Genomic DNA, 144,179 nt, shown 5'->3' with positions numbered 1-144,179 from the left:
ATTGCTATTTGGAGGCTTCTGGGGTACCTCTTTGGTAAGTTAGCTCTCAATTTAAAAACACATATGTATGGCCCAAATATAGGGACTCTCATTGTTTAGAGTAGGACCATCCTATTAGCAAAAGCGCCTTGGCGTGGCAGGATGGCTTAAACATACATTTGCAAATGTGTGCAACAAAGACTTTTGCATTTTTATCTACAGTAGAAATGGCAGATCTGTTGCTGGCTATAGCAGTGTGCTGGGGAAAAAATGTTGTGTGTATGTTCCTTGCAGGATAACCCCACCCTTTCAGCACCTGTTATGGCCTATAAATTGATTTGAGCTACTTCCACTTTTGTATTTGTCTGAGAGGCATGTTGGTGTCAGTAGCTGAGGGGGAGTGCTGACATTGGATTGCTATTTGGAGGCTTCTGGGGTACCTCTTTGGTAAGTTAGCTCTCAATTTAAAAACACATATGTATGGCCCAAATATAGGGACTCTCATTGTTTAGAGTAGGACCATCCTATTAGCAAAAGCGCCTTGGCGTGGCAGGATGGCTTAAACATACATTTGCAAATGTGTGCAACAAAGACTTTTGCATTTTTATCTACAGTAGAAATGGCAGATCTGTTGCTGGCTATAGCAGTGTGCTGGGGAAAAAATGTTGTGTGTATGTTCCTTGCAGGATAACCCCACCCTTTCAGCACCTGTTATGGCCTATAAATTGATTTGAGCAACTTCCACTTTTGTATTTGTCTGAGAGGCATGTTGGTGTCAGTAGCTGAGGGGGAGTGCTGACATTGGATTGCTATTTGGAGGCTTCTGGGGTACCTCTTTGGTAAGTTAGCTCTCAATTTAAAAACACATATGTATGGCCCAAATATAGGGACTCTCATTGTTTAGAGTAGGACCATCCTATTAGCAAAAGCGCCTTGGCGTGGCAGGATGGCTTAAACATACATTTGCAAATGTGTGCAACAAAGACTTTTGCATTTTTATCTACAGTAGAAATGGCAGATCTGTTGCTGGCTATAGCAGTGTGCTGGGGAATAAATGTTGTGAGTATGTTCCTTGCAGGATAACCCCACCCTTTCAGCACCTGTTATGGCCTATAAATTGATTTGAGCAACTTCCACTTTTGTATTTGTCTGAGAGGCATGTTGGTGTCAGTAGCTGAGGGGGAGTGCTGACATTGGATTGCTATTTGGAGGCTTCTGGGGTACCTCTTTGGTAAGTTAGCTCTCAATTTAAAAACACATATGTATGGCCCAAATATAGGGACTCTCATTGTTTAGAGTAGGACCATCCTATTAGCAAAAGCGCCTTGGCGTGGCAGGATGGCTTAAACATACATTTGCAAATGTGTGCAACAAAGACTTTTGCATTTTTATCTACAGTAGAAATGGCAGATCTGTTGCTGGCTATAGCAGTGTGCTGGGGGAAAAATGTTGTGTGTATGTTCCTTGCAGGATAACCCCACCCTTTCAGCACCTGTTATGGCCTATAAATTGATTTGAGCAACTTCCACTTTTGTATTTGTCTGAGAGGCATGTTGGTGTCAGTAGCTGAGGGGGAGTGCTGACATTGGATTGCTATTTGGAGGCTTCTGGGGTACCTCTTTGGTAAGTTAGCTCTCAATTTAAAAACACATATGTATGGCCCAAATATAGGGACTCTCATTGTTTAGAGTAGGACCATCCTATTCGCAAAAGCGCCTTGGCGTGGCAGGATGGCTTAAACATACATTTGCAAATGTGTGCAACAAAGACTTTTGCAATTTTATCTACAGTAGAAATGGCAGATCTGTTGCTGGCTATAGCAGTGTGCTGGGGAAAAAATGTTGTGTGTATGTTCCTTGCAGGATAACCCCACCCTTTCAGCACCTGTTATGGCCTATAAATTGATTTGAGCTACTTCCACTTTTGTATTTGTCTGAGAGGCATGTTGGTGTCAGTAGCTGAGGGGGAGTGCTGACATTGGATTGCTATTTGGAGGCTTCTGGGGTACCTCTTTGGTAAGTTAGCTCTCAATTTAAAAACACATATGTATGGCCCAAATATAGGGACTCTCATTGTTTAGAGTAGGACCATCCTATTAGCAAAAGCGCCTTGGCGTGGCAGGATGGCTTAAACATACATTTGCAAATGTGTGCAACAAAGACTTTTGCAATTTTATCTACAGTAGAAATGGCAGATCTGTTGCTGGCTATAGCAGTGTGCTGGGGAAAAAATGTTGTGTGTATGTTCCTTGCAGGATAACCCCACCCTTTCAGCACCTGTTATGGCCTATAAATTGATTTGAGCAACTTCCACTTTTGTATTTGTCTGAGAGGCATGTTGGTGTCAGTAGCTGAGGGGGAGTGCTGACATTGGATTGCTATTTGGAGGCTTCTGGGGTACCTCTTTGGTAAGTTAGCTCTCAATTTAAAAACACATATGTATGGCCCAAATATAGGGACTCTCATTGTTTAGAGTAGGACCATCCTATTAGCAAAAGCGCCTTGGCGTGGCAGGATGGCTTAAACATACATTTGCAAATGTGTGCAACAAAGACTTTTGCAATTTTATCTACAGTAGAAATGGCAGATCTGTTGCTGGCTATAGCAGTGTGCTGGGGAAAAAATGTTGTGTGTATGTTCCTTGCAGGATAACCCCACCCTTTCAGCACCTGTTATGGCCTATAAATTGATTTGAGCTACTTCCACTTTTGTATTTGTCTGAGAGGCATGTTGGTGTCAGTAGCTGAGGGGGAGTGCTGACATTGGATTGCTATTTGGAGGCTTCTGGGGTACCTCTTTGGTAAGTTAGCTCTCAATTTAAAAACACATATGTATGGCCCAAATATAGGGACTCTCATTGTTTAGAGTAGGACCATCCTATTAGCAAAAGCGCCTTGGCGTGGCAGGATGGCTTAAACATACATTTGCAAATGTGTGCAACAAAGACTTTTGCATTTTTATCTACAGTAGAAATGGCAGATCTGTTGCTGGCTATAGCAGTGTGCTGGGGAAAAAATGTTGTGTGTATGTTCCTTGCAGGATAACCCCACCCTTTCAGCACCTGTTATGGCCTATAAATTGATTTGAGCAACTTCCACTTTTGTATTTGTCTGAGAGGCATGTTGGTGTCAGTAGCTGAGGGGGAGTGCTGACATTGGATTGCTATTTGGAGGCTTCTGGGGTACCTCTTTGGTAAGTTAGCTCTCAATTTAAAAACACATATGTATGGCCCAAATATAGGGACTCTCATTGTTTAGAGTAGGACCATCCTATTAGCAAAAGCGCCTTGGCGTGGCAGGATGGCTTAAACATACATTTGCAAATGTGTGCAACAAAGACTTTTGCATTTTTATCTACAGTAGAAATGGCAGATCTGTTGCTGGCTATAGCAGTGTGCTGGGGAAAAAATGTTGTGAGTATGTTCCTTGCAGGATAACCCCACCCTTTCAGCACCTGTTATGGCCTATAAATTGATTTGAGCAACTTCCACTTTTGTATTTGTCTGAGAGGCATGTTGGTGTCAGTAGCTGAGGGGGAGTGCTGACATTGGATTGCTATTTGGAGGCTTCTGGGGTACCTCTTTGGTAAGTTAGCTCTCAATTTAAAAACACATATGTATGGCCCAAATATAGGGACTCTCATTGTTTAGAGTAGGACCATCCTATTAGCAAAAGCGCCTTGGCGTGGCAGGATGGCTTAAACATACATTTGCAAATGTGTGCAACAAAGACTTTTGCATTTTTATCTACAGTAGAAATGGCAGATCTGTTGCTGGCTATAGCAGTGTGCTGGGGAAAAAATGTTGTGTGTATGTTCCTTGCAGGATAACCCCACCCTTTCAGCACCTGTTATGGCCTATAAATTGATTTGAGCAACTTCCACTTTTGTATTTGTCTGAGAGGCATGTTGGTGTCAGTAGCTGAGGGGGAGTGCTGACATTGGATTGCTATTTGGAGGCTTCTGGGGTACCTCTTTGGTAAGTTAGCTCTCAATTTAAAAACACATATGTATGGCCCAAATATAGGGACTCTCATTGTTTAGAGTAGGACCATCCTATTAGCAAAAGCGCCTTGGCGTGGCAGGATGGCTTAAACATACATTTGCAAATGTGTGCAACAAAGACTTTTGCATTTTTATCTACAGTAGAAATGGCAGATCTGTTGCTGGCTATAGCAGTGTGCTGGAGGAAAAATGTTGTGTGTATGTTCCTTGCAGGATAACCCCACCCTTTCAGCACCTGTTATGGCCTATAAATTGATTTGAGCAACTTCCACTTTTGTATTTGTCTGAGAGGCATGTTGGTGTCAGTAGCTGAGGGGGAGTGCTGACATTGGATTGCTATTTGGAGGCTTCTGGGGTACCTCTTTGGTAAGTTAGCTCTCAATTTAAAAACACATATGTATGGCCCAAATATAGGGACTCTCATTGTTTAGAGTAGGACCATCCTATTAGCAAAAGCGCCTTGGCGTGGCAGGATGGCTTAAACATACATTTGCAAATGTGTGCAACAAAGACTTTTGCATTTTTATCTACAGTAGAAATGGCAGATCTGTTGCTGGCTATAGCAGTGTGCTGGGGAAAAAATGTTGTGTGTATGTTCCTTGCAGGATAACCCCACCCTTTCAGCACCTGTTATGGCCTATAAATTGATTTGAGCAACTTCCACTTTTGTATTTGTCTGAGAGGCATGTTGGTGTCAGTAGCTGAGGGGGAGTGCTGACATTGGATTGCTATTTGGAGGCTTCTGGGGTACCTCTTTGGTAAGTTAGCTCTCAATTTAAAAACACATATGTATGGCCCAAATATAGGGACTCTCATTGTTTAGAGTAGGACCATCCTATTAGCAAAAGCGCCTTGGCGTGGCAGGATGGCTTAAACATACATTTGCAAATGTGTGCAACAAAGACTTTTGCATTTTTATCTACAGTAGAAATGGCAGATCTGTTGCTGGCTATAGCAGTGTGCTGGGGAAAAAATGTTGTGTGTATGTTCCTTGCAGGATAACCCCACCCTTTCAGCACCTGTTATGGCCTATAAATTGATTTGAGCAACTTCCACTTTTGTATTTGTCTGAGAGGCATGTTGGTGTCAGTAGCTGAGGGGGAGTGCTGACATTGGATTGCTATTTGGAGGCTTCTGGGGTACCTCTTTAGTAAGTTAGCTCTCAATTTAAAAACACATATGTATGGCCCAAATATAGGGACTCTCATTGTTTAGAGTAGGACCATCCTATTAGCAAAAGCGCCTTGGCGTGGCAGGATGGCTTAAACATACATTTGCAAATGTGTGCAACAAAGACTTTTGCATTTTTATCTACAGTAGAAATGGCAGATCTGTTGCTGGCTATAGCAGTGTGCTGGGGAAAAAATGTTGTGTGTATGTTCCTTGCAGGATAACCCCACCCTTTCAGCACCTGTTATGGCCTATAAATTGATTTGAGCAACTTCCACTTTTGTGTATGCATTAAATTATGGTCAGATGACCGTTATTGTAATCATTGATATCCTGTGTTCATATTACTTCTGATTCTGTTCTTCCTGGTACTGACGTCTGCCTGTGTGCCCAATTCTTCTTATTGATTGCTGCCTGAACTGACTCACAGCTTGTCTATTGGACCATGAGTTACCTTTTGCTTTAGTTCTCTGCTGTTTGTCTGGCTAGTTTCTCCTGCCATGCTGGGTTCTGCCTTTGCCTCACTTATTGCTATTATTGAGGAATCTCCATCATTGTCCCCATTTGGCTCTAGGCAGGGCCGTAATGAGGGTGGTGTGGGCGGTGCCGTCGCCCAGGGCGCAAGGCCAAGGGGGCGCAGCAGCCGCCCGCTACCTGCCTCAATACCTTGAAGAGAGAGAGACTAACTTACAAGAGCTTGGTGCTTCTGCCCTTAAGTTCCGCAGTGGAACACATGTGCGTTCCACCGACAGGAAGTTCGTCATTTCATTTGCGTTCCAAATGCCAAACTTCCTGTCAGTGGAACGCACATGTCCACTGTGGGCAGAAGCACCAAGCTCTTCTCTCTCACAGACCCACAGACTGGATACTATAAAAGACTGAAAACCCAGATGGATGTAAGAAATACAAAGGAATATACTAGTAAACATAGATTGGCACGTATGAAACAGGGGATAGTCATTTGAAATTGGAAACACCATTTGACATTTTTTTCCTAAGTGCTTACTTTTCTTTAGTTATTTACTGTTATAATTGTACAATAATCCCACCGTTTCACTTGCTGACACCCCCGCCTTAATGCCAGATGCATTCTGTACAAAAAAAGAGAGAGGGGATCATTTTAATGGACACTCGTGCAGTCAGAAAACAAAGATGGTCCCATTCACTGTCTCTCTGGATTTATAGCGCAAACCAACTACACAAATCCTTATTTTAACTACGCTAAAGTGATTTAATGTGGAGATGCCAAATCTAAAGGCACCATTCAGTCTTTCTTGTTGCCCTTTATCCTTCAGTGGCGCACGCAGGGGGGGTTTCTGTATACTACAGTGCAGCCGAAACGGAGCTACCACGCGTTTCTAGAATTTATTTTTTTTCGGGGGCGGAGGAAACCCCCCCGAAAAATCCTCCGTGCGCCCCTCTCCTTGTCTGTAGTTTTAAATGAACACCTCAGTGTTTTGTTTTCAGTATTTACATAAGCGATCGCAAACCATTATTTCATGATCTCTTTAAGCTTGTTTTCAGCATCTTTGCTGTTTTATAAATTAATAATTGTAGAGGGCTACAGAACCCTCCCTCTCTCCCTTTCCCTCTCCCTCCCTCTCCCTCTCCCTCCCTCTCCCTCTCCCTCTCACCCTCACACTCACTCTGACTCTCACTCTCTCACTCTCTCTCTCTCTCACAGAGAACTCATTTACATCACTCCCTGCCCAATTGGGGCTTACAGTCTACAATTCCTTAACACACAGATGCAGTATTGCTGCTCTTATTTCAGTATTAAGTGCATAAAATATTAGAATACCTAACGCTTTATATTTTTTGCTTACTTTAAATGGTCATTAGGGCAGAGAACAATTTATTGGAATTCCACCACTGTGTGTATATGTGTATAAATAAATATATATAATATAGACTTCTAATACCTCCTGTAGAAGTCTTGGGTACAACCAAATACTGGTGAACACATGTTGGCCTATGGAACAGGGGTTGCAATAGGCAAAGGCCTTGGTTCTAGAATTCTATCTTGTGCCTCGTACTTTCATAACAATGTGTTCCTCTTGGAAGTGGTTCAGAATAGTGCAACCTGCGGCCAATAGTGTATGTAAGGCCAGGACTGGATGGATCAATGGAAATGTGATTATATGATGAGTGGAATGTAGATAAATAAGAAGCCACAGACTAAAAGTTATATAGCTGAAGAAGCAGAGCACAGAACAGCACAGACTATGCCTAACTTATTCTTTCTAGCTTCATTTTGTGCTTTTTAGCCGTGCATCTATATCATCGGGCATGGCCGTTTACTTTTTGCTGCCCTGCATTGGATAAATTGCTTACATAAAACTGAACCCATAGAGCATCTTTGAGCCCTAGTGAAGGATAATGAAAATAAACACATTTGACTGATGATATAAATATATTCAGTAATATTTGAGGGAATGATGTACAAATCAGTAAATTAAAATAATCTGAGAGTGAAAATCTGCTTTCATTGATAGATGTTAAATTCTTCTGAGGGCCGTGTGACAGCAGTAGTAACCTGTTTCCATTGCACAAGCCATATGTACTTGACAGCTATTATAAAGGAGATATATGATGTTGTTGCTGCAATAGGAAGTTAAACTACTTCTGTCACACTTGATATTACGATAGAGAGCTCTTTCAGTTTGTCTCAAACAGCAGTAACCAGATATGTGTTTATATTACCAAAAAAGCCGCTGCCAAAATCCAAATGAAAAAAAAATTGCAACGCACACAACATTTGCAGTACACAGTTACAATAGTGGCAATGGAACTGTCATGGCTATCACAGCTGGAGAGGAGGGTGCACATAAAAACATGGTGGTGTTCGCTGTTTGTCTATCTGTCCCTATACTGAAAACAAGTTAGCAGAGGGCTCGGTAGACCTGGCTTTCGCCCAGCTTTGCAAGTTTTCACAGGGAGGCTATTTTGAGTCTTGAAGAATGATCCCCCTAATTTGAAATGGATCCTTCAGCCATAATGGATTAATTTCCCTGACTCTGTCTCCTACTCCACACCATGATGGGGGGGAGTGTGTAACTTAATCCCAATAGAAAGTGATGTGAAGGGCATACTGTAACTCACACTGCAATTTCCAGCTCAACCTGACTGCAATTTTAGAAATGGTTTAAGCATTCACATCGTGTCAGTGTATGTAGACAGCGTCATTTCCACTGACCCTGAAATATGGTCCCAGAAGAGCTAAAGAACTATTGACGTAAGGCTGACTTTTATCTTGCTCCCATGTACAGTACAATTAAGGTTCGTTTTAATGCTCATATAAAGCTTTCACTTTCACCAGAGGAATTCTGCAACGCTTAAACATTAGACACCCATTTTTCTTGCTTGTAACATTAGCCGAGGACTCGATCATTGGCTGACTGCCCTAACTATATTGATTAGAAAGAGAACCTTACTGGGCATTCTGCAAAGACCAAAGTGGCAATACATTTACATTCTAGGGAGAAATTCTGACAGTGCGATAACAACTTTAACGCCCTCTGGGTCTTTTTATTACCAGCTTGGTTGAAGCTTCATTTTGCCAGCTCGGTAAATAATTGGCTCACTTTAATGGCTGTGTAGTTAAAGAGGTTTCTAACAAGTTTTATTTGCTCAAGAAATATGCCCCTCAGTTCATATTTACACAAATACCGCACTCTAGTGCTGCACATATTTTTTTCCCAGGGAATTTATTGTGGAAGGAAAGGAGGGCAGAAAGACAGCGCAGCAAAGTTAAGTGCTTAATTTGTCTGAATAACAAGTGAGGTTATAGGTCTACAGAGTGATCTGCCAAAAAAGAAAAAAACCTTGATGTATATGAAATAGGAGAAACAGTGCAAGCAAATCCCACACTCGCTGCTCTCTGGCATGGATTATTTTTTGAGAGAAAAGCAATTCAGTCTTCTCCAGATGCACTGCACTACATATAAAAAGTAACTGGAGTCTGCAGAAATAGAGTCGGGCCCAGAGACAAGAATACCATTGTCAGACAATGGACCAAAGTCAATACAGGGGTGACATCTGTGCTTTATCATGTTCACAAATTCACATAGAACTATGATGATCGTAGCTAGTTTCAAGGTCATATTAGTAGGCTTTGAATGCTTACCATTAAAGGAGACATTCTCCCATGCTTCATTTTCAACAATTACTTGATCTGTACAGGTCCGTTGACTTGGAACTCTGTAGTTTGTGGGATAGTCACCCTGATGTTGTGGTGATTAGTCAATTCCACTGCCACTGAAAGCTGGAGAATTTTGAATGCTAGCACTGCTGCCACCTGTGGCAGGATCGGTTTATCACAACCGTTTGTCATTCTGCGGGCTACGCATTTTGCATATTAAAAATAAACTATTTATCTGCTTGATAATGTACTAGTATGTCCGATGATTGTAGCAATTGTTTGGTCTTAGAAAAAAGCTGTCTTTTGGGCTATACTCATCATCATCAGTTACTTATATAGCACCACTAATTCTGCAGCGCTGTACAGAGAACTCATTCACATCAGTCCCTGCCTCATTGGAGCTTACAGTGTAAATTCCCTAACACACACAGACTAGAGTCAATTTTGATAGAAGCCAATTAACCTACTTGTATGTTTAAGGAGTGTGGGAGGAAACAAGAGCACCCGGAGGAAACCCTCGCAAACACAGGGAGAACATACAAACTCCACATAGATAAGGCCATGGTTGGGAATCAAACTCATGACCCCAGTCCTGTGAGGCAGAGGTGCTAACCACTCAAATAGACTTTCAATTTGGTTATGTTCCTGAGTGATTGCGCCTCTTTCACTTTGTCTTTTATTGGATGTAAGCCTTGTGCGTCTGCTTTATAGCTTACAAGGTCACTTCTTGAACAAACACTTATTTCTCTTTCAGTACGTTATGTAAAATATCTGCCACATTTTTTAAGATGTTGGTATACACTTGTACCAGTAATCAAAATATCACCCAGGTACACTGCTCCCTGGAATCCGTTCATTGTCATTTGAAAAGCAGCCAGAGCTGAAGACACCACAAAGAGCAGACTGTTATATTTGAACAGTCCTTTGTCAGTAGGTAGATAAAAAATATAGATACATATTTTATTATTAAAAGCTTTAAAACATATATATTATGTGTACCAGAAATAAGAGACTATAGGCTTATCATAAGAAACTAGAGGTCAGGTGTCCCAACACCATTCCAGATACTATTTTTAGGAAAGATGATCTACTACCGATTCTCTGAAGTGTTTTGTTAATGTTGATGGCTACATACGCTTTTGACTCTTCCTATAGTATCATCTGTTAGTAGGGATGTCTCATATCTATTGTTGAAGTTAAATAATTAGATGAAGGTGGTAATCAATCATTTATGTACACTAATATCGGTTGCGACGTGATTAGTATGCAACTGAACAACAATCTTAGCAAATAACATGAAAATAAGTGTAGTCTATTTATTTAAATTATTATAAAATATAATGTGGCAAAGAAGCTAATTCCTGTTTTCAACATATTAATTACATTGAGTTTGGTCTCATTCTGTTCGCAATCACATGAGAACACCTCCGGTATTATTTATGTAGCATTCGCACATTGCGAACACTAGTTATAACTAGAGATGGTCACTGACCCCCGTGTTTTGGTTTTGGAATCGGTTTTGGATCTGGATTACCGTCGTGTTTTGGTATTGGTTTTGGTTTTGCAAAACCGCCATTGCGTGTTTTGGTTTTTGGTTTGGTTTTGTTTGGTTGTGTTTTGCTATTTTGTTGGAAAATCAATGTTTTTGGGCCTAAAATAACTAGAGATGAGCGCACTCGGATTTCGTGAATCCGAGCCCACCCGAACGTTTCCGATCCGAGCCGGATCCGAGACAGATCCGGGTATTGGCGCCAAATGAAAACCTGAAACCGAGGCTCGGAGTCATAATCCCGCTGTTGGATCTCGCGATACTCGGAACCTATAAATTCCCCGCTAGTCGCCGCCATCTTCACTCGGGCATTGATCAGGGTAGAGGGAGGGTGTGTTAGGTGGTCCTCTGTCCTGGTAGATCTCGTGCTGTGCTGTTTAGTTCTGTGCTGTGCTGTGCTGTGCTGTGCTGTGCTGTGCTGTGCTGTGCTGTGTTCTGCAGTATCAGTCCAGTGGTGCTGTGTGCTGTGCTCTGTCAATTTTGAGTTCAGTGGTGCTGCTGGGTCCTGTGCTTTGTCCTGTTCAGTCCAGTGGTGCTGTGTCCTGTGCTCTGTCCTTCTAAGGGCATAGTTATTTCCCCATTATTCCCCATTTTCAAAAAAAATTAAAAAAAGTTATAAAAAAAAATACCAAAAAATGATTAAAATTTTTTTTAATTACAACAAAATTTGCAAAACCAATCCTGCAGAATAAGTCCTTCTGAGTTCAGTGGTGCTGCTGGGTCCTGTGCTGTGTCCTGTTCAGTCCAGTGGTGCTGTGTCTTGTGCTCTGTGCTTCTAAGGGCATAGTTATTTCCCCATTATTACCAAGTTTTTAAAAAATAAAAAAAAACTTATAAAAAAAAAAAAGTAATTATAACAAAATTTGCAAAACCAATCCAGCAGTATACGTCCATTGGTACTGCAATATTACCAAGTTCACACATTCTGCAGTATCTTGTGCTACATATAATGGAGACCAAAAATTTGGAGGATAAAGTAGGGAAAGATCAAGACCCACTTCCTCCTAATGCTGAAGCTGCTGCCACTAGTCATGACATAGACGATGAAATGCCATCAACGTCGTCTTCCAAGCCCGATGCCCAATCTCCTAGTACAGGGCATGTAAAATCCAAAAAGCCCAAGTTAAGTAAAAGTAGCAAAAAGAGAAACTTAAAATCATCTGCGGAGAAACGTAAAGTTGCCAATATGCCATTTAAGACACGCAGTGGCAAGGAACGGATTAGCCCCTGGCCCGTGTTCATGACTAGTGGTTCAGCTTCACCCAAGGAACTAAGCACTCCTCCTCCCCCCCCTACAAAAAAATTAAGAGAGTTATGCTGTCAGCAAAACCACAGCAAACAACTTTGCCTTCTAAAGAGACATTATCACAAATCCTCAAGGCGAGTCCAAGGGTGTTGGTGGTTGTCAAGCCTGACCTTCCCATCACTGTACGGGAAGAGGTGGCTCGGGAGGAGGCTATTGATGTAGCTGGCGGTGTGGAGGAACTTGATGATGATGATGCTGATGTGGTTATTGTAAGTGAGGCAGCAGTGGGGGAAACAGCTGATGTCCATGGGATTAAAAAGCCCATTGTCATGCCGGGTCAGAAGACCAAAAAATGCACCTCTTCGGTCTGGAGTTATTTCTATCCCTATCCAGACAACAATTGTATTGCCATATGTAGCTTATGTAAAGCTCAAATAAGCAGGGGTAAGGATCTTGCCCACCTAGGGACATCCTCCCTTATACGTCACCTGAATAACCTTCATAGTTCAGTGGTTAGTTCAGGAACTGGGGCTAGGACCGTCATCGGTACAGGGACACCTAAATCCCGTGGTCCAGTTGGATACACACCAGCAACACCCTCCTCGTCAACTTCCTCCACGATCTCCATCAGATTCAGTCCTGCAGCCCAAGTCAGCAGCCAGACTGAGTCCTCTTCAATACGGGATTCATCTGAGGAATCCTGCAGCGGTACGCCTACTACTGCCACTGCTGCTGTTGCTGCTGTTAGTCGGTCATCTTCCCAGAGGGGAAGTCGTAAGACCGCTAAGTCTTTCACAAAACAATTGACCATCCAACAGTCGTTTGCCATGTTCAAAAAGTAAAACAAAATGTCAACAAATTCAAAAAATTAAACCAAAAGTAAAATGCCCTGTCATAATTTAAAACAGAGGTATTGACGTGCTAGAACTACTGTAGTGTTTATATGGTATAAACACAATACTTGGAAGTTGGAGGAGGTATTGTGGCCCCGGTACCAAATTTAGTACCGGGGTCACTCCACTATGCAGTCCAGATAGAGGTGTATCAGATATTAAACAACGTTGACTGTTGCTGCAAAATTTTTAAATAATATTGTGGGGAACACTACACTATGCAGTCCATAAACTTTTTTGGTAGAATTCAGACCCATGGAGGGTTTTTTAATTATATTGTGGCCCCGGTAAAATATTGTGTACCGGGGCCACCCCACTACGCAGTCAAGAAACTTTTTTTTTGGAATTCAGACCCGTGGAGGGTTTTTTTATTATATTGTAGGGACCACTCCTCTATGCAGTCAAGGTACAATTTTTGGTGTAATTATGAGCAGTTGATGGTCTTCTTATTATATTGTAGGGACCACTCCTCTACGCAGTCCAGATACAATTTTTGGTGTAATTAAGACCAGTTGATGCCGGTTTTCTTATTATATTGTGGGGACCACTCCTCTACGCAGTCCAGATACAATTTTTGGTGTAATTAAGACCAGTTGATGGTTTTCTTATTATATTGTGGGGACCACTCCTCTACGCAGTCCAGGTACAATTTTTGGTGTAATTAAGACAAGTTGATGGTTTTCTTATTATATTGTGGGGACCACTCCACCACGCAGTCCAGAAAGATACCTCGTTGCAACGTTTTAGACTAATAACAATATTGCGAGGTGTTCTAAATACACTGTAAATTAGTGGAAATGATTGTTATTGAATGCTATTGAGGTTAATAATAGCGTAGGAGTAAAAATAAGCCCAAAAACTTGATTTTTGAACTTTTTATGCTTTTTTCAAAAAAAATCCGAATCCAAAACCTTAAATCCGAACAAAAACCTTTCGGCAGGTGTTTTGCGAAACAAATCCGAACCCAAAACCACAAGCAAATCCGAATCCAAAACACAAAACACGAGACACCAAAAGTCGCAGGTGCACATCCCTAAAAATAACCCAATTTAGTGCTCCAACTGTTTTAGAGATAAGTAATCTAATTGTAGAGGTAATAAATCATCCAAAAAACAGTTTAATTCTTCGTTGGTAGGCCTTCATTTATTCTACACACAAAACAGATTGTCTTCCTCTCCATCTATGCATATTGGCAATGCAGCCATCGTCTTTGGATGTATATTACACCCTACACTTATAGTTAAATATATAAAGAAATGGAATAAGGCAGTTTGCTTTCTGTCTCTATAGGCCCCCCTCCACTTGTTTAAAAAAACAAAAAAATTCAGCCGTTATAGACTGTACAATGGTAATTGAAATGGACAAAGTCAGTTTGGTTTCTGGCTGTATAGGCCCCCCTCCACTTGTCGAAAATACAAAAAAATTTCAGCCGTTATAGACTGTACAATATTAATTTAAATGGAGAAAGCCAGTTTGGTTTCTGTCTCTCTAGGCTCCCCTCCACTTGTATAAAATACCAAAAAATTCAGCTGTTATAGACAGTAAAATATTAATTGACATGGAGAAAGCCAGTTTGGTTTCGGTCTCTCTAGCCCCCCTCCACTTGTATAAAATACCAAAAAAATCAGCCGTTATAGACTGTACAATATTAAGAGAAATGGACAAAGGCAGTTTGGGGTCACTCTGTCTATGACACCCTACTCTTGAGGAGAAATTGCCCAAACAGCAGCCTTTCAAGACGGTACGTGATATGGAAATGCCACAAGTCCCTTTCCTCTTTGGGGGTAGATTGCACCCTACACTTACATAGAAAGTTTTAAAATGATGTTATCGTCATCATCTTCAGCTTCATCCTCACCCTCATCAATGTGTACGTCATCATCACAGACTATCAATTCATCGCCGCTTGAATCCGCCATTAGAGAACAGTCAGTGCTTGGATGTCTTGGATGGTGAAGGCCTTCCTCGTGGAAGATGTAGTTCATTTTTATAAACATAATTTTCTCCACATTTTTGGGAAGTAACCTTCTACGACGATCACTGACTAAGTTTCCTGCTGTGCTGAACACTCGTTCAGAGTACACAATGGAGGTGGGCAGCTTAGGTATTGCAAAGCAAGTTTGTACATGGGTTTCCAAATGGCCTGCTTTTCTTCCCAGTAAGGAAAGGGACTGTCTGACATTTCCATATCAACTACCTCTTGAAAGTAATCCTCCACCATCCTTTGCATGTTTATACTTGTATTGGAAGCAGTTATGGGCAAAGTGACACATTTTTTTAAAAAATACTTAAAACCAGCCCAGATGTTAGAATTGTTCTAGTCTGCCCCCTGCATCTTCCCTGCTTCTTTTTGGGAAATTTTTTATGCACAATTAGGGAGGACACCCCAAAAGCACTGGGGAGTGCTAAAAATTAGTTGGTAGATACTGCTGACAGATAAGACTTTTCACAGTCAGAAATATTTATGCACAATTATGGGGGACACCCCAAAAGCACTGAAGACTGCTAACAATTAGTTGGTAGATACTGCTGACAGATATGACTTTTGACAGCCAGAAATATTAATGCACAAATAGGGAGGACACCCCAAATGCACTGAGGAGTGCTAAAAATTATTTAGTAGATACTGCTGACAGATATGACTTTTGACAGCCAGAAATATTAATGCACAATTAGGGAGGACACCCCAAAAGCACTGAGGAGTGCTAAAAATTAGTTGGTAGATACTGCTGACAGATATGACTTTTGACAGACAGATATATTTATGCACAATTATGGGGGACACCCCAAAAGCACTGGGGAGTGCCAAATATTAACAGAAAATAATAAACCTCTATCCTCCTCTCTTCTCTAGCGACTTATGTTAGAGCAATTGCAAGAAGAAAATTGGATTCTCTGTCCTTGCTCTAATCAGCCTGTGACTACACCCTGCTCTCTCCCTCTGTCAAATGGCGATGGATTGCTGTGGAGGCGTGTATTTATAATGTTGAAGTATCGCGAGAACCGGGCCCCGAGATCCGACGACATCACGATGACGTTCAGCCTCGATTTGGATTCTGAACGGGCGGGAGAGTACCGAGCTACTCAGCTCGGTACTCGGATACCCAAAGTTCGGGTGGGTTCGGTTCTCGGGGAACTGGACCCGCCCATCTCTAGTTATAACTAATATTACGTTTCATATAACAACTATAAACGTCAGAGATGTCGTAGAAAAACTTATTTATGCAGGGATCCTGAGGAAAGGACACCTGACCGCAAGGGACCATGGCTGTGGGCCCCGGAGCAGGGAGGCGGAGAGGAGGGAACCAGGGTCCACAGCTCACCAATTCCCTATGCAGCGGCACCATTATCTGCATGGGCCCTGCTGCACTGCACCTGCTGCACCAATGGTAGTTCTGCCAGTGACTGGCCAAACATGGTAAGATGACCCCACCTCAAGGAACAATAACCAGAGGAAACAACCAATAGGGCGTTGAGTATTTGGAAGGTCATCAACCTATGAGTGTGGACCTTAATGCTATAACTGTGTATATTTGTGATGTCACTGCTTTTTTGTGATTGTACAGTGTATAAATTATTCACCTCTGGCTTTGGAAACCAGAGCGTTCTAATTGAAGCTTGTGTTGGTGCCATCTGCAGAAGCATATGCATGCGATACTTTGCTCTGTAATCTATTTTACGAGTAAAACCTTTGTGCTTTGGAACCACAACGATCGCATTGGAGAATATTTATTTTATACTATACATATGAATGTATCACTAGCTTTGTAAATATTTTCTATCCTGCTAGGACAATAAACACATCTTCAAACCTTGGTATTAGGCACCGTTTGGAGACTCTGTTTATAATTACCACATATGCGGCTCAAACCATTTTGTTTAATGGGATAGGCCATTCTAAGAATTTGACAGGTTCTGTATTACCCATGCTCTGAAGTATTTGTGACTCTCTTTCTACCTTTTCTTTCCATACCATGTATTGACTTAAAATAAAAAGGTGGAGTTTGAGTCAATAAAAGCCTTGGTGGCCGTTCCTTTTAAAATACCCATTTACGCTTTGAAATTTTTTGATTTAGGTGTAATATTCCGTCTGAGGTTAGATATCTCAAGATGGTGCACTTCTCCAGTCTAATTCCAGCTCTTTAACAACCCATTCCCGAATATTTGGGCTTGAACCAGTGGCAGTAATTTTAGAATTTTCTGGTGACTGACATTGATTCTATAGCCCTTAACTTCTTCATATATTGTTTAATGTATCCAGGGTGTGCTGTAGAGCACCAGAAAAAGAAAATACTGTTTTACTGATGCAGTGACAAAATATTGTGTTAAAATAAACACTTTCCAACAAATGCATTAATGAATTACATTGTATAAATGTAACCATTGTGAGTGGCTTTCTCATGCATTAACCAATCAGAGTGAAGACACTCTGCTGGCTAGTAGCTGAGGGGTCGATTGGCCTGTTACTCCTGACGCAGCCTCACAAAGTGCAAGTCCCTATTGTTTTTAAGTTCCCATTGTATTAAAAGCTGGAATATGGCAGAGATCCCCCATGGATTTAGGTGTGTAATAAGCTGGTAAAAGATGGTGTTAGGTGGTGTTTATTTGAACAATTATTTTTTTTACAGTGTTAGTTTTTATAAACAGCAGTTTTTCTGGTGCACTACAGGTCCCAGTAGGCTCTGGATGCCAGGTCATTGTGGCAATTACAGTTCTACAAGTATCAGCATGCTCTGGAAGCCATGGGTACGCTGGCACTTGTAGTTCTACAAACACCAGCATATCCAAGCAGTTTAGGGCTGCCCAGGCTTTCTGGAACAGTAGTGCCAAGGAAAAAACATGGTAAAATCTACCTTTTAACTATTTGTTACCCCAACGACCATCAGAAATGGGTGTTGAGAACAGCTCTAGCTTTTCTGCATGGGTTTTTTTGGGGTGGAAGCCACATTTCTTTTACAGGCGTAATTCACCTAAGGAATTCAGCCCCATGTTGAACAGGATGGGGCTGGTTGACATTATGACAGGTTGACCCCACACTTCCATGTTATAGAGTGATCAGTCCAGCCTGCTGGCTGTGGCTTTTACTGGGGGTGCACATGCTATTTTTTCCCCTGCATTTGTTGCAACCAGCCCAGGCTATGGATGCTGCTGCTGCTATCATCTGTTATCACATATTGAAATATATCTGCAACTTAATATACACACAAGGTGCAACATATAATATGCCTGTGCAGTTAACGCAAATGTTTCCAACTGTAAATGAGCCTCTTTTTGAGTAGTAGCCTGACAATTGTTTGTAACTGATTCATCATTAACATGCACTCTATAACATTATTGTTATAACTCATAGTTGTCTAGTCTCCCGGAATGTCCTGGAATCTCCTGGAATATTGGGAGACCTCCCCGACTTCTGGGAAAGTTGCTAAACTGACTGATCCCCACTGTGCCTCCAGAACATATTCAATTTTCTGGCCACATGCAACATCAGTATACATTCAGTACATAAAGTCACCTCCCACTGTGGCCTCAATGACGTGGCCCTCAACCATGTGGTAGGCTCTGATTGGTTATCACTGTAGCCAGTAACACTGCTACTTACAGTTAACCAATAGGGACTGCCTCTATTCTGTGTACAGCTACGAGTGTTACCATCAGTAAGTCTACAACAATACTGCCTCTGTGGTGTTACTTCAGGTCCTTTGTCACTATATTTTGTGCTAGCGCAATGCGGACCTCATCAGGTACAGAAGCATATATTTCCTTCCCATTAAAAAAAACTGTTTATAAGCCCTAAATGTGTGTGATGTCTATAGTGTGATAAATACTAGAAATCCTGAATAATATCCTGAACTGCTAGTAGAATAGGGTGTAATACATCAACATGGGCTTACAATGATGACTCTTTTCTTTTCTGGGTCCCTATCTAATGAACCACTGTCCTTCCATTGTCTGTTTTAATAAGATCACAGTGAATAGGACAATAAGGGGTTTATTCATCAACATGCATTAAATCCACTATTAAAGTAAATTAAAATTCTGCCAAAGAAACATCTTTTGTAACTATGTCTCATTACATGAAAGTGCTGAATGAGATCATTTACCTGGTCCCTTATTTGGGAGTAAATACAATCCAGGATGCAATGGGTTTACCCCCTTGGATTCAGGGTCTTAAGTAGTGAAGGAGGGTTAAATGGGTATTTGAATATGGACCACCAGGACCAGCTGTGCGGCCTTAGGTACATGCAAGACATCCTGGTGCTGCCAGATCTCTGCACCAGTGATAAGTAATGGTTTAAATAGAATATTTTAACAGTGCCACTCATACACAAACCCTGTCTGCGAGCACGCTGCGCACAGGACTATAGGCTCCAACTAGTGGGGCTAGACACGCCCCTGGGTGGCACTAGATACACCCATGGATGGAGCTAGATGCACACCTTGAGCAGAGCAGGACACACCCACGTCTGCTGTGCACTGTGCAACGTGCAAGAGCCTAGGGGCTAGATTAACTAAGCTGCGGGTTTGAAAAAGTAGGGATGTTGCCTATAGCAACCAATCAGATTTTAGCTTTCATTTATTTAGTACCTTCTACAAAATGACAGCTAGAATCTAATTGGTTGCTATAGGCAACATCCCCACTTTTTCAAACCTGCAACTTAGTAAATCAAGCCCTAGGTGTTTCTTGCATAATCTCCCTTAAAAATGTTTTTTCAAAAGCAGGTAAGTATGTTATAACTATTGGTGATTCCATATCCTGTGTTAAACTTAGGAACCTAGGGCCTGATTCATCAAGGTACGCAAACGCATACGCTTCTGCTAAACGGGACTTGAGCTACGTAAAACACCACATACGCAGCGCAAACAGAGCAGATACGGCACTCAAAGTCAACTCAATCTCAAACTCCAACGCAAATATAACGGTGTGCGTCACTCAAAGTATGAAACACAGATGCGCATGCGTTTGCGTACCTTGATGAATCAGGCCCCTATTTACTAATATGCTGCTATAAAGCTGACTTACTTAGAATTCCACCACCTCTTTACATGCTATGGAAATAGAAAACTTTATCCTTTATAGTCATTGGCTGATTAGTGCAACACAAATTACACAAAGTGATTCCTCTCTTTCCAAACTTCTAATGAATGAATTATTGACAAGGTCCACACAAGTATTTATGAATGTGCTCATCTCATCCAAACAATGGGTGTGGCTATGGAAACATCCAACTGAATATCAGTGTTTACAAATATGTAGTTTTAATAACAATGTACAAGATGAATTTGAATTCTATAAATATATGGCGCTAGGAAAAGACATACAGACACTGGAAACTACCTTTTAACAACCATGATGGATAAATAATATGTATATAAAATGTACATATCACATTAAAAATGAGCATTAACCCATTCACACATTCCTCCTACATATATATAAACTCAGAATTTGGGCTTAATTTGTGTGATTGATGGACACATGAAAGGGCTCGAAGATAAACGTAAATATACAATAGCAACATTCCTCTTGCCAACAGTTCCTTTGCAATAATTGGATGTTCATTAGAAATATTTTCAACCATTAAGGAATCTCATTAAGTCTAATCTGCACAGCACTTTAAGAAATCAATGATTAAAATAACCTATTATTTGTATATGGCAAAGGACTCCCTCATGTTATCCAAGATTTTCCTGCTTGCTAAGCAGCGAAGAAGGGTGTAAACTGCGGACATTTACAGATGAACAAAATTTTCAAACTGTTCTGCGGAAAATCCAGCTTATTCCACATTTAGCTACGACATTTTGCACATTTCTGCTGCATCCTGGCTGTTATGGCAACATCCGAGACGTCACTTCCGTCTGCTCCGTCCCAGCCGTCACTGGGGCAATGGCTGGACTCCTTGCTAATCAGTGCTGTGTTCCGGCAACTGTGGGCAGCCAGGCGCGTGTGCAATAGATATATATTAATTAGGCTACCACCTGAGGCTAATTACTCATGCTGGGTTCTTGACTCTTGATTGGCCAGTTTTAGTGTTTAAGGCAGGGAGGGTTTAGCCTCCCTGCCAGGTAAAGCGTCCAGTGTACTGCACCTGCTGACCTGTTCTGTCCTGTGGATACTCTGCTATCTTTTTATCTGATTCCTGTTGTGACCCTTGGCTTGCTTTTGGAACTTGATTGAACGTTGATTGCCCCTGACCTCTGCCTGTCTTTTGAATTACTCTTGCTTGCAACCTGCCCTGACCTCTGGCCTGTCCCTGTTTATCCTATTCTCTACTGACCCACAACCTGTGGACTGTCGCTGGTAATTGCCTCCTGTATTCCAGTTGCCCTCCACCTCTGTGCTATGGTCGCCATTGCTAAACTTTTACTACGCTAGAGTAAAGTCCTGGTGGAATTCGAGTACCTCTGAGCACCACTAGTTCTACGGGAAAGGTGGCTGCTATAGGTGAAGACCTCTATCCAATCTCCTCTAAACATTTATCTAGACAGCCCTAACAATGTGCGCTGATGAATTCGGTTGTAGGTCTGCTGTTCTCTATTACACAATACACTGCAGGATAATCCAATACCTATGGGGATTACATTTGCAAAAGAGCGCACAGAGAAAAAAAAATGTTAAATGAATATCACCTGTTAATAATATAGGCATTAGTGATAAAAAATGTTTAAAAAAGTGTTTTTTTATATAAGTCTTCTCCCCATTAAATACATTTATTAGGATTTTCTTAATGTCTACTGAATATAAGATACATTTTAACAGTTGCTCCTGTTTGCAAACACGTGTTATCATGCATATGAGACTGTCATCACTGCTGGTCAAGACTTAGGGGTATATTTACTTAATTGCGGGTTTGAAAAAGTGGAGATGTTGCCTATGAAAACCAATCATATTCTATCTTATTTATTTAGTACATTCTACAAAATAATAGCTAGAATCTGATTGGTTGTTATAGGCAACAACTCCACTTTTTCAAACCTGCAGTTTAGTAAATATACCCCTTAGGACTAGCCCTGTAACTGGAGCAAAAGATACGACAGAAGAACAAATAACTTTGCTATGCCCAGCACTTGAGTGTGGAACGCCCTTACATTGACTACAGGCGAATACCCGCCACATTCCCTCCCAGAAACAGTAGGCTGTAGTAAGTGTCCTTTGCGTGCCTTGGCGGATTGGGCAGGGCTGTGTTTACTGGCATATGTCCCGATTCTGGGCATTCGTAGAGTGCTTTTGCATAAGATACGCGTGCCTTGATGAATCAGGCCACAGTTAAAAAATCTCTGTAACTACATATCTCTGGGAAATGTCCTGCTTCAATGCTCACAGTTTAATCCACCAAAACTTTGTTGCACACTGTCAGATGTATGTGATTTTGTAGGGGGTTATTTAGAGTAAATTTTGCCCAGATGCAGAATTTGCAAACGGAGAAAACAAAAAACTCATTTTTTTGTTGTTGCATGCAGGGTAAATGCTCCATGCAGCACTCATAGACTGATCTGCTCTATTTTTAAACTGCAAGTAATGTTCATGCGATAGAGAGCACACGGAGCACTTACTATAGATCGCGACTTTGGGGAGTGAACTGGGCGGGAAAAGGGCATTTTGCCGTAGTCAAGGTACAATAAGGGAGTGCCAAACTCGAGCGCACATAGCCACGTCCGAATCAAGCCCTATGCATCTCAAAGTTATTTATGTTTTGCTGTATCTCTTGCTCCAGCTAAAGGGCTTGTCTAAGCCCTGATTAGTAATGTTGTCTCGTATGCATGCTGTAATATGAGTTTGCAATCACATTCAATTTATTTCTATGTTCAGTAGATATTAACAACATTCCAATAAATATATTTCATGGAAATTAATTTACCAAGCACCAGTTGCAGATCCTAGAGTGGGGCCCACTGGAACAGCGCGCCACCAGATAAAGCGCCCCCGCCCGGAACCGTCAGTGGCCACTGCCGGAACTCAGGCCAGACAAGCCCAACCCAGAGTCAGGCACCCAAGTGGAACCAGAGCAGAGCCCACTACAGAGGCACTGCAGGGCCCTCAGGCAGGTCCTAGCCGCGGAAATTTGTAATTTGTACCTGCTCCCCCCCTCTTTCAGAGCCCCTGCGTGCATAGAATACTGAGTGTGAGTTGTGCTCAGAATGCATGCCCTAATGATTCAGACTCCTTGTGTAAAATCTTCAAATTACAAAATTATATATATACAAGCAATACAGAAAACACCTATCATCTTTAGAGGTGAATCCTCAATCAGCCAATCAGCTGATAGGTGTGGATAGGAAACAAAAAATTTTCAGGTAACGAACTTAAAACCTCTCATATGGTGCCTATGACATAACAGTATGTGAGGAAATGAATATACTTCAATAAACAATACTTTTTTTTCAGATCCAGATGTGCAGGTGGTAAGTAGACTTCTATAACTGCTGTGAAAGAGAGATCAAACACTTAATAACTGTCTGCACTTTTATGAAGCATCTAGATGTGCTGTGTGTGTCTCAGTAAAGCCATGATTTCACTATATTTAATAGTTCCTGTCGCAATATGAGTTTACAGCTGCAGAGCATGCTTATGAAACATCTCTATATCTGGACGGCTGTCAGGCCGTGCGGACTTGAGAGGAAATTAATCCTTCTCTGAGTATTTTTTGGATGGCAGACAGGCTGTAAACTACTGCACATAATGTGCCTCAGATGGATTACGAGGTTTCCTACTATAAAACATGCAGGTTCTTGGAAAGTAATTTAGACCAATGTTATCAGTTTGCCAGAATGTTTTGTGTTGCTAAATTAGCCAAATAATGCTTTTTGCTCACCTGGAGAACTAATTGGCGCATGACTACTTCCCACTTTGTGCAGTGAGCGAATGGTCTGCATGACCACTTCCTTCCTTAATTTCAACTTTTCGTTTCTTCTTCAAAAACACAGCTTGGTTAAGACTCATATGTATTGAGAGCCATGAGAGTTATTTATGAGGGTAACCCAGAAACTGTCCCCTACATGCTCACCCCTTGGTGCTTATTTAAATTTCTCATTTCATATCATAAAATCTAATTTTTGCAATGGGTCACAAGATAAGGCACATGAGTGCTCATAGCCTGCTTTCAGCAAGGAACGCCCTGATCCGCCCAGTTAAAGTCAAGTCAGAAGATCTTAAGTTGCAAACATTTGCACTTTTTGCAATCACCTGTATAAACTGGCACATCTACGCAACCATAGGTGCATGATCTCACAAAACAGCATTTTCACTATCTTCACATATTTCCAGCTTTGCAAACTACTTCGAATTACTTGTAAAATCCAGTATGGGGTATGCTACATGAGAATTCAGGCTTTCATGAGAATTCAGGGCGCCTCTTTCTTTTGACACGAATGGGGATTAGCAGGCTTCTCAATTTTCTTTCAAGCAAAATTGAGTAGATACAAGATCTAAATCCCTATACTTCCGCTTTCTTCTCCTGCTGTAATACTTCAATCAAACATGTCTCAAAACAAGGCTGAAACGAAGACCACTATGTGTTCCTAGGGGCTATTTAATAATAAAGCAACAAGAGGGTTAAGTAGGGTGCACAATGACTCTACATCCGAGGGAGGGGGTCCCCCAAAACATTGTGCACCATACTTGTTACTACTTTTGTTTAGGGATGAGCGCGCTCGGATTTCTGAAATCCGAGCCCACCCGAACGTTGCGGATCCGAGTCGGATCCGAGACAGATCCGGGTATTGGCGCCAAATTCAAAAGTGAAACTGAGGCTCTGACTCATAATCCCGTTGTCGGATCTCGCGATACTCGGATCCTATAAATTCCCCGCTAGTCGCCGCCATCTTCACTCGGGCATTGATCAGGGTAGAGGGAGGGTGTGTTAGGTGGTCCTCTGTGCTGTTTAGTTCTGTGCTGTTTAGTTCTGTGCTGTTTAGTTCTGTGCTGTTTAGTGCTGTGCTGTGCTGTGCTGTGCTGTGCTGTGCTGTGCTGTGCTGTGCTGTGCTGTGCTGTGCTGTGCTGTGCTGTGTTCTGCAGTATCAGTCCAGTGGTGCTGTGTGCTGTGCTCTGTCCTTCTGAGGTCAGTGGTGCTGCTGGGTCCTGTGCTGTGTCCTGTTCAGTCCAGTGGTGCTGTGTCCTGTGCTCTGTGCTTCTAAGGGCATAGTTATTTCCCCAATATTCCCCTGTGTTTAAAAAAATAAAAAAAATTTTTTTTTATAAAATACCAAAAACTACTTTAATATTTTTTAATTACCACAAAATTTTCACAACCAATCCTGCAGTATAAGCCCATTGGTACTGCAATATTACCAAGTTCACACATTCAGCAGTAAAAGTCCAGTGGTACTGCAATATTACAAAGTTTACACATTCTGCAGTATCAGTCCAGTGGTGCTGTGTCCTGTGCTCTGTCCTGCTGAGTTCCGTAGTGCTGCTGGGTCCTGTGCCGTGTCCTGTTCAGTCCAGTGGTGCTGTGTCCTGTGCTCTGTGCTTCTAAGGGCATAGTTATTTCCCCATTATTCCCAAGTTTGTAAAAAATAAAAAAAAAGTAAAAAAAAATAAAAAATTAAAAAAAAAAAAATATATATAATAATTATAACCAAATTTGCAAAACCAATCCAGCATTATAAGTCCATTGGTACTGCAATATTACCAAGTTCACACATTCTGCAGTATCTTGTGCTACATATAATGGAGAGCAAAAATTTGGAGGATAAAGTAGGGAAAGATCAAGACCCACTTCCTCCTAATGCTGAAGCTGCTGCCACTAGTCATGACATAGACGATGAAATGCCATCAACGTCGTCTGGCAAGCACGATGCCCAATCTCCTAGTACAGGGCATGTAAAATCCAAAAAGCCCAAGTTCTCAAAAAACAGCAAAAAAAGAAACTTAAAATCATCTGAGGAGAAACGTAAAGTTGGCAATATGCCAATTACGACAAGTAGTGGCAAGGAACGGCTTAGGCCCTGTCCCGTGTTCATGACTAGTGGTCCAACTTCACCCAAGGATCAAAGCCCTCCTCCCCCCCCCTACAAAAAATTTAAGAGAGTTATGCTGTCAGCAACAACAACAAAACAGCAAAGAACTCTGCCTTCTAAACAGATGACATCACAAATCCCCAAGGCGAGTCCAAGGGTGTTGTTGGTTGTGAACCCTGACCTTCCCATCACTGTACGGGAAGAGGTGACTCCATCCAGCATTTGCAGCACGCCCTCTGCATATGCTGGAAGGATCACCCACAGTCCAGTTACAGATTTGGCTAATGAAGGTGTGAATGTTGTGCACTGGGAGGAGGATATTGATGTAGCTGGCGCTGAGGAGGATGTTGATGATTATGATGCAGACAGATACCAAATTGCATTTCTCAATTTCTATTTATATTCTAGATTATATAACGGCTGAAAAGTTTTCTGTTTTACTCCTAGTGGAGAGGGGATCTGATGCAGACAGATACCAAACTGCCTTTGTCCATTTCTTTGTATATTTGAATTGCTAGTTCTACAGTCTATGCAGGCTGCTTTATTTAAATTCAACTACAAGTGTAGGGCGGGGGGGGGGGGCATAGATAGCCACCAAAGTAACGTGGTCCATTTAATTTCACTTTCTAGCTCCACAGTCTGTGCAGCCTGCTTTTTTTTATCTTCAAAGTATTTATATTTACAAGCCTTGCAATCTAAATTAACTAGAGGTAGTGACGTGGTAGAACTCCAAAAGGCAGTTTGGAAGCCCCTGTACAAACTGGCTCTATTTTTTAACTGAGTTGTCCCCCCTCCAGTGTGTACTCGGAAAGAGTTTTTAGTGCAGCGGGGAACCTGGTCAGTGAGCGGCGAAGGAGGTTGCTTCCTCACAACGTTGAAAAAATGATGTTTATAAAAATGAATAATCAATTCCTCAATGAAGTACAGCACTGCCCTCCAGATACTACAGAGGGACCTGTGGTTGTGGAGTCCAGCGGGGACGAATTGATAATGTGTGATGAGGAGGAAGTAGACACTGTAGGGGGAGAGGAATCAGAGGTTGAGGATGAGGACGACATATTGCCTCAGTAGAGCCTGTTTAGTCTGTACAGGGAGAGATGAATAGCTTTTTTGGTGTGGGGGCCCAAACAAACCAATCATTTCAGTCAAAGTTGTTTGGTAGGCCCTGTCACTGAAATGATTGGTTTGTTAAAGTGTGCATGTCCTATTTCAACAGCAGACCTCTCAACTGCAGCTCATCCCTCCTCTGCGGGGATAATGTCTCCTGTGCTCTGACACGTCACTCTGTGTACTCTCAGCCTCAGGATCTGACACTACAGCTACCATGCCTCTTGTAGCAGCCCTCACTCCAGGGCCTCTTCCATGTGCAGTGTCCCCCTCTCTCTTGGGTTCACTATAGTGGCATGGAGTTCTCCCCCTCATCCAGGGCACACATTCCTTGCCCTGGCTCAGTCACCACGCTCAGACTTCCAGGCAATGCTGGGGGAGCCTGGGAGCTTCCACCCCAGGTCCCCAGCTACAACTCTCCTCTCCTGTGTCTTCTCTCTCTTTCTGACACTTGAAAGATCGTGCCTTTAAATGAAAAAGTCAGTCTTGATTGCACGACTATGTGCAAGTGCAACAGGGACATTTTTTTGGGTTTACAAAGTCAAACAGTAACACTACGACCCTGTCTGTCTGGGGTCTGTCAATGACGAATTGTCTGGAGCATGTTTTGAGGAGGTATTGTGGCCCCGGTATCAAATTGGGTACCGGGGCCACCCCACTATGCAGTCCAGATACTTGTTTGGTGGAATTCCGACACGTGGAGGGTTTTTTAATTATATTGTGGCCTCGGTACCAAATTGTGTACCGGGGCCACCACACTACGCAGTCAAGATACTTGTTTGGTGGAATTCAGACCAGTTGAGGGTTTTATTATTATATTGTGTGGACCACTCTATCTATACCACACTACAACTCTATACCACTCTATTTCCTACTTTAATTCTATTTAATTCTATTTCCTACTTTAATTCTATTACTAATTAATTACCATAAAGAGGAACCAAAAAAACCAATTTTACCAAAAGTATAATATGACTTAGACTTACAAACACTACACTTGAAAGATCGTGCCTTTAAATGAAAAAGTCAGTCTTGATTGCACGACTATGTGCAAGTGCAACAGGGACATTTTTTTGGGTTTACAAAGTCAAACAATAACACTACGACCCTGTCTGTCTGGGGTCTGTCAATGACGAATTGTCTGGAGCATGTTTTGAGGAGGTATTGTGGCCCCGGTATCAAATTGGGTACCGGGGCCACCCCACTATGCAGTCCAGATACTTGTTTGGTGGAATTCCGACACGTGGAGGGTTTTTTAATTATATTGTGGCCTCGGTACCAAATTGTGTACCGGGGCCACCACACTACGCAGTCAAGATACTTGTTTGGTGGAATTCAGACCAGTTGAGGGTTTTATTATTATATTGTGTGGACCACTCTATCTATACCACACTACAACTCTATACCACTCTATTTCCTACTTTAATTCTATTTAATTCTATTTCCTACTTTAATTCTATTACTAATTAATTAACATAAAGAGGAACCAAAAAAACCAATTTTACCAAAAGTATAATATGACTTAGACTTACAAACACTACACTTGAAAGATCGTGCCTTTAAATGAAAAAGTAAGTCTTCATTGCACGACTATGTGCAACAGGGACAGTTTTTTTCTTTACAAAGTCAACTAATAACACTTGGACCCTGTCTGTCTTTAACATACTTAATGGGATCTCAATGACGAATTGTCTGTAGCATGTTTGGAGGAGGTATTGTGGCCCCGGTATCAAGTTGGGTACCGGGGCCACCCCACTACGCAGTCCAGATACTTGTTTGGTGGAATTCTGACACGTGGAGGGTGTATTTATTTTATTGTGGCCCCGGTATCAAGTTGGGTACCGGGGCCACCCCACTACGCAGTCCAGATACTTGTTTGGTGGAATTCTGACACGTGGAGGGTGTATTTATTTTATTGTGGCCCCGGTATCAAGTTGGGTACCGGGGCCACCCCACTACGCAGTCCAGATACTTGTTTGGTGGAATTCTGACACGTGGAGGGTGTATTTATTTTATTGTGGCCCCGGTATCAAGTTGGGTACCGGGGCCACCCCACTACGCAGTCCAGATACTTGTTTGGTGGAATTCTGACACGTGGAGGGTGTATTTATTTTATTGTGGCCGCGGTACCAAATTGTGTACCGGGGCCACCACACTACGCAGTCAAGATAGATAGATGCGTATCATAGATAAAGTACATTCAGTGGTGTGGGGCAAATTGAAAAATATTCAAAATGCACTGACATTATCAAAAACAAGAGGTTGTCACACGCTAAAACTCCAACATGTATATGATGGAGAGGATGGAGGAGCAGCCGTATGTGTAGTGTAATGCAGACCTGTTGAAGGTTTTTTATATATTTTATTGTGGTGCCCAGTGCCCACTCCTCTACGCAGTCCAGGTACATTTATTGGTGCGAATCAAACAAGTTGATGGTTTTCTTATTATATATATTGTGGTGACCCACTCCTCTACGCAGTCCAGGTACATTTATTGGTGCGAATCAAACAAGTTGATGGTTTTCTTATTATATATATTGTGGTGACCCACTCCTCTACGCAGTCCAGGTACATTTATTGGTGCGATTCATAAAAGTTCAGGGTTTTTAAGATATTGTGGTGACCCACTCCTCTACGCAGTCCAGGTACATTTATTGGTGCGATTCATAAAAGTTCAGGGTTTTTAAGATATTGTGGTGACCCACTCCTCTACGCAGTCCAGGTACATTTATTGGTGCGAATCAAACAAGTTGATGGTTTTCTTATTATATATATTGTGGTGACCCACTCCTCTACGCAGTCCAGGTACATTTATTGGTGCGAATCAAACCAGTTGATGGTTTTCTTATTATATATATTGTGGTGACCCACTCCTCTACGCAGTCCAGGTACATTTATTGGTGCGAATCATAAAAGTTCAGGGTTTTTAATATATATTGTGGTGACCCACTCCTCTACGCAGTCCAGAAAGATACCTTGTTGCAACGTTTTGGACTAATAACTATATTGTGAGGTGTTCAGAATACACTGTAAATTAGTGGAAATGCTTGTTATTGAATGTTATTGAGGTTAATAATAGCCTAGGAGTGAAAATAAGCCCAAAAACTTGATTTTTAAACTTTTTATGTTTTTTTCAAAAAAAATCCGAATCCAATACCTTAAATCCGAACCGAGACCTTTCGTCAAGTGTTTTGCGAGACAAATCCGAACCTCAAAAATAACGAAAATCCGGATCCAAAACACAAAACACGAGACCTCAAAAGTCGCCGGTGCACATCCCTACTTTTGTTGCTTTATAATAAAATAGCTCTTATAAACATACATTAACCTCTGTTCAAGCCTCTGGTGTGTAGCCTTATTCAGAGACATGTTTTCTCAACTTTTATATGAGGAAAAAACTCATATTTATTTTCAATTTATATCCCCAATTGATAATGTTTTGCATAGTGTTATTAATTTTTCTGTTGTCTTCAAATTCTTTTTCTGCGTTCCTATTCCACAGAATGCCGTCCTCTCTCAAAGGTAATAGGGGTAATTTCTCTTTAAGGATCATTTTCAATTTTGTTTAGAATATCATAAGAAAAACCTGAGCCTAAAAAAATTCTTACCTGGATCCCAGTATCCACACGATCCAGTTGATCTCCCGACATCTCACATGCCAGGTGCTGTGCTGTTTGATACTGATTACTGCCACAGTGTGCTTCGATGGACAACAGAATGCCTGTATCAAAATTGGCTCAGCAGAAGCAAAGACGACCCCGCGATGTCTGTCACACTCTCTTCACACCTGCTGATCTAGTCTTCTTTTATTCATACAGAATGTTGACCACCGTGAGACCCCTTTTGTTGTGCAGTCACTTACTTGGCAAATCCTGTTGTGTGACAACCAACTCACCACCTCTTTGGCTCCAGCTGTGGCGTGGGTGTAGCATCTGAGAGAGAGAGGGTCACTGAAGGTGTTTAAACACAGGTACAGTTGAGTGGTCACTAATGGTGTGCAGTGCAAAGTCAAAAAAATGTTGGGCGCCAGACCATCTCATAGCAAAAATAAACAGTTTTTATTCTCAAATTCTATCTCACATATCTTAACGGTTGCAATGGATATCACATTATACGCCTAACTCCTCCAGCACAGATCATAGCAGTTATAAGCACAAATTCTCCAAACACCTCCAATCATAAACTTCAGCAGATGTTAGGCTCTGTTACTCCTGTACTCCACCTGCAATTTACTTGTTTAAGTCCATAAAATATTATTATACAGGTGCTTTCCCGGTGTTGCTGGGTGCAGTAGTTCCACACTTTCTAGTAGTGCTGAGCTCTCCCTCACAGGTGCCAGCGCACAATGGGCATACTTCAAAGGTTCATGCTCACACTCCAACAAAGATTAACTGACATCCCATTATCCAGGGATTTTCTTTGCCACTGTGCACAGCATCCCCCACAGGGACCCTCTTACTCCACAGGGACCCTCTTACACACTGCCACTTTCAGGTGTCATTCCAATATCCAGGGACCCTCTCATTCTTATGAAACACTCTGCTGTACTGTGCAATTCAGGAACATTAAATATTCAGGCAATATACCCCTTAGACTAGCCCTGTAACTGGAGCAACCCTAACCCTCTTACTCCACTGTTGCTTCTGGCCACACTGCCACTTTCAGGTGCCATTCCAATATCCAGGGACCCTCTCATTCTCAAAAAAAAACACCCTGCAGTACTGTGCAATTCAGGAACATTAAATATTCAGGCAGACCTCTTAAACATCCCAATGGCCAGAGACTCTGCCTAAATGGAGTCACGGTTATAAACCACAGAACTGCTTTTCACTGTGGGAACTCCATTCCTCCAGAGTATCTGACTACCTAATTGCAGCGAGCCCCCCCCCCCACCTCATGCTATAGGGGCTCTTCCAAGCGGGCTCTCTTACAGGGGGATCCTCCTCCCTTAATTCAGCTCCTGATAACCAGCTGCCTCTGCAGTGATCCCCCCCTCACAATATGGAGGCCTTTTCAAGGGGGCTCTACACAGGGTCTTCTCTCACAGTACATGTGACTTCAGCCAATCCTACTCACCCCTTCCAAAGGTTTCTTTCTCCAGTCATGCTGCAACTTACAGGCACTGTCATCCAAAGGCTGTCTTCCTTAAAGCTGGTGGGGACTCTCCCACTCCTGTGCACACTAGTCTTTGTGCCAAAACATCATGCACCCATCCACATTGATGCCTATTCTTGGAGTACTTCTGAAGGTAGGGATCCCCCTACTGAAGCTGCACCTGTCTCATGGGGCTTCTATTCACTTGGGGCTTGCACCCTCTCTATCACCACCCCTCTCATGGGGCTCTTAATCATTGGGGCTCTTTCTATTGCCCTTACTGTGTTCTTTACATGGTGTCTTGCCTTACCTTCACCCCATCACTCCCCTTGCCAGGCACCCGGGACTATCCTCCTCCCTCCAGGGTTCCGGCTCACTAAATATGTCTGCAATCCCAAGCGCGGGAAGCCAGAGCCTTTTTAAACTCTGGCTCGCGCATCGGGCTCCCATAGCCAGCGATGACGCATTGGCACTGTGCAACTAAGCTCTGCCTCCTAATCCCCCATTTCAGTTGGCTCGCAATGCTGGGCCTGATTCAATGACCTATTTTAGACTCTTACATGAAATTAAAATGTAACTATATAATCTATGCAGAATATTTTCTTATGAGATGTTAAAGCAAAAAAATACATATTGACATTTTACAGTTTAAAAATACAGCTAGGCAACAGCATGAATAACAGGTATTATCCTCCAATCAGCATGCAATTAACGTAGGCTGTAATTATGGCAAATTGCAGATTTTCTGCTTATAGCAGTGATCTTTTTCTATTGTGCAAATTGAAATGCTTAGGTACATGATCTCGGTGATAAACCTTCTCCAGTTAACTCAGGCTGCACATTTGAAATCTTACCTTTTTTATGTACTGATGGACTTTTATTTTATGTCCTTTCTCCAGACTGCTCTTTTAGACCATCATTGTTGGTCATCATCAAGGTTTGTTTGTTTTTTTTTGCATGCCTGTAATAAAGCACTTGAGTAAATTACATGTTTCACACTTACAGCTCAGAATAAATTATTCATCTTACTGTGTAATGTGAGGTGAAAAAAATAAGGTTCTGCTGTCAGAATTCAGGATTGAGCATATTTCCATTTATTATGGTCACCATCCATTGTGCCAACTGTTCCTGATTTTCCATGTCAGGTTTTGAAGATTATTTCCTTTGAAGTATCTCCCTTACAGTACACCTATTTTTAATATTGACTTAATAATGCAAAGTACTGTTCATCTTATTGTGGTTGCTGGATGTGCTCCAATCCTCAGTTACTGTTCTTAGTCTGTATATATTGTATTTTGTAAGATTTTGTAAGATGAGTGAATTTAAATATAATTGTCTTATGATTATACCCAGTGGTCAGGCCATGGTGGATAGAATGTAACATAATTACATAATATAATAATGTCCAGTTGTCAGACAATGCTTGATACATTTAATTTCCTAAATGCATAGAGTATAATACAATTGTATAATATAATAACCTTGTCAGAGGGTAGGTCATGTTGGGCGTTGTAGTGTCCTATGTCTGTATGAATGTAATACAATCCCTGACTCTGACACTCTCAGTGTGTTGCAGGCTATGTTGTATGTGGCTGTATCTTCTCACCTTAGTGCAGTGCATCCACCCAGAGGTTCCAGACAGAGGTTTACAGAGTGGGCATGATGAGAATGAAAGTGGCATGGTTATTATTTTAGGCAGTGCAAGGCTGCTATTACCATACCCTTCAAATACATGGACAATGCTGTGTGCACTACTATTAGGTGTATGTAGCTTCCCTTTCAGGAGCTGTGAATGAGTGTGATAATGTGAAGCAACACGTACCTCCCAACTTGCAGTCAGGACCAAAGTAGTCTGAGTGGGACTGCCCCACTAGAATTAAGATAGTTGGCAGACTGTCCTGCTCTCTCTTGCCTACTCTTCCAGCTTTCACAAAGATGGCGGCTGCAAAGGGGAGATGGCGGCACTCAGCGCCGGGCAGCAGGACAATGTAAGCACACAGTCCCCAGCTGGAGGGACAGAGGGATCAGCGTGTGACAGGAAGTTTGTGTATTTTTCTCTTTAGAGGCGGTTTGGACTTTCCAATTATATTTTTGGGAATTCATTTTATAAATTATTTAAAATATTAAATCTCTCGGCACCTAATTTTTTTTAGTTTTTGTAAAAGGAAATGGAACATTTTTTTCTTTCATTAGGAAAAAAACACCAGTATGAACAGTGAGTACTAATAACACTGGAATGGTTTCATCAGCAGACAAAAAGCTTGATGCTGAAGCTTTGGTACTTGCAAACATTAACATTATCAAAGACCAGAATACCACCAATGCTCATTCTAAGATGCATAACAACATGTAAATGATAACTGCAACATCTGTTCAGTGCAATCCTGCACTAAGTTTCTAGACTAAGATCTGAGGACTGAAGTAAGCATAAAGAGAATTAACTAAAGTTATCTATCTAAGGTTAAAAGATTATCTGGGATGTGTACGCTCATCTGATGTCATTAGGGGAGGGCTTTGGAATAGTCTATAAAAGTGATGGGCGGAGTGTAAATTAGTCTTGAGAGATCCAGGATGTTGATGGTTTGGATCATAACCATCATCATCATCAGCAGCTATTTATATAGCGCCACTAATTCTGCAGCGCTGTACAGAGAACTCACTCACATCAGTCCCTGCCCCACTGGAGCTTACAGTCTAAATTCCCTAAAATACACACACAGACAGACAGAGACTAAGGTCAATTTGATAGCAGCCAATTAACCTACTAGTATGTTTTTGAAGTGTGAGAGGAAACCGGAGTACCTGGAGGAAACCTGTGCAAACACGAGGAGAACATACAAACTCCACACAGATAAGGCCATGGTTGGGAATAGAACTCATGACCTCAGTGCTGAGAGGCAGAAGTGCTAACCACTAAACTTCCGTGCCTGCTATTCCTTGTTGGGCTGTTCTACTTTGTAATGGTTTTCTATTATTGGCCGTTCATACTGTGGAGGTCCTGAATGGTGTGTTGCCAGAAAACGCAGCACAGTTGGGGGCCAATGGTTGGGGCGCACATTATGGTAGTAGGCATGCTGAAACTGCCTCCCTTCGATGAGTCGGCTATAGTCTCGGTGCAAGTACCGCCCCTGTGGGTTAGCTTGTGGTTGCACTCCTTTGAGCTCATAGGGGTTGCGGGCTCTGTAGTGCCTGGGATAAGTGATCCTGGTAAGGTAGATATGTGTGTCTGGGGTGCTGTTTGCTAAACCAACCCCGTTGTGGATATCTGAATGGAAACTTGACCAACGTTTTGGGATATCGGGTTTGTGCCTTTGTCGTACTGGCTACTCTTTTCTCCACCGTATTGGTTTGACAAATAAACTTTTTAATTTATTTTCCACAATTAAGTCTTGTGTCAATTATTTACATAAGTTAAATAAGGTATTAAGCACTTTAAGTTGATTGAGAGATATCAGCTGTTATGCATTTTAATGTTTAACATTATAAGTTCCACAGCACAGTGTAGAAGCTCACCTGGCAACTATCCCGATTTGAGGTATGGAAGCGCTCGCTGAAATTCAAGTGTGTTTTTAGGGGTGGGGAAGGCAGTTGTGTTTAGGACCTCAGCATCCATGTGACCTAAGGATTTCTTTCGCTGCTTTGTGGTTTCTTTCTTTTTCCCTTTTCTTAGACAAAATTCTGTCCCATCCTTATATCAAAACTATAGTAAAAATCCAGAAACAGAGGCTGATAAATTATAATCAGTCCTGAATTTATGGTAAGGCCACATCAGCCTATGGGTACGGGAAACAGAGCATGGACAACACTTCGCTCAATTTTCTCATTATTTTTAAAAAATATTCTTATATTGATAATTTTTTACCTATATATATTCTTAAACATTTGTTCGTAGTCTGAATTAGGCTGGAAATTTTCCCATGCTTTTATTTGATATAGTTGAGTTGCAGTTGGTGTTGGAACTGTGGATTACTGTGTTGGTGGAGGGTATGGGGGCAGGAGTTATGGTGTAGCTCAAAAGAAGTGGCCAAAGTCTCTTAACATGTAAATCTGGTCCTGCATATAATCAGAAAAATACAATACACACAATAATTTAACATAGCAATGAATGGATAATAGACCGTTCACACAAGGCTCTCTGTTTGATATATACAAAAAATATTGGTTATGTTTTACTTAACAAGATTATGTTAATATTAATAATTCTTGATACTCAACATCTCTTTAAATTGGTTAGTTCTTATATTATCTGAAGCACTCTCCCGGGCACACTTCAGACCAGGCAAAACTATTACTCACTTCAGTGGCCTCCCTGCTTTCTCTGATGTATGCATGGAGACTGAAAATTAGACTTGAGGTAAAGAAGCTCTTATGCATTAGTGAGCCAGGAGGCAGAGTTTTCATATCGGCATGCCAAGTTCACCAGACATAACAGATAAACACATCAATATTAGAACATGGTTATAAACAGGATGTGAGAACAACCTCTGCATTGAAATAGAAGCTGGAGATTGGATAGAACTTTAAAGGTTTGGAGGCAATCTGTAGTGAGTGAGGTAGAATGTTCTAGATCATAGTTGAAGAATATAGATTCTTGACGGGACTGGGAGATAAAATTTAGGGCTTGCTCACAAAACCAAATGGAATGCAGCACTGGTATACGGACAGATAGATCAGGGCCATCTTTTCCATTGGACATGATGGGCAGGTGCCCGGGGGCACCATGGGCAAGGGGGCACCATAGGCAGGGCTCTTAATGAGAATAAATTATCCTGCAAAAGAAAAAACCTGCAAAAAAAACCTTCAAGGGTCACTGAGCAAGTACATCTATCTGTCTCTATCTATCTATATCTGTATCTCTATACATCTATATATATATATATATATATATATATATATCTATATCTATCTCTATATATATGTATATAGGGGCCCCGATGTACTGCTTTGCCCGGGGGCCCATAATGTTGTTAAGATGGCCCTGAGATAGATTCCCCCAGCAAATGGTCTATTGATTCCTTTGTTACGTCATCTACACCGACAGTAATGAAATATGCAGCACATAAGTGACAAGGAGATAATGGTGTCTGCATCCTAGGCAGCGTGTCTTCTGTCATGTGTACTTTTGACATAATTCCAAATATATTTATATTTAGGCCAAGGGTTTTCCACCAGTGTGCCGCAATGGAAAAATGGGTGTGTCAAAATCTGTTTGGGTGTTGTTTGTCTAATGTGGGTGAGGTTGTATATGAGCAAATAAATATATGAAAAAAGAGTTATGTCAAGAGCTATAATAGAATACAACATAGTTCCATCTGACTGGTATTGAATGCAGAGATTATACAATGCAAAACATTCTAGTGACCCCTTAATGGCCGATGTACAATACATAGAGCATTCTAATAACCTATATACAATACACAGAGCATGTTAGAGCATCTTATTTCTTCTTTTTCTTTTACATAGCATGCTACTGTAAATACATTTTAAGTATGCATCAATTTTCTTGGCTATCCTCTTACAAATCCTAAAAATTATTATCTCTTTATTTAAAAGCTCTCTGGTTGGCACACAAAAACAAAAATGACTTCTAGACACAGATACAGTCAGTCTGCCACACAGACACAGACTCACAGACTCTCAGCATTCATGTGAGGGAAGAGGAGGAGAGGGATGATGTCATTGTGCTCACAGAGCTCAGGGGTGTTCCAAAGATTCTCTGCTCACTACACCATGTGTGAGAATGTGGTTGAATTTTAAATTATTAATAGCACCCTGAAGAAAACAAACAAGGTAAATGGTAAATACCAACATTCTTCCTATAGCCTGCGACAGTGAATTATGTTAATAAAAACATACTTGATTTTTTTTTGGGACTGCTGCTTTAATGACCGATTTACAATACAAAGTGCATCTTATAAACATAATACAAAATTCATAATCTCATCAAGGATATTGTACTGGTTAAAATGCCCGAGTCCCCCCTATACTCACTTCTTCCTAGACGGCTCCCGGGCACTAGTCGCTCCACGCAAAAACTTATCAATCATATATTGAATGCCTCTCAATGTTTAATTGCCGCTCTATGGAAAAACACCTCTCCCCCCTCACTCTCAGTAAGGTCTAGTCAATCTATAGGATGGAAAGCATCACAGCTCTTCTCAAAGACAAACAAGTGAATTTCAAAAACACGTGGTCTTCCTGGACGAATTACTATGATGCTGAGCCTCCCTTGACAACCGTTTGACAAGTCTCTGTTGTTTGGATATGTTCCCCCGTCAGGTTTAATAAGGATCACTTCGCTTATAAGTTTTTGAAAATCCTAAATTAATTTGATCTCCATATAACCATACGGGTTAACCCCATACTTAGCTACTTTAGACACCAGCCGCCCGGGAAGGGATCCGCCGAGGGGGCGTGGTCACGCCCGGTGCGCCATTAGGCCCCGCCCCTGTCAATCTTAGGAGATTCTGGCCAATTGTAGCAGGAGGAGGGGCCACGATGCTGCGGTTAGCCCCGCCCCCACTATTTACAACAACAGGGAGATGCTAGTTCTGGGATTTTTGCCTACTCTCTCGGGAGTCCGGGAGAACTCCCAAAAATTTGGGAGTCTCCCGGAATGTCCGGGAGAGTAGGCAACTATGGTTAATGCTCCTCTTCCCTATAATCAGATGCATAAAACAATGAGTAGAATATTTTCCTGTACCCCTCCCCATCCTTAAAATCCTTTCCTTCCCCTATTGTTCGTCTCCCCCCTCCCTCTGAAAAATAAAAACAAACAATATTTTTCTTTTCCATGAATAACATACCGGATTTTAGACAATTTATCTTAGTCCTTCCTACTATTGTGTGTAAACATTTTTGAATTTAATATGTATACAGTATGTTTATACATTTTCTTGGTATGTTTCAATCTTATTGTTTTGTTTTTGAAAAAACACTAATAAAAACTACTTTAAAAAAAACAAAACAAAAAAAACAAAACATAATACAATATAGATAACATTCTAGTGACCGCTATACAGTGCAGAGAGTATTCTAATGACAACTACACAAAACACAATTTCAGCTCTATAACATACATGCCAACTTTCAAAACTTCTCACCCGGGAGATCCCGGGGTAGAAGTCATGTGACAGGGCGTAGGAGGGGACGTGGTGACGTCGTTGTGCAACCAAAGCCCGCCCCCACTATAAAATGCTGAAATTCACGGCATTGAATAGCGGGGTGGGACTTAATGAAGCAATTAAGCCCCACCCCCGCCATTCAATGCTATGAATTTCGGCGAATCAGGGAGGTTTGTCTACTCTTCCGGGAGTCCAGGAGGACTCTCCAAAATGCGTGAGCCTCCTGGGAATTCCTATTCCTGTATAATGTTCATTCTCCCCGCATAATCTATGCTGTTGCGAAAAGGAAGACTCCAAATCTCTGGTGGAGACGCAATATAAAACTAAAAGGATGTTCACTGACCCTTGTGTTTTGGTTTTGGATCTGGATTAACTTAGTATTTTGGTTTTGGCAAATCCGCCCTCACGTGTTTTGGTTTTGGATCCCTATTTTTTTCCAAAAATCCATATTTTTTTTTTCTAAACTCACATAATTTGACTCTTTTTTTGTTCCCACATTATTATTAACCTCAATAACATTACTTTCCAGTCATTTCCAGTCAATTTTTGTCAAGTGACAAGAACGCTGCTACCCCTCCTGTTTCTGTATGAGCAATGGCACTGAGCAATGTCACTGGAGAATGGAGAGACAAGAACACTGCTACCTCTGCTTCTGTGTGAGCAATGGCACTGAGTAATGTCACTGGAGACTGGAGAGTGACAACAACACTTCTACCCCTGTTTCTGTGTGAGCAATGGCGCTGGATCTCCTGGGGAGGGAGGTAATTTAAATATCCCGAATAAACTGACATCTCAGAATCCGAATAAGAGTCTCACTGAGACTAAAGTCACACTTTTAGACACTCAAGACATGAGTCTTTAAGGAAAGTAAGGCAAAAAAAAGTAAACATTCTCCAGGACAAACCATGTTACAATGCTAGAGGTGCAAATTAGTTTATTATTTTGCACAGACATTAAATACTGGCTGTTTTTCATGTAACACACAAATACTTGATAGCTTTCTTTTTACACTGAAATTTAAAGTGGATCTAGGACATGCCCTACCCCAATTATAAATATGTCCCCACATTTTAAATTTACCTCCCCCTCCAATGCAGCATGGTTTTGCCCAGATGCAAAGTTATTCATTTTTTTGCTTTGCTCTCCTTAATGACCCAGACCCTTAGATCCTGAGAACCCTATCATTATTCCTCTAAGAGTGTAACTCCCATACTTACACCTCAGGGGGCATATGTTATATTTAATATGCTAGTGTAAAAAAATAAAATAGATACCCCAGGGAATCCAATGCATTGCAAATACATGAGAATGGGTCTGGTTATTGAGGTGTAAAATACCACTAGTTTTAGGCGGGTTAAGAAATCTAAGAACTAAATTTTCTGTTTATCAAAAATGCACATTTTGGTGATTTTATTTGTCATTTTGAAACCATAAGATTTTCTACAAGTCAAACTGTACAAAAATGGGATTAATGGGAGCACTAGCAATTCAACATTTCTATCAGTGGGGGTACTATTAATTTGATATTTCTATCAATGGGGGCTCTATTAGATTATTATTATATATATATATATATATATATATATATATATATATATATATATATATATATATATATATATATATCTCAATGGGAACACTATTCATTGCTGGGCACACACTTGTAATGCACAATGCAAACAAAATCAGTCATGGGCTCTCAGTACATGTTGGCACTTGTAAGGCCATGAGTGCATGAACCACATTTTCACATTATTACACTGATACCCACTGGCTAGTGGTATCATGAGGGGCCCAGTGCCAGTCAGCATTGAATGGACCTCTCTAGGTGCCCACGCCAATCGTATGTTCGGGTTTCCCCCTAGAGGACCGTGGCCAATGCTGAGTATCACTGGACTCTAATACAATGTAGAGTAAAAGTGGATGTTTCCCATCCAGGAAACATCTGCATGTGCTTTAGGAATTTGCACACTGCATACGTCACTAGTGGTTTGAGGCTTCAAACTCCACGCCGCAATATAGTATATTCTGTGGTTTGGAGGTGCAAACAGCTGGCGGTGCAGCTCCAAACCGCAGGTCAAGATCTTTCTAACATTAAGATTATTGTGTCGTGACAATACTGAACCCATCTCTTTTAATAAACAATAGTGACACCAACCATCATATTGATTGAAAGTTTAGTAAATTAATTTTAAAAACAATGTTGATTAATCAATTTTAATTGCTCTACCTACACCACTAAAAGTTGTCCACAATCTAGCTCCAGAGATCAGACCTTGTGCTGATGTCGTCATCTCCAACAATCTGAGATGCGTGCATTGACTGTAGTACTCCCAGACTGCGGCGGAACGACTACAGACACGCACAAGTAAATGTACACACAATTAATTACATAAAATTGACCTGATTTGGCAGGACATTATTGCATGTAGTCCAGCAAAATTAATAACGTATTTATGGGCTACTGTGATATGAACAATCCCTGAGGGGAAAGCTGCTACATTTCAATCCAGTATAACACTGAAACAAGTCAATACTGAATTACTTGCACTAAATCTAAGATTGTTTACTTAAAGTGCTGCATGCCCCTAATGGCAAACTGATTGTGTTATGTCTGCAATTGCACAGTTCCCGGGAAAAAGAGTAAGGGGGGAGAAGGACCAAGGCATTCCCCTCAGCTAAATGTTGAAAGATGACAAATCTATGCTCATAAATTCAGAGTACATATATGCATTACATGTGAGACAGCTGTAAGTACGACGTCTAATAGCCTTATAACATGATTACCAATAAAAGTAATTTTCTCCACATTATAATAGTTAATTATATGCAGCTGGAGTTTGACTTTATGTCCTTTTCATGTTTGACTGGATTCATTAATAAGGAATGTGAGACTGGCATTCCAAATCTTTTCTGCCATTTTCAATAAAGACAGTGCAGTCTTTACTTAACCACTTTGGGCCTGATTCATTAACTGAAGAAACTTCTTATTTCAGTCTCCTGGACAAACCCATGTTACAATGCAAGGGGTGCAAATTAGTATTCTGTTTTGCACATAAGTTAAATACTGACTGTTTTTCATGTAGCACGCAAATACTTGATAGCTTATTTGTACACTGAAATTTAAAGTTGATATTTGTGTGCTACATGAAAAAACAGTCAGTATTTAACTTATGTGCAAAACAGAATGCTAATTTGCACCCCTTGCATTGTAACATGGTTTTGTCCAGGAGACTGAAATAAGAAGTTTCTTCAGTTAAGATCCTTAATGAATCAGGACCTTTGTCCCCAACCGACCCTTTTAAAGTGTACCTATTTTCAACCCAAAAAGGAGGCAGCCATTTTGTGGGTTAAACCAATGGCCAGCCTATCAAGGGATCTTTTAACCCTGGTGCTAAAGAGTTCCTGTGGCAAATTTCTGTAAAATGTCAGATTTGTCTGATACCTAGACTTGTTTTGTTCTCAGGACTAATAAATAGTACAGTATGTGATGAACAGACAGGGCTCCTTAATTAGATAAAAGAAACGGCCATTCAGTACACCAGATGGTGGTTCAATCCACCACAATTAGTATGCAGATTAAAAAAAAAACACATGAAAGATTTCATACAATTTTCAAAGTGTATTAACCTAGACAGAATATTCAGAAGTATACATAATTGGCCCCCAAAAGGTTTATGTGCAGCTGTATGAAAATACATTGCACATTTGTTCTGTAAACAATATAAAAGTAAGAAAAGTAAGGTTATGGAAAATAAGTTTACTCTAATTGAAAATGTTTAGTTTGTTCTCAGGACCCAATCCATCATCATCATCATCATCATTTATTTATATAGCGCCACTAATTCCGCAGCGCTGTACAGAGAACTCACTCACATCAGTCCCTGCCCCATTGGAGCTTACAGACTAAATTCCCTAATATACACACAGACAGAGAGTGAGAGACTAGGGTCAATTTATTAATAGCCAATTAACCTACAAGTATGTTTTTGGAGTGTGGGAGGAAACCGGAGCACCCGGAGGAAACCCACGCAGACACAGGGAGAACATGCAAACTCCACACAGATAAGGCCATGGTCGGGAATTGAACTCATGACCCCAGTGCTGTGAGGCAGAAGTGCTAACCGCTTAGCCACCGTGCTGCCCATAATTCATGTAGTGGGATCAGCTAATGACCCACTTCTGTTCTTAAAAATGGGGATGCACCAGCATAGGAAACAAATTTTGAGCAATCTAGAGGAGCTGGCACTGAATGCTGACTCCCCCCCCTCCATAAAAGTATATTTAGTAAGTAATGACAGCCTCCTCCCGCCAGCTAGTAGGTCCGTCTGCATCTGGGAAACCCAGCCCCACTGGCTACATATATCCACAATGCCCCAAAGATCACAGCTTGGAATTGAAATGAAAGTTGCTGCAGTTAGAGGTCGTCCAATCAACTGATTGGAAAACCTCTACTGATTTGATAGGAAGCAACGTCGACCACCTCTTACTGTAGATATTTACATTGAAACTACTGACCCTGGAGTTCTGGAGGACTATAGAACAGTAAGTGACAATGTGGTTGAGTTTCTCAGAACCATTGGGCATCATAACATGGAACCCTAGTAGTTTTTTTGGTTGGTGGGTTTATTACCCAGTTTCATTTATGGACACAGCTTTCATAGAACCCCTTTTCCAAAATGTTCAGGAGAACAGTTAAATTAAATTAAAGGAAAAATTGAAATATTTTGAGGCAATCATTTAAAGAACAATTCCATCCAAAACGAAATGTATTTTTTTGGAAAGGTGAGACATGTTCAATAACAAAATGTTCCTGTGCTCACCGGATCTGGCCGGTCCTGTGATGCCGAACAGGAGATCCTCTCTTGCTGAAGACAGACATTTTTGAAACTGCTAGCAGCATTGACTCTCAAGGTTAAATTATCTTTTAAATAAAATGTAAATAATGTTAACCTTAAATTATTTTGAACAATCAATGAAGAATATTTGCTAGTAGCAGATGTTTCCTGGTAATATACACTTATATCCCCATGAGTCACCCAAGGTTAGCTTTTGTGTGGTTAATAGTTATAAACTGATGTGATGCATTGAGAGTTAAATTGTATAAGTCCCTCACACTTCTAATACATCTCAGTCTCTGTCTACTGTTGAACATCTGTAATAAGAACATTTCCCCTTTACTCTTTTCCCCTGTTTTCTGCTGCCAGACTTGGCTGAATGCATGAATGTCTTCTAAAGAATAATTGGAAATTGCTTTGCAATTGAAAGTAGGTACATAAATTCCAGACATCATTGTATTATTCATTCTTTTTCTTTTTTAAGGCACTCAAATATTTCACTCATTATTCTCTGTTCATCATAAGCTCATTATTACAGGCCACATTAATATTAGGTCTTAATCTCCAATTTGTTTCAGTTAGGGAACTAGAACTTTTTAAGGGTGAGCTCCTACCTCTTACCTGCATATACACTATATGGACAAATATATTTGGCCACTCCTGTTAATTATTGAATTGAGGTTTTTTAATCAGACCCATTGCCAGAGGTGTATAAAATCAAGCACCTAGCCACGCAGTCTCAATTTGCAAACATTTGTGATACAAACAGCTCAGTGACTACAAGCGTGGTACTGTGATAGGATGCCACTTCTGCAACAAGACGGTTTGTGTAATTTCATCCTTTCTGAATATTACATGGTCAGCTGTAAGTGATATTATTAGAAAGGGAAAGTGTTTAGGAACAACAGTAACTCAGCCACAAAAGAGGAAGACCACGTAAAATCACAGAGTGGGGTCAACTACTGCTAAGGCGCATGGTGCATAAAGGTCGCCAACGCTCTGCTGATTCCATAGCTGAAGAGTTCCAAACATCCACTGGCATTCATTTAAGCAGAAAATGGAATGAGTTTCCATGGCTGAGCAGCTGCATGCAAGCTTTACATCACCAAGACCAATACCAAGCGTTGGATGGAGTGACGTAAAGCACACCGACACTGGACTGTGGAGCAGTGGAAAAGTGTTCTGTGGAGTGATGAATCAAGCTTCTCTGTTTGGCAGTCAGATGAATGAGTCTGGGTTTGCCGGATGCCAGGAGAGCGTTACCTGCCTGACTGCATTATGCCAACTGTGACGTTTGGTGGTTGAGGGATAAATGTGTGATACCCAAAATCTGAGTACCCTGTGGTGTATCTATATGTTTTTAATTTATTAATTTCATTTGTTAATTGTTAAAAGTGTTTATAAAGATTTTAAAAAAATATATATTTCTTGAGGGAAAGTGACAGTTAGAAGTGGTTGGTGGTTGCCAGGAGTGACAGTGGGGAGTGGTTGGTGGTTGCCGGGGGTGACAGGGAGAGAGGAGTGTGATACTCAGGAACAGAGAGATCCCTGTGTCTGGATAGACTGAGAGAGAAAAATAGGGACAGAATGAAAATCGGACAAAGCGATATATAAGCAGATTAAAAGTGAGAAAAGTGTAAGAAGAGAAGAAGTGAGCACAAGAGAGGTGTAAGTAACAAGGAAAGTGCTGGAAACAAATAAGCAGTATAGAGATCTGTGACATCACACTAAACAGAGACTGAGCTATGTACTGAGGACAGTGTGAGAGGAGAGAAAATAGAGAGGTCTGTGAATACACACAAAAGAGACTGTGTAATACAAAAGATCACCAGGTTATTTGGCGTGAAAAAGTAATTTATGGGCCCCAACCACGTGCAGCACCTCTACAAATAATTATTGAAATATATGATGTGGGTCTTAAAGTTCTGTTGAGAAATTAATCTCTTAATTGTGTTAAGTTATGTATTAATGTTAGGTAATTATATATATATATATATATATATATATATATATATATATATGTGTGTGTGTGAAGATTAATAATTTGCTCTGGCAGAAACTTCCATAAACATAGAATTCCAATAAATTATTAGTGTTATTAGTATGGTAAATGTAAAGGTTTGTCAATTGTGAATAGTTTCAAAGTGATAAGATAATGTTTAAAAATAACAGAGTAGTTCTTATTAATAAAAGGAAGTAAGTTAAGAATACACTTGTGTCATTTTAAATCTCTGGATAAATATCCTTACCTCTCTGGTGCAATTTCAATGTATTACTCTAAATAACATCACGCGGGGTATTACAAATGTATGGGGCTGATTTTCAGGGTTTGGGCTAGGCCAGTGTTGGCTAACCTGTGACACTCCAGGTGTTGTGAAACTACAAGTCCCAGCATACCCTTCCAGCAATAAGTTGCTATATACTGGCAAAGCATGCTGGGATTTGTAGTTTCACAACACCTGGAGTGTCACAGGTTAGCCAACACTGGTCTAGGCCCTTTATCTCCAGTGAAGGGCAATTTTAATGCTTCAGTCATTTTGGACAGTGCTATGCTTCCAACTTTGTGGCAACAGATTGCGGAAGGCTGTCACGGAGCCTTAGCTTGGAATAGACCTTGAAGCCCTGCTCTGATTAGACTTATCCCCAGAGAGGTGCGGAATCTAACGGCAGAGAGGTATTCACCAGATATCATCGCAAGGGAATATGGACTAGCTGCTCTCTAGCTGCAGGTTGCGGTCCTCTAAGGGGGATTAGAGCAGGGTGAGATGGAACCGTGGAGTGGAGCAGGACTGCTGGATGATAAATGCAGAGGTTCAGAAGAACAGCAGTGAACTGAAGCGTTGAGGTCTTTAGAAAACAAATAGCTGAGAACAGGACTGATTATGAGACACAAGGTTCATGCAACAATACCGCAGGTCTTGATTGTAGAAAGGGTACACAGGATACCAACTGAGAGGTGGTGAACTGCAGAGAACTGATGCACTGAGATCCCTGGAAAGTGAATTGATTGAGGACGGGACCGATGATGCGGCACGAGGTTCTTGCAATAATACTACAGGTCTTGATTGTGGAACAGGTACACAGGATACCAACTGGGAGGTGGTGAACTTCAGAGCACTGATGCACTGAGATCCCTGGAAAGCGAATAGCATGAGGATGGGACCGATGGTGACACATGAGGTTCTTGCAATAATTCCACAGGTCGTGTAACAGGTAACACAGGATACCGATGTACAGACAGGAGCCAGAGAGAACAGCATCCTAACAGGTAAGGAGACCTGAAGATCTGGCAGCTTAGTAGAGAAGCAGGTGCTTTAAATAGACAGAGCTGACAGGCAATTAGTCAATCAAGAGAATGCAGGAAGTTTTGAAAAGACCTGGGGGTAAATGTATCAAGCTCCGATTTTGAAAAGCCATCAATTTTCTCGCGGGTGTTTCTTCTCGCAGATGTATTAAAGTGAGATTTTCTGTTAAATCGCCATAAATGTGTTTCTGTCGAAATTGCTATTTACAAAATCAATAGAGATCAAAGTCCCGACTGTTTTCCATTCTAGCTATACAAGTCTCAAATGTCTGAAGCTGCGATTAAGCAAACTTTCCTGAGTTTGCTTTAAAAAATTGCTAAATACAACACCCTGCATCCTAGCAGTGTGATTAGTAAACACATCACTGTTACACTGCCCCTGCCTATAGAGCCGGAGATCCGGCGGCTGTCAAAAGTTTAAAAATGGATAAATGTTCCAAAAAAAAAAAATAGTGCTGCCAGCCTACTGTTTGAAAATCGGGGAAAAATTTGCTTGGGGTCACCCCGATTTTCATGCAAGCAGTACTAGGCAAACCAGCCTGGGTGGGTGGCACTATAGCAGGGGGACACGTGGCAGGGGTCCCCCTGCCATAATGATAACCAGCCCCAGGCTGTTCAGCGCTGGGCTGGATACCCTAGGGAGTGGGGTTCGCCAAAACAAACGAGTGGGCCCCCCCTCTAGGGACACCCAGCCACGTGCTGAAAGCAATAGGGCTCTCCTACACCCCTGGGCGGTGGGTGTAAGGTAATAATGGTGAAAATTAAGTTAGAAAAACAAATAGACACCATATTTTTTTGTGGAACTACAAGTCGCAGCCAGCCCCGCTACCATAAACAGTGTGGGCATGCTGATGCTTTTATAACTACAAGCACCAGCAAACCCTTGGCAGGCAGGGAATGCTGGCACTTGGAGAACCACAAGTGCCAACATGCCCTGACACCCATGGCTAGCTGTGACCTATAGTACCACAAATCGAAATGTTTACAAAACCGCTACACCCTCATTAAAACCACATACTTTTATTAAAAATAATAAAACTCCAATAAATACGGTAAACACCCTCATTCATACCACATACTTTTATTAAAAATAAGAAAACCCCAATATACTTACCAATCAGATTTATTTTTCTTTTGTCAGCAGCTTTTAATACAAAAATGCTCGTAAACCATGTCCCAGTTTGTAATTCCAATAGTCCCTGCTTGGAATGTCCCAAATAAAATGTAATTCCAAAAATCTCTGCTTGTCCAGTGCCATATTTTTTCAATTCGTAAATGAGCATCTAACTTGCACTAGACAGATAAAAGCTAATTGCTGATTGGTCAGTGCAGATTTGCATCTTTCAGCAATCCTCAAATGCTCTAGCCATTGTTTTATGCAGCAGTATATGACCATGATCAATAATATTTACATTGCTTTTTATGGACCCGACTTGGATAATTCATGCTGGGCTTGTTGTGTTTTGTTATAACTGATCATTTTTTTTTACAGCGGCTCCTTTGCAATTCATTTGTAGTCAAACAAAAAAAATGTCACACCTCTAACTAATCCCTTTAGCAAAACAAATCTTTTGTACAGCTGACATTCACTACTTCTGACAGCCCCGATCCTCTGAAAGTGTTTGTGTTTCTTTTATAGCTGAAATGGCTGCAGGCTTCCGAGTGAACACTTTATGGATGCAAGCACCAAATAATAGGTCTGTTTTCTGTTATATCAAAGATGGTGTATCTTGTGTGTAGTGTAAATTTCAGGGAGTGCAAAACTTCTTCATTCATTTTCATGATGTTTTTTTTTTAGAGGCAAGCTGCATTAATCTATAACATGATCATATGTCCAGACTAACCTCACCTGAAGGAATGGTTTTATGGTTCTTTTCTTGTTTATAGACAGACTTCTTTTCATCTTATTATTCCCATTCTTTTATATAGTGCCTCCAATTCCGCAGCACTGTACAAAGAATATTTGTCTTTCACATCAGTCCCTGCCCCATTGGAACTTATAGTCTATATTCCCTATGACACACATGTGTCAATTTTGTCAGCAGCCAATTGACCTTCCAGTATATTTTTAAAGTGTGGGAGGAAACCGGAGCACCCTGAGGAAACCCACGCAAACACAGGGAGAACATACAAATTCTACACAGATAAATCCATGGTCGGGAATTGAACTCATGACCCCAGTGCTGTGAGGCAGAAGTGCTAACCACTAAGCCACTGTGCACTAGATTGTCATTATACCCAGTGCCTACAGAAAGGAGAGACAACTATTTTGTGGGCTGAACCTATATTCAGTTAGGAACGCATTCACTTTGTTCAACTCATCACCTCTTCTGCTCCTTCACAAACATATCTTCTTGTTCTGTAAACCCATGCACCATGGTGAAGATCTAGGCCCAATTGTAAAAATTGGGATGCACAGTGAGTCCAAGTCTGCTTTTGCCTTGTGCAATGAGCAATGCACTTCATAAGTGACCTCCAATGTATTAATCTCTGTGGTACTTCTGCAGGAAAGAGATGGAGAAGAGACAGCAATCATCAGTTAAGCATCTAAATATATAAACAGCTGAGAATACCTTCAGGAAGTTTTTATGCAATAACACGCCACATGACAGAGAATGTCTGCAGTCAACTCCCAAAGGTCTTAACTCCTCTGACAAATGAGCGCACAGTGGTGAAATACTGTATAAATAAGGAATATAAATCTTTAAATGAGCTGACTGCCATATTCACAACTGATTGGGAGACTGCTCCTATGCTAAAGACTTTCCAGGGGAAAGAGGCACACCAGCAGATACAGCAGGAAATAGAAGAGGGAAAGAAATAGTGGAAGAAGAAGGAGGAAAGGTATAAAATATAAATGAGAGAAGACATCACATTCAATAACTCATCCTCCCTAGTCCCTTTACCACTGAAAGAAAGACAATCATGCTCACAGTTGCTTTGTGGTTGCAGAGACATGATAGTGGTCAGAGGAATAGCTGGTACATTGGAAGGTGTATCCTTCCGCTTGGCTATAGGGGCCACAGACATGTCATCCAGCCAATGCCATATGTGTCATCTAGGAGGAGCACTGCCAGATCTGGATCACTCAGAGAGTAAAGTCATCGCTGACGATGACACTGACAACAAAGTGGTGACTCAGTACTTGCAGCATTCGTGCTCCTTTGGCTGTGACACCAGCGGACCATGTTGCCCATTCTCTTGGAATTGAAAGAATAATGGCAGTGCTTTCATCTGCCAGTCCCTTTCTGCAAAGAATCAACCAGAGCAGAAAGTAACGCTCCTTCTGCAGGACCTCCCATAATAGAATCCATTTCTCTAGTTGCTCTGTCTGTGGCCAGTACCAGATGATTTGGTCTAGTTGGCGTCTGCACGGCTTCTTGAAGGTCTCATTCATTGCTACAGTCAGAATCAGCAAGGGGACCAAAGAGAGCCACAGTGCAGTGACAAAATCACAGTAGGCAGAGCAATACTAGTTACCAATGGCTACCAAACTTTAGCACAGCCGGAACTTATTTTTGTATCTTTTAATTTATTTATTTTAATGGATACATTGCTTCTGCTATAATTAATTAACAAAAGAAGCAGAGATTGTCCTCTCATGATCTACTGATGCATCTGTATATAATTGTTATGCATCTGTATTCTCTGTTTTCTGAGGAGTGAATGATTTTACAGCAATTATATTCCACTCTGCCCTTCTCCATAAAACAAATAGAACAGAAGAAGAAATAATAATAATAACAATAAAATTAATAATAATAATAATAATAATAATAATAATAATTCTTCTAATTATTATTATTATTATTGTTATTATTACTAACATTATTATTATTACTGTTATTATTGTTATCTGTTTTTTGAAAATGAAACCGCTGAATAATTTTTTAAATGAAAAAAGTAATGTCTCAGACAAAAGGGAATTGGAAGTCTTGATTTCCATTAGAATTAACTATTAAAAATAGTGCCTTTTTAATTACTTTTAATATTATTCACTTGCAAAGTACTTCCCTATTATACTATTATACTTTTTATATTATATTGTACTTTCTATTATAGTTGCCAACATTTGAAAATAATTTTTAGGATTACTTTGCTGCTGAGCAGGTCTACTTAAACGTGTAGCACATGATACTGTTTCACTGTGCCTCAGTCCTCTACAGTCACCATCATGATATGTTTACTGACTTGGTTCATTCTTTGCATTTTATATTCTTATTTTATATTTTCATCTTTAATAAATGTTAACTTATAAAGCCCAGAGAATTAGACTAGACAGTGAGAATTGCATATTATATGTTACCAGAAAAATGCAGAAAAAAATTGTCCTACCCATTGTCACATATTATCATCATACCACCAGCAACACAGACAACACATGCAGAAACAGCTCTGCAGCACACCCCTTAACACTGTGTATTATAACTAAATAGCTCTCAGTAATGTAAGCTAGAGTGCCTAGATATTATATATAGCCACATTCATCTTTTGAAGATTTGCTTGATCTATCTTTAACTCATATCAGTTTATCACCATTAATTTACTCATTTTTTAATACAGTAGGTTGGATTTAAGAAAATATAACAGTAATATTATTTTGCAAAGTAGGAGCAAAAGTGAAAAATTAAGACACAGTTGTGCTTTGAACATACACACAAAAATGTGTCTGTTCACATTGTTGCGCTTTCACATATGTGTTTTAGTTGCATGCATCCTGAGCAAAGATGCTGCCGTCATCATCATCAACATCTTCCCTGGACCAAGTTATTTGAATGATAATAAAGCGTATAGAACTCCTTTATAATCTATAACCAGCAGCCTGGGCTGATTCTCACATAAACAGAAGGACTATGAGTGTGGGGTCCCACTACTAAAGAGGACACCAGCACTGGGCATGACAGGGGACCTGCAACATATAAATGGGCAGCCCCATCTAAAGACTGAGGTGCTTCCTGGCACCCCTGGTCTGTGAATAACAGGTATATACATGAGCAGACCCGACACCTGTATAATGTATTCTAGTGACAGGTCCACCCATTACCGCCTTAAAAGCGCCAATGGCACTGTGACCAGTGTAATTGACGGGGTTAGCAGTGGCCGGAATTCTCTCTCTTCGCAAATTGACAGCTGACGGAAAGACAGTTCATCTAAATATTGGTATGTATGTATGATATTTATTGACTGTCGCCTTCATCCTCATCGTGACTTTTAGGTCGGTGTCCTTGTTGTCATTATAAATATTGTATTAGTGGTTAAATAGTGCACCTGCATCTTGGATTGTGTATTGCACCTTTCAGTCACAGCAGTATAGCACCTTCAATATATTTGGATATTAGGGTGTGTGGACCATCCCCCTCAAAAAATTTTATATTTTGAAGATTGCTTTCTTTCTGGCCCAGCACCCCACCCATCTATCCATAGGTGTTTTTAATCAGAACAGTCTGGGTCCTACCAATACTCCTTGTAGTTTAGAGGCACTAAATGAGGTAAGTCCCATATTATAAAATGATAAATTGATAGTGTAAGTTCTTACCAGTTTGAACAAAATGTGCATTAAGAGCCTGTTTATTGTAGTTGTTCTATTGAAGACATTGTAGGGGGGAGGGCTCAAAATAGTGTATTGATTAAGGCCCCAAGGGGTCTTAATCCAGCTCTGCACACACACACACACACACACATAAAGCAATACTGAGGACCCAGATCAAGTCTCAATTTTCCTAGAGGCGAGTCATCTGATTTCAATAGAATGGACAAGAAAGAATTATAAATGAAACAGCTATGGGAGCAAGTATATAAATTAAAAACATAAACAAAAAAACATTACTTTTCTTTAGACTACTTGAGTATCAAGCCCCCACAGATCCTTTTTAAATATTTTATTTTGACATACTTATTTTGTGTATTTTACTATTTTAACCACTTTTTAAAATATAATTTAGTAGTTTATTACTTGTGAACAAATAATTACAAACACATAAAAAAAGCATGTTCACACTATATGCCAGGTATGGGAGGTTGCCAATGTTAAACATATGTATGTGTACAGTTTTTATTTCCAATTATTGTAGTTGTAAAACATAAAGAAAGTGATAATAAGTATGTACTTATTCATTATAAACAATGTAAATAAAAGCATCTAGTTATGATTTGTAAAACATATTAAAAAAAATAAATAATAAGTGTATACCTATTCTTTGCAAAAAATAATCAAAAATAAATATATGAACAAGTTATCCCACTGGTGAAATCTAGGGGGTATATTTACTAAACTGCAGGGTTGAAAAAAGCCTATAGCAACCAATCAGATTCTAGTTATCATTTATTTCTACAAAAAGGACAGCTAGAATCTGATTGGCTGCTATAGGCAACATCTCCACTTTTTCAAACCAGTTTAATAAATATACCCCCAGAAGTTAATTGGACGACACTTGGAACCTGAGAACTAACCATCTTACCCCATATGAATTCTGATGACCTGCTTTAAATGTTTTTCTGATGTATGTTATTTTTAGCTTAAATAAAATACTGTGTAAATACTGTATTAAATTCATCAATATCAGGATATTTGCAGGGAATCTGGAATCTAGTTCAACAGATTAAATCGGGCGCTGCATTCATATACTCCCCCTCCTCCATAGCAATATAAATGGCGTTGGTTCTCCAGCACTGCTAGTAGAGAGTGGTTCCTACTAATTAAGGGGTTGGGTATGGTGTCAAAGTGGTCTAGCCCTTTAATTTATTTGATTGTCTCCAGTATGTGACAAATTATAAATACATGTGTGCGTTTGCTGTCTGCAAATACCTGTATTCATTGCAATAATAAATCTGATCTCACTTGACGTGTAGATGTGCACGCTCAGACATAAAGCACTCCCTTTGTGAGACAAATGGTGACATCCAAATAGAAAGGTAACTGGAGGGATAAAGAGATGCCAAATAAATCAACCCAAGATTGCTTTTAAAAACTGTAGAGATTCCAAGACTCTCTGTTTTTCTGCATCCATCTCTAATTTTCCTTTGTATTATTTTGCAGTCAACAAATTTGAAAAGCCAAAACATTTCTGAGCCAATGCAGAGTACCCTTTCGTATCTAGAGAATCATTTGGCAAGTGAGTTTCCATCTGTAAGACGTATCATTTCCCTTTGCATTAACCGTCCCAAAAGATGCCCATGGAGTGCTAACTCCCTCCTTATCACCCTTGGCAGTTGGCAAATTGAAAGAATGGCTGCAACACAGCATCACAAATGAAAAGTAAATTGCTACCTGCGAACATTTGTCAGCTTTTAACAAGGACTTCAAATTCTCTGCAGTCTGAAATAACTCCTTCCAGGTTGTTGTTGTTAAACAGGGTTTACAGTGCAGGATTGGAATAGCTCTGTGCAGTCACTGATGCATCGGGAGTCACACAGGATGGCTTGAGTTGTCTATTTACTCGCTAATACCTTGAGGGCCTCATGCACAGTTGGACATAAGCCCATTTGTTGTGTAAAATACACATTTCTGTACTGTGTAAAATATGTGTACACTTAGGTCCCTATGCAAACTCAGACGCAGCTTACCACTTACTTCTCTGTATGCTTAGAAAGGCAGAACAGGGGATGAAGAGGCGGGCAGTACAGTATGGGCATAGTAACGTAATTACGGCACATTCAGAAGAGGGGAAGCACCAACAGATACGCCCTCCCAGAAGGCAGGTGCTTGACCTTTATTGTAGAATACATGCGTGGATGAACTCGTCATCAGCATGAACCTTGCTAATGTATTTAAAAACAAACAAAATACATTTTTTGAAAAAGTGATACTCCCCCCCCCCCCCCCCCAAAAAAAATTTATCTCAACACCAATGCTCACCAGCGCTCATAGCCTGGGCTGATGGAAACAATATCCGACTGACAAACAGTCGGGAACCCTCAGCAAAACCCGCTGCAAGCAGTAGGCTGTGACAGTCTTGACTGGTATATCTAGCAGAGTGTAAAAACTCTAGAGATTCCTGTACTTTCTGTTTGTCTGCATCAATGTCATTTTCCTTTGCACCTCCTGTCATAATGTCATACAGCCCTAGACTGATTGGCACAGGACGGAATTCCCCAGGGGAAAAATCACCAGAAAAATCATGCTGAAGCACTAGGTCTCCTCCCAACATCCCGGGGTTTTGGAGGTAATAAATGGTTAAAAGGTGCTAAAACATTTTTTTCCTGGGCACTACTGGTCTCAGCAGCTTGTAGAACTCCAAGTACCAGTACTGCCTGGTGCCCAGGGCCTGTTTTGTAGGTATGCACAGGTGCAACGTACTTCAATCATAAATTCAGCCTTGTGCTGAACAGGCTAGTGTTGTGTGACATTATGACAGGGGGCCCGCAGAGTTCCCTGTTGTAGTGTTATCAGCCCTAGTTTATGATAGCCTGGTGCTGATTGTCCCCCAGGGCTCGCCGCAACTGGCTCAAGCTATGAGCGTTGGTGCTGGCATAACTTTTTTTTTCCATGTTAAAAAAACCAAAAACATATTTGTTTCTCTTTATTCAACATTAAACTCCAGTCATCCTCAATAACTGATGATGATGATGATGATGATGATGATTAGTATCTCTACCACATGATGACATGCTTAACGCACATCATAAGCTTAAAGCATATTATATCCTTTAAACATATCTTCATACAGCAGATAACATAGTATGCTGAGTAGCATGTATTTTTGTATATAAGATATGTGCAGCTCAGCATGCACACGCAATTGTATTTTTTTGGACCCATTTTACATCTACTTTTTTGTTGTAAAATGTGTCTAACTCTACATGAGGCACTGAGTGTACAGTACATTTTAGTGCTTTTATTTTCTTTTATAATCTTGCATATTGGCACATTGATGCTCTCCGTGGTGCTGATCTCTTCCCATTTGTTAAATTATCCATGTTAAAATATTAATTCCATTATTGGTTTATGATATGTAATTCATATAGTACTAGCAATTGTTTTTTTTAAAGGAACTAAACATATTGTCCAATAATTTATTATAAGTCTAAACTTTATAGCTCTGGTTTTGCAGATCCACCCTTTTACCTCTTATGTTAATCTTGTATTAATAATTTGTGTGTCTATATTGTTATTTTAAATAAACATTTGCTATGCTAGGTTAATGCTGCCACATTTCACCATCTTGTACACATACAGTATAAATAAATATTATTATTATTATTATTGTTTTGTTTTTTTGTTACCTATTATTAAGATACAATCTACAAGCCTGCTCATATATAGATACATATCCATGCACCTTATACATATGTGCTGATAGCAGTGGGGTAAGGAATAATGCAGTCGGGAAGATGTTCTTCTCAATTTCAAAGAAAACATAATGAGGATATAAAATTTGGTTTCTTCACAGTTGCAACAACTATGTATAACTAATAATTAATATTGTTGATGTTGGTTTATGGAACAGGTAAGTTAATAATGCAGAGAATGATGTTTTAAAAAAGTGTCCTAAAATAGAGTTGAGTTGAAAAAATATTTGTATTTTAAAGGGAGCATCTGACCTGTACAGTACCTCTACCCCACCTCTCCCCTGATACCACATTAATTGGACTCCCACACATTCCCATAAATACCCAAACCTTACATGCTTACCAGACGCAGGAATGATAGATATAATTTACTGGACTCAGACAGTCATAAATCCCAGTCTTGTTATTTGAAGGACAGATAAAGACTTGGCAGATCATAAACCAGACTGATAAACAACCACATCCTCAACACTGGTGTGACAGTGGGTTATCGGCTTCAAACCTCGCACACAATTGTATCAGTGACATGCAAAACAATATATCAACAATGATCATTCTACTACTCAATGTGTTATAGGATAATCTCATAAAGTAATCAGCAGGGAAAGCAAGCCAGTTATACAGTTAGTATGTACACTTTTTGTGTCCTAGTAACCAAACAACTGCACTTGGACGTATTATATTTTTATATGACCTTACATAACCTTATTTACCTTAGTAGGAGCAAAACTAAAGATACAATTTTCTTAAATTAATATGCTCCCTGCCTTTGCAAATGTTAGATAGGAAAATAAAAGTACAGAAGACTAATATTCAGGTATCCATTAAAAATGCAAGTAGGAATTGTTACTACGAGTATGTAGCTAAGAATGTCCCTACTCTTTCAGAAAAATATTTTGCAGAGTGGAACTATATCACACCTAATCAGAGCCTTTATAATGCTGGTTAATGACATGAGCCAATATCGGGATGCCACCAACACCCTGCCTATATATTCACTACACACAAACCCTGCCAACCTATAATTGTAGTGTTTGCTACTTGCTTTATATAACATGGCACAGAATATGTGTTATAAGAAGAATTGATGCAATCAGATAGTAATATTCAACATAAAGCAGCTTGGTTATCTGAATTGCTAACGTTAAGGTTCATTGCTTTACAGAAAAAAATCTACCAATGGAGAATATAGCAGCAGCAACCCATTGATAGAATCAGAATGGCTCTGTATTACTAGGGCTCAGAGTACAGTAGGAGTGTGTACACAGAAGTGTAGCAGGTCCCATGGAGATTTGCCTAGTTAGACCTGATCACATCTCCAGATACAGCTCTTAGTAGGGAAGCTACTTGCTCCTTGTGGAGCCAGGGCACAAATGAATGAAGAGGTCAATATATGAACAGCCAATCAAAGTGGATTATATCTTGCTGGAGCTTCGTTCACGTATGGCTTTTAAACCAGTTGGACTACTAGAGTAAAGAGGCCACCGGCAGTCAGAGTCAAGCTTGTATTTTTATTTCTTCAAGAGCCAGCATGTCCAAACAGTGAATGGCTGCCATGTTTGCAGTTCAACAGTACAACTTACTCACTATTACCCTGACACACACCGACTGATCTCCAGTGCTCCTCAGCATGAGGCAGGCTTGGCCTGGGATAGACCCGTACATTTTTTGAGGCCTGGTTTCAGTGGAAATTCTGTCCCATGTTGGCTGGGCCGAAACTGGTTTCCCATTATGACAGAGGGACACAACACTGTGGATCTGCTTCTTTTTGTGCTACCAGCCCAGCCTGCCCTAGCCCGAGGTTAACTGCCACTTTTGCATGGGGACACCACACTCATTGTCCACATACTTATACTGCTATAGACTATAGCCTAAACTATAGCACTGTTGCTGGTTAATTATGTTTTAATGGCACTCATCATGATCATCTTGATGGTGAGGACTGCTGTATCTTTATTCCAGATGGATCAAGGTTTGCTCAGCGCACATCTTGATGCAGCCACATATTTACACTGTATCTCAAGCTGGGAGTATCGTAAGAACCACGCAACATAAAATACACATGTAAGGCTACAATTTTGTATCCATAGGCTTAGTACTAGAATGCCAAATACTAATGACTCCCTTAGATGCCCAAATGGAGTCAAATAGACTCCTGTAATACTTGGCTAAAAATAATAATATCTTTGTATTGGTTTATAAGAAATGATAATGCAAAACATATCATTAAACATATTTATTAAAAGAAAATAATGCAATACTATATTGTTATGGCTTATAGTTCTGTACAAATCTTCAAATATCATTCAATTTTACTTGCAAGCACCACATACAGACTTTTTACAGGTAATACATGTTCTCACTGTTCTGTTTTTTTTTTTGCACTGTACCTTCACTTGACAGTACTTAGTCATCTGTGTATGTTCCTTACCGGATTCTTGATTAGACTGTGGAGAAGGAAGCACATTTCTAGACCTCATATTCAGTTCTGCAAGTCTTTTAGCTAACCATTACAGGTAAACTCTATGGGAAATTCTCTCTGACGTTGTATCCTTGTATATGATCAAAGCGTTTACACCCGATAAATCAAGAGTGTTTTGAATTGGCCATTGCCTTGTGCCTGTCCAAACTTATATTTCTGTGCCATCTGATCAATAAGTGTAATACCCTGTAAATTACATGTATATTACTGTATGCACTCATTCAGAAAACTATAGTTCCCCAGAGTGCATCTGGGAAGTTAAATACAAATTGTGTAGGCCATTTTTTGGGGACAGACTGCAAACTACAGCTCAGGCTGCTCTCCAGAGCCCAAGAATGTACTAGAAGGCTTCAGGGAGATTCTTGGGATAAAGGGAAGATGCCAAAAACAGACTGGCTAGAAAGAGAAGTGATGTGTGTGGCTGCTGGCTGACCTAATGAAGGATCTTCTCATAAAGAGCCACTGAATCTATGGCTGAATTGTTGTCCTGAGGGATGTTTGCAGCCAGCCCAGAAAGAAGCACCTTTGCAGTCTAGGAAAAGATCTAACTTGCCCATGAGATGTCAGCAGGACTCATGTGAAGACAGATACATTGCTTTTGCTTTGCTATGTTCAAGTTATTTAAGTGAGACATCAAACTGTGTTATTAACACCTCCGACCGGGCCTGTAATATTGCTATTGAGAGGTGTTTTAGCACTGGCTAAAGGAAGAGTTTGTACCAGCCAAATCTTCTGTATTTAAAGTTATCTACAAGCTGACAGAAACTACCTAAAATGGATGCTAATGAAAGAATTGCAAGTTTTTTAACCCAACAGTTGCTGGGAGAGAGTTGCTTATTACATTAGATGGATTGATAAGTGGACTACTGATTTCAACTTGTACAAGTAAATAAGCTTCATGTGTCGGCTGAAACGTTGCTTAAACCTGTGGATTATAATTTACCCCATTGGGTTCTGTATATCATAGAGTGAACTAGAAAGGATCTAACCTCAACAAGCTGGATTAATCCTTGTTGCATCTCTGCTGATTTTTGTCTGATAAGTATAATCGGTATAATTGCACTAAATGTATTGTGTTGATTTATGTTTGCATATTGTTGAACCAAGATTTCTAAAATGTGATTTATTTTGTGACATGTTGAATAACATTATATGTTGATGTTATTGTGCTGCTACTTCTCTACACTACCGCTAGTGACCTGCTGCTGTGGTAAAGCCTTATGCCACAAGCAAAACCCACGAGTTTGTGCAGTTTTAGCCCTGTGTTCCTTGCTTTATTCCAACACTAATGGGGAGACCTTCGCCTCTCTACCATACCACTGTCCCTGTAGAATCCTTCTTTATACTACTTTTGGGGTGTCAACCATCTGCCCTGCTACATAATGTAACCTTCATACTTAGTATTCTTGTATAATTTTACAATTTCATGTGTTTTCTTTGCATTATCACAGGTCACGTCTGAATGAAGAGTACACAGAATAACAACATTTTTCTTTGCTTTGCTCTGATAGACGGTGAGAGTCATGTCATCATTTTTATAGACCTTTGTAGAGTATAGGGGTTTTCTCATAAATTTTATTATTTAGACATCTCTTTTTCTACTTTGTTCATAGTCCCTAAAAGACTGGTCCCATTCTTTTTTATTTTTTTTTACAAGCGTGACCGATGTGAAAAAATGATTAGTAGTTAAGTTTTGACCTTTGTTTTGCGAAGCTGTGTCATAAGTCGCAATTCTGCATGGTCTGACACTCGCTCATCAATTGGACATGAATCATCTTTCCAGGTGTAAGGACAGCCATTTATTAAATATTTACTTTCTTTGTCTACTGTTAGATAGTACTTATTGGGTTTTGAGGCTATAAATTGAGTAAAAGGGCATTTTGCTTTACTAGAAGATAACTGTTCATCAGCAGTGATGTATGCTGCCGGCTTATAACATACAATACAGTTTTCAATGAACTTATTCCATACTGTTGAAAATAGAGAAAATTTGTCAGTCTAAATGTTCGGAGCGACTAGACCTTTCATCGAAACGAAGGAAGCTCAATATTTCGCAGAAACGATTCCTTGATATTGCTTTTTTAGACAATGGCACACCCCAGTTATCAGTCCATAAACTATGAACAGGCAGATCATTAGCTCCGGTAAATCCTTGTGCATACATTATTCCAATGAAATGTTTAAGTTCTTCATCGCTAAGTGTAACATTTTCACTGTGAGTTTGTCTTCTTGCTTCAGTAATAGTACTTCATTTAAAATAGCATAAATTTATCTACGAATAAACACCCTGCACTTGCCAGGCTACCAGTGATAAGGTCTTTCAGGCCCGGGTATTTCCTTGAGAATACGCCTGCCTGACACACCACTATAGGCGTAACCAGGGCCATAACGAGGGTGGTTCGGGCGGTGCTATTGCCCAGGGCGCAAGGCCAAGGGGGCGCAGCAGCCGCCCGCTACCTGCTTCCATACCTTCAGCCCTTAAGCTCCGCTTAAGGCCTGAAGAGAGAGAGAGAGATTAACATTAACTTACAAGAGCTTGGTGCTTCTGCCCTTAAGTTCCGCAGTGGAACACATGTGAGTTCCACTGACAGGAAATTCGGCATTTGGAACGCAAACTTGAGTTCCAAATGCTTTGCTTAGCTTAGGGAAAAAGAGGTGCATTACATTGAGCTTTCATCTCTTTCCTACAGAATGTGACCATATTTTTCATCCTTTACATATAAAACACCAATTCATTGGTTCAATTCATTAACCCATCAGGACAGTGTGGACATCTCTAGAACATTATATGTGCTACATTTGGTGAGAAAACATGAACAACGTATTTAGCATAAAAGCTACACACTTTGTTCAGAGTACTCCTGTTTTAATAATTTTATCTTATGTTTCTTAACCAAACAACAGTTTCCTGCTTTTGTTTCTGTTGTCTGGATTGGCCTATGCACCTAAACTGATCATTTTTCAACTACAAATGTTTTCTTCTGATTGGTTCGGTCTGATACGATCAGACTTTGTTGAAATGTTCACTTTTGAGTTTTTTTCAGTTCAATTAATTTAGCAAAGTAGGCACTTTTTAGAAAGATTTAAACTCAGTCTACAAACTTGCACTCCATATGCGTGTGTGTCACGAACACGCTCCCAGCTGCCGTGACTTTGGGGTGTTTGCTGTATGAGGTCACACACGATTTCTGCCACCACCTATTAAGTATGGGCAATAGGACCCCAATATACTGTCCCATACTGGCACACAGGCTTCTAGTTCCACAAACTAGCAAGACCCACACCAGCACACACAGGGTTAACTCTTCACACCTCCAGACTGTTACACAAATGTAAATACAAGCACACACAGCTTGTTAATCAAATGTATCAACAAATCACTCACTGGCATTCCAAGGGTTAACTGGCTGAGCAATCTCTATTTCTAATAGGCTAATGGATTTGTTACAGTATCAAGGACCAACTTATTAAATGATAGATTTAATATACAAAATACAGGGCATTCAGATATAAAGAAAAATAATGAATAAACAATCAATAGACTGACATAACAAGCAAAAAACAGTTTAAAATAAAAAGGGATAACAGTACAGAGCATAACTCACTTATAATCTGTATGTCTGGGGCAGGCAGAGAAGATGAACAGTCCTTCAATTAGATTGATCCCCAAGAAGCTGACCGTTTGTTCTTCCAGAACGGCATTCACAAGGACAGTGTGAATGCTAATGTGGGGGCAGAAATGTCCCCTGGGTGTCACCTAAGGTTTGTTCAAACTATTCCTAAGTTTTGACCGGTCTTAGCTTTCCTCAGATATCTCCCAGAGACATAACTTTCCCTTCAATAAACCGGTCATAATTTCCCGCACATTTAAATACCAAATATGATGAGATTACAACAATATCCAATCTCATCCTGAAATACATGTGACTATGGCTGTTCCCTGTGTAGTTGGTATCTATGTTTTAAGACCCTTGTTTGGTTTTTGCCCCTCAGTACAGAGTGCCATCCAGATTTCCCAAAATATGAACTATGACAACATTTTCCTTTGAAGGTCATATTTCTATATACCTGTATAGGCTTTCACATGCTGCCTACCAGGATCTCCAGCTGTGATTGGCCCCACAAAGTCTATTCAAGTGTCTAAAGCTAACAGTGAGACATCCTGGAAGCTGATAAAAGTGGCAGGCTTATCTCCTCACATGGGGATGTGCAAAGCCATCAAACACAATTACATCAGACTCTCTGTCTGTAAATTGTACACTTTAACTTATCAATGGATTCATTTGATACAACCTATTTACACTGCAGTTATGAATTATCCCTTATAAATAACTGCAAGCTCTCTATGTTCACGACAGCGTGCAATTTCTGTTTTGTGTGTTTTTTTTTTTGTTTGAGATTTTTCACCAGACATTGGTGACCTTCAAACCTAACTGGTGTTTATTGGGTCTTTGAGGCACTTCAGGCTGTTTTTAATAAAAAATATTTGTTATTTAATCTTAATTATATCCTTTATAGGGGCCCTTGAAAATAAGCTCTCACAAAGTTTTTTTGTTGTTGTGTTTGTTATCCTATAGTAATGCTCCCTGCCCCATTGGGGCTTACAGTCTAAATTTCCTAACAGACAGACACTTTCTTATTTGAGTATTAAGTGCATGAGATATTAGAATACCTTTCGCTATATATTTTTTGCATACTTTAAATCGTTATTAGGGCAGAGAGCCGGTTGTTAATTTATTTAAATCCCACCAATGCATGTATATGTATATATATATATTGTAAAAAAAGGAGGCATTTAGCTGGCAATATGCAGGGAAGTAGAGTAAAATAGTGGCACAGTTATGTACCTAGGTGGAGATTAGACCAGGTAAAAACATATGTGTAGTTTAAAATTGGTTTACTTACATGATTTAAAAGCTGCTTCCTCTCAGCAAACAGACAGGGTGGGTCTGATAGTCTAAACAGAGCCAGGGATGGGCGTTTCCTTTTAAAGAGAAGGTGGGTGTGTCACCTGTCCATCAAGCTAGGCTTGTGGGAGGAGTGTCAGGTATAAAACCCTGCTTGTTTCATTGTTCAGGGAGATCAACGCTGGGCTAGCTGGCTGATCTGGACAGAGAGCTGGACTATGTATAGTAAGCGTTGAGGGTCTCCATAATTGCTGTGCAAGTATACGGTGTCAAAACATTATTACCATCCTGACAATAAAGAACCATAAAAAGGAAGAAGTTGTACGCGTGTGCTTCTGCAGTAGCGGGCTCTTGCCACAAGTGGTGTCAGGAGTGGGATTTTCCGGGAAGCAAGTTTCCGCTACCCAACCCGCGCAGACGTCAACATGGAGGAAGTACTGAGAACCCTCGTGAATGTGGCCGCTGCGCAGCAACAGCAGCAAGCTCAGGAGCTACAAGTCGCCGAGGCACAGGTGGAAAACACAAGGCTCTTAAGAGAAGAGTTAAGCCAGGTGAGGCATGACAGAAATGAACCACCTGGTCCTGTTCTCCAGAAAATGTCACCACCTGATGACGTAGAAGCATATCTGGTGTCTTTTGAGAGACTTGCAAAAAGGGCAAAATGGCCTCCTAAAGATTGGGCTGAGAGACTGGCGCCATATCTGACTGGTGAAGCTCAGCGAGCTTATATGGATCTAGATGAGGAACGGGCATCTGATTATCTGTGTCTAAAGTCTGAGATATTGGCTCGCATTGGAGTTTCCGGGCCAGGCCGAGCCCAGCGCTATCACCAATGGCGCTATGATGAAGAAAAACCGGTCAAAGCGCAAGTGGCTGAGCTATCTAAAATTTTAAAGAAATGGCTGCAGCCTGAGGAGAATTCGCCTTCTTGGATTATTAAAGTTCTGGCGATAGATCACTGCATCCGGAGGCTGAACCGCGATTTGCAAAGGTGGGTTCTGCAATCAGACCCACAAACTTATGAAGAGCTTGCCACCGTGGTAGAAAGGTTTTGTGCGCTACAGCAAATGACTAAAGAACCTGCATTTGTGCCAAAGCTGCTGCCACGCCAAAAGCCAGGTTTGACAATCCTTTCCACAGGGCCCAATGGCAAAACTGCTACGGACAGAGGGCCAGGTGCAAAGCTGTCTAATCTGAAGTGTTTTGAATGTGGTGAGACAGGCCACTTTAAGGCAGAGTGTCCTAAACTACAGGAACCCATGGACTGTTCTGTAGCACATATTGGACCTGCATTTCCAAGCTCTTTTACCATGCGTTCCACATCAGGAAGGCCTTGTTTGTTCCGGGTGACTGTGCTAATCAACCAAAACCTTGTTCTGGCCTTGGTTGACACGGGGAGTGAACTCTCATTGGTTTCCAGCTCTGCTTTACCCGAAACCATAACTTCTCGGTTGCCCAAAGTGAAAGTTCTTTGCGTACATGGCACAACAGAGGAGTATGAAAGAACAATACTACCAGTCACACTCAAAGACAAAACTGTTATGGTGGTAGCTGCCATAGCACCTAAGCTCCCATATCCACTCATTTTGGGGCGAGACTTCCCACTGTTTAATGATGTCCTTGGTGAGAGGATCCGGCCGGACATGCCGGCAACTGATGCAACGGTCGGAAGCCCGGTCTTAAAGGAACCGCCTAAGAATCCACAACATCTGGACATCGATCTTTGTGAGCCGCCAAACCGGAATGCCATCCTGGGAGTCACAGCAGGAGTTCCACAAAAGCATCCAACTGTGGGGAAACATGGACAGTCCAAACTAGCATTGGTCGGTGATGTCGCAGATGAGCCCACCCCGCCTGTCAGTGAGGATACGGACTGGTCCGCGATACCAATTTTGTTTCCTTTGCAGGACTTTGCTCAAAACCAGCTTAATGATGCCACTTTGGAACATGCCTTTAAAAGTGTGACTGAGGTAAATGGGGTAGTGAAAGCCGCCCAGCCTGCAGAAGGTATACCATATTTTATTGTTAAAAATAATTTCCTGTATAGAGTTGCTAATGTACAGGGGGAAAAAGTAGAACAATTAATTGTCCCTCAGGTCCATGTAACCCTAGTGTTAAAAGCAGCACATACACATGTCTGTGGGGGACACCTAGGGGAGGATAAAACACGGGAACGAGTTCTGCTTAGGTTTTACTGGCCCGGTGTACACATGGCAGTGAAAAAGTATTGCCGGTCCTGTCCCATTTGTCAGAGAACCTGTCCCAAACCCATGTACAGGGCACCTCTCATTCCAATACCAATAGTACAAGTTCCCTTTGAACGGATAGCTATGGACCTTGTGGGGCCCCTGGAAAAATCTGCATGTAGGCACCAATATATACTTGTGGTGCTTGACTATGCAACCAGGTATCCAGAGGCAATTCCCCTACGAAACATAAAGTCCAGCACCATAGCTAAAGAACTTGTATTGATGTTTACACACTTGGGAATACCCAAATAAATTCTCACAGACCAGGGTACTCCATTCATGTCTAAACTGATGAAGGACATGTGCCAGTTACTAGGGGTTATGGCGCTTCACACCTCTGTATACCATCCACAAACAGATGGCTTGGTGGAACGCTTTAACTGCACATTAAAGCACATGCTCAGGAAAGCAGTGGCTCAAGAGAAAAAAGATTGGGACATTCTTATTCCCTATTTGATGTTTGCCATCCGTGAGGTACCTCAAGCTTCAACAGGGTTTAGTCCCTTTGAGTTATTGTTTGGGAGACAGCCCAGGGGTATCTTGTATATGTTAAAAGAAGGGTGGGAGCAGCAAGGTCCCAGGGAGCCAAATCTGGTACAATTTGTGTCCCAAATGTATCAGAGGCTAGGAAAGATAGGGCCCATTGTGCAGCAACATGTAAAGGAGGCTCAGGAACGACAGAAGAAAAGTTATGACAAAAGTGCTGTTGTTTGATCTTTCAAGCCTGGGGACAAGGTCCTAGTCCTGGTTCCTACCCAGGAAAGCAAACTTTTCACCCATTGGCAGGGTCCATATGAAGTCCTAGAGGCTGTCGGTCCTGTCAATTACAGAGTCCACCAGTTAGGTAGGAGAAGGGAGCAGCAAATATATCATGTGAACCTCCTTAAACCCTGGCATGATGAGGAAACCTCTCCTCAGGTAGTGAGTACTGCCATTGAAAAGTCTGAAGTGCCCAAAGAGCCAGCCTTGTCCATTCAGCAGAGACAACAGACTGAAGAAATGATTCGCCGGAACAGGGATGTCTTCTCTTCCATTCCTGGGCGCACTACCTTAATCGAACACGATATTGTCACTGCACCAGGAGTCATTGTCAAGCAGAAGCCATATCGTATTCCAGAAGCCAGACGGGTGGACGTGAAAAAGGAGGTCGAGAAGATGCTCCAGTTAGATGTAATTGAAGAGTCCACAAGTGAATGGAATAGTCCCATTGTGCTTGTCCCGAAACCCAATGGGACAATTAGGTTCTGCAATGACTTTAGGCGCCTAAACAGTATGTCGCAGTTTGATGCCTATCCGATGCCACGTGTGGATGAACTAGTGGAAAATCTTGCTGGTAGCAATTATTTAACAACCCTTGATCTAACAAAGGGTTATTGGCAAGTTCCCCTGACTTCCACGGCCAAGCCAAAGACTGCATTTTCCACCCCTGATGGTCTCTATCAATATAAAGTCCTACCCTTTGGGTTGCATGGGGCACCTGCCACCTTCCAAAGAGCTATGAATAAATTGCTACGACCTCACACAGCTTATGCAGCTGCTTACTTGGACGATATAGTGATTTATATCCCAGACTGGGGATCACATTTAGCCAAAGTTGCGGCAGTCTTAGCTTCATTACGGTCCGCAGGGTTAACAGCTAACCCAGAGAAATGTGCCATAGCCATGAGAGAAGCCAAATATTTGCGGTACATTGTTGGTCGAGGGCATGTAAAACCCCAGCTAGACAAAGTGGAGGCAGTCAAAAATTGGACAAGACCAGAGAAAAAGTCACAGTTAAGAACCTTTTTAGGCTTAGTAGGTTACTACAGGCGGTTTGTAAGCCACTTCGCCACTAGAGCTGCTCCACTTACGGACATGTTAAAAAAAAGTTGTCCAGATAGATTAACCTGGTCTGACTCTGCAGAAACCGCCTGGTCTGATCTTCGGTTAGCTCTTTGTTCCTCTCCAGTTATACAAGCACCAGATTTTACCCGGAGGTTCTTCCTCCAAACTGATGCTTCTGGTGTTGGCTTAGGTGCAGTCTTGTCACAGGAGAAGAATGGAGTAGAAAATCCTGTCCTGTACCTAAGTCGTAAGTTGCTTCCATGGGAACAAAAATATGCCACTGTGGAGAAAGAATGTCTCGCCATAAAATGGGCTACAGAAGCTCTGCGCTATTATCTCCTAGGCAGAGAGTTCACCCTAATAACAGACCTTGCACCATTAAGATGGATGCAGAACAACCGGGAGGTAAATGCCAAGGTAACCCGCTGGTTCTTGGCACTACAACCTTTCAAGTTCTCAGTAGAACATAGTCCTGGGATTCTACACAAAAATGCAGATGCGTTGTCACGAAAATATGCGCTCCTCGCGAAGTCCGCGTCCCCCTACTTGGAAACGCTAGGGGGAGGGATATGTAACAAAAGGAGGCATTTAGCTGGCAATATGCAGAGAAAGCAGGGAAGTAGAGTAAAACATTGGCACAGTTATGTACCTAGGTGGAGATTAAACCAGGTAAAAACATATGTGTAGTTTAAAATTGGTTTACTTACATGATTTAAAAGCTGCTTCCTCTCAGCAAACAGACAGGGTGGGTCTGATAGTCTAAACAGAGCCAGGGATGGGCGTTTCCTTTTAAAGAGAAGGTGGGTGTGTCGCCTGTCCATCAAGCTAGGCCTGTGGGAGGAGTGTCAGGTATAAAACCCTGCTTGTTTCATTGTTCAGAGAGATCAATGCTGGGCTAGCTGGCTGATCTGGACAGAGAGCTGGACTATGTATAGTAAGCGTTGAGGGTCTCCATAATTGCTGTGCAAGTATACGGTGTCAAAACATTATTACCATCCTGACAATAAAGAATCATAAAAAGGAAGAAGTTGTACGCATGTGCTTCTGCAGTAGCGGGCTCTTGCCACAATATATATATATATTTATATATATATATATATATATATATATATATATATATATTTATCATGCATTTGCAAATATGTGTAAGAGAATTCTTTCAGTAAAGTGCTAGCCACACCAACACATTAGGTTGGCCACACCCACTTGTCAAATGCCACTCCCACTTAGATGGGGGGCGTCGGTGCCCTGCCCTGGGCATAACCAATGTCTATCTTATACCTTCGGCGGCAGCCAACATTGAATCTTCATCTTCATAATAAGTCATGGAAATGTGCTCTGTGTGTTCAGCCGCTGTAGGAGAAGAAGCAGAAGAAGATGTGCTTGCTAATCCTCTGCCGCCTTCTTTTTGGAACAGTAAGCAATGGAAGTCCAAGTATTGCTTGCCATGTATAAGGCTTTTTCCTGCTTCCAGTTCCACGGGCAGGACGAGAGTGAAGTCTTTGCCGACCCCGTCCTTGAACAGATGCAACAAAGCAATCTGTGAAATAATATTTTGCTTACTGACATAATTCACATAAAAGAGAAAACAAAATGGATAGCTGCCTTTAGCTAAGGGTTACCATTACGATACAGCTTAGCAATCAATTTAAATGAACAATAACAATTAAAATAAAATATAAATGAATACTGGCGTTCATTATTGTCACTAAAAGTCCCCGCCCCAATAGAGCTTAAAGTCTAAATTCCCTAACACACACAAAGACAGACTAGGGTCAATTTGATAAAAGTGAATTAACCTACTAGTATGCTTTTGAATTGTGGGAGGAAACCGGAACACTCGGAGGAAACATGCAAACATGGGGAGAACATACAAACTCCACACAGATAAGGCCATGGTCAGGAATCAACCACTGACCCCAGTGCTGTGAGGCAGAAGTGCTAACCACTACAGTAAGCTGTACTGCCCCTAGCATGATTATTATTTATTTATTTTATTTATTTTATTAATATTAATACAGAGTTAAGTTTTTTGTTGGTTTGTGTATATGTTTGACAGTGTACACTGACAGAACTCATCTGAATTACAAAGATATGTATGACAATATGACAAAGAGTCAATTGGACTCCATTGGGAATTGAAGGCAATAATGAAAGATAAAGCATATAATTCAACGAACCCTTATTTCAGTCATTTCGTTCTGTTAAGTCAAAAAGCAAAATAAAAGTTACCAGAGATTATTCCGCAAAACAAATTAGTATAGAAATTAGATGACAAAAAAGTTTACGCAGAGTCATACTGACTCCGTCGGGCATTCTAGTGTTAAGCCTACATTCAGCTGCAAGACAATGTCCTACTCTTAGCTATGCCCATTATATTGTCCTTCGTATGTAACTTTATTTGCCTTGTATTTTCAAACAGACACTTACAAAAATGCCTGTTTCTCCCTCTTTATCCCCACAGTGGACCTGACATTTGTCTTTTTATTTAGTTGTTTAGAAGTGACTGTAGGGTTAGCATGTGATGATCATTTATGTGCCAATTCATGCACCTTTAGAGTTTTCCGTGTAATGGATTTCCACACAAGATATAACATACCTATTTAGAAATATATCTTGGTGCATTTCATCATTGCAATGTTCACTTCAAAGCAGCAAAAAAAAAAAAAAAACAGCAACAGTTTTCCTGTACCAAATTGATAGGATTGCCACGTTATTACTTTGTGTTGTTAGAAACCTGTTCCTTCCTGAGTCTCAGCTTGTGACTTCCATTCCCCTCTTCACATAATGACACTACACCAGTTCAGTGTAGCCCTCCATGATGCTGCTGGGAAAATGGCAATGACCTGATTGACTACAGATTGTTATATCTCTGCTCCGGATGAGATCCCAGACAAGCGGGAGTTGTAGATTGATCCTTCAAAATATATCTGATTCAATGGTAAAATTTAACAAAACTTTTTGAAGAAATAATCAGTAGATCATCCTAAAACAATAATTCCATTCAAAACAAGACAAACAAAAAAAGTTATTTTGGGTAAAATTAACTAAGATAAGATAAAGATGTAGCAAGTCCACAGAAGGCTCCACTGGTCCAGATCTATGGTCTTCTTAAGTGAGGAGCTAACATAGGAGGTAAATCAATAAGACTACTCTTCCTTTGTAAAAATCTATCTTTATTAAGAGAGAGGTTTGTAGTCCTACATTTTACATTTTAGGTGCATTTATCCTCCAACTGAGCTGTGCATAGCTGTAAGCTCTGTATACATGCTGAAATATCTTGTAATTGGGCCAATATTGCAGTGTATGTGGCCCCAACATGAGCCTAAGGCCAGCAATAGTCCAAATGCATTGTGTGTATTCATCTTACAGAACCCCTGTATGTGGCCAAAAGAGGCCATTATTCTGTACTTGGCTCTTTGTATGTTCGTGATCAATTTTACAATATTACAGTACAGAATAAACTGTATTCCGTTTTTGTAAACATGTTCGGGTTTTCCCCACTTAAGTGCACATGCATGCAGGAAGTGTCTATCAAATTGAGTGGAGTCCTACTGTAGACTGGAAAAGAGCATTAAAGGCGATATTGGTAAGCTGAGCATGCCTTTGCTACACTTGTCATATGAACTATGTTGCATATAAAGCATACCTTACTACATTCCCAGGTTTAAACTCATGCCCCTAAACCTAGCTGGCGACATCTGAAATTTCTAGTCCATGCCAAAAATCACTAGGTCATTTCCCCTTTTGCTGAGCTACACAAGCACTGTCCTGTGAAAAGTAGGACTGTAAGGTGATAAGTAGAGGTTCATGTGTGTAAAGTGCCTTTATATGAACTGATTTCATACATCCAACTTATTATTGTGTCTAATAGCATGTCAAACAAAACCAGTAAGGGCAGGACAGGACCTGGACAAGGTTTTCAGATGGCTGTTTAACTCTGATACATCTTTTATCTGTGGAGTTATTTTTACAGTGAGTACAATGTATTAATTTTTATTCTAGTCACCAGTATTCTAGGAACCAGTATATAATATTTGGTCCAGATGTGGACCTGTTACATTGTCAGTGAGACGTACTGGCTAACCTGGAGCACAAAGTCTAATGGAAATCCTGATTTTCATAAGGCACCATGGCAAGGGAGTGATGAGCTTTGCAGCAGGGAAGCTACAGGTCATGACCTTATACCGCAAGTCAGATGCTGACTAACATGAGATGGTCAGGACCTAGGCGAGGTTGGGGCTGGGAGCACAGATTCATAAATGGTAAACCAAGCTGAGGTTAGGGTCACTGGTAAACAAATGTAGAGAAATGACCCAGGACAGAGCACAGAGAATTAGACAGGTCTCAACTTGGGAACAGAACCTATTGCTTGTGCACTGGCATTCTGGCGGAGCATGATAAAATAACTAAGTGAATGATGTGTGTGCTCAATGCATGTCTAGTGTCAATTTTGGGAAGCTATAAAAGTAGAGAGTATTTAAGTGTCTGAGATCCTACTAGACGGGCATATACGGGAAGCATGGCAACGGGGTGCTCTGCTCCTGAAGGAAGGAACAGATATGTTACATGGTATTATTCATATTTATTTAATAAGAATACTTCCCTGAATGTAGGTTGCTCACACCAAGTTCCTGAACCACTTTAATTCTCAGTGTTAATCTTCTACGTGCTGTGGTTTAGATCCCCTTACCTAAATGAAAAGACATTAGACAATGGATTTTAATCAGAGCTTCTCACAAATAGGGTCAATATCGAAGGCCTGCGTTGTTTAAATATTTCACAAGCTGAAAAGGCCTGGTATAATGCAGAGATTTGGAAATGTATTCTTACTGGCACAATGAGTAAAGCTGGAAAATGTTAATTGGAAAGATAAAGGTTTCTTTATAGTTAGCATGGATGGGTTTGCTCTTCAAGGACACAAGACTCCTTTAACACATTAGTAAACATATAAAAGAAAGCACCTAGGAATAACATCTTCAAAAAGTGTCTGCACAGACCTAAAGTGGGAGGTAAAGGGAATACAGTATACTGTATGTCATATATAATATGTGAACCAAAGAGCTAGAAAGTTAAAATACCTGTGTAAGCTCTCCGAATTATTCTCATTCAGAGTTTGACATAAGACCTACTTTAGGTGCGAGATCCTGCCTTTTTTCACTTGACATGCACAGTAAAAAAAAACGTTCAATTTAGAGTACACCATGGGCCTGATTCATTAAGGAAAGTAAAGCAAGAAAAATTAGCAACTTTGCACCTTGGAAACACCATGTTGCATTGGAGGGGGAGCTAAATTTAAAATGTGAGAACAGATTTATAGCTGGGGTCGAGCATCTCCTATATCAACTTTAAATTTCAGTGTAAAAATAAAGCTATCAAGTATTTGTATGCTATATTAAAAAACAGCCAGTATTGAACTTATGTGCAAAATAATAAACTTATGTGCACCCCTTGCATGGTTTTGTCCAGGAGAAAACGTACTCATTGTTTTGCCTTCGTTTTTTAATGAATCAGGCCCCATAAGTGTTACCTGGGGCACTTGATGCCTGGAGACGCAGTTCGGGGGTCTGTCAGCACAAATCAAGAACAACTTAAGCCCCTTAGTACACTGGATCTCTGGTATAAAGATATGTGCTCATGATGATCGTATTTTGGTGTTCTATATATAGGGATCATCATCTTCTGGTCCCTTATCTATTGCCATTGAATGTTATTGGTCTACTGGGTATGGTGCTTTATTTTTGTCCTAACACTTATTATGATATGGCATTAATAGAAATTGATATGCTAAGAGGGCAAGAAAATCCAATTAAAAATATATATTGTAAGTTAAAATCTTTACTTGGGAGGATAGTGAAAACTCTGTAATATCTGAAGGTCAGGAGTTGTTTATAATTTCTTTGGAAAAACCTTATTGAATTTAGTGGGGATGAGACTGAGGTATGGGCAGCACAGTGGCTTAGTGGTTAGCGCTTCTCCCTTACAGCACTTGGCTCATGAATTTGATTCCTGACCATGGCCTTATCTGTGTGGAGTTTGTATGTTCTCCCCATGTTTGCGTGGGATTTCGCTGTGCGCTCCGATTTCCTCCCACAATCCAATAACATACTGGTAGGTTAATTGGCTGATATCAAATTGACCCTAGTTTGTCTGTGTGTATGTTAGGGAATTTAGACTGCAGGAACTGATATGGGTGCGTTCTCTGTACAGCGCTGCAGAATTAGTGGCTCTATAGAAATTGATGATAATGATTGGGGTACTGCAAGAATTGTGTACTTTCTATAAACATGGGTTATGAAGGAGTCAGGCTGAACAGAACAAAGTTTTTAAAAATTGGAAACACTTCACAATATCTTCCGAGACCAGGAGGCTTACCAGTGGATATTTTCCATAAAATGGACTGGCTTATGGGAAGTGTCTCGTCTATCATGCAAGTTCACCCGACTTGTTTGAGAGAATAAATTGCATTGTAGTGAATTAAAATAACCCTAGTTTGTTGATAACAAAGTATGATGAACGGAGAAATGTGGAACTGATGTCATAGACATTTTATAAACAGAAAGCACTGAGACATCTAGGAGACACAAATATATATATATATATATATATATATATATATATATATATATATATATATATATATATATATATATATTAAACGGAGAGCTTATCTCACTGACAATCATGTAAAAGACTCATTATTGGAAGTAAGGAATTAAATATAAACCTTGGAATATGCGATAAAAAAGTATCATGTATGGTATTTGTTTTTATTTACCTGGTGTGCAGAAACATCTTCCGCAGCCCCCTATTTGCCCAATCGTTAGCAGCATTGGAGCTCTGAATGACCCTTTATTAGAATACTGTGATTTGAAATTGAGACCCTAAGTAGATGTTACCTGTGTACATATAATATACTCTGCAATGCTTGGAGAATTTTGAATGGGAAACATATTTCTTTAGTTTTGATTTTTATCTCTTTGTACAGCTGTATATTATATACTGATATTATCAAGGCCTTTAGTTACTATGTGCAATAAGCTGATTGCAAAGAAAATGTAGTCTCAATACTAGTCGAAACCTTGGATTTTGTGCTAACTCATAATTGCATTCCAATTTCATGGTTCATGGTATGTCCAGGAAGGCTATGAGAACAGCTGTAGCACTCATATGTTAAAACCTAGACAAGGGTTACAATATTCCCCCTTACCCCCCAAAATGTATTTGTCATGTTAATCTATATGTGTCCAGTGTCAGACTGGGGCATGAAGGGCCCACTGGTAAAGACTGGGGTCCACCTAATACCATGTAGTGCTGCAAAGAGGGTGTTGGGGGGCCATGTGCGCTTAAGACAGGGGGCTATCATTTTAGACATATTTTAGACAAATACACAGGCAATACTGTGTGCACTACTGTTAGGTGCACGCAGCTCTGCCTTCACGAGCAGTACAGTGTGAAATGGGACATACCACCCAACTGTCCTTATAGTTGGACCAAATCCTGACTAAGTGAGAATGTCACCAAAATTCAGGACTGCCCCACCAGATTCAGGACAATTGGCAGTCTGTCCTGCTCTCTCCTACCTGTCTCGTCACTTTCACCACCTATGACTGCTGGTGTCTTTAGATCAGTTGCTGCTTGTCTGGATCCTTGGAGGCATTATTGGAAAAAAAAATGGGTACATAAAATTTAGAAAACTCCCACCATCAACGGCATTAAATCAATAGCGCCCACATTCAATAATTAGACCTCGGTACATCCCCAATATCAAAGTAATAGTACTCACATTTGATAAATAGATTCTTTTCCCTCCACCCAACACCAACATTAAATTAATAGTATTCCAATTTAATAAATAAACCTAATACCCTCCCTCTAAACAGCCCCAGCAATAAATTAATGGCATTTATGTTTAATATAACCTTTTCCCACGACCATCCTCCCCAAACTCAGCCCCACATTAAATTAAAGATCAAAACCACCCCAGCATTAAATTAAAAGTCCCGTCTCCATCTTAATTTAATAAGTCCCACCAATACACTAAATTGCCCCACCAATATATTAAATTAGCCCCACTATCACCCCACAAATAAAATAGCATCTACTAAATAATTAGCTCCCACCTAAACACCACCATTAAATTAATAGCCTACCTTCCACCCATGTACTATTAAGACAGCCCCCCATTCCCTCACACATTATAGACCCCCTCCTTATAGTTTAGCATAGGCAGCTCCCCTATTTAGTATAACACTGATCACATGTGTTTGTTAACCTTATATATTCATTGTAGAATGGCTACATGCCAGTGATGGCTGCATAGTTAGTGTGTATAGTTATTGAGGATGAGCGGGCTCAGATTTTCCAAATCCAAACACCCCAGAACAGTGCGGATCCGAGCCCGATCCGAGCACTGTTCGGGTATTCTCGCCGATCGCAAAACTCAAAACGAGGCTTTTCGTCATAATCACGCCGTCGGATCTCGCGAGATTCGGATTCTTTATATTCCCCGCTTTCCGCCGCCATCTTCACTCGGGCATTGATCAGGGAAGAGGGAGGGTGTGTAAGTGGTGTCCTCTGTCCTGCTCATTCCTGTGGTTCTGTCCTGGTCAGTCCAGTGGTGCTGTCCTGTACTCTGTCCTGCTCAGTCCAGTGGTGGTGTCCTGTGCTTTGTCTTGCTCAGTCCAGTGGTGCTGTCCTGTGCTCTGTCCTGCTCAGTCCAGTGGTGGTGCTGCCATTATTCCAGTGGTGCTGTCCTGTGTCCAGTACAGTGGTACTGCTATAGAAGTTCACTGATCCTGCAGTGTAAATCCATTGGTACTGCAATATAATAACTACGTTCACTGATACTGCAGTATAAGTCCATTGGTACTGCAATATAATAACTACGTTCACTGATCCTGCAGTATAAGTCCATTGGTACTGCAATATATTAACTACGTTCACTGATCCTGCAGTATAAGTCTATTGGTACTGCAATATAATTACTGCGTTCACTGATCCTGCAGTATAAGTACATTGGTACTGCAATATAATAACTACGTTCACTGATCCTGCAGTATAAGTCCACTGGTATTGCAATATAATAACTATGTTCACTGGTCCTGCAGTATAAGTCCATTGGTACTGCAATATAATAACTAAGTTCACTGATCCTGCAGTATAAGTCCATTGGTACTGCAATATAATAACTACGTTCACTGATCCTGCAGTATAAGTCCATTGGTACTGCTATATAATAACTACGTCCACTGATCCTGCAGTATAAGTCCATTGGTACTGTAATATAATAACTATGTTCACTGATCCTGCAGTATAAGTCCATAGGTACTGCTATATAAGTTCACTGATCCTGCCGTATAAGTCCAGTGGTACTGCTGTTTAAGTCCACTGATCCTGCCGTATAAGTCCAGTGGTACTGCTATATAAGTCCACTGATCGTGCCGTATAAGTCCAGTGGTACTGCTATATAAGTTCACTGATCCTGCCATATAAGTCCAGTGGTACTGCTATATAAGTTCACTGATCCTGACGTATAAGTCCAGTGGTACTGCTATATAAGTTCACTGATCCTGCCGTATAAGTCCAGTGGTACTGCTGTTTAAGTCCACTGATCCTGCCATATAAGTCCAGTAGCTTGGTAGGCCCTGTCGCTGAAATGATTGGTTTGTTAAAGTGTGCGTGTCCTTTTTACGCAACATAAGGGTGGGTGGGAGGGCCCAAGGACAATTCCATCTTGCACCTCTTTTTTTGGCATTATGTGCTCTTTGGGGCCTAACTATTCAAACTGCCATCCTGTCTGCCACTGCAGTGCCACTCCTAGATGGGCCACGTGTTTGTGCCGCCCACTTGTGTCGCTTAGCTTAGACACCCAGCTACCTCAGTGCAACCTTTTGGACTAAAAACAATATTGTGAGGTGTGAGGTGTTCAGAATAGACTGGAAATCAGTGGAAATGAATGTTATTGAGGTTAATAAAAGCGTAGGAGTGAAAAAAAACCAAAAATCTGGATTTTAGCAGTTATTATGCTTTTAAAAAAAAAATCAGAACCCAAAACCTTGAGGGGGGTGTTTTGGCAAAACCCATTAGAACCCAAAACCTGAAGGTAATCAGAACCCAAAACCCAAAACAGGAAAAGTGGCCGGTGCACATCCCTAATAGTTACAAGTGTAAAAAAAAAATTAAATAGCATAATTCGGAGTTATACCAGAGTTAAACAGGAGGAAACAGGAGAAGAAAATTCTTCTTATTACCACAGCTATACAAGGACAACAGTCAGTATTCACCTGAAACTCCATAATCTATTACTGATATTTCCATCTCTCCCTGACTACAAGCTTCACACAACATGAAGACTGTTTTGGAGTCTGCTCTTATTATCTACTCAGCTCATGAAACTTTGTTTTATCTGTCAGTTTATTTTCCCTGCAAAATCTCCTCTGTTTAAGCAGCCTGCTTGTCACGGGCACTAGGAGTCTTTACCCAGGGATCACCAGGTGATAAGCTTACCAGAGCAGTATAGATGGTAATATGGTACTCTGGTAGCGGGGTGATCACGGAACAGGAGACAGCAGATGATAGAGATGCTCGGGAAAGTCGATGACTAGCAGCACTGGTAATATATATGTAGTAATACACGAGGAACTGAATGGACAAAGGACACGTGAGGGTAGTCAGTGGTCTGCGGTAGCAAGTTGTACCATTGCTATAGTGAGGAGGAATGTCCAACAGAAACGAGGAGGTGATGAGAGTCAGCGGTCTGCGTTTAGCAAGTTGTACCGCTGTCTGGGTGAAGGAATGGAATCCAGGTGAAGGTATCCGGGGAGTCAGTGGTCTGCATTAGCAAGTTGTACCACTGCTATGTGAGAGGACACTGGAACAGGTGACACAGGAAACAGGGATCAGTGGTCTGCCTCTAGCAAGTTGTACCACTGAATATATATGTGAGGAGGAGCACGGGGAGAGACTGCAATACAGAGGATACACGGGCACCTTGAACTTGATCCACAATGACATGCACAATATAGTAATGACTGAACAGCACTGCAATAATACAAAGTCACAGAAACTATCCGGGCAAAAGATAACACAGTCAATGATGGCAATAGTCTCAGCGGATAGTAAGCTCCAGAGGAGAACAACTCAGTCCAGCAAGATATGCAATACACCAGCACAGTCAATGAGAAGTATGCATACCGTGGTTCAGGAGCAGGCTGTCAGACAGGCGTGCAGAGATACCTGAACGGCTGGAGGCCGGCAGGATGCGAAGTCCCAGGAGGGTGAAGCGGTAATCAAGTAGGTGCAGCGCACAGGTAGGTAGACCAGCAGGGATAGCAACAAATACTCAGGAAGCAGTAGTATGTAGAACTGGACTCCTGGAGGACCCTGAAGAGTAGCGATGGTCTAGACGAGATGAAAGCAGTGAGGCGTAGATCCGATGCAGACTGGCGAGTAGACACCAGCAGGAACACTGAGAAACACGGAGAGCGGATCAGTTGCTGCAGACACGAGTAGAACTGAGGAGTAGCAGCCAGCAGGACTCTGCAGGTACACGGAGGCAGCGGATAGAAATCAGCAGGTGCAGTCACGATGAAACACGGGAGAGTAGAGCTGAGCTGGAACTGTTGAGCACGGAGAGCAGCGGATAGGAATCAGCTGTTGCAGTCTCGAGGAAACACAGGAGAGTTGAGATGAGCTGAAGACTGTAGTGCACGGAGGCAGCGGATAGGAATCAGCTAAACAGTCACGATGAAACACAGGAGTGTTGAGGTGAGCTAAAGACTGTAGTGCACGGAGGCAGCGGATAGGAATCAGCTAAACAGTCACGATGAAACACAGGAGGGTTGAGGTGAGCTGAAGACTGTAGTGCACGGAGGCAGCGGATAGGAATCAGCTAAACAGTCACGATGAAACACAGGAGGGTTGAAGTGAGCTGAAGACTGTAGTGCACGGAGGCAGCGGATAGGAATCAGCTAAACAGTCACGATGAAACACAGGAGTGTTGAGGTGAGCTGAAGACTGTAGTGCACGGAGGCAGCGGATAGGAATCAGCTAAACAGTCACGATGAAACACAGGAGAGTTGAGGTGAGCTGAAGACTGTAGTGCACGGAGGCAGCGGATAGGAATCAGCTAAACAGTCACGATGAAACACAGGAGGGTTGAAGTGGTCTGAAGACTGTAGTGCACGGAGGCAGCGGATAGGAATCAGCTAAACAGTCACGATGAAACACAGGAGAGTTGAAGTGGTCTGAAGACTGTAGTGCACGGAGGCAGCGGATAGGAATCAGCTAAACAGTCACAATGAAACACAGGAGGGTTGAAGTGGTCTGGAAACCACAGGAGAGTTGAAGTGGTCTGGAAACCACAGGAATCAGCAGCGCTGAATACACGAGGAAACACAGGAACACCTTCAGAGGCTCATGGGGAATGAGACTCCAAGATCAGGCAACGAGGTATGGAACTCAGGTGCTTTAAATAGGGAGTGTTGCATGATCAGCCAATTAACTAAAGGGACAGGTACTGAAGGTTTGAAAGGGCTGCGCATGCGCAGACCCTCAGGATGGTGGACGGCCACGGTTCCTAAATACACGGGAAGAAGCACTCACAGGCTGGTGAGTGACACTGCTGTACTACTTGCTCAGCCACTCCCTACCCATGCTACGGCTATTTCAGTCCTCTATTTCATTATTGTACTTTCTATTCTACTTAATCTTTGTCTGCCATCACAAGTAGGAATACATTATACTGACTTTCAACCACTCTCCTCTCTCATGACTTTGCAAGAACTCAGCTACTTAATCACCTGTTCTTTATTACTCTCCATTCAACACTTCGACCCACTCCCCCACATGGCTCCCTACATCATTACTCTATACTATCCAGACATCCAGGAATAAACTACATTTGCTGCAGCCTAGCTCTGCACTACTTCTCTGATTACACAGGACATTGCAATTAGGTAATTCCTTTACTTCCCTCATTTTTTGCTATTTTACTCATAAATCCCAATGCTGGCTAAAATATATTTCTTTATCTATTTTCATAGCATTATCTTTATGACTATATCATCCCTCACCCATCCTGCAACACACACCTCTGTCCACATTGCCCCTTCATTACTTCACTCGCCTCAACTTAACACTCACAAACTCTTTTCCGATTTAAATTCAATAACTTTAACAGCCTCACCCTGTCACCAGAAACTAAAAGGACACACATCTTACAATCATCTTTCCTATATTTCTTCCTCCCTGCTTCTATTAGCTGGTGATATATCCCCTAATCCAGGTTCCCCTCACTTCTCCCACACGCATATATCTGATCACTACAGAAAACCAGCAAACCTTAATGCATCACCTGACTCCCCTCTCTTCCAAAGTCCTTTAAATGTGCCATGCACGCTCTGTTTGTAACAAACTTACCTCCGTACACAATCTCTTGCTCTCAAACAACCTAAATCTTCTAGCAATAACAGAAACATGGCTCACGCAATCAGACACTGCCTCACCTGCAGCCCTTTCACATGGTGGTCTCCATTTCACCCACACCCCCAGACCAGGATGTAGACAAGGAGGTGGGGTTGAACTACTTTTCTCCCCACAGTGCATGTTCACAGTTCTACCAAATGTCCCATCACTTACGTTCACACCTTTTGAAGTACATGCTGTTTGGATTTTTAACCTGTTCTCTAAGCGTGTTGCTGTCATCTATCGCCCCCCTGGACCACACCAACAATTTCTTGAACACTTCTCTGCGTGGCTCCTCATGGGTGATTTCAACATCCCTATTTCTAATCCAAAATACTCTCTCTAACATCCTCACTTGACCTCTTCCAGTTGATTGAATCTGCTACTCATCAGGATGGCCACTGTCTTGATCTTGTTTTCTCTAGACTATGCTCAGTTTCTGATGTCCTTAACACTTCTTTCCCCCTCTCGGATCATCACCTTATTAGCTACTCGCTCAGCCCCAGTTCATTAACCTCCCTAGTGTCAAACTCTTCCAAACCTCCTCACAACCGCAGGAATATCAACTCTATTGATCTTCAACAGTTTTCCACCTCTCTCCAACACTTTCTCTTCCCAATTTCTAAATTTTCCTCAACTGATTGGGCAGTACCCAATTTTCACCACACCCTAGCAACTGCCCTTGATCAAGTGGCTGTATTGACACTACATACTCCACGTAGTTTTCGTTGCCAACCGTGGCACACCTAAAGTAACACGAACTCTACAAAAACGTTCTAGTAAAGCAGAATGTCACTGGCGTAAATCTTGTACCTCTAATGATTTCATCACATATACTGGTATCTACCACTCCTATAGAAATGCTCTGGACACTTCAAAACAAACATACTTCCAATCTCTCATCTATGCTCAGGCTTCTAACCCCAAATGCCTTTTTAACACATTTAAATCTCTTCTGAATCCTCCCACCCCAAATCCTCCAACTACCATCAGTGCCCAGGATCATATCAGGCAGACAGGAAGTGAAGTGAGACAGCACTGTGGGACCCCATACAGCAACAGGCAGACAGCGATTGGCTGCCTGTTGCTGTCCACTGACCACCAATGTCCCCTCGAGTAGATAAGTGACCTTGAGAAAAACAATGCTTTAATAGTTAAATAATTCATATTTCAATGTTTGCAGATAATTTACACAACAAAATATGATTTTTAGATTGGGTAGATGTATCAATTAGATGTAATGTAAGTTTGTATTGTATGCATTTTATTAGTTTGTCTGTTAAACTTTATGTATATAGGAAGATTATTAATCCATTGCTAGATTTAGATGCCATAAAAGGAAAATTAAGAAAGATATTTTGGAACATAAATAAACTCACATTGTGCTGAGGTCCACAGTAGTAATGGTTCCAACAAGGGAATGCAAGGGGTAGAGTCAGACATATATTGCTTCCGGGAAGAGCGGCTTGATTTCCCGATTAGAAGTCATGCACACAATGGTTCTTAGTTAAATAAATATTTGTTGTTTTTTTTTTGTAGCAATTGGCTATTTTGTTTCGAATAGTTTTTTGTCTATGGATTTTGTAAAAGAAGCAATGTCCCCTCGAGTAGATAAGTGACCTTGAGAAAAACAATGCTTTAATAGTTAAATAATTCATATTTCAATGTTTGCAGATAATTTACACAACAAAATATGATTTTTAGATTGGGTAGATGTATCAATTAGATGTAATGTAAGTTTGTATTGTATGCATTTTATTAGTTTGTCTGTTAAACTTTATGTATATAGGAAGATTATTAATCCATTGCTAGATTTAGATGCCATAAAAGGAAAATTAAGAAAGATATTTTGGAACATAAATAAACTCACATTGTGCTGAGGTCCACAGTAGTAATGGTTCCAACAAGGGAATGCAAGGGGTAGAGTCAGACATATATTGCTTCCGGGAAGAGCGGCTTGATTTCCCGATTAGAAGTCATGCACACAATGGTTCTTAGTTAAATAAATATTTGTTGTTTTTTTTTTGTAGCAATTGGCTATTTTGTTTCGAATAGTTTTTTGTCTATGGATTTTGTAAAAGAAGCAATGCTTTAAGGGAGACATACCACCTTCACTATTTGAATGATAAATACTAAATGGCTTGATTTAGAGTAGGACACGTGCAAATTTCCACTTTGTTTGACTGCTCTATAAAACAACTTAGAATTTAGTGTTTCACGTAAGTTGCACTTGCAGCCCATTACACCTGAAGAAGTGGATGGGGGGGAGTACAATACCAGCATACCCCGGCAGAGCCCTCTGGAGCCTGTAGTACCACATACAAATGTAAAAGTAAATAAACATATACTGAAAAAAATCCTGTATTGTAAACATTCATCCATTCCCTCATTGCGATTTTAATTTCACATCTAACTCCATCGGAATCTTCATTTATTCCAGTAATCCATGAGTTAATTTTTTTAAAAAAAAACCTTCATAGACAACAACAGATATTATTATTGAATGTGTGTTATTACATTTTATATGCATTGTACTTTTCCATATCTATTATTATTGCAGCATTGGCTTTTTTGCTATGTTATCAAATCAAGCGTTTGGAAATTCCTCCTTATAAATCATCCATAATTTTAAGAAGAGAGGAATGATTTAGATAGACAAGATGGTGTGAATTGTTGACAGTTTGTTTTAATTGTGTTATATTAACCACCAACAAACATAATGACAGCAATATAAATCAAAATGCTTTTCTTATGGATAGATCGGGCATTAGGACCCATGGGAGAACTATGGAGCCACTGCAAAGTAGAGCGGATGTTAGAACCTTTCTATTTCTGCTGGGAATAAAGCCAATTTAGGTATATGCCAAGTTCCACATAATCTTTACAAATCATAAATATTTAAAGTGCTGTACAGCATCCATACATCTTTTGGGACACGTCAGGCACCGTTATTCATTTAGCACTTCACATTGTTTGACGCTTGTGGTTTACTCTGAGCTGTCAGAGCACAGAAACACAAAGGAAAGATATTTGGGGTAGCTGAGCCAAAAAACAGCATGGATGCAAGATGTACTTGCATCTACAGTGGGGTGTTTCATGGTTAATGAGTGAGAATTTTTCAGTATACATGGTTTAGTGTGATTACTGACATTTATGGTGTTAGGAAGCAACTTAAAAACATCTGACAAATTCTAAATCTGTCACTTTATTTTTTATTTTGCTAATTGGAAGAAACTCTCCAGCCAAATCCCAGGTGCTATCCGGCCTTTAAAATAAATTTCTTGTGATGTAATGGAAATGGTTATAAGGTGCCTTGTGGGTGAACACTGATTAAATATGGCCCAGATTCAATAAACTAAAGAGATTTCCAAAGCTAATATTACCCTGGGTACTTTGCAATGCAAAACATTCGCATGTTCAGCTGGTTGAATCTTGCACTGTGTCCTGCTACTCTACATCATCTGTCATCAAGTCAGGCCTGTTAGAGATGTGACAGACAGTCACTTTATTAAATGCAATTACTCAGCTGCATTGTTTTTCTGCCACTTATGCAAATCAGAATTCTAAAATGTATTTGGATATGACAAGGGGCACTTAATTATGCGGAAAATCTTTAGTTTACCTGTCATTATGTCAGCAACCTGGTTAAAAAAGGATTTAAGCCTTTTCCTGCTCTGGCAACAGTTTGAAACCGAAAGATGTGTAACTAACTGATGAGCGGCATTTGTATAACTATAATTGGTGAAATGAGGGATTGTTCAGTAATTGATTGGGGGAAGGAAGATGGTAGGGCCATTTACGAAGCAGTTAAAATGTGTGTCCTGGGAGCAAATGCTGTTTTATGATTTTGCACTTGTTTACATGGGTATGAGCCTGGAATAATACATCAAGGTGGCAGAGAGTGCCACGGAGAAAAATGTTGCTCTTTCTAATAGAAAGAGCTAGGTAGTTGAAGGCATTCACTGCTGAATGTGGGATAAGTACGGCCTTGAATATAAAGAGCGGGATGGGGTGGGTATAAAGTACCTGGGCCTGATTTTGGGCCCGGCAGTGGTTCTTCAACCACAGTGGAGCTCCAACCACATCTGCAATGTATTATAGGCTGAAAAAACTGATTGCATGGATCAATAGCTTACTGTTGGTCCGCATGACAACATTTCTCTTAGGCTGTGAGAGTGCCCAAGGGGTGGTCCCCATGAAGCGGTGGCAGCAGGGCCTGATATTACTCTCGGCAGCCCTAAGTACAGGAATATGACTCTCACTACTCCCCACGCAACAACGTGATTTTGTGTTATGAGCAAAGTATTTAAAGATCCACCAAATCCCAAATTTTACATTTTCAGATATGTAGAATGGTCACTCAATTACAGACAGCTGCAAATTCCACTCACATAGAATCTCATAGAGGACAAACAGATGACACCAAGTTAAAAAAAACAGGGAGGCTCTGCACTCTCCAAACACATAATTATTGCTGTACTAAATACTGTTCTATATTAAAAACAGGGAATGTTAGTTCCACATATTGCTCACATGACACAAGTTGGAATTAATTAATGTAAAGAATGGGGTGCAAGAGGATTTATGTCTGTTTTTGTTTATACAATGTAAGTCCCACCACTCTTGCACCCCATTCTTTACATTAATTAACTTGTGTCAGGTGAGTCCCAGGTCTCCCATGGCTGCTAGTGCTTGGGAAAGACTTGACTTTACAAACTGTGTGCAGGTAAGCCTTAAGTCCAGATAAAATAGCATAGCATTTGATCATGTTAGGACTGACCAGAATGGGAAGACTTTGGCGTGAGTTGGTCAGCTTAACATATATTGCAATATGTGGCACTAACATTCCCTGTTTTTACTATAGAACAGTATTTAGTACAGCATTAATTATGTGTTTGGAGAGTGTTTTTTTGTCTATACAATGTGGGCAACCCCCTCTTGCACCCCAGTCTGTACATGGTGAGTGCAGAGGATTTATGTCAGATGACACTAAGTTGTCTGCTAAATTATCAGACACAGTGGGCTCTGTCTATTAAAGAGCGAAAACCCTATCTCCTTTGTTTTCCCTGGAGATAGGGCTATAAAGGTATAGCACTGCTTTTTGCCAGAGGTAGCCCCCGCCATCGAAACAATTTGTCGGGTTTTGCCGGTGCCAAGCATGGGCGAAACCTATTTAACAAGGATCATAGCAATACAAGTTCTGCTATCCCTATTTTTAAGCTACTGATGATTGAGGAAATGCTTAATTAAAACAGTGAAGCATTTCTTGAATTTTTTCCTGTTATTTACATGCATATGGTCAGTTTAATGAACAAACAGTCAGTATTTAACTTATGTGTAAAATAGAAAAATAATTTGCACCCCTTGCATTTTACCATGGTTTTGTCCAGGAGACTACTTGCTCAATTTTTTACTTAACTTTCCTTAATGAATGAGGCCCATAGTCATTAATGACAAAACATTAAGAAAAAAAAGTTTCTTTGTCCCCCATTAAATACATTTATTAGGATGCTTTTAATGTCTACTGCACATTAAATGCATTTTTACAGTTGCTACTGATTGCAAACACATGTTCTAGTTTGCATACGCAACCGTCATCACTAGTAATCGGCACTTGCACCCGAGCTGCAACTAGTGCAGAAAAACACGTACCTTAGTAGATGGCCTCAGGTTGAATCACACATTGCTGTGTGCGATCGAGCTTGGCACACCCTTATTGTACATTGACTACATGCATACATCCAGTCCCCTCCCCGTTATGCCTCTGAAGAAGTAGACTGTACAAGAGTCCTCTGTGCTTGAAGATGAATTGAACACACTTGTTCTCTGGCATATAGTTTGTTTCTGGGCATGTGCAGCGCAATTTAGAGCAAAATACAGCATGAATTGGCATTTGCATTCCTTGATGAATCAGGCCCAGTATATTCATAAAAGGACAGTCAAGGTCACCGAGGAACGAAGCTTGGTACATTAGACATTGATTAGACATTCCAAACATGGACATAAATGGAACTTACAGGAACAGCACAGGCTTGGTTAGACTATGAGCAGATGAGCTCCTCCTTAAGTGAGTACTTGAAAAATAAAACATAAAACAATGTTACATCAATGACAAAATTAGTACAGAAGTAAATTAATAGACTCTGGCATTAGAGAAAAGATAATAAAGAGTAGAATAGGGCAGAAGAGCGTACTGTCCCAGATGTGCAGAAGAGGTACTGTTGATAGCAAATGACCATAATCTGCCATATTTATAAAATAGTTAATAAAAGATAAAGAAAATAAATGCAAAAATATGATGGTCGCTATGAGTTACAGCATATTTTATTTACAGTTACCTTTGGAACAGTTTTCTAAAAATCCCTGCTGTGTTAATGAGGGCACTAATTAGATGTTGCTGTATCCATAATAAATAATAATACATAATAAAACCCCATTAGGTGCCTTGATTTCAGCTCTTATCTTTTCTAGCAATCTGCACAGCTGGGCTTAACAAACTTGTGTCTGGGTGCATGTGTCCTCTGTGGTCGCAATACATTCCTTTACCGCCCCGTTTCCTACTCATGTGACAGTTACCTCTTCTTTTACCTTGTTCTTCCCTTTTACATAAATAAAGGTGTAACAAAAGGATAGCTTTGTGTTAAAACAGTTAGTGTCATTGGACCTCATTTAGAATTTAGGAAAAAGGCAAAGAAAGGGGCTAATCTGCACTAGAGATGAGCGCACTCGGATTTCCTGAATCCGAGCCCACCCGAACGTTGCCGATCCGAGTCGGATCCGAGACAGATCCGGATATTGGCGCCAAATGAAAACTTGAAACCGAGGCTCGGAGTCATAATCCCGCTGTCGGATCTCGCGATACTCGGAACCTATAAATTCCCCGCTAGTCGCCGCCATCTTCACTCGGGCATTGATGAGGGTAGAGGGAGGCTGTGTTAGGTGGTCCTCTGTCCTGGTAGATCTCGTGCTGTGCTGTTTAGTTCTGTGCTGTGCTGTGCTGTGCTGTGCTGTGCTGTGCTGTGCTGAGCTGTGTTCTGCAGTATCAGTCCAGTGGTGCTGTGTGCTGTGTTCTGTCATTTTTTAGTTCAGTGGTGCAGCTGGGTCCTGTGCTGTGTCCTGTTCAGTCCAGTGGTGCTGTGTCCTGTGCTCTGTGCTTCTAAGGGCATAGTTATTTCCCCATTATTCCCAAGTGTTTAAAAAATAAAAAAAATGTTATAAAAACAAATACCAAAAAATAATTAAAAAAAAAATTAATTACAACAAAATTTGCAAAACCAATCCTGCAGTATAAGCCCATTGGTACTGCAATATTACCAAGTTCACACATTCAGCAGTAAAAGTCCAGTGGTACTGCAATATTACAAAGTTCACACATTCAGCAGTATCAGTCCAGCGGTGTTGTGCGCTGTGCTCTGTCAATTTTGAGTTTAGTGGTGCTGCTGGGTCCTGTGCTGTGTCCTGTTCAGTCAAGTGGTGCTGTGTCCTGTGCTCTGTGCTTCTAAGGGCATAGTTATTTCCCCATTATTCCCAAGTGTTTAAAAAATAAAAAAAAAGTTATAAAAAAAAATACCAAAAAATAATTTAAAAAAAATTTAATTACAACAAAATTTGCAAAACCAATCCTGCAGTATAAGCCCATTGGTACTGCAATATTACCAAGTTCACTGATTCAGCAGTATAAGTCCAGTGGTACTGCTATTACAAAGTTCACTGATTCAGCAGTATAAGTCCAGTGGTACTGATATATTACAAAGTTCACTGATTCAGCAGTATAAGTCCAGTGGTACTGATATATTACAAAGTTCACTGATTCAGCAGTATAAGTCCAGTGGTACTGATATATTACAAAGTTCACTGATTCAGCAGTATAAGTCCAGTGGTACTGATATATTACAAAGTTCACTGATTCAGCAGTATAAGTCCAGTGGTACTGATATATTACAAAGTTCACTGATTCAGCAGTATAAGTCCAGTGGTACTGATATATTACAAAGTTCACTGATTCAGCAGTATAAGTCCAGTGGTACTGATATATTACAAAGTTCACTGATTCAGCAGTATAAGTCCAGTGGTACTGCTATTACAAAGTTCACTGATTCAGCAGTATAAGTCCAGTGGTACTGCTATTACAAAGATCACTGATTCAGCAGTGTATAAGTCCAGTGGTACTGCTATTACAAAGTTCACTGATTCAGCAGTATAAGTCCAGTGGTACTGATATATTACAAAGTTCACTGATTCAGCAGTATAAGTCCAGTGGTACTGCTATTACAAAGTTCACTGATTCAGCAGTATAAGTCCAGTGGTACTGCTATTACAAAGTTCACTGATTCAGCAGTGTATAAGTCCAGTGGTACTGCTATTACAAAGTTCACTGATTCAGCAGTATAAGTCCAGTGGTACTGATATATTACAAAGTTCACTGATTCAGCAGTATAAGTCCAGTGGTACTGCTATTACAAAGTTCACTGATTCAGCAGTGTATAAGTCCAGTGGTACTGATATATTACAAAGTTCACTGATTCAGCAGTATAAGTCCAGTGGTACTGCTATTACAAAGTTCACTGATTCAGCAGTATAAGTCCAGTGGTACTCTCCTGTGCCGCATATAATTTTTAAAGGCTTTGCCGAGTGTGTGGGGCTTAGGGGTACGCTCTCTTGTGCTACAAATAATGAAAAACCAAAATTTGGAGGATAAAGTAGGGAAAGATCAAGACCCACTTCCTCCTAATGCTGAAGCTGCTGCCACTAGTCATGACATAGACGATGAAATGCCATCAACGTCGTCTGGCAAGCCCGATGCCCAATCTCCTAGTACAGGGCATGTAAAATCCAAAAAGCCCAAGTTCTCAAAAAATAGCAAAAAGAGAAACTTAAAATCATCTGAACAGAAACGTAAAGTTGGCAATATGCCATTTACGACACATAGTGGCAAGGAACGGCTTAGGCCCTGGCCTGTGTTCATGACTAGTGGTCCAGCTTCACCCAAGGATTAAAACCCTCCTACTCCCCCCCCCCTACAAAAAATTTAAGAGAGTTATGCTGTCAGCAACAACAACAAAACAGCAAAGAACTCTGCCTTCTAAACAGATGACATCACAAATCCCCAAGGCGAGTCCAAGGGTGTTGTTGGTTTTGAACCCTGACCTTCCCATCACTGTACGGGAAGAGGTGACTCCATCCAGCATTTGCAGCACGCCCTCTGCATATGCTGGAAGGATCACCCACAGTCCAGTTACAGATTTGGCTAATGAAGGTGTGAATGTTGTACATCGGGAGGAGGATATTAATGTAGCTGGCTCTGAGGAGGATGTTGATGATTATGATGCAGACAGATACCAAATTGCCTTTCTCAATTTCTATTTATATTCTAGATTATATAACGGCTGAATAGTTTTCTATTTTACTCCTAGTGGAGAGGGGATCTGATGCAGACAGATACCAAACTGCCTTTGTCCATTTCTTTGTATATTTGAATTTCTAGTTCTACAGTCTATGCAGGCTGCTTTTTTTATATTCAACTACAAGTGTAGGGCAGGGGGGGGGGAAGGGGTGGGGCATAGATAGCCACCAAAGTAACGTGGTCCATTTAATTTCACTTTCTAGCTCCACAGTCTGTGCAGCCTGCTTTTTTTTATCTTCAAAGTATTTACAAGCCTTGCAATCTAAATTAACTAGAGGTAGTGACTTGGTAGAACTCCAAAAGGCAGTTTGGAAGCCCCTGTACAAACTGGCTCTATTTTACCTGAGTTGTCCCCCCTCCAGTGTGTACTCGGAAAGAGTTTTTAGTGCAGCGGGGAACCTGGTCAATGAGCGGAGAAGGAGGTTGCTTCCTCACAACGTTGAAAAAATTATGTTTATAAAAATGAATAATCAATTCCTCAATGAAGTACAGCACTGCCCTCCAGATAGTACAGAGGGACCTGTGGTTGTGGAGTCCAGCGGGGACGAATTGATAATGTGTGAGGAGGAGGAAGTACACACTGTAGGGGGAGAGGAATCAGAGGTTGAGGATGAGGACGACATCTTTCCTCAGTAGAGCCTGTTTAGTTTGTACAGGGAGAGATGAATTGTTTTTTTGGTGTGGGGGCCCAAACAAACCAATCATTTCAGCCACAGTTGTTTGGTAGGCCCTGTTGCTGAAATGATTGGTTTGTTAAAGTGTGCATGTCCTATTTCAACAACATAAGGATGGGTGGGAGGGCCCAAGGACAATTCCATCTTGCAACTATTTTTTTGGCATTATGTGACCATTCAACAGTCGTTTGCCATGTTCAAAAAGTAAAAGAAAATGTCAACAAATTCAAAAAATTACATCAAAAGTTAAATGCCCTTTCATTATTTAAAACAAGAGGGTTTGACGTGCTAGAATTAGTGTAGTGTTAATATGTTATTAACACTACACTTGGAACTTGGAGGAGGTATTGTGGCCCCGGTATCAAATTTAGTACGGGGGCCACCCCACTACGCAGTCCAGATACTTGTTTGGTGGAATTCTGACCAGTTGAGGGTGTAACTATTTATTATATTGTGGCCCCGCTATCAAATTTAGTACCGGGGCCACCCCACTACACAGTCCAGATACTTGTTTGGTGGAATTCTGACCAGTTGAGGGTGTAACTATTTATTATATTGTGGCCCCGGTATCAAATTTAGTACCGGGGCCACCCCACTACGCAGTCCAGATACTTGTTTAATGGAATTCTGACCAGTTGAGGGTGTAACTATTTATTATATTGTGGCCCCGGTATCAAATTTAGTACCGGGGTCACCCCACCACACAGTCCAGAATTTTTTTTTGGGAAATTCAGAGCCGTGGAGGGTTTTTTATTAATTATATTGTGGTGACCACTCCTCTACGCAGTCCAGGTACATTTTTTGGTGCGATTCATACCAGTTGATGGTTTTCTTATTATATATATTGTGGTGACCACTCCTCTACGCAGTCCAGGTACATTTTTTGGTGCGATTCATACCAGTTGATGGTTTTCATATTATATTGTGGTGACCCACTCCTCTATGCAGTCCAGATACATTTTTTGGTGCGAATCATACAAGTTCAGGGTTTTTAATTTATATTGTGTTGAATTTTTTGGTGCGATTAAGAGAAGTTGATGGTTTTCTTATTATATTGTGGTGACCCACTCCTCTACGCAGTCCAGGTACATTTTTTGGTGCGATTAAGACCAGTAGATGGTTTTCTTATTATATTGTAGTGACCCACTCCTCTACGCAGTCCAGATACATTTATTGGTGCGAATCATACAAGTTCAGGGTTTTTATTTTATATTGTGGTGACCCACTCCTCTACGCAGTCCAGGTACATTTTTTGGTGCGATTAAGACCAGTTGATGGTTTTCTTATTTTATTGTGGTGACCCACTCCTCTACGCAGTCCAGGTACATTTTTTGGTGCGATTAAGACCAGTTGATGGTTTTCTTATTATATTGTGGTGACCCACTCCTCTACGCAGTCCAGATACATTTATTGGTGTGAATCATACAAGTTCAGGGTTTTTAATTTATATTGTGGTGACCCACTCCTCTACGCAGTCCAGGTACATTTTTTGGTGCGATTAAGACCAGTTGATGGTTTTCTTATTTTATTGTGGTGACCCACTCCTCTACGCAGTCCAGGTACATTTTTTGGTGCGATTAAGACCAGTTGATGGTTTTCTTATTTTGTTGTGGTGACCCACTCCTCTACGCAGTCCAGGTACATTTTTTGGTGCGATTAAGACCAGTTGATGGTTTTCTTATTATATTGTGGTGACCACTTCTCTACGCAGTCCAGATACATTTATTGGTGCGAATCATACAAGTTTAGAGTTTTTAATTTATATTGTGGTGACCCACTCCTCTACGCAGTCCAGGTACATTTTTTGGTGCGATTAAGACCAGTTGATGGTTTTCTTATTATATTGTGGTGACCCACTCCTCTACGCAGTCCAGGTACATTTTTTGGTGCGATTAAGACCAGTTGATGGTTTTCTTATTATATTGTGGTGACCCACTCCTCTACGCAGTCCAGGTACATTTTTTGGTGCGAGTAAGACCAGTTGATGGTTTTCTTATTACATTGTGGTGACCCACTCCTCTACGCAGTCCAGATACATTTATTGGTGCGAATCATACAAGTTTAGAGTTTTTAATTTATATTGTGGTGACCCACTCCTCTACGCAGTCCAGGTACATTTTTTGGTGCGATTAAGACCAGTAGATGGTTTTCTTATTATATTGTAGTGACCCACTCCTCTACGCAGTCCAGATACATTTATTGGTGTGAATCATACAAGTTCAGGGTTTTTAATTTATATTGTGGTGACCCACTCCTCTACGCAGTCCAGGTACATTTTTTGGTGCGATTAAGACCAGTTGATGGTTTTCTTATTTTATTGTGGTGACCCACTCCTCTACGCAGTCCAGGTACATTTTTTGGTGCGATTAAGACCAGTATATGGTTTTCTTATTATATTGGGGTGACCCACTCCTCTACGCAGTCCAGATACATTTATCGGTGTGAATCATACAAGTTCAGGGTTTTTAATTTATTTTGTGGTGACCCACTCCTCTACGCAGTCCAGGTACATTTTTTGGTGCGATTAAGACCAGTTGATGGTTTTCTTTTTATATTGTGGGGACCACTCCACTACGCAGTCCAGAAAGATACCTCGTTGCAACATTTTGGACTAATAACTATATTGTGAGGTGTTCAGAATACACTGTAAATTAGTGGATATGCTTGTTATTGAATGTTATTGAGGTTAATAATAGCGTAGGAGTGAAAATAAGCCCAAAAACTTGATTTTCGAACTTTTTATGCTTTTTTCAAAAAAAATCCGAATCCAAAACCTTAAATCCGAACCAAAACCTTTCGGCCGGTGTTTTGCAAAACAAATCCGAACCCAAAACATCACGAAAATCCGATTCCAAAACACAAAGCACGAGACACCAAAAGTCGCCGGTGCACATCCCTAATCTGCACCATGTGCACTGTATAAGGGGAGGGGATAGTCATTAAGGAGAGCAAAGCAAAAAAAAAGACCAACTTTGCACCTGGGCAAAACCATGTTGCATTGGAGGGGGAGGTAAATTTCTAATGTGGGGACAGATTTATAGTTGGGGTAGGGTATGTCCTAGATCAAACTTAAATGTCAGTTTAAAAATGAAGATATCAAGTATTTATGTGCTAGATGAAAATATCCAGTATTTAACTTATGTGCAAAGTAATAAACTAATTTGTACCCGGTTTGTCTAGGAGAGCATTTACTTCTTTTACTTGCCTTGCTTTCCTTAATGACTCAGGCTCTTAGAGTTTAGCTTAACTCTAAATTGCAGTATAAAATAAATCTGTCCAGTGTTTCTGTACAACAGGCAAACACAGTCAGTATGTTTCCTGCATGCATAAAAATATACAAATGCATTTGCACCCCGTGCATTGCAACATGGTTTTCCAGGAGCACATTTACTCTTTTTTTATGGGCTTTGCTCTGAACACTAAATGAGGCTTATTGTGTCTATTCCTGTGCCCCACTGGGCCGAAATTTTAAATGTATAATAAAGAATAGACATACAATAGTTCAAATCTATTGTCACCATTCACATCAAAGCTCAACCCGTTTAAAGACAGATTGTCCCATCGCTGGTTTTCCACAACAGCAAAATATTCCTGCAGTTCACTAGCTTGTTGGTTTTCATCTGCTTGTCAGTCACTCTTTTTTCATCATCACATCCTATAAGATCTCCAGGAATCAACTAACCTTATATTTACCAACAAGAAAATGTGACCTTTATGTTGATGGAAAAATGCATCCTGCAATACGTGTCAGATTTATTAATATATTATGTACTAGAGGAACAGAAAAATCTGGCAGCAAAGACCACACTAGCCGTATGAAAAACATAGTAAACATACAAAATAAAGGCATTATATTTTGCCACAAGTTTAAGGCAACTTCAAAAAATGTTTCAATAAATCTATATAAATATGCTATATGAGCATAGACAGACTTAACACACTTTGTGCATTTAGTAATTTAAGCAAATATGAAAATATTTATGTTTTTTTCAGAGGTTAAAATGTGTTGACAACAATTTCCTCCTTTTCCCTGTAATAATAATGCCAGTATATCCCTTTAGTGCAGCCATGGCGCAGATGTAGAAGAGACCAGAATTCAGAACTGTATTAAGAATTGATTTGACCGTAGGCATTGTTAGTAAGCACCACAAATTGTCACGCTCCTCTAACCAACACCGTCTAATCCAATATTTTATTTAAAAAAAGATTAATATAAACATATACTCACCGTTTATCCATTATACATTGTGGAAAATTTTAACCCACCAACACTAATTGTAAACAGAATTAACTACATTACCTAAAATGCAGGATATGCACCAAACAGTAAACTATATGTAGTATTTTAGAAAAATACCAAAAATCTAGTAAAAGCTACATCTGGAACCAGAAAGAGGAGGTTATTGAGAATCAAACCTGAAGCCTCTCCATAGTTATCCAGGACTGCCAATCCACCTTCTGATGTTCTAGCACTTGAAAATCTACACTTGCCAAAAATAGAGTGAACCACCACTTGGTGGGAGAGGAGTTTCCAAATGTTTTGCTTAACCACTGTACTAAAAGTGCTCAAAATAGCCCAAAGATATAATGAGTGCGGATTGGAGTGAGGTTTGCTACAGAGTGCAGGTGGGGTAGTGAGATATCCTGCAGAGTGTAAGAAAATTCTTTACTGCACTCTAGGATGAGGGGATTGTATCAAACTATATAATATTACTATAAAGTCTGCACCCTCGAAGAGGACTATTAATTAAATAGCTTTTTTGGGGGGATAAGTTTATTTACTAAATGTGAATACTATTAGTTTAATAGCAGGGTAGTTTGGGGGGATAATAGCATTCACAATAATAGATTGACCAATTAATTTAATGACAGTACTGGTTGGCAGACGGGAGGCCTATCTATTAAATGTTGTGCTATTAATTTAACGTTGGGGCTGATTTTGGAGAGGGATGCTTAGAAGGCTCACTCATTGCTAGATTTTCCATTTTTCATGTGCCTATCCTTTTTCCAAACAGGACCCCAGCATTCCAGGATCCAGATAAGCAGCAACTGAGTTTATGACACGAGAAGCAGCAGTAGTGAAATCTGAAAGAACAGGTAGGAAAGAACAGAACATTCTGCAAACTGTTCTGATTCTGGTGGTGCAGTCCCAATTTTGAGTAACTGTCCTGCTCAGTCAGAACGTTTGATGTTGTGTTCCACCCCTAGTCACATCAACATTGTGCCATGCTTTAGGAAACTTCCTAAAGGCACTACCCACATTTATGCACAAATTACAACTGACATAACAAATTTTCAATTATATACTGCAAGTAGTACTAAAATGCTGGCTCGTTCCCCACTTACATGCATGCTAATTCCCTACTTACAGTCCTGCCTGGTCAGGGTAGAAACATTAAATTATGTCCCTAACATGGAACCTGGAATGTGTTTAGTGACATTCCTTGCCTAATCCATGTTCTATCTCCAGTCTCCTCAGTTATTGTAGTAAATGGAGCTTCCACACTCACAGTATGGAGGGGAAAGGGGGGAGGGTGAAAAGAGGAAATTATTTATTTATTGAATACCTTTTCAACTTTGCATTACAGTACATGGTGCAATCATAGTTAGTGCCCAATGTAATCTGGGGAGATATCGGCAGTTTGCAATACAATCTTAAATTCAGTATCGTAAACAGGTAAGCTGCTTTTTACTGCCACGTACAAGTCCCCACTTGGTGGTCTATGCAGCATCCTCCCATCCATGGCTAAATTCACAGACAATGATTTTTTTTTTTTTTTTTTATATTAACAAGGAACACTGTGCAGGCTCTTACTGATCCTATTTTTGATGTAAATAGTATTCCATTAGTTGTAAGTGTCCTGAGCAGCTTTTCGTGCATCACTGCTGGCTCCCTGCTGTTGCTGATCCTAACAATGGCTCAGTACAAAATATATATGTACCAAGTATATGTTTTACTGCTGTAAAGACTGGTTACTTTGTATTTCAGATGTTGAATCAGATCAGATAAACCAGCTGTCACACTAAACAAGGAAGGGGGTGTCTTTATCTGTTTAAATAAAAGTACATTTAACTTGATGCTTTAGCTAGCCACTTTTCTCTTTTTTTATATATCGTCAAAGTTTATCAGGTGACTCCAGTTTATGTATTTCTTCCAGCAAGCCTCGAAGGCTCCAGGTCTACACCTGCCTTCTAGTGGGTGAGTGGGGAGTTTCAGAAGATCCAGCAGTATGTGCTTCTTCTTTGGGATTCAATTGTCCTGCTCTGTTTCCCCTTATCCCCCCCTGTTGGTGCTCTTTTTGTTGTTCCTGCAACATCAGCATCTTTTTGTGTTGAATTTATTCATCTCTCCACTTTGTGTCTACAAATTGTTTTAGTAGAGCTTATTTTCCCTCAATTTCCATATCTATTGAAATAATAATAATACTGTTCAGGAAATTGAAATCTTGTTTTAGCACTAATTCACAAAATGAGATTCACCATTGGGCTTTGTCCATACTGCAGTAGAATGCCCTGCATTCAGCCCAAGTCCTCCTATATGCCTGTGCATACCGATGCAGCTAAGCAAATGTTGGTCCATAAACCTATATGCCCTAGTGGAAATCTATATGCAATTGTGCAACTAAAGTGACATGAATGGGGCGGGGCGGCGAGCAAAAATCAGCGTTGCAATGATAGGGGCCCTTGAATTAGGGTGTGCACCACCACTTTGCAAATACTGAATGGGTGTGGCCAGACACCAGAGTGGTGGAAGGAAAGTAGACTTACTGCCCTGGTCACCTCACCTGAGTAATTTTTCGGGCACAGTGTCAGAAGGCGAGAAGAGTCACTCAGGTGTCTTTAACATAATGCATGAGTCATAGTGGGCTGGAGTAGGGCAGAAAGAAATGCTGGAATTCTAGAGGCGAGATTTAAACTCAATGCTGCCAGAGTCAGCATGACCAAGCATGTAAGGGACATGGCTATCATTTTAGCCAGTACGAGACTACTCTCCAACCTCTTCCTATCCAGTTCAAATACAGAGGCAATGGTGTGTACACTATCGTTAGGTGCATGCAGCTTGCCCTTCATGAGCAAAGTAGTGTGAAGCAGGACATACCTTCCAAATGTCCTTGTGTAACACCTGCAGGGAATGGACAGATGCCCACAATGCTCTTACCATCATCACGACTGATCCACCTACAGCTCGTATGGACTCCTCAGCTCCACACCTCTTCAGTCTAAGAAGAAACCACAACAAATTACTGAATGGTATGCACACAGAGTGGAAGGAAGGGGCTGTGCAAGGTTATGGCCAGGAGTAGAGACCCTGTATTCTACCCCTATCGCTGACACCTCAATATGTTCAGGGCCTGTGCTCGGGACTACGGATATTCGTAACATTGAAGTATTCCATCCAAACATCCTACTCACCGTTGTATTGGTCAGGGCCTCCGCCAAGAGAAAGAGACGGAACGGAAAGATGATGCACACTGTGTAATAGCAGCCTCCTTTTGTTGGTCGTCTGCACTCCTGGGATCGGCATCTAGAAACTGGGGTGAGACAAGACAGCCCACCCACAATTATGTCTACCAGGCTAGTATATACTGTACGTCCCATGCTAATGCTCATACTGTTAATGGACTAGCTCTCACTCTTACCATTAAATTAATAGCCCACGCACCCACTGCCACATTACGTAAAAAGCCATCCTTTCCACTACACTTACCTTCATCACTACCCCCCCTTTCAACATTGGTTTCTCCCCCCCCCCAGCCTGCTAGTTCTCTCCAACAAGTTTCTCGCCCCCTCCGATTCTCTCCACTGACAACAGCAACAGTTTGTGGGCAATTTAACATATAAGATCATGTTTACACTAGAATTGCAGAAAATGTATTATATGGCACCACAAAGCAGTATATATTGTAATAATATATAATATATATTGACAGATTATATTGACAGGATCCCTGTTTGTTTCCATGATCATTTAAATCTTATTGTTGCCAATTTTAATTAATTCAACAAGTTAGTGTATACTACCTCTCCGCAGTTCTCTCCACCCCACCCCCTCCTTCCCGGTTCTCACCACTCACCCATCACTCCCTAATTGCTGTCTTGGTTTACTTACTTGCCAGCTTCTCCTCTGCTCCAGCTCCTGTCCGCTGTCACAGACATAACCTAATGACACTGTGCCTCTGGGCTGTGATATCCAGGCCCCTTCCCCTTAGGTTAGAGGGTGGGGTCCTCTGCAGTGGGGTCCTCTAGGGATTTCCCAGGTGCCCGGGTAGACCAGTCCCACCTAGAGTTGAGATGACAATTAATTGATGGTGTTTTTCTACATTTAATCATGTTATTGTCCTAATGGCAGGTACAGATTACAATTGCATTTTGCGATGGTCACTGTATTGAATAATAAACTAACACGGAAAAGATAAATCCAACAGGCGATGCTGCAGTGCTGTTTACACAGCTATGTAGCAAATGCAATGCTGACAGGACTGTACAGTAGACTGAACTACTAGTCATATTCATTAGAGCAACCACAGACATTTTCTGCTGGTACTAGTCAGGAAGAAAAATTATCCAGGGGGCTGTAAGCTCCTTTTATAAAGCTATTCACATGTGACTTTTGTATTGATACGTGCTGATTGACTTCTTTATGTTCCATGAACTATGATTAGCCTCAAGTGGACATTTATTCACTACATTTTTGGTGAATTAAGATCAATGGCAAATCTGTGAATTTTGAGCTAATGTCCAAATTGTCCAAATGAATGGCAGCCCAAATGAATGTTATTGTTGTGTGATGGGAAAATGTAACTTGGAAATGGGCGCAATGTATTAACATTGTGACGAGCCAGGTGTCAAGTTAATGGGTAACATATCATATACCAGTAAGAGATAAACAGGTATTGGCAAGGCTAAATTTATGCTGGAATGTACAGGAATGCAGTTTCAGAACTTTTTTGACACCAAAGTCGTTAATGTTTAAAGATCTTTTTTCATTTCCTCCCAGCATATGTCATATGTTTTAGAGCTTCACTCCTTTTTATTCAAATTCCACTTATTTTTATGTACACTTTGAGCACTGGCTTTGGAATCTTTTGTCTGGGAATACATTATCCTTAAAATTCTAAGTTGTTAATGTACAAACAATTTCACCCAGTGTCTTGACCTACAATGTGAAGACCACTCAGTGGCGGATCCAGGGGGGGGCGATCGCCCCCCCCTACCACGGGCTTGCTGCCGTTCAGCAGTGACAGTGTGCTGCCCGGCTGCTCTGATTGTGTTTTAAACACAATCAGAGCAGCGGGGCAGCACACTGTCACTGCCGAGCGGACCTGCACATACTGTGCAGCCGCCGGCAGCCTTAGAAATCAGAAAGGGGGCGGGCCCTAAATTGCCCCCCCTAAAATCGCCCCGGGTAAAGTTATTGTCTAGATCCGCCCCTGAGACCACTGCTAACCAATTTAATCAGATGGCAGAGGCAATGTTTAACAAACAGGATCAATTTTAAATATAATTTATTATATCTAACAATGGTGCAAAATTGTGGAAAAATATTTTTATCTTTAATCCCTTATGTCTTAAGCATACCAGATAGCTCAGTCTGTCTGTACAAGTACAATATTGTCTACCAGTTACAGGAATTCCATTGTTGTAGGACTACAGGATTTAGTGTATGTCAGAGCAGTACTGATAAGATTTCAGCATTTTGCTAGAGATGCCTTGCAATTCACATACAGTCACTCTGCACTTACCAGACTGACTTTGAGGGAGACCGCAACAGGCCAAGAGGGAGATGCAATTAATTGAGAAACTTACACCAAGCTACAACATTAGTCTGATACATTATTCATGAGAAAGGTGATCATTGAAACTCTTGGCTTTTTCATTGCCAGAAATGGGCGAGCTAGCAGAAAAAGTGGTTTTGTCTGAAGGCTCTCTGCCATTTTGTCTGTTATATAAAACTCTCAATTTAAGAGCCAGTCAAGTAATAAGGATACTTTAATTATATTATTTAATTTTATAATAAAATATAAAATAAAATAATTTTATTTTATTTAATTATATTATTATCTGAGTGAAAATATAGAATCTAATTAGTCATTTAAAAATACATTTTGCCTATTATCTTTGTCTGCTAAGCAAAACATAGAGGCTTCTTTCTGCAGAGAACCTCACAGTTCTACCTGGTTACATGTAGCATTGAGACTTAACTGACATATTGTTTGTGTGGAGGTGTTAAAATGGCATGACACATATTAAAACACTTTCTTATCATTACCAAGTCATGTATTTTGAATATATGACCTAGAAAGCCATTCAAGGTCATACATTCAAAGCACATTTGACTATTTATTTCATGAAAAAACATTGTGTACATACAGCGTCCATTATAGTCATAATCACACGGTAGTTTTAAAACTGACTTTGTTTATTATTTTTGTCACTTGTCAGCGTCAATTCATTATTTCCACTTCAATTGACACCCAATGCTTGACACTTACACCTAACTTTTTCAGTTATCAATTGTCACTTATTAGTGTCAAACCAATTTTTCAAGTCAAATGACACCTGATGCTAATGATTGACAAAGACACCTGGCTTTGTAATGATCATTGTCCCTGCTAAGCATATCATTATTTTTTAACTGTTTTACAATAACATCTGACTAATAATACTAATAATAATAATAATAATAATAATAATAATAATAATAATAATAATAAGAAGAAGAAGAAGAAGAAGAAGAAGAAGAAGAAGAAGAAGAAGAAGAAGAAGAAGAAGAAGAAGAAGAAGAAGAATAACATGAATTATTATTATTATTATTATTATTATTATTATTATAATACAAAGTTACCTGTGTGTGTAAATGTGCGTGAGATAAAGTGATACTATTTTATCATTTGCCTCTGCAGTAGAACCATAATATTAACAATTAAGGGATTGATGTAGAATTGGGTATAAGTATAAGTCCAACTTGTAAGCGTAAAAATGTGCTTATCTGTACTGAGCATGTGCAGTAAAATGATGTACCCTGCCCAGACGGACTGGACAGGGAAGGTGCTGGCTTGTGTAGCCCAAGTACGGTGTAACCTGATCTCAGAGCATATGTCATTCCCTGGTTATAAATATTAGTGCACTGCTGCTAGTAGCTCATTTGCGCCTGGCACAAGTTCAGGGTTGTTACATGAGGCTTTATTTTTTTTGACAAGATGGGATTGCATTAAAAAGCAGTGAGGAAATAAAGAAGTTAATGTGTGGGACAGTATTTTTTGTGAATGAACATGGATTCTATTGATTTAATACCTGGGTTGGTTGGGGCTTTCTACAGACATGGGCAAAAACTTTGAGAATGACACAAGTATTTGGTTTTGTTTGTCCACTCGCCTCTTGAGGATTGACCACTAGTTCTCAATGGGATTAAGGTCTGGTGAGTTTCCTGGCCATGGACTCAAAATTTCAATGTTTTGATCCTCGAGCCACTTAGTCATCACTTTTGCCTTATGGCAAGGTACTTTATCATACTGGAAAAGGCATTGTTCATCACCAAACTGTTCTTGGATGGTTGGGAGAAGTTGCTCTTGGGTGATGTTTTGCTATCATTCTTTAATCATGATTGTGTTCTTAGGTAAAATTTTGAGTGAGCTCACTCCCTTGGCTGAGACACAACCCCACGCATAAATGGTCTCAGGATGCTTTACTGTTGGCATGACACAGGACTGATGGTAGCGCTCACCTTTCCTTCTCTGGACAAGCGTTTTTTTTCAGATGCAACAAAAAATCTGAAAGGGGATTCATCAGAGAAAATGACTTTACCCCAGTCCTCAGCAGTCCAATCCCTGTACCTTTTGCAGAATATCAGTCTGTCCTTGGTGTTTTTCCTGGAGGGAAATGGCTTCTTTCCTGGCCTTCTTGATACCAGGCCATCCTCCAAAAGTCTTTGACTCACTGTGCATGCAGATGCACTCACACCTGCCTGCTGCCATTCCGGAGCAAGCTCTGCACTGGTTGTGCCCTGATCCTGCAGCTGAATGAACTTTAGGAGACTGTCCTGGCACTTGCTGGACATTATCGGGCGCCCTGAAGCCTTCTTCACAACTATTGAACCTCTCTCCTGAAGTTCTTGATGATTCTATAAATTGTTGATTTAGGTGCAATCCTACTAGCAGCAATATCCTTACCTGTGAATCCCTTTTTATGCAAAGCAATGATGACTGCACGTGTTTCCTTGCCGGTAACCATGCTTAATAAAGGAAGAACAATGATTTCAAGCACCACCCTCCTTTTAAAGTTTCCATTCTGTTATTCTAACTCAATCAACATGACAAAGTGATATCTAGCCTTGTCCTAATCAACACTCTCACCTGTGTTAATGAAATAATTAACAACCTAATGTCAGCTGGTCCTTTTGTGGCAGGGCTGACATGCAGTGGAAATGTTGTTTTTGGGATAAAGTTCATTGTCATGGCAAAGAGGGACTTTGGAATTAATTATAATTTTTCTTATCACTCTTCATGACATTCTGGAGTATATGCAAATTGGCATAATAAAACTGAGGCAGCAGACTTTGTGTCATTTTTGTGTCATTCTCAAAACTTTTGGCCATGACTGTATATTTTATGTAACTCACCTTTTTCCAAACAGGGCCTCAACATTCCGGGATCTAGACAAGAAGCAACTGAACTTAAGACATGAGCTGCAACAGACAATGAAAGCTGCAAGAACGGGTAGCTCTCTGCCAACTGTCTGCATTTTGGTGAGGCCCCAATTTTGGATGACTGTCCTTCTCAGTCATGGCTTTGTCTCACCTCCAGGGACAGTCAGAGGGTATGTGTCACGGTAGTCTGTATTTCTCGATCCAATTCGGGACCCTTGGGCCTAGATGGAGCAGGACTGAAAAAGAACCTAGAAGCCTTGATGATCTCTCTGCTCATGTAGAGTCCTCAGATAGCACAAGCAGTACAGGAGTATAAGGACTGAAGTCTGTGCCTGAGTTCTGGACTTGAATCCGACGTATTAACTGACCGGAACTGTTCATGGGAACTCAATCCTGGCTCCTTTGGCCAGGCATACAGGACTGGAACCCACTAATAAGAGCTCAGATAGGAAACACACAGAAACTCAGAACAAAGCGAACTGGAACTGGAGACAGGAACTAGGAGCTCAGAACCGTGACACGGAATGGTGAACTCAGGACTGCATGGCAGGCACAGACCCGGAACCCGCACACAGATACACAGAACTGGAAATAAGCCCTAGATACTCACAACTAGCCGTAGCAACAGAACAGGTGATAGCAGTAAAGCCACTGGTACTGCAGAATAGATACTGGATGATGCAAAGTTCTTACTGAGGTGAGCACTCTAGCTGAATGTAGAATATTGCAGGAAGATGAGCAGCTTGAAAATGCAAAGTACTTGCAATATAATGAACTCTGGATAATGCAGGATGCTTGGAAGAAGATATGTACTTTAGAATGCAGAATACTTGCAAAGTGATTTATAGTTGGTAATGCAGGATGTACACAGAAGATGATCACTTTGTAAACACAGGGAATCAGGAACATTGCAGGAACAACTGGAACCTGGAGCCAAAAACTATCCTCAGGAGAGAAGTGTGTTGTTCTGGCAATGAACAGATCTCAGCAGCAGGTTTAACTAGGATGTCCCAAACAACTATTGGCTGCACAGTTTATGTGATCACAGCTGTTGAATGTGGTTGGTCTGGAATGATGACTTGACTGCATCCAAGATGGCCGCAACCATGCAGCAGAACAAACAGTGCCAAGGTAGCCGTGATATGACAGCGGCAAATATGGTAAGTGCGGCTAAGACCCCGATATGTGACAGTACTCCCTCCCTTACAAGTGGCCAGTGGACACTTAGATTGGGGCTTAGCTGGAAACTTGCAGTGAAGTTTTTTGATGAGAGATGGAAAGTGAACATTAGAAGCTTTGTTCTGGACCATAGCCCTTCCAGTCGACTAAATATTGTAAGGAGTTATGTCGAAACCGAGAGTCCAAGATTTCTTTAATTTCATATTCTTCACAATGATCAGTCTGCACTTCAGGAGAAACCAGTTTGGGTGTATAAAACTGATTTAGTACCAGTGGTTTTAAGAGAGAGATATGAGTGGAGTTGGGTACCTTGAGGTAAGATGGTAAATGTAGTTTGTAGGATACTGGATTGATGACCCGGGATATGTTAATCGGTTCAATAAAGCGAGGTGTGAATTTCATAGATGAAACTCTAAGTTGTAGATTGTGAGTAGACAGCCAGACTCTGTCTCCAGGTTTCAAGCTTGGAATGACTCGTCGTTTTTTGTCGGCCTCAATTGTGTTTCGTTGAGATACTTTAAGTAGAGATTCCTGTACCTGACGGCAGTGGTCTGCAAAATTCTTTAAGAAGACTTAAGAGGCAGGTACTGAAGCTGTTGGAAGTGGAGTAAACAAAGGTACCCTGGGCTGTAGACCATAACCAATGTGAAACGGAGTGGAAGCTGAGGATTCATGAATAATAATAATTATGAGCAAATTCTTTCCAGGGAAACAGATTTACCCAGTCATTTTGAAAAGAGGATATGTACAAATGGAGAAATGTTTTTAGGTCCTGATTGACTCTTTCCGTTTGCCCATTGGATTGGGGATGATAGGTCAAAGAGAAGTTTAGTTTGACTTATATTGCTTGGCACAAGGATCTCCAGAATTTCGCCACAAACTGAACTTCTGTATCTGAGACGATTTCTTCAGGACAACCATGCAAACGGAAGATTTCCTTTATAAATAGCTGAGTGAGTATAGGTGCAAATGGCAGACCACAGAGAGGAATAAAATGCGCCATTTTGGAGAATCTGTCAACGATTACCCTGATGATATTGAAATTGTCAGAATTAGGCAAATCAGAAGTCCATAGAAATATGGGTCCATGGTTTGGTGGGAATAGGCAAAGGCAAAATTTGACCAGCTGAAGAGTGTCTTGAACTTTTATGGGAGACTGATCAAGTTTTAGAGGATCGTTTTCTTAGCATCTTAATAATGGCTAGTAAGTGCTTCCTTCCCCCTTTTGTAATTCCTTGCTCCTGCAGAAGAGCCGCCAGGACTGCCCATTCTGGAGTGAACAGGACACTAAATCGCATTGTGTATGATTTTTAACTTTTAGTCAGAAATATTGGTCGTTGGGGCTGTTCCATAGACAATACTAAAGATCTGTCTCACTCTGATTACATTTGGGACAGAAGAGGGAGAGTGAGAGACACATAAGGATTCTTGTTTTGTATAGTTAAATAGGTTTTGTGAAATATATTTCAATATAGCTCAATATAATTACTGCCCATTTTATATATTGTGGAAGTCAAATAACTGGATGAAGCCGACTACATTAATTAATATTGGTTTACCGTGCAATTGCGATCAGTACGCCACTTGTAATGGCGCAATCGCACAGGTTAATAACACACACGATTACATTCACATGTTCACTTGTAAATAGTTGCCATACTTTTAACGGTCAGCGGATCCTTTTTATGGATTTACTTAGTTTGTCGCCACCTACTGGGAGGCGCGGAGTCTAACGACCCGAATGGTTTTTAACAGTGATTCCCGCAAGAGGATATGGGCTTGGCTGCTTTCGTGCCACAGGTTGTGGTTCTCCGAGTAGGTGCTAAGTGAAATACAGTGGAGAAACAACAGAGAAGAGGATATAAATTGGTTGTGGTGTGCTGCTGAATACACAATGAACTGGTAAACCTAAAGACACAATGACTGGAGTACTGGGTGCAATGATCTGTGGCTGGTAGATGCTGAGGAACAGGAATGCTGACAGCACGCAAGCTGGATCAGTACGTAGAAACTGGTAGCAGCAGAATTGCATGGAGCCAGAAGAAACCATGTCCACACAGGGTGAAAGACAACAAATAACTGGCAATAGAATGAATGAAAAAGGGTGCATTAAATACTATGACCACTGGGAGGCATCTACCAATGGAAGTGGATGGAATGCTTCAAAAGACGTGTCTGCGCCTGCCCAGACCCGATTTCAAGATGGTGCAGACCAGGACCCGCGGCGCTGTATGCAGGAGACCGGAGGGAGCGAGTCTGACCTGGTAAGCTGGAACCCAACCGCAGAATCAGCAGGCCCTGCGTGTGAAAATAGTAGACATTTTCCAAAAGTTTCAATTTACACTCAATCATTTAATAAATGAATTAAAGGTTATTTATATAAATAATATTATAGTAAAGGTGTTTATGGTTCAGGTCCACTAAAATATAAATAGTTTGGTCCCATATTAAAGCATATTTCACGAGCATTAACTTGGTTTCCACAGAGAAGCGATCGCATCTAGCGGTCACAAATTATGAGCAATATGAGATTAATACTCAAAAGCACTCGTCCAATAGGTTAGTTTAAACTGGTCCATCGGCGGGAAGACACATAGGCAACAGTTGGAATGAGCTGCCCTCTCCTTAGGGAGAAGATCAAATGAACTGACCTATGACCAGCAGTCTACTAAACATCGTAGACCCTGTACCAATTAAGACCTCTCTTAGTGTTATCTGTGTATATTTTGTGTCATCATCAGTGGGTTTTCTAAACTTAACAATATAAAAGCAGCCTCTGAATAATGAACAGCTTGCGTATGTACCGGTTGTACTATTTTTGTGTTCTGCATATATCTAAGGAACAGACTGGACCGGACCTGCATAATTGATCTACTGATGTGCGCATGTTCATTCGTACATTTAGTACGCATATAGGAATATTATTTGGAATTAATATACTATTAGGCGCCCATCCCTTGTTTTCTATTTCATATATTTTTATATATATATATATATATATATATATATATATATATACACACACACATAAATATTTATATATATATATATATATATATATATATATATATATATATATATATATATATATATACATATATATATATATATACATATATATATATATATATATATATATATATATATATATATATAACCACAACAATTGATATATTCTGGCGCTATCTACCACATCGGTCAGTATTATATATAGAAGTTCACAACACTATATAGTATCAGATATAATAATCAATAGTCCACAATCACTTCACTCATGTGTGAGTGGCAGCCACGTATAAGCCTGTATCCAGATGGTCAATCCAGAAGAAAATAGTCACTAGAACAAAGCACAGGCAGGGCGCCTCATAGTGTAATACCAGGACAACAAAGGACAAAATGTGTATATATATGCGTACCGTCAGGTAGAGATGTATGATCTAGACTTGAGTGGATCCTCTTTGAGAGCTGTAACACTGGATCTTAACTCAGGAACAATCTAAGAACGTGGAAAAAGGCAAACATAGCATAATATTGTAATGCAAAAGATAATGCACCACGTGAAACACCACAGGATATTCAAAGGGTGTAGAGTTCAAAATTCACCAGGGTATATATATAGAAAGACGTAGCCCAGAAAAACACACACCACTTTATGTGTAGGCAATAATTCATATGCGTACCAGAAATATGAGCATAATAGCTAGAAGATGTTTTCTTTATAGGCAGCTGTATCTCGTGCAATGGACACCCTTCCAACGGCGGTATAATAAATGGAAGAGGATACAATGTAAAGAGCAATACAAATTTAATAAACAAAGTAACACTGAACTCACATATAGCTCACCAGGTACAGCTGATCAACAGTGAGGCTCGACGCGTTTCGTCTTGATGATCACAAGACTTCCTCAGGAGCACAGAAATGTGTAACACCGGACTAACCGGCTTTTTATCGAGTCCGCGCGCCATTTTGGCGCATGCGCACATTCCGCCACAATGTGTGCAGGAGCGGGGATCGAGAATTTGAAAAACTTTATTGTAAACAGCAACAAATTCTGTGTGCAATCGCAGCAATATCAATGAGCCAACATACTAGATGCGATCCGTACACAGCGCCAGAGCATATGCCACATATAACCAAAAAACATCACATCACCATATAAGCGGCACAGAGAGTTAATCCCTCACGTACCGCTAACCTTACAAATAATACTATATCTCATAGTGTAGCAAAAAGATATATAAAAAATTACTATAATATACATTTATATAAACAATAGTGTCATCCTAAAGGTATAAAATACAAGGCTAGATGGTAACCATCTCTTATAAACCATGTATTTATAATGTGCAACAACAGATTAGACATAAATATGAATACAAAGTGTAAATACTCGTGTGCATAGAGGAATTCCCTTAACTACACACACATCAAATATATTAAGAGAGGTCATATTGATAAAGTGCAAATACATACGTGGTGCATTATCTTTTGCATTACAATATTATGCTATGTTTGCCTTTTTCCACGTTCTTGGATTGTTCCTTAGTTGAGATCCAGTGTTACAGCTCTCAAAGAGGATCCACTCAAGTCTAGATCATACATCTCTACCTGACGGTACGAATATATATATACACATTTTGTCCTTTGTTGTCCTGGTATTACACTATGAGGCGCCATGCCTGTGCTTTGTTCTAGTAATATATATATATATATATATATATATATATATATATATATATATATATATATATATACACAATTTTAAATCATTGCTAAAAGGAACACCTAGAAACTTCACTAACTGTGTGTTTAATCTCATTCTGCATAGTATGACCAAATTAGCCATACAGCGGGTAATTTGCTTTCCTCACACTGTGCAGCAATGATTGATAAGAGAATCTGGCTCTTATATATTTATTTCACTATGATTCTTCTCTACCATCAGCTGCTATTTTCCTGAGCCAAGCTCATGCTGTTTCATTAACTGTAACAGGTAGTTATTTTCTCGGGGTGATTGGAACACTCCATGCCTGTGACATTACAGACCAGGAATCTGCATTTTTGGGTTTGCAATTGCTCTCTGTTATTCTGCAAATGTGCTACTTAGCTGATGCCCTTTAGGGGAATTTTTCTGGCAAAGTGATTTGTGAGAAACCTGTACAATTAATTGTAAGAGGTCAAGAGACCGCAAGAATGTTTCACTGGTCACTAAAGGGATACTATAGCGTGTACTGTATTGTCAACTCCACATAGGTACAAGAACTAACAAAGAAGTTTAAACATCTGTGTCAGGAATAAACCCCTCTGGCTACTCCCTGTTTTAATATCTTATCATATATTCACAGTCAGACAATATATCACCTCTATTTTGTCATGAAAATCTTTCCTAACTACCTTTACAAATCACAAACCGCACTTAGCGCACTCGTGACTTCGAAGTGCTTACGGTATGGGGTTACACACGATCCCAGCACTCAATCTCCTGCTCACCTATCACATAAGCTACAGATTTGGTGAATCGCCCCCAAACGGCGCTCTCAAAACCACAACCACTTTTGTCTTGCCTCCACCTATTGAATAAGGGCAAAAGGACCCCAATATCCTGTCCCACACTGGCACACAATGAGCATTCCTTGTTACACACCAATAGAAAGGCACACACCAGCAATCAAAGGGTTAACCCATAACCACTCAAAGCTCTATCACACAAATGTACATGCAGGCACAGACTAGCCTTTGTATACAAATGTATTTGCAATTCACATCTCAGCAATGAAAGGTTTTAGCATGGTCAAGCAATCGTATCTCTTCTTCACAGGCTATGGATTCATTTAGAGCAATAAGGATATGAGCTATTACATTTTTAGATTTAATATACAAAATGTACAATGCTTACAGGTTATTAAAAACAAGATGACATGACTTACATAACATGCAAAACAGTTTAAAATGAAGGGATTAAATTCAGAGTATAACTTATAGATAACTGGTATTTTCTGTCCACGGGAAATTGGCATGAAGACTGACAGCTTATCAATAATTATTGCCTTTCCAAAAGAATGATAATTTGCCCCTTCACAACACAAGTTTTTTTAAGCAAAATTAAAATTATATGTTTATAGCTGTTCCCGCGTACCGCTAGTAAGTATAATTGTGGTTTTTGCCCCTTAGTATGGAGTGCTATACAGATTTCCCAAAATATGAAATATAAACACATTTTCTTTGAATTTCATATTTCTAGATACCTATATAGACAGCCTTCAAATGCTGCATTTGTCTGCAAGCATGTGAAGCTGTGCACGATTTCAAAAAGTATTTTCAGATGTCCAAACACTAACATGTGTCAGAATATAGCTCACCGCAGGGGCCTTTGAAGCTGCCACAGGTGACACTGCTATCTTCTAACACCGGGATGTACAGAGCCACCACATAAGCATATAAAAATCCTTCTGACTTTGAATTTTACACCATAGTAGCTCAATTTATCAATGGATTCAGTTGACATATCAAATAAATACAGGAGTTATGATTTTGGCCTTATTTCCCACAATTATGTGATTGGTTAACCCTTATAACTGTAAGTTCTCTATCTTCATGAAAATCTGTAGAAAAGATGAACAGCAAACACATTCAAGCTAAATATGTCTACACAATTGTGACTGGTACAGTAATCTAAGTGAACATCGCTGAGTAGAAAGTATATATAAAATACTTGTGGTCTGAGATTTTACTATGTAATGGATATGATATTGTAATACAATTATTAGATAGAATACGCAATTAGGGTGTAGGTGCGAGGAAAGGAAAAGAAGGGAAAAAAGAGGGGGGGCTATAGGGTTATCTGTACATCAAAATACATTTTATGACACCACATGCTTATCACTGAGCATTTGCAACTGGTTTTATGGAGACGTGTATAGAGTTGCAATCTAAGATGCCGGGTGATGATAGTAGTAAGATTTGTTACTGATATTCCTTGCGTAATACACACATTAAAAATAAAAATAAAATAAAAGAGAGGATGCATTTAGAGGAACATTCCCTGCCTTGCATGTGGGCCCAAAGCCCTTTTCCCCATGTACAAAGACTTGGAATTTTGCAGAAGATCAAGTCTCATCCCTTTAATTTCAACAGGATGCTTCTCTATGCGACTGGTCTGAAGAGATTTACAGAGAGGTTCAGTCAATGCTGTAGAGGGTTAGCTGTCGGAAGTTCTGAATTCTGTGTGTAGTCTCAAAATCACCATTACACATATGAATAATCTTGACATCTTGGGTCAGGTAGCTTGTTCTGATTTTACAAATGGGCTGTATTGGGCTTTGTATTGTACTGTGCCTGCACTTATTGTCCTAAAATTTTCCCAGTGCCTCTGGAGATGGTCATTGTTTAAATCCACATAAATCCACAAGACCTCCAAGAAGTTAGGATGAAGGAAGAATACCCTCACCTGATCATTTATTCAGTAGCTATATCCCTAGCCTTTTCTGTCATCCAGCTTCTGTAATCTAATCACTGGATCTCTGAGTTAGTCTTCTGGTCTCTGGGCAAGGTCATTAATCCTGACTTTGGTTCCCAAGCATGTGGCTTCTTGGTACAGGGTGGGAGCTAACTGTGCTGGCAACCTTATCTCCTAACTGGACAGGGATTGTCTGCTCCCCAGCTCGATTCTGGATCCCCTCTCAGACAGCAGTAGTGTACCAGGGAAAAAAAGCTTAAATCTAATTTTCAGCATTGGGCTCTTTGTCTAGGGAGGGGGGGGGGGGGGGGTGAGGGCTGCATTCCCAGGGAAATTCAGCCTCATGTTGAACCAGCTAGGGCTGTGTGAATTATGACAGGTGGACCCCCCAATGCAGGTTTCCCGTTATAGTGTCACCAGCCCAGGCTGTTATAGCATTGTGCTGGTGGCAGCTTTTGAGGGGGAACCACTAGCTTTTTGTGGGGAGGCCATGCCATTTAAAGATAACAAAAACGGTATTCATCATCATCATCAAGTTAATGATGATGAACACTGACTCGTGTTCGTATCTTGATGCCCATTAAACGTATCTTCATGCAAACACATTTATGGGTTTATTTTGAATTGCGCGTATCGTAAACATTTTACGCCATCTCAATTCGTCACAGCCAAGTTTATAAAAAATTCCCATGGCTGTTTTCTTCCATTTTATATAGGTGTACATTTTTTCTTACTTAAACTGTAGCTACATTATAAACTATAGCTACATTATATCACATGTAATGTAATGCAGATGTACATAAAACGCGACCCTACCTCCCTGTCCCAACTTGTTCATCCCGGACACCTTGCTCTGGATATTTTTTCACTAATTTGACAATTTTATTAATCTAAGTTGAAGTAGTAAAAAATTAACTGAAGTAAAAAACCACACAATTAACGTCATTACTTCAGCCCAGTTTAATGTTCAGTAATTGTTTAGTCTTTTCCTGCATTAGCATGTGTGATTGATCAGAAGTTTCCTGAGAAACACTGGCAATTATTTGTCTCCATTGATACGATTTATGGCGCATTTAATATGCCTGGTGGCTCTTCCTGGTGGATATATGATAGGGCACCTTATTGAGTTCTTACAGCTAAATATGCAGCTTAAATCACTAAACAATGCTTCAGAGTATGCTGATGCTTATTAGCAACATATTATAATAATACATTACTATGTGCAAAAGAACAAAAGGAAACTGAACATTGACACATATATTGCATAGTCCTTATCTTCAGTACACTTACTACACTTCTAATATATTCTAATGCTTGTATGTGCGTCTCACAGCTGTTACGCTCCCATGTTACCATGAAATTTATATGATTGCTTAGAAAACAATGAGCGACTGTTTGTACTGTGACATGTAGAATGGGTGATGACGACGGAAACCTCTTATAAACTATATTCAGTGGTCACATTATGAATTTCCTCAAAGGACTTGTCTTCAGATTAATGCAGACCCTGAACTCATTTACTTTCATATTATTAAAAAGTACAGATTGTGTTTAAATGATATATAATAAACAGTGAAGTCTATATAAGTATTGCATTGAGATCTAGTTGTGGGCACAGTTTGATTGTGCAGGGAAGTCATTCAGCATCATTGTGCCTAAGGCCACATACAGAGTGAAAATGAAATAGCGCACACACTCAGGTAGGTGTTTAGAATCAGTCGAAATGATAACCTTAACTGGTGCTTCTTCTGTGCCCTATGAAACTTGTAGCAACATGTAGGACACAGTAGGCATGCTGTAAAGCAACGACAAGTATATATATATATATATATATATATATATTTATTTATTTTTATTATTTTTTTCCGACAAAGATATATATATACATCCAAGTCAGTTCACCAGAAGTCAGCACTAATTTTCGCTGGTGCTCTCCTCAAGACAGTAATCAGTTGTGAATCCAGTATTTGCACGTCTGTTTGTTTTGTTTTTGAAGATAGGTCACTGAAAACACTACACCCACAATAAAACCTAACACAAAACCGAATACAAAAACTAAATATTTTACTAGCTAAGCAATAGTGGGAAAAAATTTTAAGTAATTAGTCCAAAAGAGAAAACGATGCTAATATTTAAAGGAAAAAGCTGTTAGAATGTTTAAAAGCTGCAGCTGTTAGCTTGGTCCTGCTTGTCAAGCCCACAAAATGAGTGCTTTCACTGCATGAAGCTAAGCGAACCTATTATCTATTGCAAACAAAGCTGGATCTAAAAATGCTGTATTTAATCAGTCTGCAAAAAACTAATTGTTTACATGTTTCTACTAGAGATGAGCGCACTCGGATTTCGTGAATCCGTGCCCACCCGAACGTTTCCAATCCGAGTCGGATCCGAGACAGATCCAGGTAATGGCGCCAAATGAAAACCTAAAACCGAGGCTCCGAGTCATAATCCCGCTGTCGGATCTCGCGATACTCGGATCCTATAAATTCCCCGCTAGTCACCGCCATCTTCACTCGGGCATTGATCAGGGTAGAGGGAGGGTGTGTTAGGTGGTCCTCTGTCCTGGTAGATCTCGTGCTGTGCTGTTTAGTTCTGTGCTGTGCTGTGCTGTGTTCTGCATTATCAGTCCAGTGGTGCTGTGTGCTGTGCTCTGTCAATTTTGAGTTCAGTGGTGCTGCTGGGTCCTGTGCTGTGTCCTGTTCAGTCCAGTGGTGCTGTGTCCTGTGCTCTGTGCTTCTAAGGGCATAGTTATTTCCCCATTATTCCCAAGTGTTTAAAAAAATTTAAAAAAGTTATAAAAAAAAATACAAAAAAATAATTAGAAAAAAATTTTAATTGCAACAAAATTTGCAAAACCAATCCTGCAGTATAAGCCCATTGGTACTGCAATATTACCAAGTTCACACATTCAGCAGTAAAAGTCCAGTGGTGCTGTGTCCTGTGCTCTGTCCTTCTGAGTTCAGTGGTGCTGCTGGGTCCTGTGCTGTGTCCTGTTCAGTCCAGTGGTGCTGTGTCCTGTGCTCTGTGCTTCTAAGGGCATAGTTATTTCCCCATTATTCCCAAGTGTTTAAAAAATAAAAAAAAACTTATAAAAAAAACAAACAAAAAAAAAAAGTAATTATAACAAAATTTGTCCATTGGTACTGCAATATTACCAAGTTCACACATTCTGCAGTATCTTGTGCTACATATAATGGAGACCAAAAATTTGGAAGATAAAGTAGGGAAAGATCAAGACCCACTTCCTCCTAATGCTGAAGCTGCTGCCACTAGTCATGACATAGACGATGAAATTCCATCAACGTCGTCTTCCAAGCCCGATGCTCAATCTCCTAGTACAGGGCATGTAAAATCCAAAAAGCCCAAGTTAAGAAAAAGTAGCAAAAAGAGAAACTTAAAATCATCTGCGGAGAAACGTAAAGTTGCCAATATGCCATTTACGACACGGAGTGGCAAGGAACGGATTAGGCCCTGGCCTGTGTTCATGACTAGTGGTTCAGCTTCAGCCAAGGATCTTAACCCTCCTCCTCCTCTTCCCCCCTACAAAAAAATTGAAGAGAGTTATGCTGTCAGCAACAAAACAGCAAACAACTCTGCCTTCTAAAGAGAAATTATCACAAATCCCCAAGGCGAGTCCAAGGGTGTTGGTGGTTGCGAAGCCTGACCTTACCATCACTGTACGGGGAGAGGTGGCTCCTTCCACCATTTGCAGCAAGCCCTCTGCATATGCTGGAAGGATCACCCACAGTCCAGTTACAGATTTGGCTAATGAAGGTGTGAATGTTGTACACCGGTAGGAGGATATTGATGTAGCTGGCGCTGAGGAGGATGTTGATGATTATGATGCAGACAGATACCAAATTGCCTTTCTCAATTTCTATTTATATTCTAGATTATATAACGGCTGAATAGTTTTCTATTTTACTCCTAGTGGAGAGGGGATCTGATGCAGACAGATACCAAACTGCCTTTGTACATTTCTTTGTATATTTGAATTTCTAGTACTACAGTCTATGCAGGCTGCTTTTTTTTTATATTCAACTACAAGTGTAGGGCGGGGGGGGGGGGCATAGATAGCCACCAAAGTAAGGTGGTCCATTTAATTTCACTTTCTAGCTCCACAGTCTGTGCAGCCTGCTTTTTTTATCTTCAAAGTATTTACAAGCCTTGCAATCTAAATTAACAAGAGGTAGTGACATGCTAGAACTCCACCCTCTATATGCTGCAGAGGCTGGAGGAGCATCAAAAGGCCATTCAAGCCTACACAGCCACCTACGACATAGGAAAAGGAGTGGGGATGCGCCTGAGTCAAGCGCACTGGAGAATGATTTCCGTGTTGTGCAAGGTTCTGCAGCCATTACGATTCCACCAAGCATGTAGCTCTTGTGGATGAAGCCCTTCGTATGCTTTGCAAGGATCCGAGGGTGGTCAGTCTTTTAAAGTCAGAGGAATACATTCTGGCCACCATGCTCGATCCTGGTTTAAAGCGTATGTTGTGTCTCTGTTTCCGGCGGACACAAGTCTACAGCGGTGCAAAGACCTGCTGGTCAGGAGATTGTCCTCCGAAGAGAACCGTGACATGCCAACAGCTCCACCCTCATTTTCTTCCATATCTATGGCTGCGAGGAAAAAGCTCAGTTTTCCTAAAAGAGCCGCTGGCGGGGATGCTGATAACATCTGGTCCGGACTGAAGGACCTGCCAACCATTGCAGACATGTCTACTGTCGCTGCATTGGATGCTGTCACAATTGAAAAATGGTGGAGGATTATTTTGCTGACACCATCCAAATAGACATGTCAGACAGTCCATATTGTTACTGGCAGGAAAAAAAAGGCAGTTTGGAAGCCCCTGTACAAACTGGCTCTATTTTACCTGAGTTGTCCCCCCCTCCAGTGTGTACTCGGAAAGAGTTTTTAGTGCAGCGGGGAACCTGGTCAGTGACCGGCGAAGGAGGTTGCTTCCTCACAACGTTGAAAAAATAATGTTTATAAAAATGAATAATCAATTCCTCAATGAAGTACAGCACTGCCCTCCAGATAGTACAGAGGGACCTGTGGTTGTAGAGTCCAGCGGGGACGAATTGATAATGTGTGAGGAGGAGGAAGTACTCACTGTAGGGGGAGAGGAATCAGAGGTTGAGGATGAGGACGACATCTTTCCTCAGTAGATCCTGTTTAGTTTGTACAGGGAGAGATGAATTGTTTTTTTGGTGTGGGGGCCCAAACAAACCAATAATTTCAGCCACAGTTGTTTGGTAGGCCCTGTCGCTGAAATGATTGGTTTGTTATAGTGTGCATGTCCTATTTCAACAACATAAGGGTGGGTGGGAGGGCCCAAAGACAATTCCATCTTGCAACTCTTTTTTTGGCATTATGTGACCATTCAACAGTCGTTTGCCATGTTCAAAAAGTAAAACAAAATGTCAACAAATGCCCTGTCATTATTTAAAACAAGAGGTATTGACGTGCTAGAATTACTGTAGTGTTTATATGTTATAAACACTACACTTGGAAGTTGGAGGAGGTATTGTGGCCCCGGTACCAAATTTAGTACCGGGGCCGCTCCACTATGCAGTCCAGATATAGGTGTATCAGATATTAAACAACGTTGACTGTTGCTGCAAAATTTTTAAATAATATTGTGGGGAACACTACACTATGCAGTCCATAAACTTTTTTGGTGGAATTCAGACCCGTGGAGGGTTTTTTAATTATATTGTGGCCCCGGTAAAAAATTGTGTACCGGGGCCACCCCACTACGCAGTCAAGAAACCTTTTTTTTGGAATTCAGACCCGTGGAGGGTTTTTTAATTATATTGTAGGGACCACTCCTCTACGCAGTCCAGGTACGTTTTTTGGTGCGATTCAGACCAGTTCAGGGTTTTTAAATTATATTGTGGTGACCACTCCTCTACGCAGTCCAGGTATATTTTTTGGTGCGATTCAGACCAGTTCAGGGTTTTTAAATTATATTGTGGTGACCACTCCTCTACGCAGTCCAGGTACATTTTTTGGTGCGATTCAGACCAGTTCAGGGTTTTTAAATTATATTGTGGTGACCACTCCTCTATGCAGTCCAGGTACATTTTTTGGTGCGATTCAGACCAGTTGATGGTTTTCTTATTATATTGTGGGGACCACTCCACTACGCAGTCCAGAAAGATACCTCGTTGCAACGTTTTGGACTAATAACAATATTGTGAGGTGTTCAGAATACACTGTAAATTAGTGGAAATGATTGTTATTGAATGTTATTGAGGTTAATAATAGCGTATGAGTGAAAATAAGCCCAAAAACTTTTTATGCTTTTTTCAAAAAAAATCCGAATCCAAAACCTTAAATCCGAACCAAAACCTTTCGGCAGGTGTTTTGCGAAACAAATCCGAACCCAAAACCTCAAGAAAATCTGAATCCAAAACACAAAACACGAGACACCAAAAGTCGCCGGTGCACATCCCTAGTTTCTACACACAATTCCATTAATCTGGTATTTCATGAATCTGTTTGTAAATGCTGGTGTTGTACTAGATGTGGGCATATAAGTGCCCTCATGACTTAAGATTGACTATAGATAAATTATGCCTGTAGAGATTTAGGAAAAAAATCAGTGAAAAAATATTGTACACACACAATAAAAGTAATTGGAACAATATGAAAATCTACAAAATATATAAAAAAAATTAAATATTATAGGTTTAACATGGACTGTAAAAACGTAAGGGTCCAGGAACTTGGCATTCTTCTTTAGAAGCACTGTTCTTTAAAGGCTTTAAACCCTAGGACCCAGACAGTCTAAGCTCGCTTAATGAATTTAAGGAGCCCTTAACAGGTTTCTAATGTCTTTAAGTTCTCTTTAACTCTAAGAGGTTACAGTCTAAGCTAAGTAAGGTCCTCCTAGCAGCCATTTAAATTGCACTTCAGCAATACTCAAAACTTAAGAGACCGTAAGGATAAGAGAATGCATATTATATGCAAATATAAATGCTAATACATTAGTAGAAGATATTTTGTAAACTCTCACATGCTTAACACAAGGTAAAAAAAGGTTAAAATGTAAGCCACACCTAAACCTGTCATTATAGCTTTAAAGATGCTTTTTAGGGACACCTTTGGTTCAATGAGATCATTTTATTGCATCATTAGGTGAACCTATATAACCTTCACCTTCAAATACTGAATACTGACAAATGTTTTGTATAGTCCTTATTCAGTAATTTGTAAAATTTCTCACTTATGATTATGTTCTTTTGTGCATTCCATGAGTGTAAGGCTTTCCTGTGGCCTTGGAATTTATAATCATGATTGCAGTGTTTGAAAAGGTATTTGTACTGTCATATAGTATGTACAATGAGTCATCTATCTATCTATCTATATATATATATATCTCTATATACAGTGTCAGGCTGGGGCATGAAGGGCCCACAGGGAGAATATAATGGTAGGGGCCCACCAGAGGGTGTGTGGCCAGTCACTAGAGAGGCGTAACCAAATTGGGATGTGGTAAGCCCACAAAGGACAGCTAGCACCATAGTGTAGTATATAAAGAATACACAGTCTTAACCTGCCTTACATTGGGCAGAACAGTCACCAAAAATCTGGAATGTCCCACTAGAATCAGAACACATGACAGACTGTCCTGCTTTCTCCTACCTGTTCTTGACACTTTCACCACCTGTGGCTGCTGGTTTCTTTAGTTGCAGCTTGTCTGGATCCTGGAATGTTGGGGGCCCTATTTGGGAAAAAAAATGGACACATTTAGAAAATCCCAACCAGCTCCGGCATTAAATCAACTGGACCCACGATTAATATTTAGGCCTTCCTCCAGCTAAACATTAAAGTAAGAGTATTCACATTTAATAAATAGTTCTATATGTCTCCAACTAACCCCAACATTTAAGTAATAGTATTCCCATCTAATAAATAAACCTATTTGCCTCCCTCCAAACAGCCCCAGCAATAAATTAATAGCATTTACGAATAATAAATAGAACTATTTCCCGCAACTGTTAATACCTTTAAATAATTCATATTCACATTTAATAAATAGACCTTATGCTCCTTAAACTCAACCCCACATTCAATTAATAGCCCCCAAACCTCTCACACACACTACATTGCCACATCACACACACATTACTGTGCCCCTTCATCACCATGCTGTGCCCCCTTATGATCACACTGCGCCCTCCATGCTGCTTTTGCTCCCCCCTCCACCTGCCCCCTTTCATCACCCTGTGCTATGCTGATTTTACTCTCCCCTTCTCATGGCCCCCATTCATCACCCTGTGCCATGATGCTTTTGCTCCCCCTTCATGGCCCTGTGCCATGCTGTTTTTGCTCTCCCCTTCATCACCCTGTGCCATGATGCTTTTGCTCCCCCCTTCATTACCCTGTGCTATGCTGCTTTTGCTCCCCCCTTCAAGGCCCTGTGCCATGCTGTTTTTGCTCTCCCTTTCATCACCCTGTGCCATCCTGCCCTTTCTTCATCAAACTGTGCCATCCTGCTACCCCCTTCACTCTGTGCCATGCTGTTCCCCCCCTTTCATCACTCTGTGTCATGCTGCTTCCCCCCTTTCATCACTGTGCCATGCTGCTCCCCCCCTTTCATCACTCTGTGCCATGCTGCTTCTCCCCTTCAATCACTGTGTCATGCTGCTTCCCACCCCCCTTTCATCCTTTCATCACTCTGTGTCATGCTGCTCTTCCCCCTTTCATCACTCTGTGTCATGCTGCTTCCCTCCCCTTTCATCAATCTGTGTCATGCTGATTTCCTCCCCATGCTTCCGTTCCTTTTCTTACCTTCTTTTTTCTTTTCTTCTGTCTTCTTTCTTGCGTGCTCCTCTCTATGCCACTACTCACTGAATGTCGGGCGTGACGTGATGACGTCATGCCCGACGTCATGACGTCAGTACGAACAGAGCAGAGAAGAAGTAGGCGGGGCGCCACGATCACGTGAGCATTATTTATTTTATTTTATTTTTTTTAAAGTACCGGCTCCCACTACCAACGAAGAGGAGATCCATTAGGCTCTATGGTGGGCCAGTCCAACCCTGTATATATATATATAATATATATATAGATATATATATATATATATATAAAAAAGTTTGTTTGTTTGTAAGCAAATATCTGGCCTTCCACTGGATGGAATTGATTTGTTTGTCCAGTTATGCATTCAGACACCCCTGCACTGATTGGGATGAAACCCATATGAGGTGGTTCTGTTGGATCCTGGACAGGATTTATGGTGGTTAGGGTCCTAGTCAGATGTCCTATTGGTGTATGCTGGGCAAATCTTTGACCCGAGGAGCCTGTTCTGAGCCTTCCACTGGATTGATTTGGATGAAAATTTCACCCCTGGTAACATTTGATCCCAGAAGACATATTAGGCAGTTGAGGTCCCAGTCAGAAGTTCCATTGGTGTACCCTGGCCTGAGCTTTGACCCGAGGAGCCTGTTATGAGCCTTCCACTGAATGGATGTGGATGAAAAATTCACAGCCTGGTAACATTGGATCCCAGAAGTCATACTAGAGGGTTCAGGTCATTTGGTCACTTGCGCCCTTTAGTTTGTTTTTCTTTTATCTATACTTCACAGGGGCAACTCCTAATTAGTCAGCAATAATCTGGCAAGTTGTAAAACCTGAAATGGGCCTAATGAATGGAGCCCACTCTTCTCTCTCCATGCATAACCCAGGGACCATAAACAGCTCTCCCTGCAGCTGAAAGGATATTTGGGAAGCTCTCTCCCAAAACACAAACAACCTCCCTGTGGTTTTAAAAGTCATAGAACAGAAACCTGTGAAATACATATCTCTAATCAATCACTTCCCCTTTGTTTCTGTCTCATATCACCTCTCTTGTTTCGACCTGATGGGCGAAACATCTGTAATCCCTTAAAAAAAAAAGTCAATGGCATCTGCATTGGCCATTTGGCTTCCTGGCCTTTGTTCTTCTGAGAACTTAAAGTTTTGCAATGCCTAGAACCATCTAGTTATTCCCACATTGATCTCTTTATTTATTTTCAGCCATCTATTTCAATGGAGCATGATCCGCAATCAACCTAAATTTTTGCCCCAAAAGGTAATACCTCGGTGTTTACAATGCCCATTTAATTGTCAATGCTTCTTTTTCAACAGTGGCGTAATTTCTCTCATGCACAAATCAGTTTCCTACTTAAATAAATAAGAGGATGCTCCTCGCCATCTTTACTTTGAGACAACAAAGCATCTATCCCTGCATTTGCTTGCACAACAAATTAATTTTTAAAATCATGTGTCAAAACTTGATAAGTGCATAACGCTACCTTTAATGCCTGATATGCCTTTTCTACCTCAGGATTCCACTTAATCATATCTTACTGTTTAGTCTTGGTAAGGTCAGTGAAAGTGACAGCAACAGTGGCAAGTATTGGTATAAACCTTCTATAATGCCCTGTGATTCCCAGGAAAGCTCTCACCTGTTTCGTGTTTAGGGGTCAGGATAATTTTTGAATTGCCTTAATTTTATTAAGTTCGGGCTTTATTAAACCTCTGCCTATGGTTTATCCAAGATACTTCACTTATTCCATCTCCAAGCAACACTTTTTTGTGTTGACTGTCAATCCTGCCTCATGGATGGAGTCCTCCACCTCCTGTACCTTGAGAATATGAGAATATCAATCAGGACTATAGATGACTATATGTTTGTGATAAGCATCAGCATACTGTCTATAGAGCCTTAGAATTTTGTCCATCATCCTCTGAAAGATGCGTGTGCCCCATGTAACCGAAATGGCAACCCTGGACTGGACTGCATGGACTGGCAACTCGGGCTGGACCGCATGGACTGGCAACTCGGGGTGGACCGCATGGACTGGCAAGGTTTCTGGAATGGGCTGTAGTTCTGGAATAGAGACAGCGGTTGGAGACTCGGCAACGGAGGCAGCGGCTGGAGACTCGGCAACGGAGGCAGCGGCTGGAGACTCGGCAACGGAGGCAGCGGCTGGAGACTCGGCAACGGAGGCAGCGGCTGGAGACTCGGAACTGGAGACGGCGGCTGAAGACTCGGAACTGGAGACGGTGGCAGGAGATTCAGGACCGGACACGGTGGCAGGAGACTCAGGACCGGACACGGTGGCAGGAGACTCAGGACCGGACACGGTGGCAGGAGACTCAGGACCGGACACGGTGGCAGGAGACTCAGGACCGGAGGCAGATAATGGCACCTCGCAACAGGAGACAGAGGCTGGCACCTCGCAACAGGAGACAGAGGCTGGCACCTCGCAACAGGAGACAGAGGCTGGCACCTCGCAACAGGAGACAGAGGCTGGCACCTCGCAACAGGAGACAGAGGCTGGCACCTCGCAACAGGAGACAGAGGCTGGCACCTCGCAACAGGAGACAGAGGCTGGCACCTCGCAACAGGAGACAGAGGCTGGCACCTCGCAACAGGAGACAGAGGCTGGCACCTCGCAACAGGAGACAGAGGCTGGCACCTCGCAACAGGAGACAGAGGCTGGCACCTCGCAACAGGAGACAGAGGGAGTTGGTGCCTCAGGACAGGCGGCAGGAGCCGGCGCCTCAGGACAGGCGGCTGGAGCTGGCGCCTCAGGACAGGTGGCTGGAGCTGACAGATTGGGTCTCTTCCCAGAGAACAGAAATGGTGGAGCATAAACAAATTTGGAATGCAGAGAGGAAACAACAGGGGATGGTTCAGTAAGCTGACGTGGTCTACGGATGGGACAGTCCTGCAAGAAATGTGCATTGCTGGCACAGTAGATACACAACTTGTTTGCTATTCTGTGTTGTCGCTCCTCTTCGGTCAGATGGGGGCATGGACCACCTGTGAACTGGGAATTAGTTACCCCATAGTTCTTACTAAACAGCAAATTTGTAGAAGCACAATTAAGAGGTGCTGTTTGCACAGGTTCAGCAGCAGTAAAGGTGGATTGAGACAGACCAGCAGCTTCTGTATTAGAAGAGACATAATCAGACAGTCTCCTGAGAGGGTCCACAAGTAAAGAGGAAAATCTAGCAAGCTGAGAACGTAGCAATATAATGTCCATCTGTAAAGTTTGTAGCTGTGGCAATTCCAAGATTGGTGAAACAGACATGTTGCAAAAAACAAATGCAAAATTGATTGCAGAAAAAAGGTCCCAGAAATAAAACAAAACTTTCACCTGACTCCTAAGCTGTTTTGTGGGCTGGTTATACTGTCCCGGTTACATACAGGAATACAGCTAGGAGCCACGAATATGGTGAAAACACTCTGTGTTTATTTGCAGAAATGTACAAATAGCAGGTAATCAAGTTTGTAGCATGTGCAAAGCTGATGCAGGAAGCAGGAGGTAATGTGAACAGATCCCAAGCAGCAAGTAACCAGAAGCATATCAGAAGGCAGGAAGACGTAATAACAGGATGTGACATCAGGATATGACAACAATAACCAGCAATGTGTGTTGGGAGTGACAGGTATATATGGAACACACCCAGGTGCATGGAATAATGAGTGAGGCAATGTTAACTCCTAAGGAACTAGGAACAGGCACAATAGCAGCACCTCTGGTGATCAGAGGTACTGCTGCTAACACATAAAAAAAACACAAATAGTAAAGCCCGATAGTCCAGGTTAGGAGCTGCCAGGCAAAGCAGTAAGCTGCAGGCAGATCGTGACACAAGCTCAGGCACACTGTTCAATTTACGTAAATAATTGCAGAAGTGTAAGCTCCCATTGGGTTTCACAATGAGTGCAATGGAACTTTACCACTCACTATGTGACTGTTCAATTATATCTAATTCCAACATTTTTTTAACCCGCCATCATTGACAATGGGCTATAATGACGTGGGGCATTTTAAATTACGTGTGTCGTTTTACTTAGCTATGCGACAGAGCTAAACCTCTCAGTAGCTGGTGTTAAGATCCCTGCCTACCTGTTTCCCACTACTACTCAGTCAGCGCAGAGAACTAGACGGGCGCAAAATCCAAAAAGTTTATTATGGCCCAACCTCAACATCGGTGCAACAATTTTTTGTCATTTTAGCATATGATGTTTTATTTATTCTTTTAAGTAGATGTTGCAGATGAGCTTTGTTCGACATATGATATGAGCCGCAATTTGAAAAAATGTCCCTGTCTATTTTTTTATGCTATGCTAATTATGCCTGGAATCAACGCGATCACAATATATCGATGTAACGTAAATGAATCAAACCCTTGGGTCGGCTCTCTTAAATGAAATGGATGTATTTCGTTTACCAATAGAAATGCGCAAAATATTTTGAGATTGCACTGGAGAATCTTCAGAGGAGCCACCAGCAAAAGTACCAGGAGTTTGAAAAAAAGGTCAAGTGTGTCCTGTTAAAAAAAGATCGTAAGACCACTCATACATGCTAAGCTTGTTACAAATTTATATGCCTGAAAGACCTTATTTCATATAGCAGCGATTATAGTGATAAGCTGGGTGAAACTTATTAATTGTAAGACTAATTTTGTTTTTGTATTATTTTAATTTTGAAAGGGCTCATACTGAAATCAATGAAAAAGTTTAACTTCTAGATGAAAAGTATATTTTTTGTTAAGATATTAGCAATAACACAGAAGTTGTGAATTTTGTTGATTTTTTTTTACATAGAAACAAAAAAACTTCATTCTCTATGGGCCTGATTCATTAAGGAACTTAGGCAAGAAATTGAGTAAGTTTTTTCACTTAAGTTTTCTGCAATGCAAGGGGTGCAAAATAGTTTAATTATTATCCCATAAGGAAAATGCTTGTTGTTTTTTCATTTAGCACATCAATCACTTCCCCAGAAACACTGGGGAAGTGATTGATAGGAAGTATATATGTCCTAGGTTTCTGTCCTGTGTGTTTAAAACCCCATGATAGAAAGTATATTTTTGCCCAAGAGTATGATAACTTTGGTGCCCGAGTATATTATGAACATGCAACTTACTTAACATTTATATGTGAGGAGTGATAATGGGAGACAGAGCCACACAGACTACAATCCCATTCCCTACACCCCAGCAACTCACCCGATCCCAAGGGAACCCTACGGAGCACCCTGCAGTGTCTGCGACCGATCCAACCGAAGACCAACCTTACATCCTTTCTCTCTGGCAGATACTCCTGCACTGGCTCCTGGGGAAGAAATCAAATGTGAGGATCCGCTTGCAGCCGGTGACGATATGCCCGAGGCCACGGCAAGGTGCAGAGACACTGTCAGGATTTCCCAGGTATGACCACGGAGAGGAGATAAGTGATTATAATGAGTTTATTAATAAACAGAGATGACAAGGTAACTCATGAGACAGTTCAAAGTGCAGATGAGAAACAGGTAACTGCAATAGTAGATTTCAACAGGCAGCGTAGAACTACAAGTACCAGGTATAATGGTTGAAGATGCAGGAGTCCAGGACACAGGTAACAGCAAATAGTGGATTTCAACAGGCAGCGTAGAACTACAAGTACCAGGTATAATGGTTGAAGATGCAGGAGTCCAGGACACAGGTAACAGCAAATAGTGGATTTCAACAGGCAGCGTAGAACTACAAGTACCAGGTATAATGGTTGAAGATGCAGGAGTCCAGGACACAGGTAACAGCAAATAGTAGATTTCAACGAAGAAATATGCAGGAGTCCAGGACACAGGTAACAGCAAATAGTGGATTTCAACAGGCAGTGTAGAACTACAAGTACCAGGTATAATGGTTGAAGATGCAGGAGTCCAGGACACAGGTAACAGCAAATAGTGGATTTCAACAGGCAGCGTAGAACTACAAGTACCAGGTATAATGGTTGAAGATGCAGGAGTCCAGGACACAGGTAACAGCAAATAGTGGATTTCAACGAAGAAATATGCAGGAGTCCAGATAGCAGATAGAAGCTGAGCACAGGGAATGCTCCTCAGAATGACCTGATGATCTGGCCCAGACTGTTTGAAGCAGGCAGGTATAAATAGGCCTCATGCAGCTGAAACCACTCCCAGTGATCAAGGAGAATAATCAAGTAGCACAGTGGCCCCTTTGGTGGGCAGTGGTACTACAAGTGGAAAGCATACCAAATCCAATAGAGTCACTGCAGACAGCAGCTGCAGAGTGCAAATCGTGACAGTACCCCCTCCTTAAAGGGCGGATTCCAGACGCCCAAATACTAGAAATGGTCAGAAAAGTCAGAGTCATAGTCCAGAATTGGGCATGTATTTGAGAAGTCTTCATGCAAGGACGGGAAGGGTATAGAAACCACACCACAGGGGAGTTGAGATCCAGGAGAATCTTTCTTCTTCTTCTTCCTCTTCACTTTCTTTTTATGGTTTTTAGAGGGTTGCTGGAAATGGAGTGAAAAAAACGATTATCTCAAAGTGGGAGTAGCTGGAGATAGAACATGTGGCATAGATGAAGCACTGGGAGTGAGAAAAGCAGGTGCTGGTGTAAATTCTTTGATCACGGCCTCAGTAAAAAGCTGTAAATCAGACAGAATGGGATCTTGGGTTTCAATTAAGGGCTCTGCCCATTCCAGAGCTTCCCCTGTAAAGTTGGCCAACATGTAAAACACTTGCTTTCGTTGAGTATCAAGGAGGTTGGATACAGAGGGAAAATAGGATATACAGAATTTAATAAGAGCACGAAATTGCTGAATATCCCCATTGAAAGTAGGGGGTTGGAAGACTTGAACAGAAGGTGAATTCGAATTAGCATGAGACTCGGCCAGCTCGGGTTGAACATACATCCCTTGGGACTTGGGTAGGACCCCCTTGGCAGAAGACAATCCATACTGGGCAGATGACTTGGCAGGGCGCCCGGATTGGGCGGCAGACTTGGGAGCAGGCCCGGACTGGGCCGCAGACTTGGGAGCAGGCCCGGACTGGGCCGCAGACTTGGGAGCAGGCCCGGACTGGGCCGCAGGCCTGGCAGGGACAGCACTTTGAGAAGCCTGAGGGCAGACAGCACTTTGATAAGCCTGAGGGCAGACAGCACTTTGAGAAGCCTGAGGGCAGACAGCACTTTGAGAAGCCTGAGGGCAGACAGCACTCTGAGAAGCCTGAGGGCAGACAGCACTCTGAGAAGCCTGAGGGCAGACAGCACCAAGTGGCAACTCGGGCTGGACCGCATGGACTGGCAACTCGGGCTGGACCGCATGGACTGGCAACTCGGGCTGGACCGCATGGACTGGCAACTCGGGCTGGACCGCATGGACTGGCAACTCTTCTGGAGCAGACTGGAGGGACAGGACCCCTCTGGAGCAGACTGGAAGGGCAGCACCCCCTCTGGAGCAGACTGGAGGGCAGCGCCCCCTCTGGAGAAGACTGGTGGGGCAGCGCCCCCCTCTGGAGCGGACTGGAAGGGCAGCGCCCCCTCTGGAGCGGACTGGAAGGGCAGCGCCCCCTCTGGAGCGGACTGGAAGGGCAGCGCCCCCTTTGGAGCGGACTGGAAGGGCAGCGCCCCCTCTGGAGAAGTCTTTAAGGGCAGCGCCTCCTCTGGAGAAGACTTTAAGGGCAGTGCCCCCTCTGGAGCAGACTTTAAGGGCAGCGCCCCCTCTGGAGCAGACTTTAAGGGCAGCGCCCCCTCTGGAGCAGACTTTAAGGGCAGCGCCCCCTCTGGAGCAGACTTTAAGGGCAGCGCCCCCTCTGGAGCAGACTTTAAGGGCAGCGCCCCCTCTGGAGCAGACTTTAAGGGCAGCGCCCCCTCTGGGTTGAACTGGGGAACCTGGGTTCTCATGGGAGCAGATAACATGTCTGGAATGAAGACAGAAGCTTGTAATTTAGAGCTGGAGATAGAGGTTGAAGATGGTCGGAGTCTACGGAGCGGGCAATCCTGTAAAAAATGTACATCACTGGCACAGTAAAGACACAGTTTGTGGGTCATCCTGCGCCATCGCTCCTCTTCAGTCAGGTGAGGGCGTGGAGCACCTGAAAACCTGGAATTTGTTACAGGAATATTGGGAGGTACTGCTTGCAGAGAGTCAAAGGCAGACAAATTTGGTAATGAAATGTTAGCAGCATAGTTAGACTCCTTACAGCAGGATGTATTAGGGGTGGAAACTGGAAGTTGCTTAAGCACTTGGTTCAGCAAGGAAGATACTTGCGCTATTTGAGTGCGAAGTTGAAGAATGTCCACTTGGAGCAACTGGAACAGGGAATTTTCTGAGGAAATAGCAGCCATGGTCTTAATGTTGAAAACGGAGTAGGTCACTTCCCTGGAAATCCTTTCCAAAAGAGATGAAAGCCGTGCAGCAGCAGGCTTGGTTTTAGGGCCAGATCATACTGTCAGGATTTACCAGGTATGATCACGGAGAGGAGATAAGTGATTATAATGAGTTTATTAATAAACAGAGATGACAAGGTAACTCATGAGACAGTTCAAAGTGCAGATGAGAAACAGGTAACTGCAATAGTAGATTTCAACAGGCAGCATAGAACTACAAGTACCAGGTATAATGGTTAAAGATGCAGGAGTCCAGGACACAGGTAACAGCAAATAGTGGATTTCAACAGGCAGCGTAGAACTACAAGTACCAGGTATAATGGTTGAAGATGCAGGAGTCCAGGACACAGGTAACAGCAAATAGTAGATTTCAACGAAGAAATATGCAGGAGTCCAGGACACAGGTAACAGCAAATAGTGGATTACAACAGGCAGTGTAGAACTACAAGTACCAGGTATAATGGTTGAAGATGCAGGAGTCCAGGACACAGGTAACAGCAAATAGTAGATTTCAACGAAGAAATATGCAGGAGTCCAGGACACAGGTAACAGCAAATAGTGGATTACAACAGGCAGTGTAGAACTACAAGTACCAGGTATAATGGTTGAAGATGCAGGAGTCCAGGACACAGGTAACAGCAAATAGTGGATTTCAACAGGCAGCGTAGAACTACAAGTACCAGGTATAATGGTTGAAGATGCAGGAGTCCAGGACACAGGTAACAGCAAATAGTGGATTTCAACGAAGAAATATGCAGGAGTCCAGATAGCAGATAGAAGCTGAGCACAGGGAATGCTCCTCAGAATGACCTGATGATCTGGCCCAGACTGTTTGAAGCAGGCAGGTATAAATAGGCCTCATGCAGCTGAAACCACTCCCAGAGATCAAGGAGAATAATCAAGTAGCACAGTGGCCCCTTTGGTGGGCAGTGGTACTACAAGTGGAAAGCATACCAAATCCAATAGAGTCACTGCAGACAGCAGCTGCAGAGTGCAAATCGTGACAGACACTCACTCTACCTGCCTGCCGGTACCTCGTTTTACTCTGAGCCGAAACCCGGTGCTACGAATACTAGAGACTAGGAACAATCCCGTCCAAGTACTCTACTCACCAGTAGGTGAGGTTCCACTCAGAAGAAGGGAAACCTAGTGGCTATACTCACTGAGCTACTACCTCTTCTGACTCCCTCTCCCTTGCGTTCCCCCCGCCACCTGCAACAATAACACAACACACAACCTCCCACCTACACTAACTATGAGACTATAGTGTACAACCCACAAGAAGCTACTAGCTAATCAACAGGTGCCCTAATCCTACAACAACTAATGACCAGTCAGTGCAACTCTGCTAGAAGTGGTATGTGGTATACTACCTAAGCCTCTGCCCTCTTCCTGGGAGTCACTTACCCTCTTACCCTCTACTCTGAGATATAGGCTAACCCCAAATCCCATGACTTATCAAGGAGACTGTCTCCTCACTAGGGGGCACTTGCACAGTACCAAGGACCAGTTGCAGATGCTGAACCGGGGCCCACTGAAGTAGCGCGCCAGCTGGCAAGGCACCTCCGACTGGAACCGTCAGTGGCCACTGCTGAAACACAGATCTGACACGCCCAACCCTGCAGTAACACTGCCTGCACTGGAACTGCTAGGCAGACCTGCCGGAACTCAGGCACCCCAGTGGAACAGAAGGAAGAATCCACGGAACTCAAAAGGCCCATGCTGCACTGCCAATGGGGTACCCTTTCACTGCCTCGGTATCTCTGCATGACCCAGGGAACTATGGGTAAGGAAAACTAACGCGTATCCTACTCCTAACCTTATGTGATGCGATTTAACTCTCTACTCCCGCAAGGGAACAGATAAACACAAGGAAGAGGAAAGGAAACCAAGAGCCTACCTTTAATGGGGGCCTGACATCTTGCTCCTGCAAAGAGACTCACAAAACACACCACACCACAATGCACAATATTTATTCACAACACTTGCTTTAACAATGCAGTACTGATGCTGAGCGTGGACTGAACAATCACAAATACTAGGCTGAACTTGTTACCCTAACGATTCAGCAGGAATCACCTACAAAGCTCTAGAATCTAAAATGACTGATGTTTTGGAAAGGTATGGGCCTGGCAGGTGGACTAACTCAGCAACCTGTGTCTCTATACACCTCTAGGCCAGGTACCCTGCCTCAATTTCTTGGTAAGGGTTCTTGTGCCCATTCTACTTCTAGGGCTTTGTGCCCTGCCTCTACATATTGTGCTTTGTGCCAAAGTACTGCTAATGGGGACTTATGCCCCTTTCTAACTATAGGGAGCCTACTCCCCAAGAAAACCCTGCCTATACCCTAACTGCACCAGGGCCTTGTGCCCATTATCTGTGCCAATGGGCCTAATGCTCAAATTGCCCACTGGCATTGTGCCCGAAACTACTATTCCAGTGCTACAGGTCTAATGCCTGATGAAAGAAATAGGGAGAGACTTTATTAAAGGTATATGTGAAGGGATGCGGGCAATGGCCCGGGAAAGGAGATGCCAAATAGAGCCCTACCTTCCACTGGTGTCTTCAGGGACCTTCTCCAGGATATCCTCAAAGCTCTGCCGCGATCTTCTGTGCTTGATCCCGGCATATCTTCAGGAGGCAGAGTTGCTCTTAGCACTGACCAGGGCTCTCTGCCTCCGCTCTCTCTCTACCGGCTTCTTTCTTCTTCTCTGCCTTGTTTCTTCTTTCTCTGGCGGTTCCTGCTGCTCGCGCTGTTCTCTTCTTCTTTTTTCTCTGCTCCGGTCTCCAGACATCCGTTCCGCCTTCTCACCGCCGTGACTGAACAAATTGGCGCCGGCGCTTAAAATAGACTCTGGTGCACCGACGCCAAATGCTGTGTTGTTGCGCAGCGGTGCAGCGAGCCATGAGTGGCTCTCCGGCGACATTAGGGGAGTGCCGAGGGACCCCCTGGATGCATCGCAACTAGGTAAGTCCCTCACATATATATGAGATAATGCACTTTTTACTGTAAATTATATGGACATTAGAAGTCATTGGTTAGTTCTGTGATCATAAAAAACCAAAAGGATTTGGAATGCTTTATACAGATCCCAGAAATCCGAGGTAACCTATAATGAGTTATAATAAGGGGGCATTATGCCTTCCTGAAGGTATGAACCCACTTTTATATAGATATTGTTTATAGGAGTTTATAGATTATATATTAACATCAATTATGTATTATAGAGAGATAAGTTGAATACAAATCCTGCTTACAAGTAGAGATTAGGCTCCACTTAATGTGATATTTGTCTCCCTTCTTTGTGCTATAGAAATGCTTCACGGAATAATTGGATTTATTGTAGACATTTTAGAAAGATTTTTTTCTTCTCTTGAAAGCTTACTCAGAACATCCAATTCTCAGCAGATAGAAAGAATCAAATAAACAATAGTTTATGTTTGTACATTATCTATATCAGGCACAGAACGCTATTTGGAAAAGTCAGGCTCTAATGTTTGTCCATTCCATTAAAATTAATTTGCAGGCATTTAAAAGGAGAAATATGTTCCAAATTATTCTTATGCAATGATCCATTGTTGTTAATATTTATGTGCTAATAGTAAGGGGATATTTTCTCTGTGTGTAATCCACTCCTGTTTTAATAATGTATAAGAGGATAATTTATTCCAAGAACAGTTTCACTGACTGCAAATAATAATGACTACATGTTATAATCTGGTTTGCTACCCAAAGTTTGGGAGAGATCACATTATTGCTAGAATTTCTGCTAGCATGATGGTTACTGCACTGTAAGGATTGATATAAATAGGAGAGTTCACAAAATCTCTTCAAAATCCTTGCTTTTTACTAGAGATGCTGAGGTTTGCTTCCCTGAAAACCAAACACACCCGAACTTTGCAGATCCAAGTACCAAGCCGAGCCGGCTCAGTACATTTGCGCGCCCTTGGAATTGAAAATGGGGAAAATCGTCATTGTTACGTCGTCAGATCTCGGATCTCACGAGTTTTGGATTCTATAAGTACCGCCCTCTACAGCGATCCAGCGCTATTTCACAGAGGGACACAGAAGGGGTAGCACAGTTCTTGGCAGTCTCTTGTGCAGTTGGGCAGCGGCATAGGTAGAAAAGAAAGAGGAGGGGTAGTGTGTTCTGCAAAGTCTCCAGTGACATTCAGGAGAGCTCCATTGCTCCATTGCTAATTGTCATTGCTGAAATAGAAATAATAGGGCTGGCAGGCTTGGTCTTCTAAATCTGCAGTCACATTATACTGTGTTATATAAGTAAAACACAAAGAAGAGAGCTCCATTGCTCCATTGCTAATTGTCATTGCTGGCTGAAATATAAATAATAGGGCTGGCCATGTTGTTCTTAATCTGCAGTATCATTGTACTGTGTTATATAGGTAAAACACAAAGAGGAGAGCTCCATTGCTCCATTGCTAATTATCATTGCTGAAATAGAAATAATAGGGCTGGCAGTCTTGGTCTTCTAAATCTGCAGTCACATTATACTGTGTTATATAGGTAAAACACAAAGAAGAGAGCTCCATTGCTCCCTTGCTAATTGCCATTGCTGAAATAGAAATAATAGGGCTGGGATGCTTGGTCTTCTAAATCTGCAGTCACATTGTACTGTTTTATATAAGTAAAACACAAAGAGGAGAGTTCCATTGCTCATTGTCATTACTGAAATCGAAATAATAGGTCTGGCAGTGTTGTTCTCAAAATTCACAGCAGTATACAGAAGACCAGGAGCACCAAGCAGCTGCTGCCACCAGTCATGATGATAGTAATCACTCTACGTCATATGCTAAAGTGTATAGTGTTTTTAAATTAGGGAAACAAAAATGTAAAAAAACACCTTTTACCTTGGTCAATAAAAAGAGACCTGTAATCCAGGCAAAGTTATCTGCTGAAAAAAATAAAATTGCCAACATGCCATTCTACACATGCAGTGGCAAGGAAAGAATGAGGCCTTCGACTTTCTCTATGTTTGCTAGTTCTGCAACTGTTACTGAGGCATCTTCTTGTAAGGTCAGTCATGACCATGCAGGACCTTGTCATTCGGACTCCAAAAGGGATATCCAACCACTTTTACATGTAAACGCCGAGCTGGAAGAAAACAGTAAGGCATTAGAAGAAAATGTATGTTCAGATTCAGAAATGACACAAATCCCTGAGGATATGTGTAATCCTGACCTGTCTGATAGTGTACCCATAAAGAAGGCCCCTTTTAGCATTTCTGCAGATGTGTGCATGAACACCCAAGTGTAGCCAGTGATACACAAATTGAGGATGCCCCTTTGGAATTGCAACAGGATGTGGGGGATATTTCTGTTGCTGATGAGGGTGCTAAGGAGGATGTTGATGAGGATGATGTTGTTTGTGTAAGTCCTGCTCCAGTGGAAGCAGTTCTTGCACGTGATAAGATGAAGGCCATTGTCATACCTGGGCATAAGACCAAAAAATCCACCTCTTATGTGTGGAATTATTTTTACCCAAATCCTGACAACACTTATTTAGGTATTTGTAGAATTTGTAAAGCCACAGTCAGTAGAGGTAGGGACCTTAACCATCTAGGAACCTCATCCACGCTACGCCGTTTGAAGCGAGTTCATGGCAAGCTGTTGGGAAAATCAGAAACTTATGCTTAAAAAATAATAACAAGCAGCCCATCATCAGCTAGGTTCATTCTCTCAGCTAGATCCTGACAATAGCAATCTACATCCACAACACTGTCCTCATCAATATCCTTAGTAGCCATTGGAGTAAGTCATGCATACAAGTTGCTAAGGCTAGATGACTCCTCCACTATCCTGGATTCCTCAGAAGAATTCTTGTGAGCTAGTCCCACTGCTGCTGCTGGGGGTGAATCTTCATCCCAGATGTAGACCAAGAAGAAGACTATAGTAGTTTACAAAAATTGACTGTTAAACAATCCTTTGCAAGAGGAAGCAAGCATAAAAGCTGTCATCCAGTCGCAAAACGGATTACAGACGCCATGGTGACTATGCAAGTGTTAGATCTGCGTCTAATATCCACTAGTAATGCATCTGGTTTTAGACAATTACTTAAAGTCTTGTGTTCTCATTACCGAATTCCTGTAACTACACCATTTTACTACAAAAGCTATTCCTCACCTCTACCAGAAGGTTCGTAAAAATTTAATTATTGGGCTACAAAATGCCATTCTACCCACTGTACACTTAACCACAGTTATGTGGACAAGCGGAACTGGGGAAACTAAAGATTATATGACTGAGACAGCCCACTGGGTTGAAGACTCGTCTTTACCAGCAGGAACAGCAGCAGCATGTACGCTGCAGGCTACTCTGTGTATCACCGGCTTCTCTAAGAGGCATACAGCTGACAATATGTTACAAAAACTAAGGGATGTCTTTGCAACATGGCTTATCCCACTTGGACTCTCCTCAGGATATGTCATTTCTGATAACGCCACCAATATGGTGAGAGCATTACAGCTAGGTGAATTCCATCACATTCCCTGTTTTGCTCACACAATAAACTTGGTGGTGAAAAATGACAGGGACATGCAGGAAATGCTGTCTGTGGCCCATAAAATATCTGAACATTCCGGTATTCTGCAACAGCATGTAGAAGATTGCAACAGCTACAAGAACAATTCGATTTGCCATGCCACCAACTGAAGCAAGAGGTGATGACAAAGTGGAATTCCACCGTGTACATGCTTCTGCGTATGGAGGAACATCAAAAATCCATCTACTCTTACTCCACAAGCCATGACATTGGAGGAGGGATGTATTTTACTCAAGCGCAGTGGAGAATACTTTCCATGTTGTGCAATGTGCTGAAACCATTCGAAATAGTCACCTGTGAAGTGAGTTCAGATACTGCTAGCTTGAGTCAAGTGAATCCCTTAATTAGACTTTTGAAAAATCAGCTTGAGAAACTGCAGGAGGGGATTAAACAAAGCAATTAAGCTAAGTATGTTGGACTTGTAGATCAAGTACTTTATTTGCTTCGCCAGGATCCAAGAGTTATCAAAATCTTTAAATCGTATAACTACATTTTTGCGACTTTGCTTGATGCTCGGTTTAAGAGCTATGTTTTCTCTTTGTTTCCAACTGACCCAGATCTGAAGAGATGCAAGGAGCTCCTGGTGAGCAAGATGAGCAAGATGACAGCTGAAGTGTTACATGATAGGATGGCATTTCCTCCTTCAGTTTCTCACTCAACTGCTACTAGGAAAAAACTTAGGTTTCCCAAGAGACCCAGGGATGATGCAGATGACTCAGCACAACATTTTGACATCTGGTCTGGTCTAAAAGAATTGACCAAAAATGTGACACCTCTGACGTAACTCCTACTGTCAACATCGAAAGGATGGTGGAGGATTATTTTCACGACAACATAGAAATAGACAGTCCCTTTACATACTGGGAGGAGTAAAATGGAATTTGGAGATTCATATACCAACTCGCTTTGCACTGAGCTGCCCACCCTCCAATGTGTACTCGGAAGAATTTTCGGCATAGTTGGTGTCACGAACAAGGTAGTTGGAAGGCCTTACCTGCTGGTAATAGCATTGCTATGCAAGGAGGCGCGGAGTCTAACCATGTGAATTACAAAGGCTCTATTGAGTGCATTGTCTTCAACCCTGGATTGGTCTGGTCTGATAAAAACATGCATCCTGGGGGTGGGTAAGCGCTCGTTGTCATGCATTAGCTGCAGAATTACCATAGTTATGCAAGGGTGGAGCAATCAAATGAACCATAACTGATTTCATGATCCAAGGGCAATTCTATCTTGCACCACTTTTCTTTACTGACACTGCTCTGTTGCAATGTTTCCTAGATGTGCTAGGAACTGCCGTGTGTTTGAGTCATTGCTCTGTCGTTTAGCATTCAACCAGGTCGCTGCAGTCTTTCTTTGAAAGTGTATGAAAATAATATTGTGACCTGTGAGGTAGTCCAAATTGACTGCAAATGACTTGAAATTAGTGTTATTGAGGCTAATTGTAATGTAGGGGGGGGGGGGAAATTATGTGATTTTAGCAAAAAAAAATAGGGATTTTAGAAAACAATAGGGATCCAAAACCAAGACCAAAACCAAAACACACAAGGGCGGTTTTGCCAAGACCAAAACAAAAACACAAAGTTAATCCAGATCCAAAACCAAAACCAAATACAGAACACGAGGGTCAATGAACATCTCTACTTTTTTACCCTATTTTTTTCCTTTACAGGGCTTTGACTCTGGAGCAGGCTTTACCCATATTACTATTTTCTGCCATTTTGTGTGCCACACTCCAAGTGTGGCTTTGGGCTATGATTCCACAGCTCAGTGCCACACTCTGAAGAATAGAAGACGACAACCTGTCCCAGCTCCACACTAGGTAGAAAGCTGGGGAGCTCTGAGGGTGGTATCAATGGTGAGGATCTAGTGTCTGCGGAACTTCCACGCCGGCTGCTAAAACCTATATGTGAGGTTTTGGGGTGAAAAGAAGTGACACCCTGATTTGGGCAGCCCAGTATTATTAAGTCTTGCCCTGGCCTTAATGGGGAGTACCCTGCCATAGCTGTGCTTCCTGCTAGCCACAAAATGTAATCTGCATGAAACTTTGCTCACTGCTTTGGTATTCTTGGTATCGTCTTTATAGAAGTCTTTGAATTATGGTATGCTGGCCTTTATGGGTGTTTACAAACATGTAAATGTTTAACTTTTACGCTAATTTTCATAGTTAAAATGGGAAGAGGTGAGATGCAGCCATACTACACATATCACTCCTTTACTGCATTATGATTTCCCCCACTCAAATACAGGGGAAAGATCTCATAAGATTGCAAAACAATCTTCTACTTTGGGTGCAAGGAGGTTCAGGTCACCTCATTGGAGCACCCCCCCCCCCCTTTTACTTAGTATGGAGCACACTACTGTAACACCCACTTAGAGGCAGGTGTTGTGAGAGAGAGGATTGTACCTGGTATCCCTGCTGGCTGCTCTTCTTTGGTCATGGCACAACAGTAAGAAGGAGAAACACAGAGTATCCATTATCATAAACAACACCAAATGAGTGAGGTGACGTGGTATTACTTCAAAATAACATAAACAATCACAATATTCCAATATATTAATACTTCTAAAACAAATACAGTTTGATTACAACTATACTTCACAGTATTCTGAATACTTTTTTTTTTAGAACCGTCACACAAACTGTCTAAGAATACACTAATACAGTTCTGGCCCTTAATAAAATAAGGAACATTTATTTCAAACAATATACTGCAAGCAAATTATAACACAGTCTATGAATCCCCTTTAATGAAGTTCATCCTCAGCAGAGCATATTAGCATAGATGTTTCCACTGGCCAGACTTTCATAAGTATACCCGTTACAACGGGACAGGAGGCACTTTTATTATAATGAAGACACGCTATTATAATGGAAGTCTTGTAACTTCAGAACAGCGATCAAAAAGAGCAGTTAGTATCTTAGGTATAACATAATTCCAGGGCTATTATCACTGTGCTTTAGTCTGATCTTGCAGGAGAAAATCAGGAATGATGCTGTTCGTTTGCTAGCATATCCAAACTATTAACAGAATGAGAGTGAGCACTGGTGATTAAATCTGTAATTCTATTATATCTGGGGTCATATGCTGCAGGTATATACTGTGTAGTGAGTGAGAATACACAGCCAGTTTTGATTACACAGACCTGTTTCCTGTTGTGTAGATAGTTGTTAGCTTCAGTCTGACTCACTGGTATCAATCCTTGTCTTCAAGCCTTTCTAAATACAGAGTTATGGCTGGCAACACACCTCAACCCTCTCAGTGGTAATTTGTTTCGCAGTAACAATTCTTGTCTCACTTTTGCTCAAAACAGCATAGTATAGAAAACTATCTTTCTTCACAAAATGTCTTCTCAGTCCTCACTCTTGTTCATTACTTTATTATAAAATAAAAGATTAGTTTGTTAACTTGAAATATCAGGCATGATAAGAGGTAGTTACCCTACCTCGCTGGATTTCGTCAGCCCCTATATATTTATCTAAACTTTATAGAATTTTTAGAAAAGAATGCAGAGTTCATGTTGAATCACATAAACTGGTGTCTTTATGAAAGTGTGTTGCCTGTTTTCCAAAGTTTTTAGTTCAAGACATCTGCTGAAGAAGTTTGACTGTACTTTTCTTGGCCTGTGATGTGAACTGAACCACAGGCAGTGCATTACTGGAACCACTTTTCACACACATCAGCCTTCCCTCCCTGCGAATAAACATAATAATTATTGTTGCTTAAAGGTTAAGGAGTGATGGGGAAAGAAGGAAAAAAAATAAAATAACAGCCTTGTGTTGCAAAGTTAGAAATAATAAACCAAAGAAGCTGCGCACATTTCATATTTTGATTTTCCTGTATTTAACTCTATTGTTGCCAAAAAGTGAAATAAATCAAAGGACAAAGGAAGCTGAGAGGTACGATTTAAATGTTTGTGTTTTAAGAACGCTGTTTAAAGATGCTGCAATCTACTATAAAACTATGTTACCTTTTCTGTCTGTTCAACCGTAAAAAGCTTTATTGTCCATTATTTTTAACATTAATGTGTTTGTCGTTCACAAGAAAAAGTCATTTAAGCGTCACCTTGGCTGAACCTGTTCACCTTGCTCGCCTTTAGCTAGAATTTTTTAAGCTAAATAGATACTTTCGAGAAGTAGAATTTTACAATACTAAATTTAAAAATTTATTACAAATTTTCGAACTTTGGAACCGGTTTGACAAACCACTTTGAACAGTTTTGAGCATCTTTATATATTACTTCGATACAAGATATAACATCGGTCCTCAATATATTAAATAGGAATGAAATGATGGTAATTGAAAACGCAGAGGCATTAGATTTTCATTTACTCGTACCTGCTGGGCATTTGAGTACAGTAAAAATATAGTTTTAAACCAGTGTGGAGAAATCCTGGTGTTCTATATCCAAACTGTTCCATCACATAGATTGTAAGCTTGCGAGCAGGGTTCTCTTACCTCTTTATCTGTATGTATTACCCAGTATTGTTTTATTAATGTTTGTTCCCAATTGTAAAGCACTACGGAATTTGCTGGCACTATATAAATAAATGTTAATGATGTTGATGATTCACCATCACACATAACCTAACACAGCCTTGGTTTTCATTCAATGCTGTAAGAATAACTATGGAACCTATGCATTGGGGAGAGGGCAGATCTAACCACCTAGGTGGTAATGCAACATTAAAGAGAAAAAGTACAAACAATAATATATTCATTTCAAGGCAACTGATGTGTTGTGGTTTATTGGGGCATTTTAACATCTATAATGGTCATTGTTTTTCAGAGGCAAGTGATCCAAGGGATTTTTCTACCTCATCAGTATCACATATTACAAAGCCCTCTGTTCCTTTCTTTTTTTCTTGTCCCTTTTATAGGGTATGTTTGACTAAGGGTAGAACATTTTATTGTATTGAATCATCTCCTAATTGTGTCTCTTAGTTGTGAAGTGACCATGCATAGAAGAAACTGTAGTCAACTGTAGTAGGTCTCAGACCTAATGGATACATTTATACTACAGAGTTGCTTCACATATGATTTCTCCATAGCAGCTTCTCAGTGTGGACATACCGTATTTTATAAAATAGTTATGAATTTAGGTATTTTGTCTTTCACAGTACTATTTGTTAGTATAGTGAACTAAACAGGATAAACAAAACAACAACAAAAATACAGACGAGTTTAAAAAATAATCTTTATTGGAAATAAAGGACACCCCTAACTCTTGTTCACTAGTGACTTAAATTAATAAAGAAAATCTTCCCATCCTCTTTCAAATCATTTCTCTATTTGTTTTTCATAAATTTTTTTGGTCCAATGGCAAGGATCCTTGGGACACGTTTTTGTTATACTTGGATCACTAGGGGGTTGCTCCAGTGGTCCCAATCTTGTTCATTATCCCTGACCCCTCTGAAGGATCATGCAATGCTCGCACTTTATTTACAGCATGGAGCTGGTAGCCTCGAAGAAGGGAAATGTTGTATCAAAAGTGCTGAGCACCCCCTCTCCCCCGGTGTGACCACACCCCTATTGTGACATGGCCATGCCCTCTGTCCCGTTGCCGGATTCACAAATGTTGAGAGGTATGGCTATAGCTCAGGATGATATGGTCTCGATAAATATCTGAGGACCACAATGCATGTTATTGTATATTTAATGATTTTGGATATTATGTCATTTATTTCCAAATGTTGAGAGGTATGGCTATAGCTCATCATGATATGGTCTAAGTAAACATTTGAGGACCACAATACCTATTATTTTATATTTAATGACCTTGGTTATTATGTCATTCATTTGCATATTTGATGCTTGTCTTCAATAAATATTAAGTTATAGTACTCACCTGATTGGATGGGAGACATGCTATGATGCTGACTCCCAAGATGCCTTTAGCCCATATTTACATTTTCAATAAAGTGTATAGGAACTAAAAAATATAGCTTAAACAAAATTTAAGTGGTATGTTCTCCTCTCATGATATCTGCCATATCCCTACAGCCTGGTGCAGAATATCCTTTTTAGGACAAGCTACTTTTAAATCCTAATTGAAACTAAAGTTCATAAACAAAGTGAAAATATACAAAAGGTATAGAAGTTGATGAAAGCTGCAAATATTTCATCTTCCAGATCTTGCTAATTAGATGAGGGTTTTTTTTTTTAACTAGTGTTTAAAAGAAACTAATAGTCACTTTGAATTTCAGCCAATGATGAGACTTCAGAGAGACTTCCTTCTGAACTGATAAGGACGGGTTTTGATCTTGTTTTAAGTAACACTTTTATCCTTCTCAGTCAAAAAGAAAAGCACAATTAATACTAAGATCCAGCAGGGTTTGTGTCCTCCATGAAACAGAGGCTAAAGAAAATATTGTCACCACACTGAGATAAAATCTTGCCTCTCTGGTTTTACTCTTCACTGAGGTCTCCTGTTTATATGCACACTGTGTACTTGCTGTGTGTTTTTGCTGCAAGGGAAAGACTGATTAGAATACAGCACCCAGCTGGCTAGCCCAAACTTTAGACAGAAGAGTGGGTACAAATAATGTTATAAAAAAAAGTTACATTAAAGGTACTGAGGATAAAGAATATTAGAATATTCGGTTTACTTTGTGATCGTAACTTTTACATCAGATAGCAGTGTAGACAATTGAAAAAGTATCACACATAATGATTTAATACATTAGGATATAATTTTTAAAGCGTGTTTATTGTTTTGTCTGTTTTTTGCTATATTTGTCTTTTACAGAATAATTACATTAGACATTTTTTTTTTTACAACATACAATATATGAAACTTTACAGTTGATGCTGACTGGTCACATGAGCAGTTATACCTAAACCATATTTGCAACTCTCCCGGACTGTCCGGGAGACTCCCGAAATCCGGGTAGGTCTCCTGGGCTCCCGGGAGAGCAGGCAAATATCCCGCATATGGCATCTTGCTTCTCAAAATGACGCGAATCGCTGTGAATAGCGTCATTTTGGCCCCACCCCCTGTGACAAAAATGACATTTTGTTGCAGGGGCGGGGCCAAAATGCAGTGAATTACCGCGCCCCGCCCCTCCCACCCACCAACCTCGCCTATGACCTAAACATTATGTCAAATGGTTTTTCAGTCTTCTCTTAGGGCTCGTTCTCACCTGTCCTTTTCAAGCATGTGTGCATACATATTTAGCCCAGTACATTTGTAGTCACCTTTTATTAAATCATAGAAAGAGATGCACATTGACAATGTCATTCTCTATAGCAGCAACCTGAAAAATGTGCTGCCCGTCTTCACTCATTCTCACAATGAGATCTGCAGTGATCAACCTAGGGCTTACCTCAAGATTTTCAAATAGTTGACATAGGGATCAGTGATCCCTCTGTCCATCTCATTAATGGCCCTTGCTATGTTCCTGACCATTCTTTCCTGGACTTGGCCCCCTGCAGCCTGCACTTGTCTTTTGCTTGTTTATC

This window comes from Mixophyes fleayi, chromosome 4 (assembly GCF_038048845.1).
Source record: "Mixophyes fleayi isolate aMixFle1 chromosome 4, aMixFle1.hap1, whole genome shotgun sequence".
In the NCBI taxonomy this organism is placed as follows: Eukaryota; Metazoa; Chordata; class Amphibia; order Anura; family Limnodynastidae; genus Mixophyes; species Mixophyes fleayi.
Note: the sequence above shows the minus strand (reverse complement) of the source record.